We start from the raw sequence: 144,179 nt of genomic DNA, 5'->3' as shown, positions 1-144,179 counted from the left end.
AAAAACCCACAGATTTCACATATTAGTTTTGTCATTTTGGACTTTTCAGTAAAGATTTGGAGTGAGAGTTTACTAATAGAAAGAAAAAAAAGGAGCCAGGAACTTGTGACATTATGATACAATAAAGAAGTGACTCCATTTGTGTACTTTCATATGCACAGAAATATTGGCTGTTCTTTTTCCAGTCTTCTAAAAAAAGACATTGCTGCAGTTTACTGTTGCTCGCCACCCTCACTTAGCAGGGTGATTAAGAGCTTCAGCTGCTTAATAGAATAGTTTGAAACCCCTTTCAGAATAGGGTCAAAGCCTTGCCGGGCACACTCGCTAACAAGGCCACAGCGGAGTGGTGTGTATTGTTGTGTACCCTGGGAAGACCTCAGAGACCATAGGAGCCGAACTCTGGCCCAGAGCCTGGCTTCGCTAACACTGAGTTTATGCTTGTTACAACAACCGCAGGACAATTCTGCGTTTTTAAGAGGCGAGCCTTGAGATCTCTGTTCATTAGTTTGGTCTCCATCTGTTGCAGCAGTGCACCTCTCGAAGATCACCTGTCAGATCACAGTATCTAGCATTTGACAGTGATTTTTTTTATCAAATGGTTTTCCTTCAGTGCTGCTCTTTCCAGTCTCGATTGCTGCATCACCACTGGTCTTACTAACCACAAAGTGAATCTTTCATTCATTGCAAAGAAGCTGCCAGTCCCTTTAAAGAGCAACTAAACCCTGGGTTGCATCATGTATAATTAATATGACAAAAGTTTATATATATATCTGTTGGTAATTTCATTATGTTGTGGAATAATGTTCACTTCAGATGAACAGGCGCAATCAATCTGTATTTATTATCTCCACCTTGATGAAAACGCTGATTATGCAAGGCTAAATGAAAGCTTTTTAAATCCATTTTCTTTTCCGTCTTCTCTTCCGATCTTCGATAGCATCTGCCCACAAATTAATTGTAGGTGAAATTATTGGAGGCCTCTGCATTCTTTTATGGCTTGTTATGATATGCTAATTATTAGTATACAATAACAGAGTTTCTGTGCTAATACCAAAATAATCAGTTTTGGACAACTTAGTTTGGCTGATGAATGTGTTTTAACCCTTTTTTATTTAAAGGACCAGTGTGTTGGATTTAGTGCCATCTAGTGGTTAAGGTTCAGATTGCAACCACATTAATCCCCTCCCCTTTCAAGTGTATAGGAGAATTTACAGTCACAATAATTACGTTATTGACTTGTCATGCAATAACGTGATTATCAACATCATCATGTCTATACATCGACTTATCGCATGATACATGGACATGATCATTTTTTGAATATTGCCACACTTCACATTAGCAGCTAAGAGGCTATTCATGTCACATTGACTAAGCAAGTAGTTTCCTCCATTCCTCACTGTGTACGTCCTGAGTGGAGACTGCAGAAATGAGCAGCACCGCTTATATGGAATTAAAGGTAAATAACTCTGTCCCGACCCATTATGGCAGTCTGTGTTTTTACAGAAGTGTAGTGCCCACTCTCTAATCCCACTCCCTGTCCCCTTGCATTAATATGCAATTATATTATCATTGTATCAGTGGTATAAAATTATCCTCAAATGACAATAATATATTATCGCGATTATTTCTAAGACAATATATCATCCAACAAGAACTAGAGCCAGTTTGCTTTGTCCTTTCTGGGCTACTATAGAAACATGGTGGTGCAACATGGCGGGCTCCATGGAAAAGGCCCTGCTCCCTATGTAGATATAAAAGGCTAATTTTAAGGTAATGTAAACATAACAATTCATCATAATCATAATCATGGAATTATAAATATTTTAAAATATATATATAAATATAGGAAAGATTTATACAATATGGTGAGAAATGTTTTTGGTACTGCCGTACTGAATGTGTTGCGGCCAACACAGACTTCCCCCATCACCATTCATGGTATGTCGTAGCCTTCTGTAATACATCTGTTTTGAACATGTCCTTGTACAAGGCTTAAAAGACAGCAAATGTTCAATACCAATTAAATGACCTTAATATCCGTCCAGTAGATCCATGTGTGTCTGTAGGGGACAAAGCCACTGGCTATTATATTGTACCTTTGCCAAGGATAATAGCGCTATTATTCACCTTTTCATTCTCTCTCCCTTTTATACAGATCCATTTATGATGGTTTTTTTTTATACTTTTCTCGCACTAAGTTCATCCCGCCACTTTCCCACATTTTCCTACTTCTTTTTTCTTTTTCACCCCATTTCCCTGCAGCCAGTGGGGGGTACTTTTTAGACCAACATAGGTCCCTAACCATCAGATATTACCCCTTTCCTTTCTGTAGGGCTACTCACCTGCCACTCATTTTACCTTTAATGTAATGCTCTAGGAAACACAAAGCCGCCATTAATGAAACCAAGGTTTTGTTTGAATAACAAAGAATGAAATGCCAGGTTTTTAAGTAATCCCAAAATTGCCAGAAAAATCATGACTTATACATTGTGCTTTTTTCTTTCAAATGAATGAATGTGGTTCTTAAAAGTCAAAGTAACCAGCACCCATGAAGAAAAACGTGAGCCTGTCGTATTTTGTTCACATCACGAGGCAAGAGCAAAGAGCAAACTAGATGCTGTTTCATAATTCTGGTTCTGCACAGATGTTCTAGTAACGATTGAAACCCCCTAGTCTCTATGCCAACTGCTGCTCATCCCTTCTCGATATTTCGCCTTCCCTGCTCTGCCTCTGAAAACAGACACTGTCTAACTCAATTAGGTCACTGCGATAGACGTGTCAACAACCTGAACACAAAGTCAACAGGGTAAACAAAAAGTGCTGAACATGCCACTGAGGCAGAGAACAGAATGAGAACATAGAGACTGATTGATCGCCGACTGATCAATACAAAGGAGTGGGACTTCTGTACGTCAGCATTTCAAGCCTGTTGTGTCCCCGCTATGAGAACACAACATGGCTAAAACTATGTAGACACCCTTATAGACAGCCTTATACTGTTATGTACTTGTTGTCTAGGGGCCTCTTCAAGCTACAGCATACTATAATATCTTTGTTTGTTTCCAACTTTGTGGCAAGAGATTTCAGAAAGCCTTCTTGTTCCTTCTCGTTTTCATTTTTAAAGCTACATTCTTCTTTTGCAAACAGTAAAGTTAACATTGACATTAGGCCTGTCACAATAATTACGTTATCTACTTATTGTACAATAACGTAATTATCACCATCATCATATCTATATATCAACTTGTCCTATAATACATGAACATGACCTTGATCATTTTTTGAATATTGCCACGCTTCACATTAGCAGCTAAGAGGCTATTCATGTCAAATTGGCTTAGCGAGTAGTGTCCTCCATTCCTCAGTGTGCACATCCTGAGTGGAGACTGCAGAAGTGAACTGCGCCGCTTATATAGAGTTAAAGGTAAATAACTCTGTTCTGTTCACTAAATATATCTGCCTGTTGCTGTTACAAGAAATGAGGTTGATGAGAGCAGTGAAACTGGCCAAAACAGTAAAGTTGTAGGTTGCAAGATGCAAACCACACAATCAGGTGACAATTCTCTGTGGATTGCCACTACTAACAACCCCCTTTCACATTAACACAGTTATTTTATTTCTCCATTGTTAATAATAATAATATTGATTAGTGCAGCTTTAAACGGATGGTTTTCCGAGTTTGGCGTGGATAAACTGTGCAGAGTCCTGACCTCATCCCCCAATCGAACACCTTTGGGATGAATTGAACAGATTGCACGCAAAGGCCGCTTCACATCCATACCCGACCTCACTACTGCTCTCGTTGCTGAATAGCTGTTCAACGAACACATGATTCACATGTTTGGGTGTCCACGTACTTTATAGTTACATACGTACTGACATAGTATGTGTATAAATCCATTAAGGTCCTGAGGAAAGATTTCATCATGGGAAAGAAGGGTGTGGGGGGGTATCTGGGATTCTTATTTATTACTCAGAAGCCAAAAACTCAAGCAGTATCATAAAGAAATCACTAGAGAGCACTCTGCATACGGAGAGAGACAGAAAAAGAAAAAAAAAGAGTGAAAGAGAGAGGGAGGGAGGTGCAGCTGGTGGCAGCCAGAGGACCATCTGTTCATCACTCTATTAGTTCACACACACAAATACATACTCTCTCTCTCTCTCTCTCTCTCTCTGTCTCTCTCTCTGTCACACTCATTCTCAGACACATACACATGAGGCACCTATAGCGCGCCTCTATTTCTTTTATTTTTACAGTTGATCTTTCTTTCACACAGAGTCATTCTCACAGCCTGATTCACTGCAGTTTCAACAGCTCAGCCAATCACTGGATGTGTTTATGGCACTGTGCAGTGGTGTCGCAGTCTGTCACAACACGCTGTGTGAATTAGTGACAAACAATCAAGATTATCCACACTCCTCGAGTACGACACATCACTACAGACACACAAATGAGCGACTTCTGCTGTGCAATGTTACTTGGCTTCATTTAAACTTTTTTTTAAATTTCTGTCAGTGTTGATCATTAGTGACAAGAGAAATATTGTGGTTGTTTAATCGATTTAAAAAAAAATAAATGATTAAAATTTCAATAACTGATAACATACAATCACTGTTATCTTTACTGGTGACAATTTGGTATTTCCTATGTTTTTTATAATTATAAATTGAATATCTTTTCTACTGGTGGTTGAATATAACAATTTGATTATTTTTACTTGCAGTCTTACATGACAAAGTAAAAGTTCCCTCCTTTCCTTCAAACATCACTCACCGTACATCTTTCCTTCATCCGACAGTATAATCTTCCTCCTTCCACAGGGCGGGTAGATGGCAAGCGCTTCCTGGAAGCTCTGCTCGATGTCGGGGCTCCAGACCCCCTCGGGGTCTCCATCCATGGTCTTGTCCCCTCCTGAGTCACTCAGTCTATCCATGTCCTCCCCTGCACTCTCACTGCCACTCCAGCTACTGCGGTCCATACTGGCAGCTAATGTTAACTAGCCGGCGTGTGGTCAGCGCTAAAACTTTTATTGCCAATTATGTGACTTGATCAAAGCTAAAGGTAAACTTTGCCTAATCTTGATGCTAATGTCAGTAAATAGCTGCAGCCAGCTGCAGAGAACTAGAAACTGAATGCTACTGCTAACAGAGAATGGTAGCCCCCAAATGCTAACTGCCAAACATAAGACCAAAAGTGGCTGGCCGACTGCAGACAAGTCAGCAAAGTCCAAACTCCAGGTCCAATCAACAGGAACCCTAGAAAAACAGACAAAAAAGTTTTGTTGTTAATTAAAGTTGTGCACAATAAGTTTACATTGATGGCTCCAATATTGGCTCCGTACCAGTTTCCATGTTCCTAGCAACTAAAACAGTTTCCCACTTCCCTCTTGCCTTATTTGAATACGTTTCTGGTTGAAACACACTGCAAACCAAAACATTCAGCTATCACAAAATGTCACTTTCAGTGTGAAAACAAGATATAGTTTTTTTTCAAGGTGACATACAACTGATGAAAAATTTCGCCGTGATGCTACAGCGAAAGTTTCAGAGCTTCCTAAGACAAAGCTTTGTGGTAATATTGTGGCAAAAGTATTGAAAAGTATGAACATTGCAGAAAATGAATTACAATTTTTCAATAAAACGCATAGCTATTCTTGCTTATTCTCACTCGCCATTCACAGTCAAGGCTTCTGATCTTCCCGTGGACATCCAACACTAGATAATTAACTTGCAATGTGATTCAGATTTGAAGGACACATATGCGTTGGTGGGCTATGAAACTTTTTTTATCAGTATCCAATACCAGGGTAACCCCAAACTGTCACAGCTGGCTGCAAACATTTTGTGCATGTTTGGGACTACTTATCTCTGTGAACAAGCTTTTTCTGTGACGAGCATCAATAAAACAAAACCGTGCTTCAGGCTCACACACAAGCACCCGAACGACAATCTGAACACCTAATATTTGATACCTAATATTGATGCACTTGTATAGGCTAAGAGGTGCCAGGTTTCAGGAGCAAACTGTGAAACTGTGAGTAGCCTACTTCATGCAAAATGCTGCTTCAGAGGTTTCTCAACCCGTATTAGAATACAATCCTCTGAAAAAACAATGAATACATATTTTGGTCATATTTAAACCAATTTTTTCATTCAGTAGCTCCTGTGCAAAATAATATTTGAAAGACGGAGACATAATATTGTTGAAATTGCACTCATCATCTCATCTGTTCATCTGTCTTGGTTTAATAAAGTAAAGTTATAATATATATTTTATATAATTTGTATATTATTTATAGGTCATAATGCAATGGTTTTATTGGTCCAGCCCACTTGAGATTAACCCTCCTATTGTCCTCGAGTCAAGGTAGAAAGGGAGGGAGGGAGAAAGGAAGGGAGGAAGAAGGAAGGAAAGGAGGTAGGAAGGAAGGGAGGAAGGAAAGGATGAAGGAAGGGAGGAAAGGAGGGAGGAAGATGGAAGGAAAGGAGGGAGGAAGGAAGGAAAGGGAGGAGGGAGGAAGGACAGAGGAAGAAGGTAGGGGGGAGGAAAGAAAGAGAGAAGGAGGGAGGGAGGGAGGAAGGAAATGAAGGAAGGAAGGAAGGACGGAAGGAAAGAAGGAGGAAGGGAGAAAGGAAAGGAAGGAAGGAAGGAGGGAAGGAAGGGAGGAAAGAGAGAAGGAGGGAGGAAAGAAGGAACAGTCAAAACAGACGGGGTCAATTTGACCCGGGAGGACGACACAAAGGTTAAACTGGGTTGTATGTAGCCCCTAAACTAAAATTAAATGATATGAAAATGAATAAATAAAAATGTGATATCAGTACGTTTTCTCACTTTTCAGTAGGTAGGGTGGATATCACTCTTAGATTTTTCAATTTCCACTTGCAATATAGACGTAAACACCACAACACAGAATTTCATTTCAGAAAACAGGGCAAATATAATGGTTCTGATCAACATGTTGCAGGCCTGTCTCCAAGCTCCAAGAGGTAAATTACTGCATCTTTTCATGCAGGGAATTGCCCATTTTGTTAAACTGTTGAAGTAGCCCAACATCAAATCCACATGTACATAAATGGAGCAAGTGAATGAGAGACAGACAGACACACAGAGACCACTACTAAACACAGCTACTCACAGATTTAAGGGAAAAAAACTGAAGGGGCTTGCCAGCTGCCTACAATTCTTCTAAAATCCCCCACGGTAAACAGCAGGGTTGGCACAGTACACACCACACTCACACACAAACATATGTATACACACACACGCACACATACACAATTACAGTGCCAGCTCCTTGGGCGAACACATGTCATTTTGTCTGGTCTTCTACTGTTCACACTTCCCATGCTCTGTCCCTTGCCACAGTCTGCACAAGCCTGCAGTGTTAAGTGTGAAGTGTATGTATGTGTGTGTATGTGTGTGTGTGTGTCTGCCTTGCTAATTTTAACACAATTACACTTGAGAGTGTGCACGCGCACACATGCAACTGAAGCATGAAAGCAGCAGGCAACATTTTGGATACATTATAACCTCATCCACACACTTGAGCTCAGCTCAAGACTTTTTTTAACACCTGGGGACAAACACTGAGAGGCCACATGAAAACATCCGTTGGCTTAGACTCACAGGCATGTGTAATGAATGGGATCTGCTGGTTTTACTAGAATTTGTCCTCTGGTTCTCCCTCCATGCTTATTCTATTCCTATTTCCTCTCCAACTTCCCACCCTTGCTTTCTTCCCTCCTGCCCTCCCTCGGCAGTTTTCCATTCAAACAAGAATTCATTCATTCAGCAGGCTGTATGGTTGGTGCCGTGCCATTGGTCCGATGGCCCATTATTCCGAAACCCGAATAGTTCGAAAAACTTTCCATTGGACCCAAAGCCCATTAGTCCGATGGCCTGTTACCCCGAAAACAAAAGCCCACTGCTCTAAAGGCCCGCTGCTCCAAAAATAAACTCTCCCTGGAGTTTTTTGCCTTCATAATCTTGGTCTATTCTGACGTGCAAAAATGTTAAGATACTGTTTACAAAATGTTTGCTTTTTAGTGAATGGTAACCTACATTAACCTAAAAGATGATAGAGGTAGCCTAATCAGAGTGCCTAACCATTAATAATGGCATTCCAACACCGCCAACAACTCTGGAGTGTGTATTTACAGAGCAATGGGCCTTCAGTGCAATGGGCATCAGAATAGCCGACTGTTGGCCTAATGGGCAGTCTGCGTATGGTTGAGCACCATCAGCAAAACTTGTTTCCTTCACATTGAGTGTGATTGAGTGTGTGCATATGCAACTTGTGTACTCAAGTGATACATCCAGAGAAACTATTCAAACCACTCCTGCAGCGTAGCCCGATTCTCTGCTGTCTTTCTATGGATTTGTGATACCTTGACACGTTAGTAGAGCAAATAAATTAAACTTTTATAGCCTGCTGTGGTGAGTCTTTGATTGTGCCACATTGAGCTTTTAAGCTGCACTAATTAATATTTGATGTAAACAATGGCTAAATGTCTGTGTATAATGTGAAAGGGGTCACTTATATAAACTCAGTCCTCATTAACCTCATTTCCAGCTATAGCAAGCTACCTGCCCAGCACCCATTATCAGACAAAGTTAGCATTTAGCAACTTACAAACTGGTAAAGACCAAAACAGAGCTAAAAGGAGACTGCATATTGGACTTAGACTCATCAGAAGGACAACTACTGTGAACAAAAACACAACTGCCTGTGTCTGCTGGATGTGTATAAAAGGCAATGTTTGCAGTTACTTCCACCACTTTATAAGGTGAAGTCAGTGTAATGGATCCCCTAAGAAAAAATGCAACACAAATGAAAAAAATATCGCATGTCAAAAGCTTCAAGATTTTTTTATTACAGATAAAGGCCTATGGAGAAAATCGCTCCTTCACGAGATCTGAAACGATATGCATAGTACTTTAGATCCATTCACAAAACATTTGACCAATGTGAAAAACTATGCTGAAGTCATGACAATGAACCACCTACATTGAGATTCAATGGGCTTTAGATTCCTACAGCTATTCTGTCTCTATTGTATCTACAGCACTCAGCGGCAACATTTTTATCACAATGCAACAGCCTTCAAACACCAAACTCTGCCTGAGTAAAAGCTAGTATTATCACTGCTCTGCATGTGGGTGCTATGAAATTTCAACACATTACTGAAGGTCAAAGTGTACATAATTGTACGCCATTTATAAAAGAAAGTGACATTGAATTTTAAATATCACTGCAATGTTGATGTCCTACAGTATTCTACATAGGTAGATGAGTTTCATCCTCAGATAATAAAGCAAACGGACACTGGGCTCTGACTGCAATACAGTGCAGTATGTATTAATACACACACAACTGTCTCTTCACATTATAATATGTGCCATTGTTGTGTATGTGATGTTTATTATTATGATTTAGTTGGATGGATTGGCTGGAACGTCATTCTCCACAAGGCAAACCAAAGAGAACATTCAAGTACAATGGAAGCAGATGCACCAGCTCTTCCCAACTTCAAATATAGTTTGTTTAAAAGTTGAAATTATTGATATAATGTACACAGTAACTAAAATAAGATAATACAACATAACATTGAAACAGTCTGCCCACATAAACTACATTAGAAAATAGTAATTACTCAATAACTACGCCTACCGACTGCCAGATGTCATTTCAGGAACTAACTGAACCAAATGACAAAAGTAACGTTAGCTTGCTAATATATAATTTATTTACACTGGTAGTATTATGAAAAAATGGTCAAAGTATCTGACCTAACATTTGGTAAAAATTGTGATGAATTCTAAATTTATAACATTCCAGAAATATGACACAACTTACCTCAAATTACAAAATGCAATGCTCATAACGTTAGCTAAACTAATCCTTACCACTTTTTTAAAAACTGCATGAATTCAACTTCTGAAACACACATATTGCTACATGTATGCAGATGTAATTAAAACAAAGTGATGTGTACAAATTACTTTAAATGTATTACATAAGTTATTTTGGGAAGCTTCATAAGTTTTAAAGCTATGATTTCAGCCAACCTGATTCACTTGTTTGTAACTCACTTGTTTGAAACTAGTTACTATATAAAGGACTTAGTAATGGATTTATGAACAGCTGGTGCAACTCAATCCTGGTTATTACTTAGAATGATATGTCACTGCCATGAATTCACCATGGGACTGCAATGAATCTGAGCTGCTTATAATGACGAAAATCAGGAACAAGTAGTAGAGAGAGGAGAAAAGAACAAGAGGAGAGGAAAAGAGAGAAGAGATTTGGGGGTTAATGGATAAACTAGTGAAGCTCATGAGATGTGAGCATGAGAGGGGCCCTGTAGCAGATGGACGCTGGAGAGAGACATTAGTCACACAACAATCAACTCTGACTACAGGGCTACTCCTCTACACCCCGGGTACCCCCTCCTCTCTCTGTGTGTGTCTCTGTCACCAGGCAGGCCTGGGCCACTCCAGCCAGGACAGCAGGCTCCATGGTGTCAGTGCCAGCCCTCAGGAGAACACACACGGGGCATACAGCCACAATCCTGCAGCTGCCTTGGACCCTCATGCTCTCCCTCTGTGTCGCTTTTCTTCCTCTTTCGCTTCTTTCTTACAGCCACTACTGGCTTCCAACACATGCCAGCTACATGTATATAGTTGTGTGTATGTAATGTGCATGGCTCAAAGCCTCTATAGATTTAAAAGAAGGACAGTGGGGTTGTAATTAAATGAAAAAGATGTTTGTGTTCATTACCAGAGGGACCTGTGTGTGTGTGTGTGTTTGTTTGTTTGTGTGTGTGTGTCAGCAGGGGGTCCTGTTGGTATAAGTTGACTGTTATCACAAGCTACTCAGTTTCTTTCACTCACTCTTCTATTGGACCACTCAATGGCATCTGTTTTAACTGCTTCCAACATGTACACGCACGCACGCACGCACGCACACACACACACAGGTTTTTATACAAGAGGATTTTCTCATAATCCTCAAAGCAAACATTGTTCCACTTTGCAATGTTTTGCCATGTTTTAATGGTCCCTTAAGGCTGAAATGGAATTATTCTGCATCCGAGGTGATATTCTTTTTTGTTTCTCGTTCATTCTTTCGGATCAAGGACCATCAAATACGCCACTCATTCTTTACTCGTGTGCAAATGTGACTCGAGCTTTCAATATCTGAACAGATTCAGGGGTGCTTCATTTATCTTGCTGCTTTAACAACCTCCACAGCGGACACATCATTTGCAAGGTAAGATCACTCAGGTACGCCTCATGTTATTCAAACAGTCAGAATGTATTTAAGTATATGATTCCAACCGGGGCTGATGTACCGTCTGTCCCCGAACTCACCAATCACTATGGGAACACATCTCACATGCATAAAACAGATTTCTCCTTTCCCTTTCTCTGTCTAATTTATGTATTATGATGAATACAACGTCTTATCTTCATTAACAGGACATTAGATCAAATGAAAATATGTGACACGTCAATGCAACAAATATGCATTGAAACTCAGAAAAATACCTGTGCATGTTTAACATTTAACTTTACCTTTTCAATTGCATCGTATGAGATATGACAAACGTAAAAAGACCTATCTTATGTGTATGTCTCTACTGTAGGGCTGGACAATACACTGAAATAATTTGATTAATTAGAATTTTTTGTTTTTCATGCAAAATGTCTAAATTGTGGAAAATGAGTACTACAGGGTTAGGGTCATTTGGGAATAGGAAAACATGCTAACATGCCAAAATGCTGTCCTAAATGTACAGTATGTTAACATCCAGGGTTACTCAGTTCTTTATTGAATATTTAAATCCTACATTGTTAACATCCATATCTACTTGCACTCATATTCTTCTTCCCTGCCATTCTTTGTTAATTGCTCTGTTTCTTTCGTTATTAGAGCTAACTGCTGATCAGCAGAACAGCATGAAACCGACAGCCATCACCTGTGTGCTTCTTCACACAAACCAAACAGGGACCAACATGTCAAAATAGCAGCGCTGCAAATAGAGATTATTTTTTTATGATTGATTAATCTACCAATCATTTTCTTGATTAATCAATTATTTGTGTGGTTCATAAATGTAATTTTTGTCCAGTCATAGTCTAAAACCCAAACCTAATCAGTTTATCATCATAAAAAGAGTATGAGAGCTATATTTACATTTGGGAAGCTGGAACCAGTGATTTTCTAAAATAATTCATGAAACACGTTTTTGCTACCTGTCAATTTTCTGCTGAGTGACTAATCAATAATCAACTAATCACTGCATCTCTAAAAACAGTCTGCCATAGCACTAACAGTGCTCAAAAACACTGCAGGTTACCTTTCAAAGTTGTTACCAAGACAAGACGAGTAGATTTATGATCACTTGTGATCAGTTTTTGCTTTCACACTCCCATTTGATTTTCCATCTGTGGTAAACACTAATCATTGCTAAACACATTTAAATAAAAAACACTTAGTCACAGTGCAGGCTTGTGACCTCCAGAGAGGCACAAGCCAGATCACTAGATGCACTGACCCTTGGCCAAAGGCTTAATTCTTTGGCAGAGTGGTTAGCACAGTTGTCCATGGTCTGGAAGACCAGGTGTAGGAACCCTCCTTCACTACATGCTCACATTAGCACTCAACCGAACAGCTACAGAGAAGACAGTGGCAGTTATTTGGTATGCCACCACGTGTACCGGCTTCAATACTTCATGAAAGTTGTTTGGCATCAGCAAATCAACTGTAGCAAACTGTGTTAAGGAGACTGGTTGTGCTTGATGCACATTATAACAAGTCCTTCAGTTTGGTCTGGAAACACGAACTACACACAAGGTCATATGAGGACAAGTGTCCTTGACTACCTCTGAATGTGGCATGAGCAATGCATCCTCAATGCATTGTAGGTACATTCACACCTTTAACTATGGCTTCTACTTGTGATACAATCAGACAAGACACAGTCAGTGTTCAGATGTAAACGGAGGTCAACATGCAGAAAAAGAAAAGACGCTATCTCAGAAAGCTACACAACTACCAATCATGTGACAATTTCCACCAATTTGACTCTAGCTTAATTTTGTTTCAGCTTAATTTTGACTGAACTGCGGCTGAGTGCAGCGCTCATCTCCCTACCTCAAACCACCATGAAGCACGATGTAGGATGGTGGATTTTTATTTAAAATGTTTCAAGGAAAAGATGCATTATATACTGTGAATTGTGAATTCCTTATTAATGTTATGTTAATGTTAATTCCATTAACCTGAAAAGGTTCATTTTTTGCTGACTAGCTGTTAGTTTTATAGATTATTTACATGATCAGTCAAACTGCTCAAATACTTTCCAAGCAGACCCAACTGATCTCTTTTTCCTCCATTTTAAATGAAGACTTTAATCAGTCTGTACTCCATTACTCATGATTTTTGTCTTGGCGGTGACGCACATCTCTGCATTCTCTCTTTACAGTTCAGATGGTCACGATTTTAATTAATCCATTACTGATTAGTTCAACTTGCACAATACTGGGGGAAAAATAATTACCTCTATGAAAGTCTCGAGTTTGTTTTGATTAGTCCTGACCCAATTTTATGTTTAAAATAAAACAAAGACAGATATTCATTCGGCCGAATTAAAAAGCAGCATCAGTGAAAAGAAACCAGCAAAGCTTCTTTTATTCTGACTCAGCGCTAATACACACTTGAGAACGACAGAAAAAGTGAGAGACTTGCTTTATGAGTGGTGAAGAGGCTGTGATTCACAGCGTGCACTCCTCATTATTTCACCATCTCTTCTCACAGAAGCATTATCATTTATGCACACACACAGTAATTGGTCACAGATTGCACACTGGTACAGTGAAGTGTTTATTTCCTCCTGGAAATGTGATGGTAAAAGGTTTAGTTAGAAGCTCTTCTCTCTCTCCCCCCCCCTCTGTTATTCTTCTTCTTCAACCAGTTTTTGCTGAGTCAGGCAGAGCCATTATCTGGCCTCTTCCTGGTGGTGGGGTTTACAAGGGAAGGGGGGTCGCTGTCACATGTAGACACACACACACACACACACACACAGGAGACAATATCCTCCACCAGTAGAACGAGAGGCCTAGGGAGGTTACAGCAATACCAACACCATTTAATAAGTGTGAACTCTGGAACATTGTTCTGGGACAGAAACACATGTACGTTTGCGTGTGTGTGTGTGTGTGTGTGTGTGTGTGTGAATCCTATTCCACACCTAGTAAGGGAACATTATATGGCTGCATGAATGAAGAGTCCATCTATCCATCTCGCTGCCACAATTACATCCTCTTCCATCTAACAGAGGCTCTGCTCTCATCTTCACTCCCTAAAACACCCACACACACACACACACACACACACACACACACACACACACACACACACACACACACACACACACACACACACACACACACACACAAAATGAATTAGCCCCTGAACTGTGTTTTCCATCTGTGGTCCATTAAAACTTGGGTATTGCTTTATTTAGACAGATGCAGGTTAGGAGGCAGAGAGTGAGGCGGCTGTGCATCGTGAAAACATGCTAGTGTGTAGAAGGTTACTTAAGGATATAACTAACTAATAGGTAATTTCCTATTCCTCGAACTCAAGAACTGAATCTCGAACTAAGCTTCAACCCCGACCAGGATAGAGCAGAGCTACACCAGCTTCAGTGGTAATTAACATGTACTTATACTAAACAAGCAGACATAAGAGAGAGAAAACTGGCAACATGGCGACTTCACTGGGGCAAGAATCATGTGCAAGACAGTCCTACAGGTCATGAACAGGCCAACAGTTTATCCAGATTATCTCAGCCACTTTTCTCAGAGGTTTTACCTCTAGATAGATAGATAGATGGATAGATAGATAGATAGATACTTTACACACATACATGAATAAATAAGAACATATATACAAAAAACGTTGATGATAAAAACGAAGGAAAGAGCAGAAAGAGCAAAAATTAAAAATTATTATTGCACATTTCCAATAATAATTGCAGTTCCCTGTGACCATTGATGTTACTGTTATAAAGTCTAATGTCGTCTATAATGTGACCATCCCAATTTTACAATAAATGGTTTCCAATGGTCCACATACTGTATCATATCATTCCCTATAACCTATAACAACTTTTACCTATAACAGGTAAAGCATGTGTATTTAGACCTGTCACAATCATTACGTTATCGAAGTGTCACACAATAACGTAATTATCAACATCATGTCTATATATGGACTTATCGTATGATACATGGACATGACCGTGATAATTTTTTGACCTCAGTATTGCCACACTTCACATTAGCAGCTAAGAGGCTATTCATGTCACATTGGCTAAGCAAGTAGTGTCCTCCATTCCTCACTGTGTACGTCCTGAGTGGAGACTGTAGAAGTGAGCAGCATCGCTTATATGGAATTAAAGGTAAATAACTCATTTCTGGCCCATAATGACAGTCTGTGTTTTTACAGAAGTGTAGCTCCCACTCTCCAATCCCAGCATAATTATCATTATATCAATGGTATAAAATGATCTTCAAATGACAATAATATAGTTTATCGCGATTATTTCTGAGACAATATATCGTCCAAAAAAAGTAGTTATTGTGACAGGACCATTTGTATTTTGTGTATACTTACAAATAAAAAACAATATGCAAAGATAATTATTGTAATAATTTGGCTAGAGCATAGCTAACCCAAATTAGTTTTGGCTAATAAGCTAATTTGTGTCATTTCTGTTTAATCATCTGTTTGTTTGTTGCCTTGTCTGACTTCTTTTAGTCAACATAAAAGACATGTATTTTATCAAATAAAATTGAATTATTCTTTAATATGCAGAAAATAAAATACATTACAAAAATATTCTAAATGAAAATAACACTAAAATAAGAATAGAGTGTATTAACTGCTGCTTCTGCCCTCCTCCTATCTTAAAACTAAGCTTTGCTGGCCACTAGTGACGATTACAGGATAATGCTAAATGCTAAAATATGTTGTAACAGTAGCACAAGTATAGAAGAGTTGTAAAGTCAGCTTCACTGACTCAGCAATGTCAGTTACACTACAATAGCTAGCTACCGTTTGCTAACGTAAAATAGTGTATTGAACTGAATACCATTGTCTTTTATTGCTTATGATTCTTTGCTTATTCACTTTGTATTTACAAGAGTGTTGTTTCATCTTTCAAATGTTAGAATCTTTTTTTAAAGTGAGGAATTAAGTTATTGACTCTGAAGATTCCACATGATTCAGCTTTTTGTTGTATTTTCTCCTTTCATTCACAGCTAATAACAGCATCTACAGAACAAAAAGGCCAATCAGTGTCAGCTAAATTACCATAACATCTTACGAGCTTGAGCAAAAGCAGGAGCTGTTAAATTTTTCATTCAGGGAGAACTTGTTTGGTTTAGCAGTATCTGAATAATGTATCACGCTCAACACCGAGTGTAGAAATGTTATCAGAGGACTACACAACAGACAATAGTGAGTAATCACTGTCAGGCTGGCGGAAGACAAAAAACTGAGGTCGTGAGCACAACAGCAGGGAAACATTTTTCCACTGCGGGAGTATCAGAGAGCAGAGTGAGCTGTTGTTCAGCTCTGCAGAGGGTTTATCATGTCAATTCCTCCTACCGGGAAAAGTAAGCAAGAAGTAGTTGAAATCTAGACTTCCTGCTCGCTCCCTGCTGAGGTCCGGAAACATGAGGTTGATTCAGACTTCCCATGGAGCATTTGTTGCTCTGATAGGTTTATCTGCTTTGGTGCAAGTTACCAAAGAAGCTAAAAAGACTGAGTCAGGTTTCATGCTAACGGTGAAAAATGTTGTTTAAAAAAGCTGTTTCTAAAAGGTGCTTCGTCCACACTGAAAGGCCTAAACAGGCAAAAGACTATCTTTTCTTACTTTATACTTTTAGTTTATTGTTGCTAGGCAAAAAAAAAAAAGGTTGAGTAGTATGGTTTGTGTGAATATATTGCTTTTTGACAACTGAGGCTAAACATATGCCGCTAACTTGTTGGGGTAATGCTTACCCCTATTTCTTTCACTCATCTGTGTCTATGGGTAGACGTCCACAAAAGGTATACAAGTAAAACATTTTACTTTAAAAAAAAAATAAAAAGATTTATTGGGGTAATAATTTAAAAAATGTGTTTAAAATAGCAGTAATACAATTTAAAAAAATTAAGTATCATTTTTTTTAAAGTACCAAAGCAAAACAAGCACTGTTTTTTGTGTGTTTGTGGCATATTTGCCATTTTTCTTTACTGTATTTTCCTGGAAGATTTCCTCCGATGTGTTTCTTTCATGAGGACTTCACTTTAAACTACAGTCAGCGTCTTCTTGCAGCAAACAGCAAAGACCTTCAGGTGCACAGGTTTATAAAAATCTTGGTAGAAATCACGTTCCTCTGCTTCTTTTGAGGAATCTGATTTATTTAAAACAATTTTCCTCCTCCTTTTTTTTTTTGACATTTACATAAACCGAGGGATTTGATCTAATATCATATCTGCCAACTGTTAACCAAAACCAACAGGAACGTCTTTCATGCTCCTTCAGTCATCTGACACACAAACAGAATAATATAACAGCAGCATCTATAATGTGTATCTGTTAGAGTCGAACACACAAAAGAGAGATCTTAGAGAGAGTTAAAGGCAAGAAAAGCTTCTTTTGTAACACTGTTGCACAGCAGATGTTTGTCGAATGTGTTTGTAAGAGAAACATCAGGGTTTTGAAAAAGCGTCTTCTGGCCACGCAACTGCAGTTTTGTTACCTATAAAACACTGGAGAGTGTTTAAAAAGACACATTTTCACAGGTGTATTTTTGATGGGAAATGTGGGGTGTTTGGCAACTTTGTGGCAGTTGTATTCTACTTAAAAAATATTCATTTTTTTAGGCTTATTCCACCATTTCTACAGCCAGTATTTCTCCACCCGGACTGTATTCCTGGTAACTCAGAAAGAGCGGTTAGACCTTGATGTTGGGAAACAGTGAGTGGTTGTTTGCTTTATTTTATGGGTCTGTAATTTCCCAATAATTTCCTGAAAGTCATTTTTCGGAAAGAACTAAGTAATCTGGTAATTACACAGAAAATAGATTTGATTTAGTTTAGAACCTTTTTGATGTTCAAATCATTTTCTTTCACAGGAATTTCTTTATTTTAATAAAACTTGGAGAAAAAATAATTGAACTATTAAAAATCCATATGTGAGAATGCTTTAGATACTTTAGGGCTCTCGAGTCGCAGTTCTCTAAAATCCTGGATACAGCTCTTATCATGATATGACACCTTATGGTACTTTATTGATTAATTATTATCCTGACATATTTGTTCATAATACTGTCACTAAGGTGTTTCTTTGCAGACACTTGACATTTGAACATTTACACGTGTATATATGTATAAAGGAAAAAAGACAGTGTGATTGAGTGCATGAAGTCTCATCTCAGCTACTTAAAAACTACGTATAGCTAATAAGTCTATAATCTAGATAATAAATAGAAATCTGTTCTAATGTATACTAATAACTGTTTAACAATATACTACAGAATCAGCTGTATGGTATATTATTGTTATTATTTGCTAATTATGGTGATAGTATCTTAATGTAAATCATTAGATGTCCAACTCAGACCTTAACAGAGAGACAGCAGTGCGTTTTGGGACGTATTTGTATCAGCGAGGAGACAGATGAAGAGGACATGAGAGCAGAGACCGGGGGAGCCTAAGCAGTCAGACAAGCCAGCACAGGCTCCACTGGCCCTCCTGCAGCCAGAAACCAGCCCCCCCCTTGCTCCCCTGCACACCCGCCCCACCCAGGAGGATGCCTATTGTTCCCCCATCCACCTAAACAAAGCCTGCCCACCCCCACACCCCCCTTGCCCCCTGCCCCCCCCCTCACCTACCCACCCACTCACCCCCCACACACTCAGCATTGTTGCTCTAATAAACCGGCTCCGCTCCCTAAATTTCATTACATACAGGCTCGGTCTCCCCCTCTTCTTTTACACACTCACTTTTTTTTTTTTCATCGCGCTCTGCTGCACACGTTGACCGAATTCATCTCGCCGCATGCTGAATGAACTCCTGCCACGACGTGAAGAATACTGTCACATTTATGAGCAGATATTAAAGAATACACAGGAGATGTCGTAATCTGGGACATTTAAAAAAGAAGAAAAAAAAAGAAGCAGGGGAATTAAAGCGGCGACTGCAGCTGTAGGAACTGATTTGAAATTAGATTTGAATTGAAGTTTTTGTTTAAAAGAAGAAGACATTTGTCCATTTGGCGTTTCATCAAGCCGTGAACACCAACGGCAACGCAGCTAGAAGCATCCCTTCATCTCCAGGATCCACTGTATCACCTGTTGATTCATTCAAACGCTCAACTGAGAATCTGCACCGAGCATGGTCAAAACTAATTATGCTATTAAAAGAGAAAAAAAACTTTGAATTTTAAAAAATGTACAAAGTCTGACTACATCAGGGCATCACAAGACATCATTTTAAACCAGGAAGATGACTCCCCTAATCCCAGTTTCCATAAAATATGTGTGCCGGATTTTGTCCTCCTGTCTCGAAATGAGTCGACAGATGAGACAACAAGGAGGAAGGCGGTGAGCAGCCCGCTGCTCGCAACTCCACCATATTGTCCCAGCATTGGTGAAATACATGAACACACACACACACACACACACACACAAGAGCATGTGCACGTACACAGCGGTTGTGACTAAAGCACACAGAGGCCATATGGTGCGTCCTCATCCACCGACGCCTGTTGCTGCTGCAACAATAGGCCTGCCTGGCCTGGACAGCAAGAGGCAAACACACACACACACATACACACACACAAATGCACACACACACACACACACCAAATGGTCGTTAGTCAGTCAGTCTGCGTTGCTTAGGCCCTGAACAAACGCCTGGATTTGCATTCTGCACCTCCCTTCGTCCTCCCCTCTCTCTCTCTCTCTCTCTCTCTCTCTCTCTCTCTCTCTCTCTCTCTCTCTCTCTCTCTTTCTCTCTCTCTCTCTCTCTCTCTCTCACACACACACACACACTTCCCCGGTCTCTACAGGTGCACGAAGCACTCAAAACAGATGTCAACGGACTGGAGAGGGAGAGGCACAGAGGGAGGGGGGGTTGGGGGAAGAAGAAGGGAGGAAAGTGGAGGGTTCGACGGGAGGCTGTTTGCCCAGAGTGACTGACAAAGCTTTGTACACTCGCAGGCCTTAGACACCGCACACACACACGCTGTTACACTTTCACAACTGCCAGATTTGTCATTTGGAGACACTCTTAAGGAAGAATAGAAAGTGTCATTCATACCCAACTCAAGCAGTTTAAAAAATAAAAAATAAACTAATTTGTGTCATTTCTTGAACTCCACCTTTTCAGCAATAATAAAAAGATCTCAGATATATATGTTAGTGTGGAGCATCACTTACTTTTTACAACTCATTTATCAATCTCCTAAAACAGTCACCAGCTGCCACTGACAGACCACAACTTACTCCACAAAATGAAATCACGTACATATAAACCTTATAAAGTTTTCACATGGATTTGCTTTCAGTGATATTTTAAAAGAAGAACAAATGTCATCTATGTCACGCTGTTAGAGCTGCAGTCGATTCAGAAAAAATTAAGCCACAACTGTATTTGGACATTCATGAATCTTTTTCAGTCATTTTTCAAGCAGAAAATGCTCTAAATTCTCTGATTCCAGCTTGTAAAATATACATAAATGTGCTTTTTTTTGTTTTTAGTTAGCATATTTCAATATTTTCTGACATTTTCTTTCAAGAAAAAAGTATCATCAATAACCAGAACTATCTTTACCTGCATCTTTGTACTGAAGCTCACCGAAAACCACTAACAAATGTGAATACTACCTGAACCATAAACTACCTGTGACTGTCATTATTTTACCAAGTGTGCAAAAAAATCTGTATTATCCAACTGACAAGTTTAATTCAACCACATCAACTCTTAAAAAAAAAAAAAAAACTATGATTTTGAATTCAAATTCTTTTTTATCTAACACACTCCTCCTCTAATCCCCTCATCCAACAGACAGATTACTGTTACACAATTATTGCATCTACTATGTTTTATCCTACAGGCTGTAATTTTCCTCCAATAATTACATTGTGGTTTGGCCTGTAATGCCACAGATCTCTTGCTATAAAGGACAAGAGCAGTCCTTTAATCATGAGCACAGTTCTAAAGCCCATATGGGAGAATGGGAGATATTACAGAGCGGTGATACTAAGAAAAAAAGTGATCTTTCAACCACAATCGCCACAGGTGTCTGGAAAATACATGATTTGACATATTTGATTAAATTAAACTACACTCATTTAAATATTTTCATAAAAGTGATCAATCCCTCTCATCTTAGTCTACAAACTGTAACTAATAAGTATTAATCTACACATTCAAACATGAGTTCTTTTCATTTTCTAGTGGTGATGGAGTATAGAGATAAATGACAAATCCACCAGCAGCCTGTCTGACCGTGTTTTCATTGAGCATATAATGTGCCCTGAGCGCTGGGTAAACACGGACTGTGTGCATGTTATCAGCCTATGGCCTGTTCCTGTGACTAGGGCCTGCCTGCCTGCCTGGCTGGCTGTGAAGGGAAAGAGAAAAACCCCGCCGATGCAACAAGTCCCCCATTCACTCCCAGCTTTGTTAAGCTGCCTCCCAGCGCTGCAGCAACAACAACAACCTGGGGAAAAAAATCATGTTTTCATCATTTTCGCGTCACATACAGCTCGATCCATGAACCCAACTCCACCAGGGATATATATTAGAGTGTGTAGTTCAGTACGAGAAGGAAAAGAAGTGATTAGAAAGCAAGGTTTCTTTCTATCGGGAGAAAGGGGGATAAAACTGGAGTGAAAGCGACATCCCTCTCTTTGGAGCTCACACGGAAAAGCGTTAATAATCTTGTTTGACTTGTTTAACATCTAAAAGGATTTCATGTGTGTCGATTTCGCTCAAGACGTCGCCGATTTTGTTTTAATATAAGCTTCAGTGACCACTTCAGGGTTTTAGAAACAAGCGAAACGTCCGGGGGCTTTCAGACGCACAGGCTACAAGCTGAAGAGGGGAGGGGGGAGACTCCTCCTTGGGAACTTACCTCGATTCATACGTCTCTTTATGGATTAATTCCCACACTTTTCCGGGGTTTGGAGTCGTTACAGCATCGGGAAGCCCTCCGCCAACTGCAGGGTCTTCCTCTCGGTTTTGGTTTGTGGAAGGATCGGGCGCGCTGAGTGCGTAAAATGCGCAGCGTCTCTCCAAGGATGCGAAATATGCGCGGAATGGGAGCAGGAATGAAATGAACGCAGTGGACTGAGTTGAACGGGGCGGGGTGAGAGGGACTGGCGTCACCCTGGATGGATGAAATAGAGAGAGAGAGAGAGAGAGAGAGAGAGAGATGGGAGGATGGGTGGAAAAAAAGGAAGAGAAAGAGAGCGAGGGGGAAGGGGCCGGACTGTATGGGCTGCGTCCAACAACAAAAGAAAAGAGTGGAGCGCCCAAACTCTATTCAGCGGAGGAAGAGAATGACTCGAGCTAAGCAGCTGACAGCCAATCAAACAAAAAACACACACACACACACACACACACACACAAACACACACACACACACACACACACACACACACACACACACACTGACAGCAGCTATATGTGCCAGTTGCATGTGAAACTTTTATTTTGAAAAAAAAAAATCAATTTAAGACGACGTTAGTCCTCATAAAGATCCAAAAGTGTCAAAAATAAAAGTAAAATGACATTTGAAATAATCTTTAAACATGCAAACACAGCATTTCACCTTAAGATATTAAACAGTTTTAGTGGATATTTGTAAAATAAAAGACCTTTTCATTGAAAGTTAATTTAACAGTATTATCCTTATTATGTCCTCAGAGACTCCATACTTAAACACATACAGTATAATAATAGTTAGTGGTAGAGATGGCCTTTTATTAATATGGCTCATACAACTGTTGCTGCTTACTTGCTACATGTTGCTATGCTTGTTGTTGTTAGCCTAGCAGGCAGCATCTTCACCCTTACTGTTCATATTCTGACCTGGCTTAAGTATTCCTGTATAATTAATACCACATTTTGAACCAGACATTTATTTTGTGTTAATGGTTTATTTAGATTTGACACTATTGTAATGAAAATACATCTTCTTTTGATCTTTGAGCCATATTTCTGTTAATTCATTGAAAGTGAAGGATGGTAGTCTTCATGATAACCTTTAACACTATGTGTAAAATATGTATACTAGCTGCACAAAAATATATCATTTTAATTTTTTTTTTTCAATTTCAGGGTTAAATAATGTAATTTATGTTTTTTTTGTTGCTTTCAAATGTTAACATGGGTCAAATTTGAACCCAAACATTTTGTAAGGGTTAAGTTTTAATGTTATGTTGCTGCTCACTAATGTTAACCTTTAACCTTCTGTGTTTATATCAGATATGATTGAGTTTAGTATTAATGTACGCTGTCATCCTTCTGAATCTTCCTTTAGATGTTTGTTAGAACTGTGCTGATTAGCTCATTATCTCAAGCTAAACCCAGATTTATTGTAATTTGAAATTAACAAGCAGTGAAATCAATTTTGCTGCCGCCCCCTCCCTAACCAACCGCCCTGAAGGACCCTACATTTAGGAGCCGCTGCCCTAACCAGAGAATCTTTGTCTCTCTCTCAGATCTTTGAATGCAGCAGGCAGCCGCCTCAGCCTCATAAAGGAGTTGTTGTTTACTACTAAAGCTCTGCCTATCTCAGGTTTCATCCCCCCAGGCACTGCTGGACTGTCATCTCCCCGTAGGGAGGGGCCGTGACATAAAACAAACACAGATATGCCAGGGTCACAGCCTGGAACACCTACTGCAACCCGACACCGCGGCCCGGGCCAGCCTGCACACTGCAGCATTCCACATGGCAGCATGTCTGTGTGTTTGTGTGTGTAAGACAAATTCTCACAGATGCGTACAAACACAGCGGGCGCACAGCTGAGTCACATGTGGATTGTACACAGGAGGTTTTCTGTGACATCTTTGTGGAGGCATGCGTGGCTCATTTCCAGACTCTGAACCATGCAAACACAGAACAGGCTGGTAAAACATTCAGCTCGGTGACCCCCGGGTCAACAGTCTGACCCTCAAACGTGACCTCACCTGGTTTCCTGATGTTTTATTAACGCTGTCTGTGGCCCGGCTCCTAAATCTTCATCATCGAGGGGCCAAACGCTTGATTCTAAGTGCAAAAATACAATTAGATCATTATTTAGATGGTGACATAAATCTTTACAAGCTTAAGATTTATATCACTGTGCCGTTTTCATATATGTGATAAATTGAGGCGAATGTTACTAAGTTTAAAGCACCATGCTCAATGCTGTTATATTAAGAGTGGCTCACTTATAGGTGTCTCTTGCGGTTTCAAACCCACAGTGAATAATCATCTGACTCTGTACTTCCCCTCAGCTCTACTGTTGCTTTTTACAGTCTTTCAGATCATTGTTGTGGTTTTTCAGCCAACAGTTTTACTCTCCTGGTTCTCTCTCACAGCGTCGTTCTCAACCGCAGGTCACAGAAAAAAAAGCTAAAAATCTACTATCGTCTACCTGGCCGGTTTTTAACTACACACAGATAGAATTAGCTACTTTGTTCTACTTTGGTCACGTTTTCAGCACGCTAAACTCTCCTGTCTGCTGTTTGGTGCTGGCCAGGTGGCTTACAGTCACATTTAGAGACTATTCTCGACACTACGAAGCGTGAACCAAAATAGGAAAGCGGCTACTGTAAAATCAGATCAATGAGCAGAAAGCTTCTACGGAAAATGTGACGATTGCGATAAAGCAGCTTTAAATGTTTAATTGCCTTATAAAATATTAAAAACTTTTCTTTCTTTTTTCAAGGTACAAAATAAGATGGAGGTTTTGGCAAATTAAACCACCCAATACTTTAAAATGAGCTATACCTGAAATAACAATAAAAATGCGTTAATGATAAAAATCTTATAATCCTATCATATACTGTCTGTAGTGTTTAGGCACTATAAACTCAGTTACTTCAAGTTCATATTGCTGATAACACCTCTGTACTTTAAGTATGTGAATGCAGGAGTTTTACTGGTACTGGAGTATTTTTTTTTACAATGCTGTATTTCTATTTTTAGTTAGGTAAAGGATCTGAGTAGTTCTCCCACCACTGGTCATAAATAGATCAGAGTCACCGCTCAGATGTAGTTTGAGTAGTAGAGCACAGCTTTTGAACGTAAGGTCCAAATAGACTGTCACTCCCTCGAGACTCTCTGAAGTGCTAAAAATAATTTTTGTGGAGGGATAAACGTGTCCAACAAGCTCTACTTTGGGGCAGCGCTGCTTTAAACTGGAACCTTCTAATCTGTGACTCCATCTCAATCTGTGTATAATTCCATATTTTGGTTTTTTTCATGCCTGAAATGACAGAGGGGGGAAAAAGATGAAGTTCGGTGTGTCAGTGGTGATGGAGACTAAATGTCAGCAGGAACCCTCTTGTGGTCTGTGTAGAGCGATCTAAACAATGACGGGGGTGGACCCTCCACGTGGGTTTGACCAGATCCCACAGGCTGGGTTTAGGATGACATTTACAGTATGCTGACGCTGGTGATGAACAGTGTTCCATAGTCATACATGAAAGCTGTGAATGTACCCTTAAGCACCAAATGCTCAACCTGCTCACTCACTGAGAGCACATGTTGAATGCTTGACAATCCTGTTTTCTACCCATCGACCACAAAACATGTCTTCTGGGGTCAAAATGGACCCAGTTTGGTTTGACCGTTTATAAAGGTATAAATTATCACCCAATTCTGTGTTAGACCTTTTTAGCCAACCCATTACCACACGTTTTACACATATTTTTTGGAAATGATGGTCAATGGGCCTCATTTAAATGAAACTATACCTCATTTTTGAGTTAACACCTGTTGCCCATGGGTCAAAATTGACCCGAGGACAAAGGGAGGGTAAAAATGTCTAAAACGTCTAAAATACACTTATTGTGATTCCTAAAACCTCCTACTGCCTTCACGTTGACAGTGCAACTTTTGTCACCCGGGGTCAATTTTGACCCAGTGCGGTTTGACTGTTTTATTAAGTATACAGTTTAAATGATCACCCAATTCTGTGTTAGACCTTTTTAGTCAGCTTCATTACAACTTATTACCACACATTTTACAAGTTTTTTGGAATGTATGGTCAAAAGGCAACATTTAAAGATACTATTCCTCATTTCTGAGTTCAGCAAGAATCAGCAAGGTCAGAGATGCCATTTTTAGCCGAGAAATGACAAATGTTTCTGCACAAATATCTAAAACATGATTGACACATGTACTGTTCAAAATTGGAGTACCCAGCATGAGTACAAGCTTCATACACACCCGAATATGATCGAGGGGAGGCAGGGGAGTTCGTTAATCCTCTTTGCATGTGTGTTGCAGATCTGGAACCAGTCCATGAATGTATGTGTTCCCTGAAGTATCTTTTGGGATGTATTGCTACGATGAGAGGGTGCCAAGCCGCAGCTGTGTTCACCATTACACTCAGCTCTAAAAGCCGCGTTTGCATTGAAAGGGTTTTAAGACAAGGACGCCCCCTCATCTCATCTGCTGTTGGTGGTTTTCTTGTATATCACAAAGAAGGAGAGCTTACATTTTTGGCAACACAAGTGTGTCAATAATACAAAATAGACAAAGTGATTAAAAATGAAAACCTGGCTAAACTTTGGCCTTGAAAAAGAATGAGTCATTTAAGTAAGACTTGAGCACAAAAAATGTCATTGTATCACCCAGAATGAGATTGGAACATAAGAAAAACCTGACGGACAGCATTCAGGAGTGCTATAGTGATGTAGTCTTACACTTTGACTGAGATCTTGAATATTGCTCCCCACCACCCTTCTACATATTAGTAACCATATTCTGGAGTCTGTTTGTTTGCTTATTCATGAATTTTTTTTTTCCACTTTATTTTATGAGTCGCTGCCTTGAAACTGCCTGAATATTGAAGATAGCAAAGCACAGTTTTACCTTGTAGGTCATGTTTTGTCCACATTAAGTACCCTTGAGAACTTTATTTCATAAAAGGTAGATATCATATATTCTACAATAATCTATGATGTGAGCCATTGTGGCCCCTGATATTATTTTCAGGTTTTTAGATAATGTGATAAATGTAATATGTATTTTAAATATTGTGGGACAGTCAGGTAGTAAGGAAAGGAGTTATGAAGTAACGTGTTGCAATGTAAACATGTTTCACCAAGGTGATACGTCATTCATTCTCAACAAGAAAAAAATCAGCCTAATCAAGCCAGCAGTACTGATATAAGGAGGACCTTTGAAATGAGGAGCTGGTCCTGCTGATTGCCTCCTTGAGCCCCCTTCAGTTTGCATACCAGGTATACATCAGATGCACAGAGATGATGTAATCCTATAAGGCTGCTGCTCAGGCCTTATTGCCATCTGCAGTAAACAAGAAACTATGAGAAAATGATGGTTTTAAACGTATTTTGTGGGAAGGTGCCACATTGGTGGATTTTGTGTGACTGCAGAGGTGGACAGGATGATCCTGTCCACTGTGGCCTCTCTGCTCTCTGCGTGTGTGTAGAATGCAGCCCTCATTCAAACAGACACAGAGACCTGCTGCTCTTTATACATCCATGAGACAGATAGCAGAGCGGAGACAGGAGAGAGATGGAGACAGCAATGTAACCTGGTTGCTATGCTACGAGCCCCAACATCAAATCCTACAAGCTGTTATTGGCCGGGGGCTACACACCCACTGTCCAAATGCCTAGAAGCACTGAGAACCCACAAAATATCAAGAAAACACAGGCAGAGACCTCTGTAGGTACATACACTACTGTGGGTCATAAGTGATGATTGATAGGGCTAATTTTCTATGAGTCTATACATTGGAGTTTTTTTGTTTATTTTTAGGAAAATCCTTTAACCCTTACACAGGGGTCAAATTTGAGCCGTATCTATTGACATGGCTTGTTGTTAAATGAATAAGATAGTAGTTATGAGGATTTCTTTTCATGATGTAGCAGTGAAGACTGATGGCTCTAATGGTTATACAATAAACCCCACAGTTCCATAAAGTTCTTGTCATTTTCACTTTCAACAAAATACATTTCAATCATGACATGATATTGTGTTTTTCCTCCAAAAATGAGTGGTGTAAAACCTAAAAAATACACTCAATCACACATGTATTGATCAGTCAGATCTCCTATTGGTGCTTTCTAAACAGATCTGTGGTTTCAAAATTTGGTATAGACACTTTTTATGAGGGGTCAAAATTGACCCGGAACATACTGCGAGGGTGTAGAATGTGAACCGTATGTAAGGGTTAACTTAACATTTATGGGATATTATGTTTTCACTTCTTTTTCTCTTTCACTCTTACAAATTGTTAGTCTGTATTTTTTTTCCCACTTGCTCCGAATTATTACATTCCACATAGTATGTGGACAAATTGTTTTCCCAATCTCCCACTGCTATGTCAAAAGTTGTATATAGAACATGCATTTTTCATTTTGTTCACATAGTACAGAATGTTTTAGTGTCTTTTCTTTTTACTCAAACAGAAATGTTTTTAACCTTAACCTTTAGCAACCATTTTCAGTTCGATTAATTAGTTGTTTAATTAGTTAATTTTGACACATTAGTTAGTGTATGTATAAGCAACATAGTGTCTGATTGTGTACTTTTAATTGTTAACCTCAGAAAGCTCCAGAAAGGTTAGTAAGGCTTAACATCAGTGTTATTTACTTTTTAATGACAAAAGTTGTATGGGAATCATGTTATACAGTATATACACATTTATATAACATGATATACAACCTGATGTGATTCTAACACACCTTGCGTGAGAACATTTATTCACACTGCTCCACTTTTCTACTTGAACACAATACCCTCACAATGAAACCCCAAAAGTGTAGACTGTGGTAAAAAAAGAAAAGAAAAGAAGAGCAGCACATGGAGTGTGCCGGTTGAACACAGGACGTCGGGTACATTGAGCCTCCTATGCTTTTGTGTCTTTAAATGCTCCCTTTTATAGACAGGGGGAGCAGACCAGCCTCCTTTTGAATTTTTGACATTTATTTGACACGTGGATAGAGAGCCATGCAGACATGAAAGATAACAGTTACAGGACTGAGGTTTAAGGGCTCAATTTCCATGATCGGCATTGATCAAGCTGCTCAGAGAGAGTGAGAGAGAGAGTGAGAGAGAGATAGAATGAATGAACTAGTCAAAGGAGGTCACAAGCGCCTTCACTCTTCTGCTGCCTCCGGGGCCTGCTGATCTAATCAGTTTTACCTTTAGTGTCATTATGTGCATGATAGGTGATCAGGGACTGTGTTTGAAACAGCGACCAGACCTGCAGTCCTCCCCTAAAGGGCTACAACAGTAGGACATATGTTCCAGGGATGAACTATAGAACTACAGGCACATCTGTCTTACGCTTTCATTCATCAAGAGTAACTGTCGAGAGATTTGGACACTGTTTGACTATGTGGGAACAGATTAGACACATATTCAAAGCAAATTTCAAATTGGTCTAAAAGTTAGATGAGAAGATTAAAACGACTGTCATGTCTGTGCATTTTCTCTGATGTGAAGTTGACTAAAATTAGCAGCATTTCATCGATCTCCCTGATGAAGTGGTAGTCAGTGTGTGCAGCAACCAGGGATGAAGTGTGAATGTGTCTCAGTTATCAGGTGCAGTTATGTGTATGTAAAGATCACAACATATCATGGTTTCTGGAACCTGCATAAGCCCTTATCATGGCTTTGAAAAACATCAATATGCTAGCTTGCTTACTCTGATCGAGCCCTTGGATAGTGTGGCATGTAAACACCCTATCTAGGATTGTTTTAGCTCTAAGGATGGCAATGATGGTCTCTCCTTCAGCCAACCACAACCTGAAATATGTATTGAGTGGATTACCATGAAATGTCATGGTCCTCAGAGGATGGATCCTACCTGGGGGACTTTGGGGATGCCCTCACTGTCCCTTTAGCACCACCAAGTGGATACAATTTTTGGTTTTGAGCAAAATGTCTTGATAACTATTGGTTTGAAATATAGACATCTACTGTATGTTGCTTGCAGAATTAATTATAATAACTTCAGTGATACCCTACTTTCCATGTAGCGCCATCATCAGGTCTAACTTTAAAGTTGTCTAATATTTTGGTTTATATATCTGCTAAACTAATGACATTCCCATCAGCCTCAACTATACTTTGTGTTTAGTGCGAATTAGCAAATGTTAGCATGCTAACACACTAAACTAAGATGGTGGTGAACATAGTAATGCTGTGTTCCATTTACCTCGGAAGTCGGAGCTGGGAATGACATCACACCCGACTTCATATCGTTCCAGTTTAGAAGTCAGAAAACCAGTTCTAGTCAGGTTAGCCACTGGTAGAAATACCAGTTGATAAAAACACATTTTGTTGTATTTTGCGCATACAAACAAGTTGGACAGTGCTCTGTATGTGTGTGTATGACTGATTTAATGAGACACATTAAGACAAAACTGCTAATAAACAGGATATAACTACAACTTTCACACTGTTGCAAGGGGCAACCATCTTATATTTTGAGGTCGGGGCTGGTGGGGTTTGTCCAACTTGCCTAGTCGTAAATCCTACTTCAGCGGGCGTTAAAGTTGAAATTTCCAACTGGGAAATTCAGACTTCAGAGTACAACTGGAACGCACCAAAAACATTACCTCCTAGATCAGCACGTTTACATTGCTATTGTGAGCATGTTAGCGTGCTACCTTAGCATTTAGCTCAAATTTGCAGCAGTGTGCTTAAGTAGGTCACTTTACACACAGTGAGTGCACATGTACTCACTATGTGTAAAACTGCTCATTCATAGGTACAATGTGAACTCTATGTCTCATGACCATCATCTGACACATAGATATCTACTTATGTGACCCACTTACATTAGATTTTCATTCCTATATATTTTCATATATAGAAACAAGATTTAGTAGCTACTGGCACTCATCATGATAAGCAAGAGCTCTCACTGTAAGAGGACTTCACACGAGAGAGAGCACATATACACATGAAAACATAATGGACTATAATGTATGATATTACCTCCTCTCTGCCTTTCTGTTTCTCTTCATCCTGTCTCTTCTCAGAAGGTTAAAGTAATATAGTCAGACAGTTGCTGCTGAGAGATTAAAAAAAATGACTGGAGGCAAATGTGTAAGAAATGAAGGAAAAGGAAAAAATGTCAGCGCGCAAACACATAACATCGATACACTTACGACTGATAAAACCATCCTGCTGTACTTTGTAACATTACTTAAGTGGAGTACTGGCAAAACATTATAGGGGCTTTCTTATCTAATGCCACATAATATAATAATGTGATACATTATTGATCCTTACAAGGAAAGGAAGGGAGGTCTTTTCTCTTGCCTCGCTTGGTTCATATGGAGGTCAGAGGTGAGCGCCAACTGCAGTGCACATAGGGAGCTTTGTTGTTGTGCTCTAATTAGCATTGATGCGGCTATAAATTAGCATATTTTCTTAGCAAGTTTGTTTGAATGGTCTCTAGCTAACAGGTGCAACATGCAGAGACAGCTTACAAAGTAAGCTGGGTCTATTCACCTACCTCTGTTCTAAAATGTCACACAGACTCCAGTCACAGTGAACGTCTGGTAACAGGTGAAACATTTCAGACCATTCCCGTCCATGAAGCGCCTGTCATCCATCGCTCCATTACTGTGGTGTCTTCAATCAGAGGAATGCAGCTGTGTCCCCATGTGATCCTCGCACAGAGCGCCAATGTAACAATAATGCAATAACAATAATGTAACAAGGTAATAACTAGAGCAACTGAATTGTTCCCTGGGCGAGGGAGTGGAGAGGAAATGATCATAACATGGTTTCAGATCCCTCAGGATCTGTTGCGACTGACATGAGAGCATCTGAGAGGGCAATCATCACCGGATACTGTTACTCGAACCCGACGTTCTTGCTGCTGCGTTCCTGGCATTTAGTGGACACACGCATACTGTATATGTGCCCATAACTCCTACATCTCTCATCACATACCAGAATGAGAATGTTTTTTAAGAGCTCCTTGAACTCTTAAACATTCTTTCCATGGGAGAATAAATTACAGCCTATACAATGTTCTCACCTTGAAATATGTTACAGTCTAAAAAGGTATTATTCACTTTATGATTTAGAGACTCACAACTCTATATAATGGGGACTATAAACACACACACACACACACATAGGCAGGGCTCTCTGGGTTCATACTCAAGTTCATTCACACAAAACTAATTAAAAACGGGCACAATCGAAAATGTGAATCTGTCTTTGCAATGTGTGTGGGTATCACTGGAGAATACTACAATACCACTGTACAATTAATAATACGTCAATGCACAAACACACACTATTACCCCCCCAGACACACACTTTTAAAAAAAAAAAGCTACCATGGAATGCATGAGTAAAAAGAAAAAAAAAATCCATTCAGCTCCAATTCAAAAAGCATTTACACAGCTTTTCCAACAGTGGGTCTCAATTTAGAAACACACACACACACACACACACACACACACACACACACACACACACACACACACACACACACACACACACACACACACACACACACACACACACAACAGAAAATTGTTGTGGAGGTTCACTTGTCTTTTTGTGCGGGTAAAAATTGGAACCAATCTGACCCCAATTTTTGTTTTGTTGCATTCCTCTTTGCTTCCTTTGAGAGGTAAAATAAAAAAGCAGCCTCATTCTGGGACTGAACAATTTATTGGACGTAATGCGTTAAAGCATAAATAGATACATGATAGAAAATGTGTTGGCAGCCCGAACAATTGATCATTATTGCATTTGTTGTTAGAGGAAATTAGACTGCCTTGGAAGTAGAACGCTACATAGAAGTTGTTGCCCAGATTAGTGTCAAATATTCAGTCAGATTTCATTTGTCCTGCAGAGCGGTGATTATAAGGATAAAGGTGATGTACCTCAGTATAAAACAAGATACATGAAACATAAAAAACAAGAAAGAGAGACATGTTAAGTGGCCGCTGCTGCTGCTGCTGCTGAGTTAAGCCGTTATGTGTTTTACAGTGTGAGTACAACAAAGCTTTGGTCAAATATTTCAAATGTTCCTCAGTGAAGAGGAAATCTGGAGCGTTAAGACATTTGGGGACAGTGTTCACATGTTTAAATAAAGGCACTTATGAATGACACAAAGACATGAAATCTCTGGGGAAGAAAGGAAGAAAGAACGAAATGAAGAAGGAAGGAACGAGTGTATCAAAAAAATGTACAATAAATACAGTTTTAACATTTTCTTCTCTGTAATTAAAAGATACAAATGTTGTTTGTCTTAAAATTTGCCCTTCGTGATAGCTATACAAAAAGAAGTTATAGGATGACCTCTATGACTCAACATTAACAGTAGCTATCTTATTTCATCAATATATGTGTGTAGGGTTTTGTGGCAATGCCTGGATTACAATAAAAGCCAAACATTTAGGCTGGTGACATGAACAATGTATGAAACAAGTTAAAGACTTATGTGCGGTACATTATCCAGCGGGAACAAATGTGACGCATGCATTCCTACAAAAAAAACAAACAACAGATTTCTACAATGATTAGAATGAAAATCATATGTTTGAAGCTTTAGCGTGTGGTCCGTGGTTAAAAAAGTGTTCCCTCTTGCTACAACGTGGCGCTCAGTCTACGTTCCTGTACCTGGTGAAGAGGTTGTAGAGGACGCGCAGGGTTGATTTAAGGTCACAGTTCACTATATCTGAAAGAACAGAAGAAAAAAAAGAGTGTGATCAGTTACAATTTAGGTCTTGTGTGTATTATAAAGTCCGATAAAAAAGAGCCGCTACTGCAAACTGTCCTATTTGTGCCCCTTCAACAGCTTTATGTGATGTTAGGGTTAGGGTTAAGGTTAGGTTTATTGTGTATCCACCATATTTTCTTTAGCAAACAAGATTCAGCAGATACCCACTAGGTCCTTGTGCTATTCTGTTGTGCTGTGATGCTGAAATATGATGACTGGAAATCCATTTGAGACACAACATTGCAAATATGTTTAAAACCTTTGAGTTTATTTTCAGTTATTTTCTTTTTCTTTTTCTAGGCTTTTTTATTATTATAAACATTAAAATCAACACTTTTCTGGATATGACCTGTTGATCAAGAACATCCAATATTAAAAACACACATGCACAATCACCTCAGTTCATCACTTCTGGTTTGCCTGATTTTACAAACGTCCTCTATATTTAGTAGATGTTTGGAGGCACGCTCTCTCCATTGTCTCAACTTTCCTTCCTTTTTTTTTTTTTTTTTTTTTTTAAAGCTGCATCAATTGATTTTCTTTTACTTATAAAGTTGTCGTTTTAAACATGTTTGTTTCACACATGTAACCAAAAAAATACAAATCAAGCAGACATTGTCCACTTTTAAATATCTTGTCAGCTCTGTTTTGGTTTGCACCTCTTTAGCTAACTTTGTGTACAGTGGTTTTATCAGAGACCCCCTTTACACCTTGCATTTAAATGCATTTTGGGAGATCGGATTGCTGTCAGATGTTTGACCACATGACAGTACAGGTGTAAAAGCACCCAAGACTCATCGAGGACAGATTGTGATTCCATCGGTGAAACCACCTCCACAGGTGGTCATTGCGACTGCATTGAACACAAGCGTAAATCCAATAGCGATGTCAATCCACATACAAGTACATGGGTGGAAATTCGTAATCGTGCGCAACGGTTCCAAACCAGCGAGGTAGCAGCCAGTTAGCAAGCTAAGCTACTAGCTAGAAAGCTATGGGTATTCAAGACACTCTTAGATGGAGTCAAAATGAGATGACTACTTTTGTTTGTTTGTTTCTTTGGACCCACACAAATAGAGTTTGTTTGTTTAAAGGTGCAGTGTGTAGAATTTAGTGGCATCTAGTGGAATGAATAGAAGTATGTTTTAATTAGTGCACAATCAGCTGAAATTAAGAATCTTTGTGTTTTTATTACCTTAGAATGAGCCCTTTATATCTACATAGGGAGTATGCCCCCTTCCACAGAGGCCACAGTTGCACCACCATATTTCTACAGTAGCCCAGAGTGGACAAACTAAACACTGGCTTTAGAGCGGGCCTTTCGGGTTTGTGCAGTTGGTTGCAACCTGCAACCTCGCTGCTAGACGTCACTAAATCCTACAAACTGGTTCTTTAGGCAGGACATGTAATCGGATCTCACTGTGAACACCAGAGACACATTAATACCAAGTGTAAATATAATTGGGTTGAATCATATCTAGATAATAATAACAATCTCAACTCAGGTATATTATCACTCAACATCAATATCACTTATTTACTTTTGTACATAATGTTACTATTATTTACTATATTTTTTACTACTATTGTTTTATTTATTGCTTTTGTACTTTCTTATTATTTATTGTTCTTTATTCTTTTTATGGATGCTTTTTTACAGTCCACTTTGCTGCTACAATATTGTGCATTTCCCCATCGTGGGACTATTAAAGGAATATCTCATCTTATCTTATCTTAAGACAGCTTTTTATGCAGGGTATAAAGGGACTAAGAGCTTTTTCACTGAATACTGGTGCCAACTCTGGACTGAAACAAAACAGTAAAGTAGCAGGTTGTAAAACCAAAACAGTATACAGAAAAACTCTCAAAAGGCTCCATAGAGCTTACAGAAACTGCAGAGTCTGGTGATAATTCTCTGTGGTTTTGTCACTACAGGTGTCACCTCTCACATCAGATATAGTCTTTTGACTCACTGTTCATATACAAACATGGCTAACTGCACCTTTAAAATGTGTCTTTTGCCACAACCAAAAGTCTTAAAAAGTTTGAGTCCAGCAAATTATAACATAACACTACTTTAAAATGTAAATTTCAATGTGACTAAAGGATATTTCTCTCTGTTCAGGCACATTTTCACTCATCTCATTGTTTCGATATTCATTATTCACAGTGCAAGATGAGGCAAAAATGTTGTTGTAAATGTGCGTCCTACCTTCTGGCCGGGGCTTTGGTTTCTCCAGACCTCCGTCCTGCATCAGCTCAAAGGAGAAGGACACATTATGCACCTGTGGAGACAGTGAACAGTCTGTTAGGGGAGACGCGACAACTCCGAAGGGAGACGGGTTCGCCGCTGTGCAAACACCGCTGACGTCCAATCAACATAAAGTTCACACACACAGGTACAGATGGGAAAGTACAAATCATACAACTCCACACACAGCTCCTGGCTGATAAGAGAAGGTGGAAACGGAGCGCACGGGGTCCATTCAATCGTGCTGCCGCAGTCCTGCGTCTGCAAACACAACGCGGCTCTGTTCTGTAAGACCATAAGCCTTCAGCAGCTGCACAAACACTCTGCTCCCTCATTTATCAATAGATACATGTCACCGGTGCCACTCAAAAACCTCCTAACTCCAGAGAAGTGATACTGGCATTGACAGACAGATCTGACATGTCAGAACAACACTGTACAATCTTTGATGCTATGATTACATGTAAGCAGAGAGCACTTATTATATGATTATCATTCCTTATTCAGCTGGAAGAAGGAGAAACATACATGCTGGAAATATGAGGTTTGTAACACTTTTACAAGAAACTGACAATAGTGGCAGATGTGATAAATAATGGTGGCTGTTTAAAGGTGGAATTATTTCGTTCTTTAGTCACAGCACATTTAGACGAGGGCCTCGAGCAGAGAATCTGTTCTGTTGAAGGAACCAGCACAAAGACGTCCACGCAATTCTGACTTGTGAATGATTATATTAAAAAAAAAACCTGCATGAGAGGACGAAAACCAATCAGAGAGAGAGAGAGAGGAGAGAGATATAATTGAAAGATGTTTTCTATTCTCTGCTCATTGTATCTGTGTGTGTGTGTGTGTGTGTGTGTGTGTGTGTGTGTGCTCGCCCTGCTGTGAAGTACTAAAAGCTTTGCCCAACAAGAGCTTATTGTGTGAATGAAAAAAAAAAAAAAAAAGCGCAACCATAGCCATTTAATACAGTAAAAAAGAAAAGAGAATGAGCCTTAAGTAGAGATCTACTGAGCAGGAGCGGGAACGCTTTCTTGATGCCTTGTGCTGTTTTTTCACAGGCCACCCCTGGTGAATCATCGATAGGCCTCGAGGCCCTCACACACACACACGCACGCACACACACACACACATGCAGTAATAGAGCTGAGCCCCTAAGCCACTCCAGTGTTTCCCTGTGCAATAGGAGATTACAGATGCTGTGGGGCTGGTGCCTGTTCTTCCGGGGCCAGGAGTATCTGTGTGTGTGAGTGTATGTGTGTGTGTGTGTGTGCGTGTAGTTGTGTACATTGTAGCACCGGTGCCCATTCTGTTTCGCAGCTTGGCAGGGGCCGCTGGCCAAAACCCAAACAAAAGGCTACTGTGGTGTCTCCGCAGATTGCCTGTTCAGAATACCGTAGTACTACAGAGGCCACTGAGAGGAGAGATGGCTCCGCACTGAATGGGCTCTGGGGAGAACGGATGGCATTTATCAAGCTATAGAGGATAGAGTCCTGCACCCCCCCCCTCCTTGTGCATGAGACTCCTCAGAAATGGAGTATTGATTTAAGAGTGTTTTCTTCAATTATAAGGGCAGGACTAAAGATGGGTCGCGGCCCTGTTTTTTAGGGATCTTCAAAAGAAAAAGATTGAATTGGTTTATGTGGTTGAGCTCCCAACTACAGGTCCAAAACACAGCAAGAAAGTGCTCTAATATTTATGTAGATAAAGGATATTTAAAGAAATGTCTTATATTCACTAGGAAACACAATTAATGTAAGAAATCGGAAACAAAGAAAAAAAAAGGTTCAGAATCTTTTTTGTTTTGGCTTCTTCGTTGGATTTGAAATGATCAGCGGGTCAGCTTTAGTTTAACTGGTGTTTCCATCCACAACACAACAACAGTGTAAATAACTGTAGCTCTTTGTATGAACACATATGAAGAGTAAAAAAAAAAGGTGTGCTTCAATTCCTGCAATGTTCAACCCACGACCAAACATCCTTAAAGCTAGAGTCAGCACTTTTATTTTTAGTCACTGTTTATTTCTGATATACTGAGATGAAGTGGAAACTATTTTTAAATATTTTTTCACAAAATATGAGTAAATACACAGTTTCCACATGTCAGTACTGTAGTTTTGCTGCTTATTTTTGTCGAGTGAACTCACTAACGAACATTTTTACCTTTTGGTCGAAGTTTTCTGGCGTGAGGAAGAAGTTGTAGAGTGGCACAAAGTATCCCTCCAGCAGCCCCATCAGCAGCACCAGATACACACCGTCTGCAAACTGAGACATAAAATTTGCAGACAGGTTTGGAAACAAAAGACAGATTAAAATACATACTTAAAATCACTTAATATGGATTTTTTTTGCTGTCAGAATTTGAGATTAACAACGATATAATTGTCTGATTCCAACAACAAAGAGCTTAACTATATGATCTTCTTGTGTGAATGAAGTACCTGTGTGTCCAACTCAGACACCTCTAGGTTGAGCTTGTTCAGATGTTTGTTCACAAATGTGATCAGTGTCTGAAAAAAAAAAACACAAAGAAAAGTATCCATCACAAAACTGGTGACATCTCAAACACAAGACATTCCACCAATTCTTACACATGGAGGTTAGTTTTCTTGGCACTCTAAACAGTGGCAGAAAGTCTGGAGGTATGATGGAACATTAGGGTCACTGTCAGACAAAAAAAGATCATCTGAGATTTCAAGAACAAACTGATAACTATTCTTTCTTTTCTTTTTTTAAATCATCACATTTCGATAAGAAAAGTGACTCTTTTGAGGAAAAAGTAGGTTGCTTTGAGACATTATATTGACTGGATTTGGGCATTTCCTGACAGTCCCCAGGTTACTGTAACCTACAGATATTAGAGCTTGTAAATGTGTGTTGGACTGCAGTAACTGATTCCTCTGACTGGTCTCCTCTGGTCCCTGACACAGTCACTATAAGCTCTATGTAAAGACGGGTACTTATCTACCTTAAATCATTTTTCTTTTTTTTTTGGTGTCTGCGATGAGAATGACAAAACGATTCACTTGTACTCAGCATGAGTGACGAAATCTTCACCCACACCATAACAATCTATTGGAACAATTCAGGATTCATTTAGTTATTGAGGGTTGTCGAGGCAGTGCTGGACTATGATGATTTCATTTCTAGACATGCATCCTCTTCAACCCTCAACTCTCAAACCTCTGAATTCTGTTTATCACTCTGCCTTAAGGCTTATTTCTGGAGATGTTTATGGTACACATCGTTTTATTCAGTACAGTAATGTAGGATGGTCCTGTGATACTCACTGGTATCTTTTTATCTATAAAACCCTTATAGGAAAATTACCTCATTACCTTTCGGACCTGCTCCGTCACCCCGATGGACTTTACCAAACCTGATCTAGTGACTTTTAGCTTTAGTGCACCTGACCGGTGAAACAAAATGCAGCCCTTCCTTAAATTAAACACACTTTTTGACGTTTAAAAAACATTTACTTATAATTGCTTTGTATGATTGGATTTTATTTTATGTATTTATTATTATTATTATTATTATTATTATTATTATTATTATCATTATCATTATTATTAATTTATTCTTTTTCTCTTTGATTTGATTTGATTTTTCTATTGTTTTCTGTCTTTGTAGTTGTGTAAAAGTCATTGTCAATGATCTCTTGAGTATAAATAAAGGTTTACTACTACTACTACTACTGTGGGGTTTTCATAAAGGCTCTCCTGGGTATAGTTTCCATTTTCATGTATTTAGATATTACTCCAGTGGGTCCCCAAGGTGGTGACAGACATGGCAGATAAATGTAGAGCCTCCGTACCTTTTTGACAACATTGAGCTTATCTGGAGCGTGGTCGAAGAGGGTGTCGAAGGCGTCGCGCTCTGTGGAGAACCCGTAAAAAATTAATGATTAATAAAACAAACAAATAAAACAAATAAAAAAGATGACAGAATCTTCTTTCATAAATACATACCGTGTCTGCCAGAGAAAGCTCTGCGAAAAAGGACACAAAAAAAAAACCAATACGTCAGATGCACAAATCAGAGGTCTGCTTCTGCTTATTGACAATTTCACACTTGAATATTCATAGAAAACACGAGATAATGAAAAACGAGTGCTTCCAATTCAATCACAAAGGAATGTGGAGGATGGAAGGATTATGTCTCAGAAATGAGCGTCAACAATAGACGTAGTTGTGGTATCATAATTTGATTAACAATAAACACAGGTGTACCTCGGGGGTATTCAAATAACCTGGGTATCATCGCTGGGACCTTCACAATGACCACATACTATAGCACAATGTAATAATCTCAACAGCACAACATTACTGCTGGGTATTAATACAATGAATGAAAACGTGCCGCAGTGTACATGGAGCCTTTTCTATGGGAATGGAGGGCCTCTCTTGTCTATTATTACAATGTTAGCACTTTGGAGGATATTGTTGTTGGAAAGGGTCAGGTGGTTTTTGGAGGGAGGGAGACGCTGCAGTGTGAGTGTCCCCGAGGAAGAGATATCGCAGCGGGCAGGCCAGCAAGAAATGGCAGGCGCTGACACACACACACACACACAGACACACACTATAACACACACACATGTTCATGGTGTAATCTGTGATGGCAAACGCAGGCAGGTCTGGGCAACGGTCCTGGTGGTGTGGTAATAACCATATTTCCACTGTGACCGTGTGAGTGTGTGTGAGAGCCTTGGCGTGCGTGTGTGTGTGTGTGTTATTAACAGTGTATCTATCTACCATGACAAAATGTGTGTGCTGGCCTGCTGTTATCTCCCTTGCCGCTGCTGTCAGGCTGCAGGACAGCCTCACAGCGAGCGGGAAGTGTGTGAGAGCTTGTGTGTGTGTGTGTGTGTGTGTGTGTGTGTGTGTGTGTGTGTGTGTGATTTCAATAGTAATTCTTCAGCTAAAGGTGCCATCACATCTCTTGTTCAGATACAATGGTCGTCTGTTAACAATTGCACAATATTTCTTGTAGATGTAAAAGGAAAAGTCTATTTAAAGCTGTGTGATGGTTGTGTTTGCAGAGGGAAGACGTACCAGGTTTTTGGTTTCAAGTCACACTGCAGCTGTGAATTCTATGAACAGGCGGTCGTGTACGGCTGAGTATCAAACCTCAATTCTTGTGGTACCGACTCGAATGTGTTGGGTCATATTCAAGACTGAATGTTTAGTCCAGTTTATTTTGGTCCTTGGTGTGATTGATTTGGGCAGATTTAAACACAGCAATCGTAAAACAGCTGTGACGAGACCCTTTCAGGAGATGGACTCTGGTAAACAAGCTGTACTCGACAAGTTTGGTGTGCCAGGTGTGCTTTACATGCTGGGAAATCAACAGTTGCTAGCAGCTAGCTGGAGAGTGAGTTGAAGTCCAACCTGGACTACTGCAAGGAGGTATGTTGCATTTGGCCAGAGAACCTTCTGCGAATTTCTTCTGCGTGAAATAAAATTGAGCCAAAGATTAAAGGCGCCAATTTTGCCACCTCATGCACTGATGAAAGCCAAATTCTTGCTGAGATTCCCACTTTTGTTTTAAATTGTATTTTATTTTGATAGGGTTCCTGTATGGCTGCTTATCTTTACACATTTAACATTTGTTAAACCAATAGAAAGTACCAAAATCAAGGTATTGTTGGCACGAGAATTGAATAGCGTGCTAATATGCCCAGACTGACATTGCGAACATGCTGATGTATTTAAGGGCTCATCCACTGGGGAAACATGAATGTCAGTGACAGATTTTGTGGCAATCCATCTTAGAATTCTTGAGATATTTTAATCTGGACCAAACCAACAGACTAACACTGCCATCCTTAAAGTCATGCCACCAGCATGGTCAGTAACTATGCCCAGCACTTGATGTGTTATTTGGATCTGGGACAGTCTTCACATATTTCGTGAAGGCTGACCCAGATCCAAAGGCTCTTCTTGAACGCAGCCAAAAAACACAGCTTTCATTTGCTCAAACTGTCACATTGAAAATAAGTGTTTTCGCTTTGATGTTTTTATGTGTGCGATCTATTAATAATTCATACATGGATACGAGTGTTTCAATTAGGCAAGCAAGGTAAATCGACCATTTTAAAGGATGTGTGATTTTGTCACGGAAGAAAAATACTCAAAAGATCTTTAAAACAGCATGTGAGTTTGTTAATGTAAATTCAAGGTTTCACACGGAGTTACTACCAGACGTTTTATTTTGCACCAGCACTAATGTCTGTCAACACTGCATTTAAATGCAACACATGCCTGGTGAGGTGTAAAAATAGGCCAACTTACTCTGTGTTGCCAGTGATTTCCTCTTGTATTTGTCTGGATTGAAGGATGCCCTCTCTTTTCTGAAAGACATGAAAAGGGAGGGTGATGTAAATGCATGGGTTTTTTTTATTCTACTGAACATGATTTGTATGTAAAAAAAAGAAGAAGAAAGAATTCAAGCAATGAGGAGTTACAAAAACTCACATTCTCACTAAGAAAACTAAACATTTCACATACTGAATATGCACACTAGACGGCCTTCAAAACCAATGTTACTCTCACCTGGACGACCACTACTTGGATAGAAACGTGATCTGGCAATCTGATCGGTGCTCTGAAGTGTTGTGACAGCGCCACCAGCAGGTGCAGGATGGCAACTATACTCTTGGCATGAACCGCTAATGTAGGGGAAAGACAAGCGTGTGCAATCAACATTATTAAACTTTCTCCACATATCTGCTGTTTACTGCTTTATCAAAGTGTACAGAAACTGTTTCATTAACCCTCCTCGTGTCTTCCTGTCGACTGTGCAACTTTTGTCGCCCTGGGTCAAAACTGATCCCTTTTGCTTTGACTGTTTATGAAACATAAATTATCACCCAATTTTGTGTTAGACCTTTTTAGCCAACTTCATTCCAACCTATTACCACAAATCTTTGTAAATGATGGTCAATAGGCCTCATTTAAAAGAAGCTATACCTCATTTTTGAGTTAACACCCGATGTCCTCTCGGGTCAAAATTGACCCGCGGACAACAAGAGGGTTACAATGTCTGAAATGTCTCAAATCCATTTATTGGGGTTCTTTAAATCACATAATTACAGTTTTATGTTCTTTATCTTTTTTATTGTTTTAATTAACACTGTGTGAATACCTCGTTCTAGGCTTTAGTCTGCCAAATAACAAACCACATATTTTCGATTATTTCCAATCCCTTCTGAGAATTTAGAATCAAACGTTTTATGTGGCAAGGTCACGTGCCTTCGATGGTAAACACAAACACAACATGCCAAAAGTTACCTTGAAGTCATATTAAAAAAAAAATGTTTTAAACCCCACATAAATATACGTTTTTTTAGGACACAAAAGACAGGACAATTGTGTTATATTCTGGCGAGTTGCTGCAGCATACAGTCAAACATAAAGAGCCTGTTCAGTCAGACATACTGAGCGAGCGTGTCTTTAGTCAGCCGAACCATGAGACTGAACAAATAGGATTTACCTTTGGATACACAAAACAATCAGGATCAATTAAGTGTCTAAAGCAAGCCTTTGATTGTACCCCCACGGCAATGGCAAATGACAGAGAGCAAGCTAAAAGCCTTCATAAAACCTATTAGATCCTCGCTGCATAAGAGGATACTAATAAGTTACATCAGGAGCGAGTGTTTCTCTGAGCTTTTTGGAAGGGGGGACCGGGGGGGGGGGGGGTGAAAGTAGGGACAAATAAAAGTGAATTGATTAAAAGAAAGCTCCTGAAATAAAAGGGCAGCAAAATCAATTACATTCCACGTTATTCACCGAGCTCTTTAGCATTTTTGAAGACATCTCAGACGAATAGAACTTCAAGGACAAACCTTTACCGAAGCTGCATTTAAGAATTTCTTATTATTTGGTCTGAAATAAACTCATTCGATACAGCCTCTCTATAGCGCAGTACTCTCACAACAATCTATTGTGTTCGTCATCTTAAACCTTTTCTGTGCGCCTCTACCATGAAATCTGTTTCTCTACCTTACTCCTACGGTAAATCTACTCTAAAGCCCTCTCCTCTCTTTCTCTCTCTCGTTCTCTTGCATCTCACATTTATGTATGCTACACTTAATGATGTAAATAAAAGGCTCGATGAGCTGGGAGCCTTATAGTCATTGTCATTACTCCCAGATAAAGTGGAGTGCCGTCGAAGGAGAGGTGAAGAGCTCTGTTGACATGCATGGCTATATTCGCTGTTCCAGATCTGAAAGAAGCATATAAATTCAATCCATCCTGACATAAATCCGTTACAGTAGAGGTCTTAACTCATGCTGAGAGCTTGATTTACTAGATCTAAAATGTAGATCTACAAAAAAATACTATTGTACGTTATTAGTGCGACTTTCCGTCTGAAATGTATTATTATCCCGTAAATGAACACGGCCACAGATGTTACTCATTTAAACATATTACAACAGGTTTAAATTACATGAACCGAGCTGACACACCTACATCAAATGAGGATTAATATTATTAGCCAATTAGAGTGCTGCCAATCTGTGAGCATTTCATCATTTTGTATTCTAGTTTCAAGAGCATGAAGGACGCTTCAAAACAATTAATAGATACTTAGATATATTTTATAACTATTCAAAGTTTTATGTGGCTGCCTTTTTTAATTAAAATTATACATAACAAATAAGGACTTTTTAGAGATTTATCTAAGTATTTAAAAACCAATATATTGTATATTTTAATAGAGATATCTTAAATGAGTCTTGTGACAAGGACACACACGCTGCAGCTGAGAAACTAACTTGTCAGTGCTCCCTGCTGGACAAACGACAGCATGTAATTGAGACACTGTGTCTAAATTACTTCAACATTTCTATACTGCGGATTGCTTGTTTCGTATCTGCTGACGTATATATGTTATATGTATCTGCAATAAGATAATGTCAGCTGATATAATCTGCTCTAATGCTGCTTTGGAATCAGTTGCTAATTCCACTTCCTCGTGTACACTGATGATTTCCATACAGAGCTCGTTTAAATGCTAAGAGTTCATTAAAATGCAGAGTTTCCGCTTCTATTTGAAGGACTCTCTTTTTTTGTCTTTCATTTTCAAAGCATACTGGACATAATTTAAATAACAATTTAATTTAAGTAATATGTGCATATATTTAAGTCCCTACATGTAAATCCTAAAGATACAGTATACTCAACAAACCTATCACTGTTTTTCTTTCTGTGGTTAGTTTATGGCATGCAGGTCTGATCTTTAATCGCTGCTGATCTATGCTGGGTGATGCAGGGATGACAGATCTTTATCATGCTGTTGTGACTCGATGCCAGCTCTCTTCTTTTAGCGGCTTGCTATGCAAGCTACAGAAAAAATGGACGAGGAGCATCACAGATCACTGTTTCAACAATCTGATTTTTTAAAGAGGAAAACTAATGGAACAAGACCAAAATTCCTGTATTGTAGCAGCAAACATTGTTAAGATCAAGATATCTGAATTTAAAAGTATGTTAGGGAGAAGACAGTATGTAAACGATATTAATTGAGTGTTTAAAGTAAGTGAAAAACAACATATATGTTGTATTAGCAGCGTCAGGTTACTTACAGTCAACATTCCAGCGAATGTTTCTGGTGGAGAGTTTGAGCGAGTCGTTGATGCGTTCTAAAACAGTCTGCAGCTTCTGTTTCTGGGCGATCTCTGACTGGGTGACCTCTGCCACGTTGAGTTTCTCACCTTCAAGCTTTTCTGAAGCACAAACACACACATGAATATCATTAAGATGAATGACTAACAAAGAAAGGAAAGTGTGTTGGATAATGCAGAGATCCAGATTTCAAAATCTAATACACCACCTACATCATGCAAATTGTTCAATTTTAGATGCTTCACACAGCGTTGTTAAAACACACTTGAAACTATGTCAGTCAGTATCAACCAGTATATGACAGGCCTATAATCTACTTTCTTAAAATAAGATATCTGAATGGGTGAGAAGGGGACCTCTCAGTTTAACACCAATTACAGTCTCCATAAAGTTGATTCAACACCTCTCAAACTACATTTCCAGCAAAAGCTGACCGTTATAACCTCCATGAAGGTAGGATTTACTGCAAGACTGTTGTGTTAACCTGCATTCATTTTAGTTAGGTTTAACTAATAACTTCATCATTAGCCTCTCTGTCAAATCCAAGATTCAACTCCTTACCAAATAGTTTCTGCAGAACCTGCCCATCATACAGATCTTCAGCCAGATCCTTCACAATGATCCGCTCCCCCACCAGAACATCATTTATCCAGTCGATCAAAACCTACGTAGGTAGAATATAAGACAAGGAGGAAGTGTTACTCTCACTGACAACTTATTACATTGCTTCCTTTGCATTTAGTGATGTGGTTACCAGAACTAAATACTGAAAGCTGTTACTTTTTTAGCAATTGCAGCTCATAGAACCATTTCACAGATGTTATTGGAACTGGAGCTGATCTGAGCTTCAGCTGGGTCATTCATTAGCTTGCAAGGCAGCAGGATTTATCTTGTCAGGCGTTAAGAATCCAGCTGCCTCACAAGGTAAGACGGTGATAGACAGATGGTTCATCCAATCACCTGCCATGTGTATTTTTGGAAGTAGCTGCCCTTTTCCAAACTGTTTTCATGGACGACTTCTCAGATGGTTCTGTGTAACAAACCATCGGGCGTAGGTCTGTCAAGGTTTTTTGGACTTTTCATACTAGTATTGATTCGACGATATTTTGAGGACCACTGTCCAGCTGGCACATAAATCGGTGCCCAAATCTGAGCTTTCTAACAGTCTGACACAAAAAAAGAGTCAAACCTTACCTTCATGAGCTCCTGCAGCTTGCGGTCATTCTTAGAGTTTGGGTCCACCATGGTGCGCACTTCATTCTCCTCTAATGGATGAGTAGAAATGGGATAAAAGTTTAAAGCTAAAGTGAGGAACATTGGTAAGACATGACAGATTGTACACAAACACACATTTCTCATTGACTCAGTATTGTAAAAGATGTAACAGTACACACATTCATCATGAACCATTTGTTACAGCTAACGACTTGATTTGGCGTGCCCTTTAATTAGTCTAACAGTGTAAAACAGTATAATTATCACCACTAAGTGAAATAATAAAATCAAGTATGTACTCAATGCTCAGTGAAAACTCTACCACTTGATGTGTAACAGGGTCTGTGAGTGTAGCTGTTTACCCAGCATGGTGTCCTCAGGGTCCAGTTCATAGTGAGAAGGGCTGAGAGGAAGGTTGATGGCATTGATCCCCTCTTCCTGAAGCTCGGACACTGTGGTAAAGAGGCACAAGAGGCATTATATAGCATTCATTTAAATTGCAGTTGACATCAAGCACATTCACACACACAGCTACAACTCCTTGATTTAATATTACATTTTGGTGCAGACTTTTAAAAAGGACGAGACTGCCGTTGTTCTAGATTTATATTGCCAACAAATCCAATGAAACCTCAAACTCCTTCTTTCCTTCTGAAGTTGTCTTCATCTTTAAATCTTTAAAAACAGATCATTGTAAATTTCTTTGAAGTTTTGTGATTTCCAAAAACAGCTGGCCACTGTAGTTTTTAGCAACTCAAACAGGAGTAAATTGTGCATTTGTTGGGGGACTATTTTCTGCAGTGGATTAATACACATTTGATGTTCTAATCAGTAATTAAAGGTTGACTCAAAATAAAATACAGTGCCTGAGTTCATTGTAATTATAGATTACTTTCATCTGCGATCAATCAGTCAATAGTCTTATACCTAAAAATATTCTATGTGCGATGATAAGACTGAGAAAAGCTAAAATTTGTGAATGTTTGAGTTTTTTTGCTCAATGACTAACTTACACAATTTATTTAAACTGTCCAAAAAAGAGCTGAAAGCACAAGTACAGCCACAAAAGTTAATATTCATTCAACCATGAGCTGAGCATTTAGTTAAATGTGTTCCTGTGAAGCTTATCGCTCCTCAGTGCAGATCAGCTGAGACAAAACGCGGCTCTGAACTGTAATTGCTGGCAGTTTTCAGCAGTAGTTTGGATGACTCCCTAAATGTTCCCATGACTCCACCAACAACCATTAGGAGAGCCTCCGCGGAGATCCGCTTGACGTCAGACAAACACAGACCGGTGCTGCTTCCTGCTTCTCAGCGGGCTTTATATAAGCCCAGCATGCCATTCTTCTCAGTGCTCAGTATGTAAGATACCTGAGGAGGCTTCATCACTGCTGATCTCTCTCTGTGTATGAGTGTATGAGTGTGTGTGTGTGTGTGTGCGTGAGCGTGTGTGTTTATGCACTGAGGGCATGGAGTGCACATCCTGTGGATTTTCTCTGCCTTCGCTGGAACAACATCCTCTTAATCAACACCATCCACAATCCACACACACACATATCCCATCACACACGGGTGTATGAGAATATTCCTATAGAGTGACACGTGCCTCACTCTATCCACCAGATACAATATCCAGTTCTACTCAACTTCATCACAAGTCGCTTCACTTTTTTTTTCTGACAGTTGTTAAAATGCGCGACACATGAAATTGAACAAAATCATTACTTCTCTTGTTGTTTGTGTGCAGCAGAGTCAGGTCTCACATCTCATCTACTTCTCTATTGCAATATGTGTTGAAATATGTGTTTTTATTCATGAGATACATCCAAGTGAAGGGAATTTGCTTACTTTAAAGCAAATTCACAGGTTCGTCCTCACTCAATTCATCAATCTTCAGATCTTTATCCTCCCAAAGTTCTCACTTGCAGAGGTTAAATTTAGATTTAAGGGGACCAAATTATGGAATGGCTTTTCCACCTGACAATAAACTGTTCCTCTTTTTTTTTTAAATGTTACAAAAAGTAGATTAAAGGAACATTTACCTGCTGCTCTGTAACTGTTTTTCTCTGTGTACAGTATGTCCCTCTATCTATGTTTCATTTGGTTCTCTAATTGTGGTAGAAACCAAAATCACCCTCACACTCAACTTAACAAGAAGCTTTATTGTATGAAATGATATCTCAGGAATTTAATAATTATAGAATACTATAAATTGAAAAAACAGAGCAAAAACCATGTTAAAATGATCAAATAAAGGTAAAATTCTGCAACATATAGCCGATACCGATATATCTGTGACAGGTCAATATCGGCCCATAATATCGGCTTATCAATATAACGGTCGAGCTCAAGTTCCCATTCTACTTTGATTATAGAGAATTATTGTCTCTATGAATCTGTAATCCCTGATACAGTTTTGAGTGGAGCTGTAACAATTAATTGATTGGTTGCCAACTATTTAATGAATGACCAACTATTTTGACAATTGATTGTTTTGAGTCTTCTTTTTAAAGAAAACAATGTCCAAATTGTCTGATTCCAGCTTCTCTTATATGAAAATGTTCTGGTTTCTTTTGTCCTCTCTGACAGTAAACTGAATATCTTTGATTGTGGACTGTTGTGGACAAACAAGACATTTGAGGACCTCCTCTTGGGCTGCAGGAAACAGTGATTGACATGTTCTGACATGTTCTGGACCAAACAACTAATCGATTCATTGATAAAATTATATTAAATAATAACATATATCTTTTTAGAACATTTCTTTGGCATTATCATCCACACTTTTAAGTATCTCAATGCACTGTAGTCACATTTCTTCTACAATTAATAAAATCTCTAAAGGTTACATACTGGATGGACATCGAAACAGAGTTTGTTAGCTGTAATCATTCCGCCTGTTCATATTAGTCATTATAAGATCCTAACAGGCTTCCAAGAGACTACAATTCCCTCTTTGTGTCTCCATAGACAGCTTTTCTTTCCAGGGATATTAACACTGAGAGGACTTTGTAGCGCTGGAGCCTCATATTAGCTGTAAGATTTCCATCACCTCCACCGAAACTGGCCAATTAGACGAACTGATCTCTAACTGGCCAGTATGAACAAGAGGATTAAATTACAGGACCTGACTATTGTTTTAAGACAAACTCAGGGAAAAAAAGTGTCACTTAAGGTTATGGGAATCCCAAATGAGAGCCAAATATTGTATCTTGGATCACTTTCACAAGAGAGAACAAAAATGAACAATAGATCACTGCTTCAGTAGAATGAGCTGCATAAAAAGGGGGAAATGAAAGCCTTTAATAGCTGCTGTCAGTTCACACACTCAGTTAGGGGGGTATAGCTGCTATATAATAACACCATACCAATTAACACAATCCTTCATTACTGTCACTTGTGCTGTTTAAAGACAAGCAAGTATGTAGAAAGCTGGGCTGGGTGATGAAGGTGAGGAAGTACGGTGGCTAAGATTCATGTGCAAGCTTATTAACTCAGCCAACTCACTTCCTGCTATTCATACTGGGATGTCAAGACTGTTATTATTATATTGTTAGCATCAGATCCACTCTTAAGAAACACGTTCACCTACATTAACACTCTTTACTCGCTCAGTGCAAATTTGATTCAAAGCGTCCTCGGTGTCCTGCACCGTGGGGCTCACTGCGTATCACTCCTCCCCCCTCCCCCCTCCGTGCTGTAAATGAGACTACGTATCTGTGTCTACTTGGCTAAATAAGGCTAACAACAAAAAGCCACGTCAACATGCTTTCTGAGCGACGTCTGCATGCGAGGACAGACGGAGCGCGTGTCGCTGTCGTCTCCTACCTGGTGGGCAGAGCGCTCCACAGCCCATGTCTGTCTGCCTCCGTCCCCCCAGTCTCGAGCATCCTCTCCTTGCTACCAGGACCAGCCGTCTCCCCTGCAGCTCATCCTCGCAAGTCTATACCGCCACACCTGACCCTAAGTCTGTATCGGCTCTATTTTCACAGAGGATTTAGAATTGTGCATGTATTTCCTGCTTGTGCTGTGTTCACAAAGCAGAGCTAGTGTTCATCTGGGCAGAGCTATGTCGAACCTCTTGACCTTCTCTCTCTCGGTTCTCTTCATACCATCTCATCCTCATCCTATATGATTCCCATTCTCATCTTAACTCCCCCCCTTTTTTCTCTTCTCTCTTATCTGGCAGTTACTATCGTTCTGCCATGAATGTCACAGGGACTCAAATTTAATCAATGATCAACACAAGTGCAACAAGCCCACTTTTTTCCCATCAAATCATAGAACACACTGCAGACATCCTACACAGCGCACTCAGAGCATATATGTATATGTGTGTGTGTGTGTGGAGCTGGTATGAATGTAATGTGATTGCATGCAGACGACATAAAAAATGGGGCTCAGCTGTGCAATGGTAACCCTGAATGACATAAAGTAATCATCCAATTGAAAGAGACCTTTCTCATTCCATGATAAAACCTGGCCTTTAGCAATGAATGTCAGGCTCGCTGAAGCCGAGCGGATTTCCAAAGCGACCCTTGCGCAGCTGTAAACTGAACCGAACATTTAAAAAGAGGCTTTTGGAGTATTCTTATTTATAGCACATTCTTGGTAGTTAAAATGCAACGCAGCGAGGTTTATGGACTATTACAGAGGGAGGTGGGGTGAAAGGAAGTGATGGTGAACCCTCCAGAGCCGCGGACCCTGACCTCTGACCGTGCTGTCGATAGCAACCTCCCCAATGAGATATATTGAAGTTTAATTCTTTAGCTCGTAATATTTTGAAAATGAATAATTGATATTGTGAAAAGCCACTTAAGTATGGTGAGAATAATATAAATGATTATTGATGTTTAACAATAAGCATATTCACCAAACTTTTCAAAGAAAGAATAAAACTGTACCTAGAGGCAAGTTTTCCTAGAGGTGTCAGACTGAGAACAGAAGCTGGAGGAGGGCTCGGCTCTTACTTTAGAAGTAGCTACTGTATTCCAAACAAGGCTGAGGAAGTACATTTCATAATTGTGTATTAAACATACCCTGCTAACTGTCTTACTTCTAAGTTTATAGACATTTGATTGTGATATCTTTCAACAATTTTGGACAGATCTAGAGTCTCACTTTTTTAAAGCTGCAAACTCTGCCTACTGTTTTAATCTTAAAGATATTATGTGTTACTATGATCATCATTAGGCTCCTGAACATCACATTAATGTCATTAATCATATATAAGTTCCCTACTTAAATCTCAGTTTATTAAAACTAAAGCCCGACCGATATATCAGTCAGACAATATTATGGGCCGATATTGAGTAATCACAGATATTTTGGTTTCGGCATTAATGTTGATATTTTTTAAACTTTTAAAAGTTATATAGGCAGTATTTTATGTATATCTGATCCTTTTTCTTAATTCAAGTTTAATATATGTATGTTGTTTTTTGCTCTGTTTGTTTTTTTATTCATAGCTTATTATAATTATCAAATTTACAATTTTTTATTAAGTTTACTATTTTGGTTCACTAATGTCATTTCATACAATAAAGTTTATTGTTAAACTGTAATATATCAAAATCCATTGCATATCTTTGTCACAAGTATTTGTTAACCACATTTGAGGGACCACTGCAAAAAAATGTGATTATGTAATAATCACATTTTTTTTAATGTATTTATTCTTTACATATAACATTATCAGCCGATATATTGATATCAGAATTGTTTTGTTCCCTAATATCAGTACTGGCTTCCGCCCCTAAAATCCAGTATTGGTCAGGCCTTAATTAAAACAACAAAAAAGTAATAAACTATTAAAACATTATGACTCTTTTTCCACTCAAACCTCTGACTGAATATGTTTATATTGTGTGTGTATACGTGCACTCTAGTTTATTTATTTTTTGTAACTGTCTTTTAAATATTTCACATTCATTTTAATGTAATAATATGCAACAGTAGCAGCACATACAAGTGAGATTTAAATTACAAACATACAATAAGGTCTTAATGTCAATGGGAAAGTGCTCTCAGACATTAAGACCTTAGTGTATGTTTGTAATTTAAATGTCACTTGTATGTGCTGCTACTGTTGCATATTGTCCTTTTGTTTAAAGACAAGTATGTTCCTGCTGCTGCTGTTCAGACTGGCACAGGGTTAGTAAGAGCAGGAGGTTGCCTCAGTGTGTGACGGGCCTGTGTTTACTTGTGCCTCATTCCTCACATATTACACTAGTAGCGGGTTTGATACCTTACATGGAGACAGACAGACAGCCCGCGGCCACCAAAAACACACACAAGCAAACACACGCTGCTGATAATTCATGTGGTTAAATAGTGTTTAAAGCTTAATTTAAAGTGTAAATCGGTGTTAAATGTGTTGGTTGTTTAAAAGTCGTGTGCGCAGTAGTTGTCAGGAATTAATCTCGCGCTGCTGTTGTCTACGAGGTGAAATTATCGTTCTATTAAAAGTTATAAAGTGATATTCTTCTCGTAAAAACAGCAGAGTGGCGCGAAACCTGCCACCGTTCTGCTAGTTTTTTGCTCGTTGTTTTGCTAACTTTTGCCGTTTACCTTCTTTTGCCTTTTTCCTTCTCGCCAAAGTTCCACCAAGTTTTCCCAGGAAAGAGTCGTCTTTTTTTCTGGAAGACGGGGATTTAGGTGTTGGAGATTTCGGAGAGGAAGGGGACTTCTGAGGTGAGGAGGCCATCGTCGTTACGATGTTTAAAAATCCAGGAAAAGTTAGCTTAAAACTATCGGAGTTGCCGTGGGAATAAAAGTTGGTTCGTAAATAGGAAAAAAAAAAAAATCACCGTCCACTCCCTAAAGCGGAAACGGAATTCCAGACATTTTCTCCCGAAGTTGGCTGGAGTGACTGGCCCCTCCTTCTCTGGAGGAGGACCGCGAGCGGAGGCTGAGGGCAGGCCGCGGGAGGAGGGTTTGGCTGGCTCGGCGGTCGGGCTGCTGGCTGCGGGGCACTAGGAGGAGAGGGATGGGGCGCTAAAGGTGGAAATAAACATGTAACCCACACTGGGCTGCATACATTAAGCGCTTAAATTTTCACTGTGGGACATTTTTTTAAATGTTATTCGAGGTCAGAGGCCACATTATGCCGACGCATAAATTAAATAAATTGATGCAAAAATGTATGAAAAAACCCCAACTTAACTCACTAAGCAATAAATTGTCCATTCTGATACAATTTCTATTTAACTTGTGTGTGCTGTGCAACATAAAGACTGATGGTGTGCCCATGCTACAATAGATATAGTTTACTCAAACCTCTCTGAAAAACAAAATGAAGACATCTTAAGGTGAAACATTTTAAATTCATTTTTATTAAAGTCTCTTCTCAATTAAAAAAGACACGAAGCAGCATTAAACCAAAAATATAGAAACATAACACATCAATTTGCAGTTTGTTTTAATCATGATAACAGAACTTATTCTGAATACAGTGTTTGTTTATTTACAACACAAAACATACAACATTTAAAGCCCAGGAACCAAATAGTAAGAATAGTTGCTTGTCCTGGGATAAAAACACATGTAAACAAATGATTCATCTTCTCATGATGGGCATCAGAGGTAACTCTACAGCAGCCCATAAGCGTTAGGTTAAAACCTGCGGTAAAACAAAACAATCACATTTTTACTGACAGTAGTTATTCACAGACTCAATCAGGATAGACAACCACTCTCTAGGAATTCAAATGTTTCAGGTGTGTTGCGTCTCAGGCCATGCCCCCCCAGTTGATGATGTCACGCCAGGTGCCGAATGGGGTATGGCCAGATGTGCAACATGCATTAAAGTTTCAACAGTGTTGTATTATGTTGCTTCAGTGAAAGCAGGTAACTCAAGAGTAAAAATGTGAAATTTTAAGCCACCTGGCAGAAGTCCATCTTACCAGCTGACTACAATTATCCTGTGTACATTTGTGTCTGGGTGTAAATACAACTGAATTTTATTTGATAGTGTTCCAGCGCAAGTGAAAAAAACCCTTAAAATATTTAACAACGGATCTTTCAACTCACATGTGTAAGTGACTAACAATGAATTACACACAGCACATCTCTGGAAATAAATTTAAAACAATTCACGCTGTGCGAAAACACTGACACTTCAGGAAAAGTGTGAAGTCATAGCGTGTGATATCCAGTGAGGGTATACAGTGTTAGAGTAATAACAAACCATTCCTGCGTTAAGGAAAGCTGCCACATAAAGCAGCTGTTGATTAGGCAGGCAGTTTGCTTAATGAGGTGTGCATATACTTAAAAGGCAGTCACATTATTAGAAGTGGTTTAGCATACTGTACATCCAGGTCATGAGCAATTACACTTCTTAGAGAGAGGTCAAATAACCTTCATGGCAGAGATGTTATAAGGCCTCATGGCTGTCAGGACGTTAGTAGCTCGGTTTCAAAGATGCGCTCTATTTTCATTCTACCTCTCTGAGCTCAGCATACCAGCACAGTGTGAGACCAAACAAAACCTCAAGCTATTCTTTAGGGTAAATATACACCTATACTTTTATAAAATGTCCATTCTCACCACATTTTCCAGATTTGTACTGAACCTTACAGTACTTTTCTACCATTTCCTATCCATCCTTCTCCTCACCACCACTGAGGCATTCAGCAATCAAGCCCTTCCCTCCAGCTTCTCCTGCCCGCAGCTGTCCTCCTCCTGGGCCCAGTGGAACTCGTAGCCTTTGGACAGCACGAGGCTCTCCAGGTCCCTGTCCTCAGCCCTCTCCTTCAGCCTCTGCTCGTCAAGGATAGACACCAACATGTCTCGGTTCTCCACCGTCCTCATGATCTCGGACAGTATCTCCTGCTCCTCCTGCAGCTCAGAGGCGCTCTTAATTGTATCTGGAGTGAAGTGAAAGAGAGGAGACAAATTTAGGAAGGTTTGAGTATAGTTTGAGTACTTTTAATTCTGACTATCAGATTGTACAGTGGGGTCCAAAAGTCTGAGACCAGTAGTCAAGATATATCTATTTTGCATTTGTTTTGAATGTAATACCAACAATTAACAATTTGAGGGAAAGTTGAACCTTTGAAAAATGAACATACATTTCAGAATATCTTAGTATTTGATAGGTCCCCTATTGCTTTAATGACAACATACTCGAGCTGGCATGGACTCCACAAGGTTGTGCAAAACCTGATGACCCATGTTATCCCAGCATGATGTGACAATGATCCCAAAGAGTTTCTTGTGATGTCACAAGATGCTGGGCTTTCTCAGTCTTCATGTGCTACCATAAATGTTCAACAGGGTTGAGGTCAGGTGACTGCGGAAGAAAGTACATGACAGTAAATAACTCCTTGGTCTTGTTTGGTCTTCAAGTAGTTCTTGCAAAGCATTGAGGTGTGTTTGGGGTCATTGTCCTGCTGCAGTATGAATCCTTCTCCACAAAAGGTGCAAACTAGCGGCTACAGCATGTCTCTGAAGAATGGAGTGGTACCTTTCCTTGGTCTGGGTGTACGCCATTTGGTGTAGGTGTCCAACTCCAGAGTATGCAAAGCACCCCCAGACTTTAATATTCCCACCATTATATTATCATTAACTGTGAGTTTGATACATTGCCGTATCGTTCTCGCTCCTCTTCGTCTCCTTATATACACCATTCTGTTACTGCCATAAATCTCAAACTTGGATTATCAGTAACTAGGCATTTTTTCCAGTCATCCACAGTGAAATGCTGGTAATTTTTAGCCCACCCTGAGCATTTGGCCTTATTCCCACTCTTGAGAAGTGGTTTAGAAACTGCTACTCTTCCTTTGAGACTACTAAAACACAGTCTCCTTTTGACAGTACTTCTTCTGATTGGAGTCTTGCGTTCTTTATTTAGCAAATTCTGTATCTGTGATGAAGTTGCATTTCTATCTCTTGGGAACTAAACTTAATGTGATCACTTTCAGTCCACCTTTGGATACAACTAATCCAGTTTCTGCAAATAATTGTAGAGATCCATGCAAGAAACCTTTAGTATAACCATGATTTGATGCTGAGAAAGTCGCTCTTTGCTTAGAATAACAATTTGACTTGTAACACTTTTACTTTGCCATTTTCACACTATCACAATGCTACCTAATAAGCAATGATCTGCTGGAAATGTTATAACTTCTTGTGTTTTTCAATGTCTCTGAATCCTCAAACTTTCTGATTATTTCCAAGTTTACATGAAAATATTTTTGATGTGGACTCAGTCTGTTGGACCACACTGTATGTGTCCAACCTTACCTTCTATCGCCATTCTGCGTCTCAAATCTTGCTGTAGTCGGCTTTGAGTGTCCTCTAGTTCAAGCTCCTCAGCGCTGAGGGGAGAGAAAATTGGGTGAACTGACCTCTACTGGTGAGTGATAAGAACTGCATCATCAGTAATAAAATAAACGTTTTCGTGAACAAGTCTTTCATCCCTGTGTTATCAGATGTAGTCACTTACAAGATCATGAGTTCGGACTCGTAGCGCGCTAATCTGTTCTTCTCCAGAACGAGTTTAAACCAGGTCTGATAAAGCTGAGCCTCGTCACTGTCATCTGTCTGAGACTCTTCTGGGACTGAGGGATAGAGGAGGTAAAGGAGAGGGATGATGAAGGAAGCATGAAAGGATTGAGATGGAAGAGGGTTGGTAGTGATTTGAAGGAGGAAGAGGGGGAGGGAGGTATGACCGCAGCAGTGATGAAAAGAGGAAGGATGGAAACATATTTTAGAAAAGAGGAAGCACAAGAGAATTATACATTAATTATGTAAAGCCATACAAAAAAAACCCCACACTGGAATCAAACCGCAACCACACACACACACTGCTTAGCCTCGAACTGCCAAGACCTCACTATTCAATAGAACACAAACAAAGCCCTGTAATGTAAAAAGATGAGGCAACAATGAAGTCTCACTGTCTATTGTGAGTACAGCCATTAACTGTATGTAGAGGCTTTTAACCAGACAGGGACTACAAGGCAATGCTTTTTTGGTCTGAGAAGAGCCATTTAGAGAAAAAAGACCAATGAGGCTTTCACAGTGGAATTCCATTGAACTGTATTGTAGACCAAGATCGAACAAAGGTGTTGATGGTCAGAGTTCTGTCACTAAAAGTAGCAGGTAAATGTATAGCTTTGTCTTGTTCAGGGTCAAATTCCTTTTTTAAGCACAGACCTGTGTGTGTGAGTGTGTTATTCAGTACCTGTTTCTCCTCTTATGATCTTTTCTATGGCCACTCCTCTCTCTTCCAGATCTCTCTGTTTCTCTCCGACCTCCTCCAGTTGCCTCTGGATCGCCTGAACGATGCAAAAATGGTACTTAATATGACACATGATGTAATTACACATGATCAATAGAGATCATTATCATGTAAGTATTATATCTTAACATCTGCAAATGTCTGCAAAACCCCAGAGCAAGGGGTTGGTTTACCCAAATTACTCATTCCTAAAGGATGTGAGACATCTTTTTCTCTCTCTTTATACAAAGGAGTTGAAAGATATTTCATTTGTGGTGCACAAAAAAAAAATCAGCTGCAGCATCTCTTCCAAGAAAGTGTCCCTTTTGTGTTGGGTAATCCAGAGAAAACACCATCAACCATTTTCACAGGGACTATTTCTTTGGTAGAAAGCAGTTCCAGTGAATGAATTATTCAGAGTAACTAGAACATCATTTCTGGAAAGAGATTTTCCTGTTGTCATTTTTCCATGAAAAATTGCATTCATCTCCATTTTACAGCAGGACACTCAGAGACAGGTATCTCAAAACCTTATTACCAAAACTACCCATGTGGCTAGATATAGCTTTAGGTGTTTGAAACTTCTGTATGCTATAGCTGCATGACACATCATTTCATATTAAGAAGACTCCAGAAAGAAACAACTGTTTACATTTTTTAACGTTTGAGGGACTTCCTCGTGTAGATATCTTGTTCTCAGTATTTGGGTGTGTGTGGAGTTGAGGAAATTGTTTGGCCAGTATAAGTGAATTTTTTTTACGGCTGTAGTCTCCTGGTTGATTAGTTTTGTTGGATATTCTCTTATCCGACCCAATTCTCATTGGTCGTATGAGACCAATTCTCATTGGTCGCTACGTCAATAGCCTTCCAGATTAATCCATTATTTCCTGCGGCGGGAGGGACAGATCCTTTCACAACTTCAAACTCGCCCCACCTAATGGAGACTGCTAGGTCTGACTTCACTGAACATTTACTTATCATTTAAAACATGTTTCCCCAATAATTGTACTGGTCTGAGATACCTTCAAGCCAACAGGAATCCCCACCAGGCCAAAAATAACATTTAATATAAATCAAATAAAACCAAATATCCATTGATTGTTTGGGAGCCTCTGTGCAGCACTGTTCCAAAACATGAGTCAGCCTTCATGTGATTGCCTGGGAAACTCTTGGTAGCATATCTCCACTTAGGAATAGGGCAGTGCATAATCAAGCCCCCAGGAACAGCGCCAGGCTTTGAAGCCAGTGAGACATAGTGGCCAAACTATGTAATCACATGATGATACTGCGCCCGAAAACACTTTTTTCCCATAGACTTGCATTGTGAAAGAGATGTCTGTAAAACAGCGGATATATTTTTTAGGAAGTAGCCAGTTTGGTGCAGTTCCACTGATCACATACTGAGTTGTACCAAAGTAAGCTGATTCGCTAGAGCTTCTCAGAATCTAGGAGCAATATATCACTGAACATTTTTTGTCAGGAGTCACAGATCCACAAATGCTTCTTAAAAGAATCAATCTTACCTGAGCTCTGTGAAGCCTCTTCAGCTGGTCTCTTTTAGCCTGCTGGGCCACTGTCTTCTCCTGCTTAATCCTCTGTCTCTCTGAATACAATTGATTAGATGCTGTGTTTTCATTTTCATCATCACTGGAGGACGCCTCTTCCAGATTCTGTTGACTGGAGGCTAAACAAAAAAAATCAACAACAAAAGCATGACAAAGTGAGAATAGTTGAGAAACTGTAGTCACTACATTACTATTATTGTGGAAAATAACTGATGATATTTTATGGCCTGAATCTATCTGTAACAAATGGTATATCACTACTTTTATTTTCTTTATATTTTATTTTTATTTTGTCCTTTCTCTTCTTTCTTTCTTTTAAAGAATATTATTTTACATGTCATTGTTTTTAACATCAACCTGCCCCCAGGGACTAAAGACGGAAATTAGCCACTGGCTATAATCTTGTGTATTTACATGTTAATGTTTTTGATTAATATGCATTGTCCCTGTCTTATTAAATAAATAAATCTACAAATCTACTTCAATAAAAAGCTTGTTGGTGGATATTTTTCCTGTTTCCTTCTAAGCCCAGTAGGACACGAACAAAAACCTCCTTTTTTATCACTTCTCATTTAAACCAACTTACCCGGTGGTTCCCAACCTGGTGATTGTGGCACCAGTAAAAGCCTACATGATAAACCTGGGGGTAAATTCTTCAGCACAAATGATACATGTGCATTTTTAATGATTGCTAATGGAATACCTGGAATAGATGCCACTAAATCCTACACATTGGTCCCTTAAAGCTACTCTACTAACAATTAATCAAATGACCACATGTAATGTGAAAGGTCTCTCTTGCAGTGATGAAACCCTAACGAACCCAACTTAGCAGTCAGCTTTATGAAACATTTTAACTTCTTTCAACTCAGTGTTTTGTGTCTTACAGCTTAAACTTTACTGTTTCGGTTCATTTCAGGTGATAATATGTCAGTGTTGTGTTTACATTTTATTGCACTGCCCCTGAGTGGCCAAATTTGATTAATGTACCTTTAAAGGATCTCAATCAAACCAAGCTGGGAACTGCTGCACTAACCTTTGTTTCTGAGGTTGGTGAGGATTGTCTTGATTTCCTTTTGAGCCTCCTGGTCCTTTCCCTCACTCTCTGATGCCTCCCTCTTCCTTAGTCTCAGGGAAGAGAACAGGTCGACCCTCCTGCGGGACAGCGAGGCCATGTTGTCAGAATAGGCCCCTTCAGATTCTCTACGGTTCTTAAAGGACACCTGCTGCAGCAGAGAAGGAAGGTCTCGCCCGGCCCCCCACGGATCTGCTCCTAGAGACGCCAACCGAGCTTCACGCCTTCCGGCCTTCTTCTCCTCCTCTGTAGCTGTGGCGTTGAGGAAGGAACTGAAGTTGAATGTTCCTTCTGACATGGGCCTCTGTTTGCGGGAGCCATCACCTTTGGTCCTCCTAGTAAAGCGGAAAGCCAAATCAGGATATGAAACAACAAAATCCAGACATGAATAGCAAAGGAAACACTTTAGACTGATAGAACGGGTGGACTTTTACTGAAAAATCTTGCCAACGGCAGCACTGATGTGGTGCTTAAAATAAACTATGGATAAATACATATATTATATAGTACAAACATTGTGACTGCTGTGCTGGAGCTGCTGGAGGGATTGGACATGCTAAATGTCCTCCTGAAGGCGTTGGCTATAAGCTGCAAGGCTGAGGGGGACGAGGCCGAGGTTTGGCTCTGAGGTGGTTCTCCGTCTTGGCCCGAGTCTGTCTGAGGCTTATCTGCCTCTGTCTCTGCTTGTACCTGATAAAACATCAGAGGACAGGAAAAATGCAGTCAACATATAATGTGGAAATAATTCCTGTTATCTTGCTCACATCACTGTCTTTGGACCGTTGTATTGTATTGTTGAATAAAAGGGGCGAGAGATAACAAAGTGAAACATCCTTCATGTCCAGACTTTTTCTTTGAATTTGGTGCATTAACAAATAAGTTAAATCTCAACCTGGTCTTTTTGTTGATGTTTGGTTTTGGTGCCTGTGTTACTCGGAGTTTCCTCTGGTGTTGCCTGCATGTCCCAGTTCAGAAGCTTCTCTTTTTCAGAAAGAGATAACATCAAGCGTTTCTTTGGGGCGGATGAGCGCTCTCTCTTCTCATTTCCCTCTGAAGGATTCTGGGTTACCGCAGGAGTCTTGCAACTGTCTTGAGAGTTCTGATTGAACAAGAATCTTATCAGTGGACGGAAAAATCTATTTATTCATACAAAGTCCTTTAAAATATCTATGTAACTTGAGCATCGTAGGACCAAACTCTAAGACCTTGTTAGTTACATTATTCTCAATAGTAAGACTGTTCTAAAATGCAACAATGAATTCCACTGAACATACACTTTGCTTCTCTGCTAAAGTGATGTCCTCAAAGTCTGAGTCAGCTTCAGGGACAGTCTCTGGTCCCTCTTTGTTCAGCGACCAGCTTCTCTGGAAGTGCTTGATGAAGATCAGCGGGAACGCTGCAAACACAGGCACAACAGCAGGGATGTTATTCCAATATACTTCAAATGCTCATCTGCATTTTAGACCCAAACATGAATTTCATTGTTGGCACTTTTGGGACAAAACTTCACCTGTTATTTTTATTTTTATTTCAGTAACTTAACTGAACTAAAGAAAAAAGTGTAGAATAAGTGCTGCAGTTAATTTGTCCAAGTAATGTGAAACAAAGATAAACAGGCATTAAATGGGGCGGTTGTGGCCCAGAGGGAGAGCGGGTCGTCTACTAATCGGAAGATCTGCAATTTGATCCCTGGTTTCTCCAGTTGCAGTGTCCTTGGGCACGCCACTGAACCTCAAATTGCTCCTGATGACTGCCAGCAGTGTGTGAATGAGTATTAGATTAGACCCTGATGAGCAGGTTGGCACCATGCACGGCAGTCTCTGCAATCAGTGTATTTATTGTGTGTGTGAATAGTTGAATGGTGACGTGTACTGTAAAGTGCTTTGAGTGGTAGGAAGATTAGAAAGGCAGCATAAAAGTGTAATCCATTTACCATTTGAAAAATAACTTTAGACTTGCATACAGATAAAAGCTGTTGTGGTGCTTCTACTGAAATACAACCATTGTGAAGTAGTAATCTCACATCACAAATACAAAATTACAGAGAGAGGTGAAAGGCCTTCTGCATGACTAACCGGTGCTATGTGGCAAACCTACACTGTGCGCACAAAAACCATGTTAAAGACAGAACAATTGTTCCTGGTACACCTGGAAAAATAAAGTTAAGTTGACCTGACTACTGCCAGAAAGGACAATGTTTGGTCTATGAATCACAGGAACTAAAGAACTCTGCAAACACCAGTGAACATCCGCCAGACCTCCCGCTGAGTTCACCAGACTCAATTCATGTGTTTAAAAGAGAACAATACTGACCTCTGGTGTCACACATGCTGCATTACAACAGTTATTTTATAACAGTTCTTGCACTGAGTCTCTGTATTACACATATGTCACAGAAACACAAACAAATCTGATTAATAATCCAAGCCTCTATTGACTGTAGCTGAGAAATCTGTAACAAATCCTGAGATGATTCTACAGAACATGACAAGTACAGGAAGCTCAAGAAATACCTAAGATGACACTGCACAAACTAAGTAAGGCAACCAAATTACAATTATCTGTTGTCTGTAGAAACAGACCAGGCAGGCACAGAGCTTCAGTTCTCCATCAAACCTGAATGCAGATACAGTTACAAGGCAGGAAAATCTAATTGACGATGGGAGAAGGAGCACTGCAGAGACAGACTATATAAAAAACCTGAGGGACTCACTCGCTCTAACCTTCCGTTTCCAGCGATGATTCTGTTTGGCATTACTGTGATCTGCAGAAAAAAGGTAGAAACAGGCAAAATATGAAAACAGGCAGACTAAATACTAAATTGGCTCAATGGTTGAACAAATGGGGTTTCACATAGAGTAAAAATAAGAACCTAGTAAGTAATGTACAAGTCCATAAATGTTGTTTTAATGATTATACAACTATTCAGAATAATTTATGTGGAAGACTAAAAAATCTGTTCATTTGATTAATGCTGGTCACCTATTACTGATTAACATGATGTACTACCACTACAATCTACTACAATTCAGTATCCCACTTCATGCCAATGCATCAGCTTTAAAAAATATGACCGATGAGTTTTACATTGTTCCTCCATGTGCACAAGTGTGTGTGGACATAGTGTACAGCGCAGGGAAACTGCTGCTGAGATAAAACAACAAACATTCAGCTAAGTGTGGGAGAAAGGCTACAGTATGTCAGCGTCTCCCTGATCTAACCAGACATAACCGAGGGAGGGACTCCAACACAAACACACACGCTTACCAAGAAGGGTCACCAGTTAAAGTTCAGCCAGTTTAAGATTCTCCCTCAGGGGATATTATGTTTTCAAGTAATAACAGGGACTGAAAGCATAGTAGCTTTTGTAACAGAGACACAGAGTAACCTTCCTTAGGGTCAACCAAGGATAAACAATATTTACATACTTGATATTATAAACAGTGTGCTGTATATCTTGGTAGTATAAGGGAGCTTGGACATCAGGCCACATGCGAACCACACTGACCTTTGGTACTGTCCTGGTTATGGCCTTTGGCCCCTGTGGCATCTTGTGCTGCAGGTTTTACAATGCAGGAAGCATCCAGAGCGTCCACGGCCATCTCTGTGTCTTCAGGAATGCTCGTCTGACCTTTATCAAGCTGATCTGAATGCAAGCTGGATGCTCCACCTGCAAATAAAAACAGTGCATGGGCATTAAGCATTAACTTATATAGAAGAAATACTAACATATCCTAAATACAGTGGAAATGAATTGCTCTGTAGCCTGTAGCATGCATACTGTCTCAGTGGAAATCTACTTTAATATAACAGGTAGCCAATTACTCTACTGCTTGTATACAGTGTTATATTAGCAAAAAGAATCAGTGTAGTGAGTATAAGAATGGCTGTCAGCTACAAAATCAATAGATTCCTGTTATGCAGCACATTAATCCTGATGTACTTTTCATACAATAAAAACTGGTAAACAAATAGTGACTGCTCCTGAAAATGGTACATGCTGGTGGCTAAAAAAATGCAATCCACTCCAGTTATCTAACATCACAGAATTAAACTTAATTCACACACAAGCACAGATACAGTAATAAAAAAATAAATAAAAAAAACATTACATGTTCATAATTAGTACTCACAGAGTAATGAAGTGAACATTGTACAGAATCTTTCCAAAGATGACTCCACTTGATCACAGCAAAGAAATGAGAATATCTGACCATTAAATCACCAGCCTTTATTAATGAGACTCTTTCATTTGTTCATTTGAAAAACTTTACCAGATAACGTGGATACCAAACCCAGAGGAAAGGACAGAGAAGACCCACTTGCAGAGCCAATCAGGAAGCTGAGAGAAGATATGATTCACTTCAGTTCTGTTCAGGTTGGCAGTCACATTCCATTCAATTTAGCTACATGGTATTTAAATATAGGTACGCTTTTGCATATAGCCATGGTTTGTTTTGTTTTTTGTTCTTCTTTTTTAAGGGCTGTATAACCCCAATGCTGTGTGCCTCCCTTTAAATCCGCTGCACACTTAAAAGGTAGTCCAGCTTCTCAGCATGTGTTATTTATTGTGTTAACAAAAGCTGTGATTGTGAACATGATTTGTGTGGGTGATGTTAGGTCAACGTAGCACAAAGATGGGAAAAAGGATTTGCTTTGACAGAAGCTTTTTTTTTTTCATGAAGTTGTTAATGTTGTGGTTAAAGGATATAGAAATATATTTAAAATGTCAATAGCCATTGGAACTGTTCAATTATGTCTGAGCCACGGTTTCTTGGAATGATTTAAATTCAACTAACTGGCAACAAACGACGAAGCAAATAATTTATGTAATCAAAAGGGATTTATTTTTGTAAATATATATATACAGCTTATAAATATCATAAATTAAGCAATGTTACAGTAATTATCATTGTGGAAAACAAATAACAAGGCTGGCAGGCTGCTTCGAAACCTATCATAAACACAACTACAATACAGAAACATTATAGCCAACACAACGTATCTGGCAATGTGCAAAAAGCTGCTATGGGGCGGCTGATATCCTGAGCAAAGTCTAGGAGGTACATGAGAGAGATCTGGAGAGGGGCTCTGAGGGGGGGAGGCCTCCTTCTGTAACAGAGGGAACCACAGACAGACCACAGACATGTGGACACATACGTTACTGTCAAACTGGGCTGAGAAGAAGGGCTGCTGCTGATGGTGCATCAGAGAGAAAATCAACCAGTCACTCAGGGGGAATTCAGATGGATGGTTTGTGTTAGGGAGGTTAGGGAGGAACACAGCACAGCATGAGCGTTAGTGGGGTTACCTCAGATGTTACGACGGACATAAACTAGCAGTGATGAACAAATTGACTAGAAGGTGCTATGTGTGCATCATTGAACCCTTACCACTCCACACTAGACTTCATGATGTGTACCACCAGGTTCAATTCAGAAATCTGCTGGTTATGATCTATTTAATGGTGCTGGTCTTTAATAGCAAATAAGCTTTCAGACTTTGTCACAATAACTTAACCTTAAATTGATTGAGAATTTTTTCCATTATGAACAAATTCCATGAAAAGCCCAAAACCTATAAAGAATTGATTCTACTAACAAGTGTTGTCTGTGCATCTAAAGTCTGATGTATTTTCTTCCTCTGTAATAAGGCTCCCATAAGGCTCCCAAAAAAACTATTAAAAACACATCGGTGAGTCACACTGTTGCACTAGATGCGTGTTCCTACATTACTATGAACACACACACTGTAGTTTATTTTGAAATTCACTTTGCTGCTGCTGGAAATGCTAACTAGCCAACTAAATGTGTATTAATCCGCCGCTGTAAATAGTCCCCAAGAAATGCACGATTTCTTCCTGTTTGAGTAACGTAACCTAAAACCTACAGTGCCCACCTGTTTCAGGAAATCAATGAGACTTTTGTGAGAAATGTTTTTTTTTTTTTTAATTATTGTGTCATTTTTAATATATATATATATATATATATCCCATAATAATATACATTTTTAATATAATATTTAATATCTAAAGTGAATAGAAATGCTAGAAATAAAAATATTAATGACTTTACATGTGGGCTTTCTTGTTTATAGTAATCTAATAAAGATATCATATAATAATTCAATTGGAATTTTATTTCATGTATAAAGATGCGACACATAACACCTTTACTGACAACAGCATGCCCTACTTGAGGCTCATGGTGCTTTGTGATTGGGCAGTCTGGGTTAGGTGGATGGAGCGGAGCTACAAAAAGGCAGCCAATGCAAAAGCCAAATGACAAAATCTTATGACAGAAGCCTGCCAATCATCATCTTCCCTGCTGGCAGGAATCAGCCAATCAGAGGGTGCAGCATTGGAAACTTGAAACAGACTGAACAAAATGAAGTGAATAAAACAGAGAAAAAAGAATTGATGGGGGAAAAAAATGTAGGAAATAAGAGATGTGGAGATAAAAAAAAGGAAAATGGAAGATGCAAAGAAAAGATAATGAGTGCTGATAATTATAAGAAATAGTATGGTAGGCATTAATAAGTTGTTACTACTAATAAGCCAGAACTGGCCAATTTACAGGTCAATGCTTCAGTGCATTTTAAGAATTAACCCCAATTCTGCACAATTATACCAAATGTACCAAACCAGGAGAATTGATTGTACCTTAAGGCAGCATTTACAACATTGAATATGCAACAAAAAAATATGAAAAATTACAACAACAAAAAATGTAATACTTTGAAATAAAATGAACAAAGTGAAATATTTTCACTGAGTCAAGAATATTCAAGATTTTGTGGATTCTGCTTTTTTTAAGCGAGTACCACTGGTATGTGAGGCAAATGGAGAAAAAAAATCAGCTTGGAATAATTATAAATAAGGCTCATTATTTTGGGGTTTTACAGATTTTCTACAGAACTGAATTTTAACCAGATTTGACGTCCCAATGCATGTAGAAGTAGTTTAGTTATGTGTTGCAAGAGAACATGGATTTAAATAAGGGTTCTCTTCTCATTGGAAATTCTGAAGTGAGATAAAAGTAAAAAAAAAAGTTATTTAAAAAAGGGCGTTCAATGGTCAAACTATATTATCTGCAATCAAATCAAATTTTCTAATGTTCAAAATGGTTTTCCATATTTGTTTTAGAAATATAAAAAACATAAATAATGAGCCATAAACTTAGAAAGTGAAATCATTCTCTTTATGTAACACAATAGTTAACAAAAGTGAAATACTAGATTCTACAACAAAAAATAAAATCAATTACATTTCTTAAAAAAAAAAAATACTGTTTTGGCATTTCCATTGCATTTCTCTGTGGTGCAGAGTCAAGGTGCAGCATGCAATATGCAGTCAGTGTACCATCAAAAAAACAAAACCCCCCCCCAAAAAAAATCCGTGAAATTTCTGACACATTTAGTACACTGAAAAGAAACCAACACAGTCCAGATGGCTTTCAAGGTTAGAGACAGAGAGCATGTTCCAGGTTACTAGACTACAATTAGATACCACATGGTCTATTCTTGGCACTTTATCAAAACAGACTCTTCCAAAGTCTGTCTAGAGTGCAGAATGGAAAAAAAGAATCAGACTTTTAGTGACCATCCATTTAGATGCTCTGGGATAGACAAAGATCACTGGATCCCAGATTTCTACTGTCCAGAACCTCGTGCTAAATGTTGAAATTGAACAGTTACATGTCATCTACTAACAGCTGTGTGATATAGGGTTATTATTTACATCTGTACGTTGATGTCTACAGTCTCAGCAGCCTGGAACAAGCCCGTGTGAGTCACAGGTGCATTTGACAGGGTACAACACCAGGAGACCCTGAAGATCAACAACATGTACCAGAGGATTTGAGTGGCAGGTGTTCACAAGGCCTGCTGCCTGAATTCACCTCAGTAAACAGCATCATTACTTTAATACACTATATATTTTGAGTACCTATATGACAGCATACTTTAAATGGCCTCCTGTTGTGCTGTACACTGTATCGTATTTCACACAGTGCAGCCACACCAGGCACTGAATACAAGCGGTGGAAGCTAATCAACTGAAGCATTTTTATAACAATAATAATCGTCACCATTGTAATAATCAGAATCATAATAATATACTATATAAGTTGCTTAATAAAGCACTTTTGTCATAGAAACTTAAATGGCCATGGACACTCTGAATGTAGGAAGTATCGATAATATTTGGTACCAAAAGTATTACTTTTTAATCAACCCTGGATTGATCAATGCTGGGCAATACAAGTGCAGAAATTCTAATCCACCTCCTATATGAGCTGAGGGCCGACGAGCTGCTGCTGGGCCAGCTGGGGCTCCTGGTACATCTGTCCCAGCATCTCGTGCATCATGCAGAGCAGGGGACAGCCCATGCTCAGCAGCTCAAACAGGAACACATAGTCATGTGAGTAGCTCCTGACGTGGGACCCCGCAGCTGTGAGAGTCTCACACACACTTCCCAACAGCCTCTGAGGCAACACACACACGGCCCGGCTAGCACGCCTCGGCCAGCTCAGGCTTTGCCTAAGCAAGGAAACCAGGGTACCTGCGGGTTGTATCTGCACGCTGCCTGTCGCAGAGAAGCTCCCACCGTCCACCGACGAGGGCGCGCCACGGCTTTGGTCACCCTACACGAATCAAGATACACAGAAGCAAACTGATACACTGATACTGAGACATACAACATAACCTCTTATTACACATCAAAGGAACAACACACTAGATGAATTTGTCCAGGAATAGCACAATTATTGTAATCCTGCATAATCTTTTGGTGCACAACTATTTCCACAGTTTGCAGTAACATACATGACATTTTTCCACAGGGATCAACAGAAACTTGTACACAGCTTTCACATTTAATATCTCCAATAATATATACGCACTTAAGACATATTAATCGGTACAAAGGTTACCTATCATTTTTTTCCACATAATCCAATGAGCTAGCAATAGCACCACCATGTGGCTAGTAATAACACATTTTTCAGTTTTTGGCCAATAACTCATAACATCTTATTGGTGGATTTCTTGGATCAAAACAAAATTAGAAACATGCTTTTACACAACAATTTAAAACTCTATATACATCATTTTTTGTCATGTCACGTCATTAGAGGTGGCCTATTGACATGAAGTGCCAAAACTCCACTATGCAACATTGAATTATAAACTATTTTTGTGGACATGTTCAGATGGACAATGAACAATCTGTAAATTGTCATCATATTTCACCTGTAAGTGTTGCTACAGTGAAATAATTGATCCTATTGTCATTAAAAACATCAGGTCCACCTCATGTAGTAAGCATTTTCTCATTAGTTTTGTTGCTTGTATGTAACATGTGTAGGGTTCCTTACCATTCCCCCCCTGAACCTGCCCAGGTGAGTGCTGGATTGGCGCTGCGCATAATGCATCCTGCAGTAGAACTTTGCTGTTAAAGAAGCATAAAAAAAAAAAATGTAAATATCATTGGTTTAAAGGTGAATACACACAAAATTATGAAACGTAATGTTCAAACTTTTAATGACCCAACTAATCCTCTGACAACCAAAAAACTGGACAAAGGGATTAAACTACCCCTGCAGATCAATGTGTTTTAAGTGGATTAAAGGTATCCATAGTTACAACGTACCCTCCTGTGAGTCAAAGGTGTGCCCACCCAGACGCAGGGTGCAGTTACAGACGTCACAGCGGAAACACTCGCGGTGGAAGAAGAAGCCCTCGGCGCTCAGTCTCTCCATCACATATACCCGCTTGGAGCAGAAGTGGCAGGTATCGCTGCCACCGAGTCCGGGAGGGAAGGCCTTACGCATCACAGACTGAGAGAGAAGAGACCGGGACATGTTAGACAGATGTTTGATGTTGACGTATTTAAACGAAGTTCATTTCCAAGAGATGCCTGAGAAAAACACATGTTGCATGTTCCAGCAGTCACAAAGCAATATAAAGGGAGGTAAACCGTTAAAAGCAGTGTTTGACATAACTGCGGTAAAATTAGTCAGGAAGGCCAAGAAACTATGTTTTAAAGGATTTGGAGTTTGTTGTATGTATAGGTGCACTGTGCAAAAAAAGTGCTATTGACAAACTGAAAGTAAAGTACCTCATGATAATCCACAAACCCCACTGTGGAAAACCTCACATTAGACAATCTGACCATGGAAAACAACATTTTGTTAATGATAAAATGAGCCAACATAGTAAATCTGAACATAAGGGTTGTTATTCTACATAGACTTTACAGCAGTCAGTGATCTATATCAGTATATATACGGACTGCCTAAGGCTCAGGACTACATCATCATAAAGTCTACGAGTATCAAATATCATCTCAACTTTCAAATCTAATGTAAAAATCTAATTAGGCCAAATCAGAGGCCAGTAAGAATTTAGTATCTGAGATCACATATGAGACACAGGCTATGTTATTATAGATTAACAGTCACAGTGACTACATCCTTTTTTTTTCTTACAATCTATGATGAGGAGGATGAATACAGGGAATAAAAAATGCAATATCTCTGGTTCTGCTTCATCAGTTTTGATACCTTATAAACTGTCCATTGTGAGTCCGACAATGTTATAGTCCAGGAAAATAACCCTAATTATGTCAAAGACAGTATGCCGTGAGAGCTGTCAATGATTGGGTTTGAAAACTACAGCTTAAGAAAGTCAGCATTGTACACTGGAGGTGTGGAACATGGAAGATGTGGGTCTTTATGGGAAATGACCACGCAAGGGTTTTTGGAGACTGATCAATATCATGAACTAGAGGTCGGGATATTTCAACCTCTGCGACTTTAATGACCATTGGCCATAAATCACTGGAGCACGTCTTTAAAAAGGACTTAGGCTGCTGCCTTTTTTCAGTGAATTCATATTTGTAGGTCAACTCTAGACTCTCAACATGCCGTGTGGCTAACAAGCTTTTTCACACCAGTAGGCAGATTTGAACCAAGCAGTGGTTAAATGATGATTTAACAGTTAGTAACAGCATGCATATGTCTATAAGCCGCCATTATGCAAACACTACCAGTCCTCTGTAGCATTGTGAAATGGTAACACACCGCAGTGAAATGAGACAAAGCTTCAAAACACACTAGCTACTGTTGCTTTGTCCTTGTAGAGACAAAGCAGAACATGATTTACCCCTCCAGCCTTAGGAGCTCTTCCTGGCCAGGGAACTAGAGCCTGTAAAGGCAGATAACCTGTTGTCAAACCTGGGAGCAGAACAGTCCAAGTTGGATAAGAAAGATAATATGAAATGATTTTGTCCCAAGCGTAATGGATGCTGGACGATGGAGGTTCTTTTCCTCCTTTGCTTTTTACTATAACTAAAGTGTAATGTCAGGAAATAGAAGAAAACTGTCATCATGCGTCATTTCTTTCCTTTCATAAAAAGGCAAAAACAGCACACACACAAAAACATTAAGTCTGAGTTTGATTTTTTTCTGCAGCATCCACATGCATCTTACCGGTGTGGCACTGGGCCTGTGGTCTGTCTCATACAGGATGGCCAGTTTCTGAGCTCTAGCATCTATGGTTGATGATACCTTCCCAACTGTACGCTAATGTTAATGCCAGGGAGACGTAGAGGGTTAGAGGACAAAAACAGAAGGAAGTGGAAATCAGAGAGAAAGGTTAAAAAGAGGAAAGCTGGAAAAGCAGAAAATGAAGGATTTCATTTGAATGAATGGACTTGGAATAAGACCAAGCTGTTCACTAATACCTCTTTTATGTAACTCGGAGCTCCAGCCGGACAACTCTCAGAGCGAACAACTGACTTTTTAGAGATTCTTCTGGGGTTCTCAAGAGACAAGCTCCCATTGTACTACGATGGACACCAGAATAAACATCACTTGTGTAAGAATACACAGTTCATTCAAGTCATATTAGAATCAACAATTCTTCCTGTTAATTTAATGTTTGAAATCTAAATCGTTAAAGGACGGATTGACAGTTTTTCAAGTTTGTCTCAAAACAACAGTCAGGTGCCCAAATGAACATTGAACACATTGATTATTAGAAGGTCTCCTCCAATGTACTGTAAGTGATAATGTAAGTGTGGGTTTGTCTGAAGATAATATAAGGCTTCAGCAGTGTGAGTTAGACAAATGAAGGGAATATCTTTCAGAGTTACAGCCATTTTAGGAAAAAAATCCCTCTGTCTTGATGGATGTTTTCCTGTTCAGCTGCAGGGGAAGTATAATAACAAAAAGAGGGACTTTGGCACTAAAAAGACTGTAATGTTGAAAGATATCTACTTGATTTGTCCCATTTGGACAGCTGAAGATTCATAGTTGCTTCAGATAAACTCTTAAATACATTTTTGCACAGAAGGAGGACTGTGGATTTTGGCCTCCATCACTTCCATTGTAAGTGCATTATGAAGGGATCTTCTAATGGTCAGTATGAACAGGAGGAATGATTACAGCAAGAGAAACATGTCAATGAGAGCACATGACAGCTGTTTTAAGACAGACTTTAAAAACTGTGAACCAATTACTTTTTTATATGTAAATTAATGACAATTTATATTAAAAACTTGTAAGCTCATGCAGACTGGTCATATTTGTATGCATAACTCAATAATAAAAAATATCATTATCATCTTAAACTGGGGAGAATTCACTTTTAGGATAGCAATCATTTTTACACACTTGTCTGCAGGTTATTTATCACCAGGCATCGTGTCATATGGCATCTGTTACCTTTGTGTCACCATTTTCATCGTATTTGTTGTTGTCAAGCATCTCCTGAGCAGCTTTATGGACCGTGTCCTTTTCATTTTCAAGACTGTCATGAGAACTGTAACCTGTCTTTGCACACTTTTCCTCCTGCATCGCAGAAACTGGGAGGGGAGAAGAGCTGGCGTGTCCATTTTCACAGTTAATTTCAGAAAGTAGAGATGTGATCTCCTGGCTCTCGTCAGAGTAAGATAAAGACGGATGAATAGAGCTTTTGTTGCATGTGGAGGAATCTACACGCAGAGCGATTTCCTCTGGTTTGCCAGAGTCAGTATAAGACGAAGGAGGAGAAGAGTGTTTGTTGTTCTTGTATCCAGCAGTATAAAGGGGGACAGAGGAGAAACCAGACTGGGCAGCAGGGTCAGGGACAGGGTGGACCATCGGGTAGACGGTTGAGCTCTTAGATACAGAGGGAGGAGAAGGAGGAGGAGACAAGGAAGGAGGGGAAGAAGTTGTTTGATCCACCTATAGAAGAAGAGTCAGTAGGAAATTAAAGACTGAGAATAAAGAGAGAAAATAACTTCTAGAAAGTAAATTAATGTCAACTGAAACAGGGCCTGTATTTATCAAGCATCTCAGAGTGACTCTTTGGATCTTTTAACTAAAAACACTCCAACCTCAGAGGAGAACAAAGGATTATTTATGAAGCTTCCTGCAGTTGCTTTCAGTGACGAACAGATCTACTCCAAGGAGAAAGTGTGACGTTGTGGTCTCAGATGAATAATTATGATGATGTATTGCTTTCTGACACTCTGGGGTTGTGAGAAATGCAGAAATAAATCACCATGCAGTCTGTTTTTACAAGTGTTTTAAGTGTAGCGCCCACTATCCAATCCCCTTCCCCACCACCCTTGCATTATTATGCTATTATATTATCATTCAGTGGTATAAAATGATCTTCAAATGACGATAATATCGTTTATCACGATTATTTCTGATACAATATATCGCCAACGAAAGTTATTGTGACAGACCTATTTCGTACTATGAGACGCTTGATAAGTAAGTGACTGGTTATCTTTTGTTTCAACATTAAACTTTCTTATATTATAAACTGACAAAGAAAAGAAAAGTGTGTTAGATAATGCCGAGATCCAGATTACAAAATCTAATACACCACCTACATCATGCAAATTGTTCCAATTTTGGATGCTTCACACAGCGTTGTTAAAACACACTTGAAACTATGTAGGTCAGTATTAACCAGCAAAGCCAGCAAACCATGACAAGCAGTCAAGCACACCACAAAATAAATATTAAACCCCTCAGTTAATGCAAGTAAAGGAAGAAAACCAATCTAAAGAGATGAAAAGTGATAATAAATACAAGCAACCCCTCTTGTGTAAGCAACTCCCCTCAGTTCAAGTCTAAGATGCACAGTTTGTTAGACGGTTATCATGACCATGCTACAGTCCTTTAAAAAGTCCGACCTGTGCTTCAGAGAGAGGAGAAAGAGGAGTAGAAGGAGGTTTTTTGGACCCAGGAAACAAGGAGGAGAGGAGGACAGCTCGGTCTTTTATGCTCCTCTTAGTAAATTCTCTAGTAGACACTTTCTGGGCTTTACTCTGCAGGGACAGCAAGACATTTTTTCTTCATTATTAGTTCATTTTGAAATGCAATGTGATGCTTTTAAAATTCCCCTGCCATCTATAACTTTTGTATACTGCATGCTCTTCACCTGCTGCATCCCCTCCTCCGACCTGTTGGAGGGGCGATCGATACCCGACAGAGAAGGAGCAGGACAAGAGAAGTGACTGGTTATCAGGTCGGGAGAGGTGCGTTCTGGGTAGTGCTGTTCAGTAACATCGGGGCTTGGGGAGCGTAAAAGGCTCTTAGAGTAGGAAGGTGAAGGAGAGCGACTGTAGCTGCAAGAGGGTTTGGAGTAGAGGAGAGTGGTTTGCTGGGCCACAGAAGAAGGATTCTCCAGTAAGCGGAGGTAAACGGAAGGCTGGAAACAGGGAAAAAAGACATGAGGAGCAAGAGGAAATGAGAGAATATGGATTTATAGTTATACAAGAAAAGAACAGCTGAGGACACGTGTGATTCATCTAAAATGGCAGGTGTTATAAATAAAGGGGCTACAAATTGTGGCTAGTCAATATTTCTGTCCAATCACAATCAGGTGTTCAGAGGGGAGCGTACCTGCCACTTGGGGCGAGGGGGAGGCCGAGGAGGAGGAGGGGGGATATTCTTGGGCTTTGCAAAGCGAGGGTTTTCATCCTCCTCCTCCTCCTCCTCCTCTTCTTCCTCATCTGAGAGAAGAAGGGGGGTGGAGGCAGGAGACAGAGGAGGAGAAAATGACGGATCGGATGAGTCCTCGTCAGACTGATGCAGAGAGGAGAGGAGAGGAAAGGAGAGGAGAGGAGAGGAAAGGAAAGGAAAGGAAAGGAAAGGAAAGGAAAGGAAAGGAAAGGAAAGGAAAGGAAAGGAAAGGAAAGGGCCTTAAGAGATTCAAATACAGAAGACATAATTAACAACATCAATGTTTAAATCAAAACTGCTTTCAGTGGTAAAGTGCACCACAGGTTATATTCACAGTGAAAGGAAGTAAAAGAAAAGGTGTCAGAAAATACAGGTATTCAACAAAGACCTTAAAAGAACAGTAGGACGATGGAGGTGCTTCACCAAGCTCCAAGATCCACTACCAAGATAACACTAAAAACACACACTAAAATAACTCACCATTAGATCAAACTTTATTCACCCCAAAGGAACATTTGGTGCCAAGATGCTCAGCATAATTAAAAATGTATATTGTAATGTAATGTGCTGTGTGTACTATAACTTTATAGTCCAAAATTAAAAGGAGGTATAATTTTTAAGCAGAAATGCCAAATATTTGCTGGTTGCAGCTTTTTGTGTGATATGTGATAGTAAGCTCTTTCCTCAAAAAGATATAACAGGTATTTTTTAACTATTTTCTTTTTACAGACAAAATGATTAATAAATCAAATAATCAGCTACTTAATCAATAGTGAAAATAACCCAAGTCGATGGCAGCCCTAAAACAAAGGTATAACACCGAACAGCACGTGGGTAAATATTACAGCCAAAAATGGGTTCTCATGTAAAAGATAAGATCCTTGTTCCTGCACTCATGTGGATTTTGATCGTTTATTTGACTATATTCTAACTGTCTTCCTCTCACCTTGCTGTGTGTATTTGCTGTCGAGGAGTTCTCCTCAAATTTGGCCAGCAGCTGAGTTGCCATGGAGCGGACCTTATTCTCCCGCAGCTCTCCCTCCTCACCTGCAGGGGGTGCACTGTGACAGGATAACTGATTGCAGAACCAAGACACACAGTAAAATGTAAGAGAGAGAGAAGGAAAGAGTCATTTAAAAAGGCATAAACTATACCACAAAGAATATTTACATATAACTTTATTTTTGAATATATGAAGGTACTATTATACTTTTGTTTGTGATTAGAAATGTTAATAATATACTGTTGCACCTACCTCTGTGAGGTAGTGGTTGCCCTTTCGTCGTCTCTTGTTAACAGAGTCATCTTCCAGTTTCTTGTCATCCTGTGACAGCGGACACCACAATAAAGATTCATTCACAGCAACATTAAACCTTTTAAATCTCTATCTTACAAGTCGTCTTCTTTGTCCAAACACACAAAGAGCAAATTTATTCTGATTAGCGTTAAAGTTGATACTGTAAGTCAATCACGTGATCAGACATGAAGAATCCCTCTAATCAGCGTGCAGATTGGTGGTTAGGGTTCATTATAGGATAACGTATCTATTACAAACAGTGCCTCTGTGTTAGCGGCAGCTTATCTAATCAGGACTTCAGTGACTGTAGGTAGTGCACTGTTGATGAATGGAAAGACTCTTTAATCCTCAATGAAAGCATCAAATGTATGTCACAGAGAAAAAGACACAGAACCAACAGAAAATGAATTAATAAAAGTTGAGTGTACCCTGGGTATCCTCTTCCTGGGCTGAGGCAGGTTCAGGACGGCATGGTTGGATTTAGCCGGATATTCTTCATTATTCTCATCTTGTGCTCTTGAACCTGGAATATAAAGTCACATTAAACTTATTTCTTCATTTTCAGCACAATGGACTTTAAACGACTTAATCACACACACCATACTGAACAGTCTAATAGATGTAGACTATACAAACCATTGAGGTTGGGCGCAAAGCAGGGCAGAAAACACATGTTCAGTATTAAATTACATTTAATTTAATAGCTGGAAACCAGTCGAGTGAATTTGTTGTGGGAATCGTCCTCGAATGGCCCAAACATTTTTTTTCCCTTTGGATGCACACTTCACGATGATAGACGCCTGCCTAACTAACACGACACATGGAACTCCAGTCAAAAACGCAGCTACTAGAAATAAAAATGCTAATGAAGACAGTACACAAAATCTCCTCTTGAGAAAGGGACTGTAAGTGAGTCCAAGACCGACAACAGGCTGCACAAATTAAAAGCACCGAAGGCCAAAACCCAAAGTACCGTTAGCATGATAAAAATAACGTTAGCATTTACAGTATGACATTCTTGTCGTTTACCATGAAGACATGCCAGATGCTAGATATAGGTCAACTTTCACTGTGCCACACTTATGCTCATAAAAAAACTATGTCAATGCAAATGAATAAGTAGCGTGAAGCATTTTGCATCCAGAGCTAACGGTTTTCTTCACAGATTTAGCATTGCGCTCCTAAAACACTGCCAGAATCCTGATTGACAATTTTTAAAAAGGTTTTTAAAAAACACTTGATGCAGCAGAACCAGAGAATTTTTCTTTCTGATTCCACACATTCTCCTTCTTTGTCAAAACCCAGTGCCTACATTACGTTATGCTAGTAGTGGCTAATGTAGCCTGAAGATGCTAGCCACCAGTAGAGATGAGAAGCGGCCTACAAAGGTCTGTAACCTCACTCCTTTTCAAATTCCACAGCCTAAAATGTTTTTTCCCCCCATTTTTTAAAAACTTTTAACTAATTAAAATTGATAAATGCTAATAGCTAATTATGCACTCTGAACTGACAGGTGGTTAGCCGTTTGGTGAAACTGAACCTTTACCATGCATTACCTGTGCCATTTTTAAATAGTAATGGGTTCACCAATGGGTTCACCATTTTTCAGGTTTTTAATAGCCATCTTTTAATAGCCAGTATGAACAGGAGGAATGATTAAAGTGAGGAAAACTTTCATGTTCATTTGATCACCTGACTGTTCTTTTTTTAAGATGGACTTTGGATGGAAGGCACAAAAACAACTTCTCGCATTGATCTTCTCAAGTTTCTATAAGCACAGCAAGTTAATTCCCACCAAATGGACTGTGAAAGTGCCTCAGTGAAAGTAAATCATTTTCCCAGCGTTTCAGAGGTGTGGTTTTCTCTGTGGTGACAGCAGTGCAGGTGACGCGGAGGTCTACGGCACATTAACATGAAAGTGAAACGTGGCTGAGGCTGGAGCTTACAGTGGTGGTGTGACCGGAGCCGAGGGCCTCCGGAGTTACGCCGGAGCGACTGGATACGGCTTCCACAGACATAGCACACATACCAGTCATGTCTCTGGCAGGAACTAACCTGACCACTGAGCGAGGGTTGTGTAACGTGCAACTGTAGCTCAAGCAGTGGATAAAATAGTCCCACTGCCCAAGTCACTTCAACTGGGTCCATAGTTCACACACACAAACACACATACACACAAACACACACACTTCCTGCATCTCTTTTCCTGTTTTTCCACTGCTACAAATGCCAGCTGGCCATTATTTTGACTTGTAACTATTCACTGAAATGAGTTATGGTGGTGTGGATCAGTTTAACGCAATCGTTGCAATGTGACCTGAATTGAAAAACCAATAAAATACCAAAAAGACTGATTGTGTAAAAAGACTTATAATAAACTTCTCTGAACTGTCTTACAGCTGCCTTCAATCTCTAGAACATTAGCTATGGCTTTACACAGAGTTGATTTTATTTTATTGTTTTAATATTATGTTTCCCTTTCTTTTGAGGAAGCAGGGAATGGTAGTCCTGTTTTCACAGCTTCATTTGATTAGGTATAGTATTACACATTTCTTGGTGTCTAGGGTGAAGTTCTGTATCCAAAAGTGAACTGCACAGCTGGCCAAGGCACGTCCCCGTCAGTTTGTTCTGTACGGCTGGATCCAGTTTTCATATTCTGGATGGACTTTCAGGTTGGAAAGTCAGAGGGGTGTTCACTCAACTCTGTGGTAGTTTTGAAAATTACAATTTATACTTGTGTTGTGTTAAACTGTTTTCCTTTTAGTTCTGTGCATTTAGATTTAAGGCATTAGTGACAACTGACCTGACATTTAAGAGTTTCTGAGAGTAAAAAGTTGATTGATGAGTCTCTAGCAGGCTGGTGTTCCAGTGCTGAGCGTTCACTATTTTGGCTGTCAGCTAGATTTAAGCATTACCCACACTGACCTCTAAGCAATAAGACATTGTTTGTGGCTTCTACTACTGAAAAATAATTAACTCAGTACAGCTGATGTGGCCACATCTATTTTTGGAACTATTTCATGTAAGAAACTACATGATCATACACTTCAGAAATCCCCCATGCCAAACCAGTGGAGGTCCAATACAATCTATTTGGCACAAATGGGTAATTTGGTGTTTAATTTCCAGCAATTAACATGCAGTGTTGGAGAGTACTGAAGGATTCTCACCATTGTTGTTTACTGGTGAGTTCCTGAAGGCCTCGTAGAATTTGGAGAGGTAGAGGACCATCAGCAGCTTGTCTGGTTCTGCCTCCGCAGCCATCTCCTTTCCTGTGGTTACTGGCTGGATGCCGAGCTGTCGCTCAGCCACGTCAAACGCCAACTGGTTGTTCGCCGCCACATCCTCCTCATTGAGGGTGTCAAAGTCACTGTGATGGACAGAATGTGAAAGTGAGAGGAGGAGAGGAATACAGTATTCTGTGTTTCTATTTCGTATCATAGCCTCCACTTTCTTAGGACTGGTATGACAGAAAGATGGTGAGATGAGATGAAAAGAAGAGAAGATGGATAAGTTTAACTACTAAATATATACAGTATGACCTGGTTGTTTCCTGTTGTCTTTCATTCATTCTATAAATGAGCAAGAGGATAAAAGATTCAAGTACATCTGCTACAAGATTTATGCATGAAATAGTCTATTAAAGAAAGCTGTACATAATTAAAGCATTCATCTTGGCTAATGAATTGAATAACTGACAGGACATTTAGTATGCTAGCTTGTTAGCATTCTAATATTATTGACATATTAATATAGAAATATTATAGTATAAATACATTTAGGCATATGATATGAAGATATTTTTCATCTTCTTTAGTTTTAATAGCACCCAAACCAACATGCGAGGTGGATGCCTTATATTTTGCATCTGTGTAAAATATTATATTTAGAAAGCCTGAAAAGTCACTAGATGATGTCAAGTGCTAATGAGCATATATGTGATTCTTGTAAATTGTATTTTGAGAGACAAAAAATATTACTTAAATGGTCAAGTCAAATCATTCTGTGATCAAATAATGGGGACCTGTGATTGGTTTTTGCGTATGCATATTTGCTGATTATTCATGTTTCTGTCTGGCTTCATCTTTCTGATTGGTTGGCTTGAACAAGATGCTGCTCTGTCCCTCAATCACAGCCACATGAGAACACGCTGACTAAGGAATATTGGCAATTCCTTTTGAGGAAGGGGAGTCAAGTTCTTCCCAAAATGTTTTCTTTTCTTTCTTTTTTTTAAGTTTGCTAAATTGGCAGCATTGGTCAGAAGTTTTGGATAACAGGAAAATGTAAACGTTGTGGCACTAGTTTAAATTACTACAATTCATCTTCTGGGGATGACACATTTTTATATTAAAATGAAGGGCCTCCATCCACTGGTTGTCCAGAGTGTTGGACCACCAGGACTTCTCTGCATGGGAGATAAAACCTGGGACGATGGAAAAACACCAACCGGCCAAACATCCCATCATCTCTATATGAGAACAGATCATATCACAGCTACTTGTTATAACTAGAATAAAGCTGACGTGTTTGAGGAGTGCTCGTTCTTTAGTCACAAAGATATGATGTCATTCTAACCGATCTGTCCGACACTTATTTGCTTTCTCAGTTGTGTGTGAGCAGACTCTTTCAGCACAGTGTGACAGGTCAAACACATGTTAAGTATTCTGGATGAAGCAGGTCAGTGTGGAAATAGTGGATGACAGCTGGTTTTTAAATGAGATTGATCAACGATTAAGTTCACATCAATGGAATTTTCAGTCAAATCGCATGCAAATTCTAATCAATCACAGTATTGCTCTTTCATTTGTCAAACAACACGTAACACAGGGCTGGAGTCAAAGTGATACATGATCTCTGAGAACAGGAAGTTCTACATAAGTAATGATTTAAGAGTTTTAAAAAAAGAGTTATGCTATTTAGCTACACAGTTCATAGAGTCACAGTGTCAAAATAGGCTTTATTCTGAGATGAAGGTGAATTCATGCTGTGTAATATTTTAATGTGAGGGCAGAAACAGCTGTTCAAAAAAATGATGTGGATAAAGGCGTAATGTTGGAAAGTCATTGAATAACAAATTAATGTCTAACCAGTATTTTGAATCTGATGGTAAATCTCTGTTAATGAAAAAACCTCAAGTTTTCAGTTCTCATTTCAGGATTAACAACTGAAAGTTTCCACCACACCTGGTTTCGGGAATACATCACATGTGACTCTTCAGAAACCAACAGAAAGTGCTTCAGGCTTGAATAATTGTGTTTCTTTGTTACAGTTTGTTCTTACATGAGTTCGGGTCTCTGGCGGTGTATGAGAGCGCAGAGGGCCAGGCCGTTCCTCCAGGAAGACGTGAGGTTGGTGATGTTGACTCCTCGGTAGCCCTCAGTCTGCTTCTGACACCAGATCAGCAGTCGGTTCGGACGCACCTCGGATTCTGCGGGAGAGGAACGGCACATCAGTTATACGGTCATCAAGGTGAACTGACCATCCTCACAGCAAAAAGATAATTGTTGTATTGTTAGGGCAGCACTGATACCATTGTTACAACTTTATAAGATGATAATATGTCAGTGAATGTTGTGTTTCCAGCATGTTCTACTGCCCCCAAGTGGCCCAAAAATATATTAATGCTGCTATGGTGTAACTGCTTATCCCTGCTGGTGCAGAGTAGAGCAGGCCAGCACACGTCTGTGAGGCATCATGTTTGACCTTCATGTGATGTAATGTAATCCAGCCGTATTGTCTGTGACGAGGTGTGTCAGCCTGTACCTGCGATAAGGCTAAAGTTTCCTCTGGGGACGGTTTGGGGGTGTGTTCACTATGATGTCAACCTTTTTTTCCCCCTGGCAGATCATATTCAGTTGTTTACTATGATTACAAAGCCTTTGTCAAAGCTGGTTTGGAGTCTGTTCTGAGCCATTTATAAACTGTAACTGAGCATTTAATTTAAAGCATAAAGGAGAGCAATCTTTCATGCAGTGTTTATGGGGCTGTGGATGTGTCTAATCTCTATGGTGACTCACAGTAGGATCAGATTACCATTTCAACATGACGGGGAGCTTTAAAACTAGAACACCGTCCTGTCTGATGACTTGCCAGCACTCGTCACTGTCACTACTTTGTCTGGAGATGCTGGATGTGTCTATAATCTGTCTACAGCAGAATGAACACTATACAAAAGGTACACCATACTATCCTAATAATCTCCATCTCTTTATAAATGGTAAAAGACAGCAAAACCCATTATACTATATTCCTATATTGGTTGAAGAGGTTGATCCTATATAATCTAACTATTTATGCTTTTTTTCTTCTTCATAGAAATAATTCTGTTTTACTCTACTCTTTTTTTATTCTGACACATTTCATTATCTTTAATTAAAGATCAACCCTGTAAAATATTAACTTAAGGAAGACCTATGATGCAAATTTCCAGGTCTACATTTAAATTTAGATTCTGGGGTTCAACTGGAATATTTTTGCACAACTTGTTCCAAAAACTGTGTATTTATCTTGTGCTCGTCCTTTATGCAGCCCCTCCGTTCGGCCTCTTTCTAATAACAGGTCATTTTGGCTCCTGTCTCTTTAAGGCCTGATTCCTGATGAACCAATTCTATTCTCTGATTGGCCAGCTACTGTAAACTGCCTCTCAGCAGACTTCCAGCAGCTCGAGAGGCAATGTAAACAAACAGTAGTAGCAGTAGTAGAAGAATTTCACTTCTTTTTATTCTTCTTTACTCAAAATGAAAACTTCTCAAACGCATCCGTACATGTTCACACCAGAATCCGATCCAAAATATATGAGAAGGTAACACAAACAACACAATGAAGTGAATGTGAAAAGAAAATCAAATGTAACTACTCTACAACCTGTCCCTCTAGATTGAGTTTTGGAGACAGTCCAGCTGCAGTCGACGAGTATAACCAGTCACTGACTAACTGCCTGATGGCTCATTTTCTATATATTATATCTGAGACAGACTCAGATGAGATAGAAATGTGTTAGTGATGATTAGAAAAGCCAGTTACGCATGACTGCATTATTTCTTTTCCCCCATGCCATGATGGCTCTGTCAACATACATCAATACTCAATGAGCAATACTGAATTTAGCAACAGCGGAAAGCTCCAGAGCTGTGTTCATCGGATCATATATTTTTATATTCATTCATTCATTTTTAAATCTCACAATTTTCATACACAGTGAAACAGAATATGCTGGTCAGCAGTCAGGGTTAATTCTTCAGTTTGTGTTTAGGGTTTAAAAAGGAAAAAAAGTCTACATCTCACCTCTTCTGGACAGGTTGACTGATCTACCTGTGGGGCCTCCTCGTTCCCGGAGACATGAGCCCTGTTTGCCGTCAATGAACAGGTGACGCACCTGAGAGATGGAAGGGAAGAAAAGATGAGGAAGAGAGAAAGACATAGGAGATATAAGGAAAGATATGCTTTTGATTGTTAGATGACTTTGAACTAAATTAGATTTAAGTTGATAGACTGGGTCATGGCAGAAGCAAACAGTAGGATTCAGATTCTAGATCTGAGAGAAGACATTTTAATACAACGCTACTGTCAGTTAGTACAGATAAACTAGTCTTAAACTCTTTCTTTTAATGTCAGTTTTCATTCATATGTATATGTGACTGACCTGGTGGGGGCGTACACAGCTGGAGTTGAGGTTGGGGTAGCGGGTTGCGGGGTCAACGGTGTACTGTTCAAAGTTTTTACTGATGTTCCCCGTGGTGGTCTGAGGCAGCAGCCGGTAGATACTCTCCCTGAGGAGGGTCAGAAGAGATAACTTGAAGATTTATGATACTGAAGCTTCAAAAGGTTCAAGAACTACTCTGGAACCACTTAATCTCATTTCACCCGGTCTTACACAAATCAAGTGGAGGGCATAAAACTTTACTGTCAAAACTATCAAAGCGTTAAATCTACAAGTGAGGACAAGACAGGTTTATTTGAACTCACAACTAAAAGTGACATTTGCAGGTATGTTTACATGATGTTTATTGTTCTGCAGCAGAGCAGCTAATTAGCTTCAAATCTTCAAACTGATGTTAGCTGTGCACATCCAGCTAAAGTGCAGGACGAGACATGTTTATGTTTGTAAATTAGATAAGGATAAAAATTCAAAAAAAATCCTAGGAGAAGGAGACGAGGTATATCTTGCTGCACAATATACAACAACATGTCTAAACCTGAGGGATATGTTGTCCTCAGGCTGCCCTAAACACACACAGCACACGCATTCACTCACACAAAAACAAATATATGTACAGGATACACTATATATATATATATGTAATGTTATTTTGTACTGTCCAAATATTTGGAAATTTGTATTTTGATGCTTTGTCAACATTGTTCTCAACACTTTCATGCCAATAAAGCTCATTGCATTGAACTGAAAAAGACTTTATGTGAGTTGTTGTTCAGAGTGTGTGGATCTTGTGTTGTGTAGCAGGATGCTGTCAGGCTCAGTGTGACCGTCTGCTCTGCTGAATGCTGACATTACTGCTTTAGTGGTTTTAAATTAAGCTATTTGATTGAACTAATGGTTTACTGATGGATTAATGCAAAGACAGGGAGCACCATCAAGAAACTAACAAAAAGCTCCCTTTTGATTTTTTCTCTCTTGGAAAAATGGAAGTCTGATTGTGGAACAACAATGGAATGTCAGAAGGTCGCTAAAACATTAGGGGTTATCTTCTGTATACACACATGTCTATGTAAATGTCACAGGATTCTGTCCAGTTGCAAAGTTATCTTGCTATGGTTGTCTTAAACAAACAAACTCACTAACTGTCCTCAACAGTCTTTTTGTCTGTATGAAATCCAATGAAAGAAGAAAATGACAGAGGGAAGACAACAAGTCTATCTTACTTGAAGTTACAGGAAATGAAAAAGAAGCACACACACCTCTCGGCCAGTACCTCCAGGGGGTTCCTGCCCTGTACCCAGCCCCTCACCATCCAAGCTGTGTCGAAGGCTGCCAGAAAGCCCCGAGCACAACCTGTACCCATCGGCCAGAAGGGCTGCAAGCAGAAAGCACCATGTCAGCGTTAACATCACTGAGCCTCAGTCAAGCCAGAGAACAAGAGTATCAAACAACCCCCATCCCCGCTGATTCCTCGTACCTCAAGCAGACTATCTCCCACCAGTGCGACCACTAGCTGATGACCGTGTTTCTCCCTGATCAAGGCGGCATTCTCTGAGGCGTACATGCTGGTGAAGTCAAACATCGCAACGTCCGGCTGCCCGTAGTGGTTGATGGCGTAGTCCAGCGATGGCAGCTGGTAGTTCGTGCCGAAGTCAGCTGCTTCACGGGCGTAGGACAGCAACGCTTCCTGGTTGACATTGTCAATGCTTAGCAGACGCTCTGTTTCTATGTAGTCCTATATGGATGGGAGGAAGAGGAAGGTTTAGGGCAGAGATCATATATCAATATCAAATTATGATTATATTTGAGATGCAGTAATCATTTTTTTAATTACTTTGACATAAACAATGGATCAAAATATTATTTATTATATAAAAAGGGTCACTTATAGTTACAAAACCACAGAGAATCATTATTGCACTCTGCAGTTGCCCAGCTTTACAATGACTTGTAACCTTGTATAGACTGTTTTGGTTTCCAGCCAGCAGACTCCTCTCTTATCAACCCTGTCTCTAGACACAGTCGGCGGCTTTTCTCAGCTAGAAAGCTGATTAGTCTAGCATCTGGCAACTAGCTTTGGTGCTAAGGTAGCTTTTAAGAATTTAAAGACCAGGACAGTGCTAGAAGGAGAGTTGGTAGGTCACTTCCATTTGTTACGGGGCCAGAATACAACTCCAAATAAATGCTATGTGTTAAAAAGTTTTTTTTTTTACTATTCGTGGATTTATTTGTAGCACAGTTCAAACACTCATGCGCCTAAAAAATCAGCTTTACACAGATTAAAGTAACATTTTCTCTGTTATTTTGCTGTCTTGTTATTCAGCTGTATTATGATAATGTGTTATATTTATGGCTTTGATATTTCAGGCACATTTGCAGAACCCATGACTGGTTGGGCATCTACCTCTTTATGCTTAGTAAAAAGGTTGTCTACTTCCCCCTCTGGTTTTATCACTTACATAAAACCAGCAAATAAACAGGAAATGTCTTTTGTCATAATTGTTCTTTTGTTGTCTGGAACAAAAGCCTGACAAATTCAGTTTTGACTTTGAGTGTTTTAGTTTCCCAGATTAGCTTCCTAATTTAGGCAAGAATTTAGGTCAAATATAATCCATTAGGGAATTTGGCATTCAGCCTAACAGCAGTGCTTAGTGGTCAAGCTTTTCTTTTTTTTTTTTTCAAAACCGCCAGGGCAATAAGAAGGCAGTTTACTTTATCTTCCTTCCTCTGAAATGCAAACTAGTAGCCAATAACTCGTCGCAGGCCACAGTGTGAAGTCAACAGTAGTGAGTAATGAGTTTAAACATGTCATCCCCCCATGAATGATGCCATCGACCCTCTGAGTCACCCGTGAAATAACTTTGTCATGTTGTTGTGACTTGTTACCAGAGTGAGACGCATCATTATGCCATGGCTTTTCATCTAAATAACATTTGCAGAGAACCTGCGTGGCGGCTCGGACAAAGAAACAAGATCAGGAGTGATTCAAAGACGTTCATATTTCTCCATAAAGGAACGGATATGTCCAGACTGAGGTAAGCGATGAATAAAAATGAGTTAGTTTATTGTATCAGCGAGCTATTATGAGTGATGAGGCCTCTGAAGCTTTGGCCACATGTGCGCACGCTGTTACATAGCTGACGCATTGCAGTGAGAAAACACTCAGTCTCATCTTACATTGTGCAGAGAGCTCTGAAGGAACAATGAGGCCTGGTTTCAACACCTGTGTGAGTTTGGGATAAAGAAGGAAATAGACAGTCTTCCACATCTTCCTGAATATATATGTGTGTGTGTGTGTGTGTGTGTGTGTGTGTGTGTGTGTATGTATAGAGATAATTGCTTGGGCAGACGTTGAGCACGAGGGTTAAAAGCACTCTTCCTAATAAGATCCTGTCTATGCCCTGATGCCATAATAATAACCTCATTTATACTGTCTAATCCCTGGAGAGGACACATGGACCCCCACTGAGAGGAAACCTCTGACTCATCTCTGTGTGTGTGTGGGGGTGTTTGTAGGGGACATAGATGAAAGGTGAGAGAGAGCATGCATCTAATTAGAGCCCCTTCATTATCATACCCTATGGAGGCCCATCACTCATGCTCACCAGTCTGGCAAGCGCACACATTCCTGTCTACCAAAAAAACTATTTGTCCTCTACTCTGGGAGATGGCTTTAAATCCTGTGACCCGTGTGTGTGTGTGTGTGTGTGTGTGTGTGTGTGGTCAATAAGTGTGTGTTCCGGTGCTAATTTTATCAACCACATGAGGAAAAATATTAGAAAATATTAGAAATATATTAAAAAGACTTCAGCAGGAAAGCTAATGTGAGTTTTTGTTCAGAGTCTGTGGATCGTGTGTTGTGTAGCAGGATGCTGATATTACTGCTTTATGCAAATATGGTTTCAAATTAGGACTGGGCGATATGGGCAGAATCAAATATCACAATATTTTTGACCAAATACCCCTATATCCATATGTTGGATCAATATTGTAGGGATGATTGGCGCTTTCACAAAATATTTACATATTGATATTTTTGATACATAATCAGAGAAAATCAGTAATGTGGATATAATGACTAAGTGGATAAAGGGAGATAATAGAACAGTCTGTTAAGCTCAGAAAATATAGATGTAGAAGATATAAAATCGATTTATTGTTCAGAGTTTGGGAATGAAAACTATATTCATGAACACCTGTGACTGTACTGCATCACCACAGCACAGGCCAGGGTGACATGTTTCTTTGCCTTTTCTGCTAGAACTTTACATAAGAACCACACATTGCATTATATACATAAAAACTGAACATGACACTAAATTTTACAAAAACTGGACTTAGGCCTATCACAATGATTATCTACTTATCGTAATTATCAACATCATCATGTCTATATGGACTTATCGTATGATACATGGACATGACCATCATTTTTTGACCTCAGTATTGCCACACTTCACATTAGCAGCTAAGAGGCTATTCATGTCACATTGGCTAAACAAGTAGTGTCCTCCATTCCTCAAGGTATTTACCTTAATTTTATGGAATTAAAGGTAAATAACTCTGTCCCGGCCCATAATGGCAGTCTGTGTTTTTGAAGTGTAGTTCCCATTCTCCAATCCCAGCCCCGGCTCCCCTTGCATTATTATACTATTATATTATCATTATATCAGTGGTATAAAATGATTTTCAAATGACAATAATATCGTTTATCGCGATTTTTTCTGAGACAATATATAGTCCAACAAAAGTAGTTATCATGACAGGCCTGGACTGAGTTGTCTTTAATGATTGTAGTTGAAAAAACTAACAATGATGAAATGACCAAAAATCAATTAAAGATGTAATCTAAATCAAAACTTAATGCCAAAAACAACACTGCTATGTTTGTGTGTGCATGACTGAACTCACATTTATAATGACGCCTTTGTCCAACAGACTCTGCTTCTTCGCCGTCATGACGAAGTAGTGGGTGTTGTCTTTGTAGTAAACTATGTTCTCCAAGTCAATTCCTGAAAACATGACAAGAATTATTCAACAGAGGACACCTTTAGGGCTCTGACAGGGAGCAATTAAGAGTGAGAGAAGCAAACAGAGATCACTGTATGGTGTACAACTTAAACAAAGGAAAGCAGGCTGCAACACTGGCTTTTTCCCCTCATTCACCTGTGTCCTCCTTAAGTTCCAGAAAGAACTTCTGGTTAAAGATGAACGCCACACCACTGATTTCCTCCACTTTGGCCTCGGCTGTGGTGTTCCTGTTGACAAAGTTAGCGGTGATAGCGATGGCTAGTTTTCCGCGAAACTCCTTGCGGGCAAAACCTGCGGAGAAAAGAGACATAAAACTTTAGCAGCGATATTTTTAAGCAGTATAAATGTGATTAGACAGTCAGATGCCGATTCTGACTAAAAGCTATAAAGCTGCTGAATCTTAAGGGGAGTTACCAAAGTGATATTCAGTTATTTTATGTGTCAGCAAACATATTCACAAACATATAGTAACATGCACACAGACGAGCAAACAAACCTCTCGGACATTTCATAAACCAACACACACACACTCATATACACACACACACCAGTGACCCCATATACACCATTAAGATTCCAGTTGAACAGGAAATGTCAACAGGAAATGCTTTACCCAGTGACTGAAAGCAGCTTTGCGACACCTCACCTCAAGCCCAGTAAAAAAAATATAACAAATACAGCTTTGACTGCAGGGTAAATGTTCTAAAAATGTTGGTCAGTGACAAACTTGTCTCAGCCCAAATTGAGTTCCTAGAGAAAAATAGTGTCACTTAAACCACCGACACACAAAATCCCATTTGTTAGAACATTCTCCCTCTATCTCTCTCTCTCTCTCTCTCTCACCGTCTAACGTGTTTTTGCGTCCGTCGGCTCCGATCACCACGTCAAAGTCAAAGTCCGACACGGGGTGACCGCTGGGCCGCACTTCTGCTCGCCACCCGGGACCTGAGGAAAGGACACGGCAAAAAAACAACTTCAGTTTGATTGTTTTCATATCATCACGTGTGTGTGTCAGCTTAACAAGAGAATCAGTGAACATTTTTTAAAAAAAAGGAAAAACCGATGACAGATGGAGGACCATTCCATTTGGAGGACAGTGGGGGATACAAACTAGAGGCCTCTGATACACATATAATGATGAAGAGCTGATTTGATTGGACCACAACAAGGTTTATGTGGTTATTTCTCAACTGCCACACAGCAGCAACATTACGGCGCTCGGCGGAACAGTTGTGTCGTGTTCCCTGGAAAATTTAAGTGGAACTAAAATGTAGGTATCAGCAGACTCTATCAATAGTTTTGCATTATTTTCCACACAGTTTGCTTTAAATACCGCCACTGCAATCACCTTCATCTGGAGGAAAATGTGCGATCACTTTAACATGTGCTGTGTGCTTTCCATATATAGCTGAGATATGGCAGGAGTGTCTGCTGGTTATAGGAGAGAATTTCTGTCCCCCTCCTCATGCGTGTCCCTGCCACTCATGAGAGCCTTTAAAAATGCAGATAACATAACCACACACACACACACACACACACACACACACACAGGGACTCACTGTTGTCAGTCTGCTCCTCAGGCGGCTCCAGAAGTTTGACGAACTCCACATTGACGTGAATCTCCACGCCCAGAATCAGACACACTTTCATCAGCATCAGCTGGAGCTGACGGATACCTGGAGCAGACACAAAACACACACGTGCATATTACTGTGTGTCCGAAACAGCACGCAAAGCTGCAAAATAGCAAATATGCCTTTTTAAACCACAGTTTGCTCAAGGTGGTTTTACAAGCATCAGTATGTGTGTTTTCAGACAGCGAGCAAGTTGTTACTGCTACCCGGTGACGTCTGTGTTCTGTGACTTTGCTGGTGCGGCTTCATCATATGATACAGGTTGCTCTTACTCTCAAGCCTCATGATCTAGCTAAATAGAGCCAATTATAACTTCAAATAAAGGAAAAGGGTAGAAAGATGAAGCAAATTTACATTAAACTAGAAACAATGGAGGCGGTGGCGGCATCAATGTACCCCTAAAGCTATTTTCTTTTAAAGCTTTGACCATAAATCTTAAGTCATTGGTACAGTATTTCAGTGTATTTCACATACTCTAGGGCAAATCTACAGATGTAATTGGGGTTTTTCCAGCTGAAATAAACATTTTAAAAAACCCCACAAACCTCCTACTAAGATAATTGCTCTGCAATAATTGCTAACAGTCAAGTGTGATTTCATATGATGGGTGCGGTTAGCTATTCATTACAAATCACAATTGATTGGATACATTCATGTAACTTGTAGACTTGTTTTTATTTAGTTTCTTTAAAAAAAAATCTATCTATCTAACTTTTTTCCCCCTTTCTTTTTTTTCTTTTTAACCTATGCTGTTGATTTTAACTTGCTGTACTTGTTTTATTGCTTTATGTAAAGCACTTGAGCTGCATTTTATGTAAGAAAGGTGCTATATAAATTACATTATTATTATCAATATCATCATCATTATCATTATCATTATCATTATTATTATTATCATCATCATCAGCAAAGGGATGCACTCATCCAACTTTCCTCTCCAAATACTGATTTCAATAACTCAGCTGAGGGGGTCTGACATTGCTCAGCTGTTTTATTCTGATATTTATTTCTGTTTTCCCACACACTGGAGTTATTTTTATGTAAGCTAAAATGAGGTCAGTGGTGAGTCGGTGGCCTGCTGTGACTGACTGAATGTAACCAAGAGCTGAAACTCTGCATTTTACATTGACAAGAAAGTGAATTTAACATGAATCCATCATGTAAAGGCTGATTCTCAGTCACCATGGATACTAATCCCTACAAAGCAGACTATAGAAACTTACCCAAGTTACAACAAAGAACAGAAGACAAACTATTTCACAGATTTAATATAGGCGTTTACACACACTGTAGCTCAGCTTTCAGGTGCTTTCTTGGCCGTGGTAAAGGCAGGAAGACATGGGTGCACTTACAGCTGATAACAAGTTAGGATTATGAGAGGTGAACAGTCAGCAGAGCTCATGTTTGAGAGACTAGATATTTATACATGACACAATTACTAAAGCTGGAGAGGAACAAGTGCCAATGGAAACATCCCACTGGGGAGATACAGACTGAAGAAACAAACTACAGCCAACTGGAGGCTGCTGGAAAAACTCCTCTAGGAGGTTACAACACAGCGTCACATAGCCAGTGAATACACAAGTTAAACCAAACCAAACTAAACTGAACCCAACCTACCAATCACAGCCGGTCTCACAACAAGGCCATTTAAGTGACTCCCTTCTAGACTTACCCCTGCCACATCAATGCTGCCACTCATATTGATGCTGACAAAGCTTTGCCTCCACCACCCCAACATCCACCTTTTGTGGTTTAGAGTCCTAACATGGCCCAAAAGGTCAAACCTAGCTTATCCAGGGAGCATTTCAGAGAGAGAGAGAGAGAGAGAGAGAGAGAGAGTCACCAGCAGCGAGCAAGACTGTATTTCTATTTGTCGCAAAAAGTGTTTAATCTATGACGAGAGTGTTCCTGACTGAATTTAGTTTAGGTGAGAAAGTTATGGCTCTCTCTTCCTCTCTAGAGCACTGAATATTCAGTTTTTTGAGTATTTGATTGATCTGAGTAACCGTCAATAACATTTTGCTGTAACAACACAAATTAACACTCACTTATGTGGTCGATGGCGCCAGCGCAGAACTTCCCGTAGAACTTCTTGGCCCCGAGACCTCTGAGGTCCTGGATAGTGAAGGGCCATAGGTGGAGCACATTGTTCCTGGAGAAGGTGTCTCTCTTCTCGATCACCACCACCTTACAGCCCAGCAGGGTCAGCTCAATGGCTGTCCGCAGACCGCAAGGACCCCCGCCGATGATCAGGCACTGATGAGAAGGAGGTTTGTTTGTTTTAATGTCACAAAGCAGTCACAGAGTCGTCTGATTCATATCGATAAATATCACAATGACATAGGAGGCCTGATGAAGAAGAACCTGGAGGTTAGGGCTGGGTATCATTTAAAAAATGATGATACCAGTACCAATTCCAAGTACTCTTAAAGTGATACTGATACCAATTGAGTACCTCATTCGAATAAAATATAAGACAATTACATTTTGAACCCTAACCCTAACGCTTGCATTGATAGGCTGTAAGAAAGTCCATACAAATAGTCATATTTTCTAGCTCTGGGTGAAAAAAGGATCGATTGCAGGTATCGTTTGACGATACACGTTTGGATACTACTTGGTATCAATTTATTTCAGCCGATATCTTAAAAAGGTATCGAGTACTGATACCCAGCCCTACAGGAGGTAGACACACAAAGATAATAATACTAGAATACTCTCCTAATGTTTTTGTTTTACAGTCTACAACTTCAATGTTCTGGTTCTGTATCACCACTCTGACCGACCTAGTTTTCAGCAGCAGCAGGCAGCTGTTTTTAGGGGGGAAAAGCCCTGGTAAACCCAATGTCAATACCCCCTGCCCAGCACCAAATAAAAAGACAGACAAAGTTAGGTGAACATAAGGGAGCATTCAAGCACTCAAGAGCTACATTTGGTTCTCAGCAGGTGGTAAAGACCAACATGGGGTCAACTGTAAAATGAGGCTGAATAATGGATTTATTTTCACCCGCAGGTCAGAAACACACTACAAGACTCCTGAATGTGTAAATAAGCAACTTTTGCTAACATGCTTGCAAACTGGGACAGGTGATTATATGTCAGTATTGTATTTTCAGACGGTCCCATTGCCCGAAAGTGGGACAGAAAATCTACTTAAGTTGCTATAGGTGGCTTTTGTTAGAGAGCACACAAGAAAGGTAAAAAAAAGCACGTAGTAACAACAGACAACACTGTGTCCTAGTTCCAGACGACATACTAAATCTAACCGGTCCTTGTGTACGTGGTGTATTCACAGTAGAAAAAGACAGAATTAAGTATACGGATGAGATGTGATGTCAGTATTCACACGATGCCCCCAATTGTAACACGCAAAGGAAATGAAGGAGCGATTCAGCTGTAATAAGTTAAACAAAGTTGTGTACAGCTCCAGAGACAAAAAACGTCAGAAGCCTAACCCAAAACTCGTGTCAACTCATCTGCCCCAATTTTGCCCACCCAGCTTACAGGCCCGTAGTCGGTCTCCAAATAGCAGTTTCTCTCCAAAAAATGTGTGGGATAATAAGCTAGCTGTTATTTTTGGCCAGCCCCATCTGTTATCTCCCCTCTGAGAGTCTCTGGCCTCTTTCCCCTCTGGACGTCTTATCTTTTCCTTCAGATGTGAAGTCATTGCAATACTAAGCTGAACGTGCTCCTTATAATACATTGACCTACTTGGTCAGCCAATAAAAGTAGACCACTGTAGATCACATAAAATATAATATAAGATACTTTTCACATGAAATATCCTGTCTTTAGGCTTCAGTTTTAAACCATATACTTCAATTTGACTAACATGCAGTATCCCCTATAAACAGCTTATATCACTTCATCCATAAATTATATTAACAGAATTTACTCAAGTTATGTGCTCCAAATCCAATTCACAAAGTTGGTATTACTACTTTTCTCTAATTAATTATTTGCATATAATTACACCAATAATCTACTTACATAATATATTTACCTAACAAATCCCCATTGGCAAAGTTGCTAATTGGCTATTAAACAAATACAAACATAAATCCTCAGTGATGGAGTCTTTAGTGAGGGTGAACAAATAGCTGCATTTATATTAATTGTTAAAAAGGTTTATCCAAAGCATAAGCAGGGCCGTGATGAATGTCTACATCCCCCTTCTATCGTTTTATAGCAGTTCTATCAATTAGTCATCAAGGAGTTCTTTCATTTTTAGGTCTGAGATGCTCTATTAAAAGAGGCACATATGCTCTACGAAATAGAAGACAGAAATGAAAAAGAAAGGATGATGTAAAAAGTTGTACTGTATATGGTTGTGAAGCAATCGCAGCCTCCTTAACCAACATCAGAACCTTTTTATAATCATCAGTTTCTTGCTGATTGATAACAAACATGATGAATAATGCTACCCAGACTGAACCACCTCTCATTGTATTTCAAAATAACAAACAGAGGCTGTTTTCCACAGTTAAACCGGCTTAACCCTCTTGTTGTCCTCGGGTCAGTTTTGACCCGGGAGGACAAAAGTTGCACGGTCAACGGGAGGGTTAAGCTGCATTGTTCTGTAGCAAGCCTAAACACATGTTTATTCTCACAGCAGTGCACTGACCTGTGTTACTGTCAGATATTAGACATGTTTCACTGTTTTCTGGTGCATTTCCTACAGCTGTGTTAAGTTACTGCTAATCCTGCTGCTTCATATTAAAAGCTTCTTCCAGCAGCAAAGCTTTTTTTATTTTGGAGCAGCTAAAGGAAATACAATGCATTTGTCTCAGAACTTTGTTGGCCGCACTATTCTCCAAAACAAGTGGTCTACTCAACAAATTATGAAGATATTTGGCTAAGTCAATTAGTCATGATGGAATTGCTGAGACTAGTGAATTTATTTGCAAGTTTACGTAAACGCAACGCAAATTCTTAGCGTCGAGGCTAACTTTGGTGAAGCTTGCCCAGCAAATGTGCGACAATTAGCTAATTGTCTCCAAAATGGGGGAAGCTATTAAAGCTAGAAAAAAGGAATAGTTTGCAGACAGTTATTAGCTTTGGTTACATATACCTCTTTTGAATAAATTGTAGCGTTAGCGACAGTTACTAAGTGAAATGGTGCACAATCCTCAGAAAAAATATGGCAGAGAGGTGTAAACAATATAGTTAAGAATAAATAGAAAGAAGGTTGGACAGCTGTTATGATTAACCAGCACAAGCCCGGCTGTCCTTTACGAAAAAGTTACTACGTCACCAAGTTTCTACAACCAAATATTTCAGAAGATGCACCAATGAATTTTGCTTCCCTGCTTTCCAGTTGCGACCAGGACTATATCTCTCTTTATCTAAATGTAAATAAAACCTTTCACCGCACCATGCTATCCCATGGAAAACCTCAATGATGGTTGTGGCTGCTCATAGCAAATTATAGCTGCTGAGATACTGAACCACACAGGTTTTGTATAGTCTATTAGCAGCCTCATACTCTGTTACTGTACATGTCATTCACACTCTTACCCTTGTGCCCTGGCAGGCTTTATTCTGGCTGTACACCTTGTGCTGTGCCCTTTTGTCCAGTTTGGTCCACAGAGCCTGGCCCTTCCAGGAGCAGACTGCAGCCTTCAGTGAGCTGTAGAAGTTGCTGTAATCCAGAGGGTCCAGCTCCAGCTGCCGGCAGAGGATGCTGAAGGCCTGCAGAGTCCCCTTACACGTGGACGTCTGGACGAAATTCTCAAAGAGCTGGCTGGCCTGAGCCGTACGCTCATCTTCTGTCTCACCCATCTGCTCTGATGGCAAACTGGGTCCAATCTCCTCTCAACACTCTCTCTCTCGTTTTCTTCTCCTGTTTCCTTATCCTGTTCGCTCACACTGTCAGAACTGGACTTCTATGATGTGGCTGCCATGTTCCGCTGGCTCTGAAAGAAAGAAATAATAAAAAACACTTTTAGATACAAAGAGACACGACAGACAGGAAACAAAACATATCAAAAATCAGATGATCGGTCTTGCAGGAAGCTGGGATGTAAAATATTTTTTGAAATTAGACCCTCCTAGATATTATCCCACTCATAACACTGCTGTTCACTTGACTTATTTTAATGAGGGCAATAAAATAATAGCTGTAATAGCTCTGAGGACTTCCTTGTTTTATAATAATGATAATAATAATAACCATTGGATCAGACAAAACCAGAAACAAGACAAAACAAGCAATTTACTGAAATTACTTTGGGATTTTGGAAAATATTTTTTACTTTTTACAAACCCAAATATTCACAAAGAAAGTAACCAGCATGACTAATAGTCATTAGTGGCAGCCCTTAAATTGATTGTCATTATTATCATATGCCATAGATGCAACTCATGAAACAAACAAACCAAAAATATAACATGAATAATTTAAATGTAAAATGGATTACAGCAGCAGTTAATATGAACGAAATAGCAAAATCTCCAATAAATAGAAAAATCTCCAACCCTACAGTTAATGCCATAAGTAAGTAAGTCCTCTATGTGTTTAACCTCAATTTGGCGATTGAAGTAAGAACTCCAATTGTCACTTTCCTATCAGGCTCTGGAATTACTCAGTGATGATGTGCATTCTCTTCATCTTCTGCACAGTTTCAAGACATGCACTCTGTGGTGGATATCATATAAAGGAGAGATCACATTCCAAATGTGAGGAATGTCTGCAGCTCGCACTGGAAATAAACTACAGAGGTCAACGTGTTGCTTCATATAGCCAGACCGCCTGCATGCTGCATTCTGCTTGGGGTACACAGGGTCACACGCTGCTTTGACCATACATCCCTGTACAGGCTCACACCTTCAGCCAACAACAACAAGCCTTGCAGAATTCAAACTGTCATTAATTAGGCTGCATGAGATATTTTCCTCCTCCAGCTCCAACTGGATGCCTGATAGGATTATGACCGAGTGTGTGCTTGGAGGGGTTCAGCTGAGCAGTCATGGGAGAAACGGTGCGTCTGCAGGAATACAGACAAAACACTCACACAGTCACGCACTCACAGTCGATCGCGCAAGCAGCAACTCGATGAGGCACAAAAATGTAGAAGAAACAACCCTGATATGCAGCAGATTTACACAGCAGACAACATCTTTAGTCTGCTCTGCAGTACAAACTGGTCCAGGCTCACAGCCTACAGCTATCAGGAGAACCATCATTTCCCCATTCCATCACCCTGCGTCCTGGGATATGACAAATTTCCTGATTCCTGGTGACGTCGGTCTCTCTATCTTACTTGAAAGGTCGACCAAAACTATTGTGAAACGTGACTTGCGAAACCTTTTCAAGGTCGCAAGCACTGCACTCAAATCCACTGGGCTTTCCTGGTGTTAAAGCCAAGCAGAATCACAGTAGATGCGGATAACGACAACTGAATCCCAAAGCTGGAAACATTCAAAGCAAGACACTCATCTGCACTGTAAAAAAAGAAGGTGAGAAGCTTTGTTAGTTGAAATAGTTTCTTTACAGAGCTTAATAGCAGCAACATACCAGAAAATGACCCAGAGGAACTCGCCTGTTCATGGTCAATGGAAAAACAACTAGAATTGCCTTCTTGATGATGCTGGAAAGAAAGCACTAGCTCCCTGTGTTTCTAATTTTAGGAGAGGGGTGTTTAAATGCTCACAAATGTGGATCCAGTCTTTCAAGATAACAGCGACCGATGGATTGACTCTTTTGTTTTGGTGACCACGTTATTACTATCAAATCTGTAAATATATTACTAGAGAATACCATATTTTTACAAAGACTAATACTTTCAGCAATGCACACTCTAAAACTATTTTTCTTCACCTGAAATTTCAAATGCTTTTATTTTTTTACTACTTAGCCTAACAGACAATTCAACTGCTTTCAGAATTTACTTTTGAAATGACACTTCAACTGCCTTGACCCTCCATACATCTACAGTAGGCCTGTCACAGTAATTACATTATCAACATATCATACAATAACGCAATTATCAACATGTCTATATATGGATTTATCATATGATTGTACATTTTTTGACCTCAATATTGCCACATTATTATGCTATTATATTATTGTTACATCAGTTGTATAAAATGATCTTCAAATGACAATAATATTGTTTATCGCGATTATTCCAGAGACAATATATCATCTGAAAAAAGTAGTTATTGTGACAGGTCTAACTTCAACTAATTTTGACTCTTAAAGTGACAGTTGCTTCAAGAAATACTCCAACGGACATTTCAACAGCTTTCATGCCAACTGACACTTAAACTATTCAGAGAGCTCACACTTCAGCTATCTCTAGCACTTCAACTGAAAGTTCACTTGCTCACATCATTTACAATTCAACTGATATTTCAGCTGTGTTCATCTCTTACATGACAGTTCATTTGCTTTCAGTGCTCTCTCATCAAGTTACATTTCAGTTGGTTTTAGCCTCTTCACGTGTACACACCAGCTTTCATCGCTGTACCTGGCAGTAAAGCTGCTTTTCATACAGCTGCTTCCATTGCTTCGATGTCAAATGACATTTCAACTACTTTCAATGTTTACATATGAACTGACAACTCCCTGACAAAAGGCTAGAAATGACACTTGTAAGAGCCTTACAATTTACACTTTAAACCCTATCTGTTCATAAAATCGACACTTCAACTGCAATTCTCATAAAAGATATCACATGCAAACACTTCACATTGTGCCTGCAACTTTCAGTGTAAGCAGGCACAATAACATTTTCTTCAGGACATGCACACTTGCCTACTCTGAAGATAATGCTTTACCTAATCTAAACCCCACCTCAACCCAATGACAGACCCTTATTATTATTAAGTTATTTGAAGTTGATGCCAAGCAGTTCCTCTGTCAAAGATCTGATCCTGTTCTCTGAAAGCATTGCAGCATTATTATCACTATTACTGCTATGGAATCTTCTGTCCTGGGAAAAGGAAACCGTTTCTCACGCACGCGCATGCGCACGCACACACACAGGGTCAGCATGTACACCAACTTAAAACAAATGCATAACACACACACACACAGACACACAAAATGTGCAACAGGCCTGAAACAAAATCACCTGTGGATGTGCACTATGTGTAAGTGTGCGTCATATCAAGGCAAAGTGCATTCTGCACTGTGCATCTGGCCAGCCCTTTACTTTGTGCCAGTCATATACCCCCCTGCACACACACACACACATTCCCTTTAAGTCTTTGAGTGGCTCAGAGGGGGTCTCAGATCTCTGCTACCTAACATTTTGGCAGCAGACAGTGGCCTCTCAATTACTATTAGCCCCACCACTTGCACAAATGCGCACACACACACACACACACACACACACACACAATTGTAACCCTGAGACCTTTCATGCTATTTCATGCCCTGCCCAAATTCAAAATAGTTTTCAAAGATTTGTTCCTTGTTTCCTGGACACCTGATTGAGAACTAGAATTCATCTGTCCACAATGAAGTCTTTAGTTAAAAGATATGTTTGGGCATTGGAGTGCAATGCCTTACTGACTGCCTTAGCAAAATGAGCCCTGTAGATCTCTCCAAAATGATTCATCCTTTTGGATCTCATCCGTGTCTCTGATGTATTGAGAGCTATATGAGACCCAGTGTGCTGGAAACAGGGAAATTCAAGGTTTTTGTTTAGGAATAACATCCTGCTACCAGCGCTGAGACCAACTGCCCTACTTATGTCTGGCTCTGATGTCCAAGAATGATATACTGCAAAACCCTGCTGACCCACGAGGTCAAGAGAAAAATACAGTTAAGTGTTCACTGATATACACAGAGCTAACATGCTATGGGAACAATAACAAGTCTTGGAAGCCGCACTGTATATATCTGCATCTGGCAGGGTGCATGGTGAGAGTCTGAGTACAGGAAGTGGTTAATTTGGTATCTATTTCCACATTTGTATGTTTGTGTGTGATTGTGTGTTTTTCTGTGTGTGTGTGTGGAATCCGGGTGTCAGTCTCAGTATCTTTAGATCAGTCAGCATTTCCAGGCATGTTTTCAGCTGCACAAAAGGCAAACAATCACACGTAGGCACATGAAGAAAATGTGACAAGCTCTATCATTCTTTTACCAGTGTCAGTACAGTGTGATCATGACTGTAATGACTCACAGCTTCCTACTCATGACTCCACAGGACCTTGGGGTGCATTTAACTATACATAGCAGTGTGTTCTGTCACCCCGCATTCAATTCTATTAACACTGAGCATTTATATAATGTACATCTATTATTGAACACTGAGTGGATGTCAGCACTTTCTGTGAGTTTCATGTGTCCATTCTGATAGTGTAACATGAAATGCAAGAACTGTTCATGCAGTAACACGATGCTAACAACATATAAGGATAAATATGTACAGTATGTTAAGAATATCATCCTATAAAAAGTGTTAATGTAAGGTGTCACTGGAGTCTACTGCCCACAATGCAACTTGACTCATTTCACTTGACTGTGCAGATTTGGGTGTGCTATATTAGTCGTGGCTACATTAGCTGCTACTAGCCTTAAGCAGAGATGAGCAGCAGCTACAGAGGTCTAATAACCTCACTTCTTTTTAACACCACACCCCTCGGTTTTTAATAATTTTTCAAATGTGTAGTGTTCAGCACCAACCGATGCTGACTCAAGTGGCATTATTTAAGGTAATTCATCAGATTTTGCATAACTCTCTGGAGCCACAAAAGGTAGCATCGTACTTGTTTCACAACTGATGCAAACAGAGAAAAACAAGAGAAAAAAAACCACAATAGGTCATAATGTCAGTCACCCCAAAAACGACATATGGTCATGTTTCCGTTACAGATGCCATCTAGTGGCCGTAATAATTATGACAAGGAGCAGTGGTGCAGTTTAGATGACGTGTTTGCATTGTGACAAATTTCCTTATTGGGAGGAGGACAGGTGGATGGACACTATAACTCAACAGTGGACTTTGACACAGGAGTCTGTTGTTCGTGTCCAACCACGACATGGTTGGAATATGATTGTACCCTAGCCTTAACCCTGTGGTAGTTACTGATGCCATGATGAGGATGTTTGTCTGCCTTTAGAAGAAGTAGGAACTTTTGCCCACACCACAGGTTCCTCTACCCTTAAAGTGATTATTTTAAGCCAAACCACCATGACCTTTCTCTAAACCTGACCAAGTACTTTTCGTGGCTAACCCTGAGAAGACCAGAATTATTGTAATGGTTTTGTGAAGCACAGAAAAGCGATGTTGTCCTGTCGATTACTGCCGAAAAATGTGCTCCTATGTGTCAACGTACGTAATTGGAATAATTTGGAGAACTTCTTGCAGATTTTGATGTGAACATTTTTTTATGTGACAAACAATCCCACATAAGGAAAATATGAAAATTCCTACCACTCTGCTTGGTTGGGGTCAATTTGTCAGTGTCAGTACAGTCTGATCATTAGAGCCTTCATGCCTGTAATGACCATATGAGTAATTGCACAACATCAATTTTCAAACTCACAGCTTACTACTTATGACTCCACAGGACCTTGGGGTACATTTAATTATACAGTGCAATGTGTCTGTCACTCTTGCAAACCTATTAACAGAGAGTGTTCATATAATGTACATCTATTCCTGAACACTGTGTGGATGCCTTGTTGATAAAGTCAGCAGTTTCAGTGGGTTCATGTGTCCATTCTGCCCAGCCCAAGATGTCATCAATCTGAGCCTGATTACATACAATTATTTCTCTAACATACAGAAAATAATTATGAAAATCTATCTTGATATCCATCAACTTGTTTTTATCTAGAGCATGTCTGGCATTGGTTAATTAAATTGTAGGCATGCTCTCAGATATGAAAAATCAAAGCTTTGTCTCAGTGGCTAAGCAAAGAGATTTCTTACACTACATACTGTTGGATGCATCTTGCAGTATTCAGTCTTCAGAAACCATATCAACACAAAAATAACATTCATTGGTAAAGGAAAAATCTAAAGCCTGTACATCTCGTTTTACTACAGTATATATGGTGAAATACTGTGATGGTAACCGGCAACAATATCTGATACCGTCATTACCACAACGAAAAATCATGTGATATTTTGTGCCTCAAATTTGTGATACTACCACATTCCTAATCTTAACATCAAACCACATTAGCATATTCCCAAACTCAAAAGATCTAATTAGAGATATAATTCCTATATTTTACAGACACATATTTACAGACAAAAACTAGGGTTGGCATCTGCTATTGTCCACAAAGTACAGTATCAGATGCCAACCCTTGTTTTGGGCGGCTGTGGCTCAGGAGGTAGAGCGGTCGTCCACCAATTGGAAGATTGGCGGTTCGATTCCCGGCTCCTCCAGTCCACATGTCGATGTGTCCTTGGGCAAGACACTTAACCCCAAATTGCTCCCGTTGCTGTGCCAACGGTGTATGAATGTGTATGAATGATTAGCTTCCCCTGATGTGCAGGTTGGCACCCTGCGTGGTAGCTCCTGCCATCAGTGTATGAATGTGTGTGAATGAGGTGAATGAAATGTATTGTAAAGCGCTTTGAGTGGTCGAAAAGACTAGAAAGGCGCTATATAAGTACAGGCCATTTTGCCATTTACCATTTTGTTGCAAAGAGAAGCAATTTCTATCACACGTTTCATGTTAAGAAAGTAAAAAAATCAGCAACAAGTCATTTGAAGGAGTTAACGCTAATGTTTGTAACTTTACACAATATGGATATCAGATTGCAAGTCGCATGAGGCACAAGGAACCGGAGTGTACAGGTGACAAGTATAGAAGAGTAGAGAAATATGTCACTGGGTTACCAGAAAGAGACACTTCATTCATGAAAATAACATAATGACCTCATGTTACGACACATGAAGCCTGCCAGTACTTTCATTGCGAAAAACAGGAAAAACATGGATTTGTAACACTTTTCATTTCCAGACGGCATCGTCAACAAGACAGAATAAGTTATTACATTCACCTTTGAGGTAGAGGCAGGGATACACAGAATTGAATGTACTATAATTATAATAAATAGGATGTATCAACTGATTTACAGACATCTCTTTCACAATGAAAGTCTATGGGGAAAAGTATTTTTGGGCCTATTAGCATCACGCAAAACAGTAATTAAACTGTTTGGCCACTGTCAAACTGGCTTCAAAGCCCGGCACTCTTCCTTGGGGCTTGGTTTTAGAGCACACAGCTATCTTGTTTGAATAAAACTTCAACTGGAATCATCGATGTTTTGGGGGGGGGCGTGTCGAGAGCTATCAAAATGTAGTGTGAGCACTGAGAATACACATTTTGGCAGCAAAGAAAGGACCATTAAAAAGTGCAGTATGAATTAATAAAGCAAACTAGTTAAAAAAAATCAACTGGATGAGCCCAGCTGAATAGTTTCTAGCTTTATCCAAACTGAGTCCAGCAATAATAGAGTTGATATTCCTCACCCACACACTTGAGCTATAAGCATTCATATTTATGTGAAGATATTAAATTCTGACAAGCTGAAAGAAATGTCAACATTTCTGATATAAACAAGCACAGTATTCTGAAGGAACTAGAAGTTTACCATTAAGGCTTTCTTAATGTACAGACGGTTTTGTTTGATAAGTGAATAACTTACAACCTAACAGAACTTAAGTTGTGTAAAGTCAATAGCCTGTGTCTGAGTGTGTGCGTGTCTATGTCTGAGAGAGGGATCAAAGCTGAGTCAATAAGTTCCTGCCTAGACAGACTACATGCCAAGAAAGAGAGAAGAAAAACACAGCAAGAAAAGGAAGGAAGAAAGAAACTGTGTAGGCAGGGATGGACTCAGACAGACAAACAACACTGTTGCAGACGCTTTAGTTATGAAACTTATGGAATTTAAATCGGACCACGGAGATTGCAGACGTGGCCAAGAGAAGGGCTGCTCCTGAATGCGATGCTGATTAGCTCCAGCAGCACTGATTTCCTCTGAAAACAGGAAACATGAACAGCTGGAATGTAAGAGAGCAGAAGTGTGAACATATTGCCTTTTCCTCAGAAACACACCACAGAACAAACGACTGATCACACTGTAATGGTTCTGACCATGAACCATGTTACATCAAGTACTGAGAAAGCTTAAAAGTGAATAAAGGTACAACATCTAATCTGTTTCCATTACGACTGCTTCAGTCTTTACTTCTTCACAGTACAATACTGAGTGTGTGTAACCCGAGGAGTCAGTTTGGTTTTCAAAAGTGGTGAACCACAATAAAGTGAATTCTATTTCATATCAATCTTGCAAATAACAAATAATGACAAATCAGAAGCTTTGTAATACAACAGCCCAACAGTATAATGTTCAGTTTTTGTTGATGCAGTTTGGTGAAGAGGCATTTTTGATATGTGTCAACCCTCATTGATATAATAGGGTGGACAAACTATTAGAAGAATGACTTACTGCAGTTCAATGCAATACTATTCAACAGTGCCGCTACCAAAGCTTCATATATCACCGCAACGTGGTATCAACACCTCACTAAAACTATTTAAATGATCAATTTTACTATCTGAATTACAACCTTCATGAGGGATTTATTGCAGGTCATTTGTTATAGCTTTAGCTGGGCGGATCTAATATAATAAAATGACAAGTGAGTGTAACCAAAGAACTTGCGAAACTTTAAGACAACCTCTCCTGAGCAAACCACCCTGTATTTAACACTCCTGTTGTCTTGCCATTGACCATGCAACCTTTGTCCTCCCGGATCAAAATTCATCTGGTGTGATTTGACAGTTTATGAAGCACAAGGTATAAATTATCACCCAATTCTGTGTTAGACCTTCATTTCAACTTATTACCACAGGTTTTACACATATTTGGAAATTATGGTCAATAGGACTCATTTACATGAAACTATACCTAATTTCTGAGTTAACGCCTGTTGTCCTCCCAGGTCAAAATTGACCCAAGGACAAAAGGAGGGTTAAGACTCTCCAAACAACCGTCTTTCAGGATAATTTCCTCAGAAATGCTATTTTCCTCCACTTCCTCCCATGAATCGCTCTCAGCATCCCATATTTAAGGGGCAATCCTTAAGCTTGAGGATCATCCAAACATTGACCCATAGTGTCCGATATTGCTTCCTGACCCAGAAATGACAAAGCTGATACCGTTAACTAATTAAACGTTAACAATTGCAATAAGCGTCTGTACCCTCATGATGAGATCATGATGAGACTCGTTTCCCATTCCACTTTTTTTTTTTCCTCTTTCTGAATAAAACAAAAATGAACAAAGATTTTAAAAACATAAACAAAACGGTCGACTGCTCACACTGCTAACGGCCTTTCCGGAGGGGAAGCTCAAGAGTGAATATCTATAAGCCAGATCAGACTTGCCCACGGTTCAGAGCGACACACCCACACTTAACCTTCAGATAATGGGATGAAATAGGGAACAAAATTCTCATCAAGCTGCATATTTGTTATTCCCTGGGTGGGACACCGCAGAGCAGTGGAGTGGGTAATTCATGTAAAAGTACCGAATAGAGTACCCTTAGCCTTATGTCGTTAGCTTGACTGAATAAATTGCCATTCGGAGAGGGGCGTCATTTTGTTTTGTAAGCAACCAATCATCATCAAGTGACACATCCATCCTGTTGATGTGATTTTCAGTTGACACGGAAGTTGTGGTGGCTTTTATTTAAAGCGGTTAACTTCTGTCACAAGAATCAAAAACATATGTCAATTTGAGAGTCGCTATTTCTGTAAGTCGACTTAAAACAGCTTAAACATCTGCGGTGATCTAGTCTGTCCATTTTTCCGTTGAGTATTCCTGATATTCCAGAAATTCTGAGCAAACAATGCAGGCTGGAGTCAGACAATGGAACTTGTGGCTACTAGAAAACAATTGGTTCCCTAGTAAAACTGCTCAAGTGTTTTGCAGAACTGAAAGATCAAAAGTCGTGCACGCTCCGACATCCACAATAAAAACAACTCTGAACACGAAGGCAGCATAAAATGAAGCCTAAAGAGAACAGCTGAGTTTTATGAGCGAACGTCTCAGGGAGTAAAGCGCAGTCATATCCTATATCTAGTTACCAACAGGCTTGAAACTTGTTGCGTCAGTGGCACTGACAAAGAACTATGAGGAAACAGTATAAGTTCAGTAGTGAGTTCATGTCTTCTTGCTTGAGATTTCTAAAAAAAAATAATAATAATAAAAAGGGGGAGATACATGGCAGCTGTTCTCAATATGTGCTCATATTTCTCCTAAAATCCCCCAAAACGTCAAGAAAGGTAAGGAACAGATCACACTGCTGCTGAATTGTGCTTCATTTTGTTTATGAGGCTAAGTTTCAGGAGTATCTACATGTGGAGAGTCATTTCATAAACACACTCAAAGAGTTGGTTTCTCAACTAGAGTCTAATTTTGGAGTTAAGGAGTTTTCCATGTGTAGTTTTTCTTTGAGCTGCTATGTAATACAGTAAATATGAAAGCAAAGAAAAATAAGAATCAATGTCTGTTTTTGGCACTTTTTGTAAAGTATCCTAAAAAATGGTAAAGACTCAGCAGCTAACTGGTACTAGTCCTTTGGTCTCTTTGAGAGGAGGAAGGAGGAAGAGGGAAGAAAGATTTGAATCACTTGCTTGGTTCATCAGATGTCAATTCAACGAGCATAGGTGAACCTCTCACACTGCAAAAATTCAAATGCATGAAAATCTCAAACCACAGAGGAAAAGCAAAGTCATGGCAATTCTGAAAAATCTGGTATCCACAACACCTGCTCTCAAATCCACTCCAGTACAATGCTTACGTAATGCAAAACACTGACATTTTGAGAAATGCAACTGTTGTTAGACGAGAAGATTAAAAGCACTCTCAGACATGAATGTGGTATCCATCTTCTCAACTCTTGGCTAGCAATTGAATAGTGGTACTTCCCAAAATTCTTTTAAAAGGAAAAAACATCATTAGTACAATGAAACGCATTGTACAAATTGTAAGAGAAAAAAGCATTAGTCAATTTGCAATCCTGTTTATTTACCATGGCCAGAGGGCAGCAGCAAAACCTAAAGACAGACCAGTTCTTGTGTGAACAAGAAACAAAAATACACTCCCGTGACAGTCACCACAAAACAAAAGACTTTCAAGCAGTGAAACACAGTTAATGAGTGTTGATTTAGTGGAGATGGCATTATCTCTCAGGAATTCTACAATTTAATCAAACTTCAAACAGTCAAAAATATCTTAAAAAAGTTGACTTTTTCCCAATGTGTTTTCTAAACCCTCAACAATGCAAATTATACCACACTTTTATCACTTTCAAGTTACAGTTACAAACAATATGTATTAGAAAAACACTAACATAAATCTATTCAAGAAAACCAACTTGGGCTCACAACACGCTAAATGTAAAGACAATGCTGTTTGTACGTACCATGAGGTGAAGAATGATACCGTCTCCAAGAGCTCCAAATGGAGTTTAAACTGTTTGCATCTAACGTAACAGATTTATAGAAAATGAGATAACAATGTCTGTGTTTGACAGCCAGTCAAATCTCTGAGCTGGGGTTAAAGAATCCTTTTAAGGATTTACTCTATCACACTTGGTCTGTTTGTCTGAGTGAGGTTTTACTAATAAGGACATGGTGTCGATTCTCACCTTTGGTACAAAGGTTATAAGGGGAGTGTCCGCATGTCTAGTAAACACCAATTAAACCAATAAGACTGTAAAAGGAAAGATTTAGCAACAGGAACTACATAGGGGTCATTCCACGAAATCGGTACCTTTTCAACTTTCAGAATTTAAAATATAAAATCATTTTTATCACAATTTTAAAAGTATCTATGGAAAGAAGACATCTTAAAGTGACAATAAATTATATGGTGCCATCTCAGGCTATTTATTTTATTTATTTTATGACATGTTATCCACTCCATGATACAATTTATCTGTCAACCCTGTTACGGACAAAATGGTTACTATATAACATATTTGGAATTAGAATTGTTTAACAGTTTACACATGTATGGACAGTATTTCAGTCCCTCATTACACTGGGATTATTTCAGATTATGAATATATTTTTAAAATTTCAATTTCATCATTCAGATGACCAAGAAAATAAAAAATTTAAAAAGAGACCACATATTAATTAAGATATATATGTATTTTTATGAGAGAAGTATTGAATAAAAGGTAGTTTCCAAAACATTTTACAGTCTTATTTGGATTGGTAATACCTGGGTGGCCATTCTAATTATCATTTTTACATTTTTATCAAATTAATGACAGTAACAGTACTGACATATGAAGTAACAGGACTGACAAGAGTAACAGGAATGATGGGACACATTGTTCAGCACACTGTACATATTTGTATCTTTTAAAAACATTACTGCATTTATTATTATTGTTGTTATTATTATACCTTATAAATAACTATCTTTTAAATTGCAGTAGCATGGAATTTGCACAGTTATATTAGTGAAGCATATTGAATTCTAAGAAATGTAATGTTTTGAGGGGTTTGTAGTCGGGATCATGAATTCCAGACAAAGTTCTTTTAGCTGGTATTTGGTTTCCTTTTCTTTAACATTACAAGATAGGGGTGAGGTTCTGTAGTGTAGCATTTACACAAATACATGATTAACAAGAGATTTAGAAGAATGTTACTTTAATTGAAACTGATCCTCACTACACTGGTCAGAGAAATCAACTGGCATTAAAACCAGGCCATAAAGACCTATCACACATCACAAGTCTCTTTGAAGTAGGTAACAAAATTCACATTGAGTTAGGTAAAAACTCCATCAAAGTTAAATAGGTAAATAATAACATGGTGAATGCAAAACCACATTAAAGTAATACTTTCCTGTCACTGAGGGGGGTAGCACCATAGGAAATGAGATTTAAAACTTAGAATGTAGCCATACTATAATTAATGTTAACAAGAAACATAGATAAAGTGTTGAAAACAGAACAGGAGAACTACTTCACAAATAAATCTATGAATGTGATATGCACATTCAATGGAGAAATCTCTCATTGTACTTTGTAAGATCCAACCATATATCGCTTTGGATCGCCACATGGCGACCAGTAATTGGTAGTGGGGCTGGGATGAAGCGAAGCACATCGTCATAGAGGTACCAGATTACATCATCATGAATAGGCCAATAGAATTCATTTGGACCTCCACTGTGCATACATTTGACCTGGATGTTAGTGTCATCTGTTGCAATACCTGGGTAAATGTCATCATCATACCTGACCATACACCACTTTCCAATGATGTCTGTACTAGTCCAATCAACTGCACTAGATTGGCTCAGAGTTTGGTCACGCATACTAATAGCATCTGTAAAAGTGTATTGAAGTATACATATAAACAATTTAATCAAAACAACAATATTACATTATCTTTATAATAAGAAAGCAACCTCAATAAAATGTTAGATGCATATACTAACAAATGTTACTAAGACTGCAATAAATGCTCATATGTCACCCACATTTCATAATATGGGCATCAGCTCAATGATACAAACAAGATAACTTTTAAAAATGTTAGCAATTTATCTAAATAAACGTTTTAAACTGTGTGACTAGAGTGAAACCTAATCAGTGTCACTCCTGTTACTCTGGAAAAGTAACAGGTTTGACAGTAACAGGATTGACGATTTCAAGCTAATTTGCCCCTAGCTAGCTAATGTCCAAGGTCACAAGAGCACATGTCATACAGTTTGAAATAATTTTACTTGTAGATATGGTAAATATCAAGACATACAAATTATTATTTTAATTAATATGTTACAAATTGGTAACAGTAATGACGCTGTATGATGTCCCCCACCCCAACAATCTCATAAAACAACAAAATTATACATTATAGAAGAGAGAAACTTAGTTGTGTTTTAACTGTTGAAAATCCTCTTCCTGTAAATGATGTAACTTCCTGTGAATGATGTCACTGTTGGAATGTGCCTTTATTTTACAGAGGTTTTTTTGTGTCAGTAACAGGGTTGACATGAAATCAGGGGACACTGATAAAATAATTAAAATTTTATAAAGATTACATGTATTCATGCTGAAAACCTTGCTTAACAATGAGATTACTATTAGAACAATATACAAATGTGAAAATTGTATAATTTTTCCAACAACAAGTAACAACTAAAAAGACCTGAAAAATAACTTTCATAGTGAGGGACAGGCGAAAATCCCTGCCTTATCAACATAAATGCAAATTTAACTATGGAAAGTAATATTTAATTTACTTAAATTTGAGGTAGTGTTGATGATATAAGACATACTAATGTTAAGTTTTTAAATTATGTGTGTATTTGGTATTATAGTGATTTTATGACAGATTATTTCTCTGGGACGCAAAATGTACCGATTTCACGGAATGACCCATAGGCATTGTTGACATCAGCTATATGTTTCCTAATGACATCAATTGTTTGTATTGATAGAGAACTGGAAAAAATATTGCTAACACTAGCCTAAAACTGAATTCGGAGTTTATTCACATCAGTCACAAGTTGACGTTCAACTAAATCAGCACCTATGGGATTTGAGCCACTTTCATATGTGGTCCAATAAGTTATCAGATACTTGGCCTTTATCCTCTGCTGCACCCACAAGGTGCAAACAATACATCTACAACTCTACTTTGGTCTTCATTGATCATTTTCCATGATTCTTGGCAGAATGACTACATTTCAGACCACCACAGAAATCGGATACTTCCATTTCAAAATTCTCATGTTAAAAAAATCAATCAATCAATCTTTACTTATATAGCGCCAAATCTCAACTAAAGTTATCTCACGGCACTTTTCACATAGAGCAAGTCCTGTACTCTTTAATTTAATTTAAAGGGACCTAACATTCCCCCATGAGCAAGCACTTGGCAACAGCAGCAAGGAAAAATCCCCCTATAATTGTTTATCACAGCCTATAATGAGAAGTGTCCAATATCCATGTTTTTGTATCCCACCCTAAATATCCAAGTGTCTGTATGGTTCTGGACTGGAAAGTATCATTTTTTAACAAAAAAGACCAAGATCAGTCAGATGTATTTGAAAACCATTTTAAAATCTAACCCCAGTGAACACTAAGTCCTGGTCTATAACTTAGATTTAAGGGTCTACATATTGGCTTATCACAAACTTATCAAAGATGTGGTATGTCTTAAAGACTCACTCAGCCTCATCTAAAGAAACACAGCTTGGTTTGAACGCCATATGTTTGCTTGTACTGAGATAAGCTTTAATTGGTACATGTGAGCCCTGAAATCAAACTCCTAATCCTCATAGTATTAACACCATACACTGTAGAGGTTTGGGGCTGAATTAAGCCTACAACTTGCAAGCAGTTGTTGTGACAAAATACCACATACAGTATGTCCAAAATGCAATGCAAGTGGATGATATAGCTAAAGCAAGTTTAGGGGCGTGTTGAATTTAGCAGTCAATGCTTTTAGACTTACTGGCATGAGTATGATGTCAGCATGTGCAGATCGACAGGAATCAATAAAAGCAGTCATATGGAGCGATCACCTTTGTTCAAAATAGTTCTTTAGGGAGCTGACAAACCTACAGCTGTGCAGTAAATCCCAACTGTGTGAAGTGTATAATACAAAGAATGGTTGACACTGGAGGTGAACTACTGACGAAAAACCTGAAGTATCAATAGAGGCACAGGTGCACAGTCTTGTACAACAGTCCAGTCCCCACAGGAGGTTGTGCTAGAGCTTTGCAATGCAATAGACTGTCTGGACTTCATGTTGGTTTGGATTAAATTTAAGACCCCACCTTATGGGGTGGGATTTGGACCCATGTGTCCTCGAGAAGTATAAGATTTTGCAGGCTAATAAGCATTACACCCTTGGAGTGCCCGGGTTAAGTATGTTAGCTTGGCTATGCTAGCCACAAAGCTCTAAATGTTTACTAGACTGCCACTTTAAAAAAAAGTAGACCCTTACCCATACAAAGGATGGCTGACTAAGTGCAAACATGCTGTCAAAAAAAGTCCACATATCCAATTTTGAAAGCAACAATTAAAGCAAAAGACTCTATTCTAATGTACTAACACCTCTACTTAATTAAAGGACTATGCTAAAGGGGCATAAAAGTGGGAGACACCAGAGAAACTTGGCATGTGAGGGCAGTCAAATATTAATTCAATTGGTCCCAAGGCTCCATTTGACTCCCATTTAAAAAGCATCAACCTCTCTCTAGAAGTAGTACAAAAAATGAGTCATTATCACCTCAACCACTAAATTTGTGCCTTCTGAAAGTGCACTTGTGGTGATTTAGGGAATTATTGCTCCATTAAGATCTAAAGATACACAATAAGTCCAACCATTGCCACAAGAGGTAAGTTGAATGTTACTTGATAACGATACCTGGCCTGTTATATAATTTTTCTAAATTAGCTAACATTAGCCCAGGTGTGCACAGCTCACTGTTCACACTAAGCTAGTATTAGCTTCGGTCTGAGGTAGCAGGCCGTGTTTCAAGAGTGTGAAAGGAAACATCCTACACTCCTTGTTTGGAAGGTCCTGGCTCCAAACGGAAAGATGGGGCAGACCACAACTAGCAACTCTGTGCTTCATAAACGCTCCAATGCAAACCAATAGGCGACGTCCCACTTCAGTACATCCATCATTTTACAGCAGCATTAATCAATTTTTGCCAACAGATGGCAGAAAAACATCGAAACAGGCTGATGAAGACACATGCACTTCACCAGCTTATCAAGTTGTTATGGCTAACATCTCAGCAACACATCCAGCAGATACAGAGCAACATTAGCATTCATTTAGAGCAGTGTTTCTGACCATGTGATGAATGCAAGTCCAATATTCACTCCCATTTTAACTCTGCTTTGATGTCCTGAGAAAAATATATACGGCTCTTAAATTGCTAGACGTTTGACTTTCTTCACCAGCTAATCTATCTTCGTCTGTCTGCTGTTTGGCGCAGACAGCTTGAGTACATCATGTTTATCAGTGCTTTTTATCCAGAAACGACTGCCTGCTGGCATCGATGAGAGCCCTCTATAATCTGCAAACTACAAATTTTTCACTCGCCTTACATACAGTATATGTAAGGCCAAATCTATATGTTTCATAGATTTGGAATGGTGCTGAAATCACAACCTACAAATAGCTTGATATAGTGTGAGAATTGTACAATCCCAAAATATCCATTGAAGAATAGACTTTACAGTTTCACCCCAGCACCCATTTCAGTCACCCTACTATCCTATTCATTTATTCGTACTTTTCACATTTTTTCCTCAACCCAACCTTTGGAAAATCCTCCCACCCAGTAGAGCTCAACTTGGCCTTTCTCATCTGACAGCAGCCAATCTGGTCAGCCAGTGACGGTGACACTCTGCTCCCTGGTGTATTTTTGTCTTGCTGTCGCTCTCCCTGGGCTGATATGCAGTGACAGCCCCTTATAAGTCAACCACTCATTCCGGGAAGTGACAGCTTGTGCAACGGTTTGTTTTTTTTTGTCCCATAGGCAACATGGGATAGATAAGTAAGAACATGAAATGTTCTGAGATTAACATCTCAAGGGTTGGCTACAACAGTAGGAAGTGAAGATCAAACCATGAAAGGGAAAAAAACCAACAGAAATTCCATATACTATTGTTACAGTTTTCAGTTCAGTTATGACTTCTGAACACAAAGGAGTCTCGGACAAGGCCACGAACATGAAAACCAAGACCAGAGACAAACTGTGGTGTCATTTATGAAAAAGTTAGCAGCAGTGAATCAAATGTTACTTGAATGTGACAAAGAGCCAAGACCGAGCCAAGACCAAGCCAAGACCTCTGCAGTAATTAACTTACTGTCCAGTTCTTTGTACCGTTGCAGATTTGCCATAATTTGATCAGAAAATTGCACTGACTTCATAGATTCCTTCAGTCATTTTCACCATCCATTACCAGTCTCCTGATGTTTTGCAATTACTTCAGTTTAAAACCACCATTTAGCAAGGATTTGTCCAAGTCCAAGTCCAGGACCTCTAACCCCACCACTTTATGCTGACCAAGCTGCTTCTGACCAACACTCACATTCATCAACTGTAAGCTACTTGCAACAATTGCTCTTCCTGATGCTTACTTACAGCAAATCCATAATCCATGTACATAAACAGAGCCACAAAAACACATTCTGAGTGTATGAACACTGGATTCCCATTTCTTGCTCTCTCCTTCAGACCAGTGGCAGCAAACAGAAGGTATTCTGCCTCAGCACTGCTTGGTGGGGTTACGTAAGAAAAAGGGGAAGCACTCATTAAGTTTGGATGCTGATCCAGTTCTAATGAAGACTAATCCATTATATTACTCACGTGCAAATTGAGTGAAAGTTTATCCTACTACTGAAACATTAGTCCACAGCAACTGGGGGCTTCTAGGATGAGATGAACCTTCTCGTCTGACTGGATTTCAGGTCTTGGAGGACATGACGCCACCTGCTACACACAGGAATCAAGTGGAAGATGAGAGCAGGCACACAATATCACTACAAGTTGATTATGTGTTGATGTGCACTTCAAGTTTAGATGCACCACATTTCAACCTCAGGGGAAATCTACTGTGATACAACATTGTGCCAATAAAGGCCATGGGTAAATGTGAAACTGTAAGGCTCCTTTACAACTTCTATCTACTTATACTGATGTCTGTCACTTCACAGGCTGTTTAATAGGTGAGGTTTACCGAAGCAACTGCTTCATTATGTGATAAAGTCATTAGAACCAACCCTCTCCTTTTATATACTACCATGCAATGGAAGTTCAAATTGAACTTTATATCGGTGGAGTATGAATGTTATCTGACAGTCACATCTTTATGGCTTATAGTACACCTAGTCACAGCTCATCATAACAATGTATGGCTAAAACTAAGGATTATTTTCATTACTGATGAATCTGTCCATTATTGTGCATTAATCAATTAGTTGCTTGGTCCAGAAAATAGTGAAAAATGTTGACCCCTGTTTCCCAAAACCCGATGTTATGTCCTTAAATGTCAAATTGTTTTGTCCACAACCCAAAGATATTCAGTTTACTGTCATACAAGTATGGCCATATCTACCATACAGGCAATCTGGGCAAGTGACCAGGGGCCCTTGAGCAGAAAGGGGCCCTCAATGATGGGAGAACATAAAGGTGCTCAACAGAAATACAACACAAGGCTTGACCTATTCTGTTGAGGTTGATATGTTGATAGTTATGGTCACTGTCAGAAAACTAGTATGTCCAAAACAAAATATGCGAGGTTAAATGTGAGTTACAAGGTTTCCACCCAACAGCAGCGTTATCCAATCAGAATAAAATAAAAGTTGTTTGGAGGACATGAGCTTCAATGACCAGGGTCCACTGGGGGAACTAATGCAGCCTCACATGGAAGAATAAAGGAACCAAATAATATTCACATTTGAAAAGCTAGATGAAGAAAAGATAGACTTTTTTCTGTGAAAAAAAGTGACTCAAAACGATTAATCGGAAATAAAAAAAGTTGCCAATTAATTTAATGGTTGGCAACTAAACAATTAATCGACTACTGGTTGCAGCCCTATTAATCGTCAACTGCAGCAAATTAGCGCCAATATGAAAAGTATTTGTGTTCATATTAGTTGTTAATTCTCATCATAAGCCAGAGGAGCTTTAGAAAACCAAATGAGCAGTAAAGCCTTTGTTTGGGCCCAAGTCACCTGTTGCACCTTTGCTCTGTCTACAGTTACAGCCGTCACCAACAGCACGCTCACATAACAGACAACTTCACACAAGCATGATACACAGACACAACACAAGAAAGTCCATTTGTCTGCCAGTATCGTGAGTTGAATGTCAGATATGAAGCATGTAAGAAGATCATACCTGATCTGCGCTCAGTCGTTCACTCACGCTCAGAGAGAAGTGTGCGGCTCAACTTCTCTCAAATAAAACACTACGGATAATGACAGCGGTCCCGCCGGAGTCCTACTGCTTTTATCCACAGTATGAAGTCTCCTCACTACTGTCTCACTAACACACTCATGTTGTCGTTCACAGAGCAGCTCCTCACATGATAGCGGCAGTGTGAGTGCGGACCGCCGTGTTGTAGACCTGCGTCAAGTCAGAGTGCAGCACACTTCCGGTTAGTGTTTTTAACAGTGTAAAACTACCTTCTTACTAATACAGTGAGAGGAAGTGAGTTTTAATTTATTCATAGTTTCTACCCAGCAAAATGTATCTGTAAGAGATGTAAATATAAATAAAGTCTGAATGCACATTTTTGTAAAGATTCAGAGTTGTTAAATTTGTTTTCATACCATGTTTATATCACCTAAAGCTTACTTTTACTTTGGCAGAGCTGTAAAATTGACGCTTTAATAACTTATTCTCAGCAATGAAAATGTTCTCAATGGCATAACTAAGCTAGCTACATCTTACAGGAAAATGTGCAGATATCCTACTTTCTGAAAGGTTAAAACATGAAAACAGAGATTGCGTGCATATCCAGATAAATGAATGCTCAGTAAAGTGTAGGCATCATATTGGCAATCAACTACATGTCCCATGAGTCATATGTGTTATTAACGCATCAAAAGAAATGTGACTGCTGACAATTTTGTTTCATTTTTTATAAATATGTAGTTGAAAGATTTTAGCTGGTTAAAAACAAGCGATTACACCTTACTTAGCCTATTAGCTAAATTAGGCTTATTGTTTTCTAGGATTTAATCCTTCTGCCTTAATCTGATTTAAATGTAGAGATTACAGCCCTGTTCCAAAACAGAGATATACTGTATAATGAATTTTCCAGATCTACTTTAAATGTATTGTGTTAGTGGTTGAATCTGTCCTGATTATGATATTTTTGGTTCAACATCACACACCTAACAAACTATCATCAGGGCTGCTGCTATATAAACCTAAATTGTCACACAGAAAAAATATATAGACTAGCCATTAAATAATACATGTCTATGTTTGTCATTATGAAACTCAAATCTGGAGCACTGACAATGTGAAGCAATGTTTTATTTTGTACAGCCTAATTTATACAAGAGATATTGTATAAAAAGTTCTTCCAAAATACTTGACTATTTTGTTTTATTTCTGTGATTTTCAGTATTCCTAAACAACAATAACTTTATAATATAATAAAGTAACAACACATAATATTGTTAATAATAATACAGTTTGATGGCTTCAGTTACATTACGGACATCTACTAAGACTCAGTCACGTAAGACCTACTTTTATTCTGAAAGTTAATCTGATCATGTCCGGTGCAGTAGTGTGTGTTTGTGTCTAGCTTGACTCACAGTTTGAAAAAAGCAGCGCTTCGCAATCTGTAAAGGCATGCAGCATACAATTAGAAGCCCACTCCAACTTGAGCTGGTATGATAATTATTATTTAAATTAAATGTATATTACATTATATTAGAATTATTATTTGTAGCAAATCAGATTAATACAGTTTTAAACACACCCTTCCCTTATGATAGATTTTTAAATAACAACCTTTATTTAATAATCTAATGTGTTCTTTTATAAATATATTTGCCTATGTGTTTATTTGTTCAGTTTTCGTCTAGTTTCTTAGCAAGGAAAATCAAATTATGTTTGTTATGTGCCAGCCTGTGGACGCAACTCATGACCAGATGTGAGCAGGATCATCTGCAAACAACACAAGGAAGACATACACACACACACAGGAGAGTATGGGTGTGAACATCACTTTTACACACTCTCTCCTTGTTCCTTGCATAACTGCCATTACCCCACACAAACACTCCCTATTCCACACCAGCTGCAGGGTGGTGGGGCCTTTTACTGCTCAGACAGCTGTCTGCTGAGGTCAGAGGTTTTCCAAGATAAAAAAAACTGCAGTCTTATTCAACATGCTTTGTGTATCTCACTCATACAGAAAGTGAGGCGATAATGATAGATCCACTGCATACCTGACACTTTAATATGTGAGCGATGCATGAGCGGTTGCTCATTTCTGCTGGCTGGTTTACAAGGAATGTGTGGGGCTGCATGATTGCTGCACTATAAATATAAGACCAGGGTGAATTGTTCTGTCAGCAAATGCCTCAACACCTGGATTATTATTGGCAAACATCCAAGTAGCACAGACACGTGAGCATGTGTATAAGAGCCCAGACACAATGCACTTCTCTTCATACTTGACCATGTCTGGGATGTTTTGTCCTGCTCTGCCCTCTGGTGGTAATGGGCTACTATGACACCCTGAAAGAGTGCAACCGAGAGCATATTTATCCAGTTACAGTGAAGTACAGATTGTTAAAAAAAACTCAGAAAATAAATAAAAAAATCTATCACATATTCATTTATAATATATGTGTTTCTGTGGATGCCATTAAAGCTATGATATGACGTTAGGTGGAGGTTCTTGCTCAAGACTGGATTACCAACTGAGCAAAATGGGCACAGATTTCAAAAGCCCCAGGATCACTGTGTGTCAGCTGAGTTTGATTAGCTGTAAATCTGTTTGGGAATATGCTCCACTCAAGTATAATCCCCACTGACATGATGAAGTCCTCGAGGTGGGTCTCGTTGTTTGGTGAATTACCCGTTTCCACAGCAGACATTTTGACTTATCACAGTAGGAAAAGAACAACTGTTACTAATAAGTTGTGCTTTTTAGTAAGTCATGACAGTGAGTCAGCATGCACAATACCAACAAGCAGCTAAATGGAATTAAAACCTCATTAAAATCTAGTTTTAAACTATTTCATCTGATACTGAGCTTAAATGGTGTATATTACTAAATGAATTTGTGTTTAATCAAATAAACAGAGAGAACACCTGCAGCTATATACAATAATATTCCTGCAAATGAACAGTGTTGGAGCTAGTTGTTGTTCTTGTTAGATTTGATGATTAAACATTCATTTATGTATTTTTGTTGCTGTTTTATTTTGAGGAATATAGCTGAATTAGTTCATTATAATAGTATCATTTGAGTTAATTTTAGTACTGGTTGATGCTTTTGTTTTGAAGGTACTGGGCAGCTTGGACACTCAAGGTGAATTTCTTTCTAGAGGTAGGCAGGTAAAGGACAAGCAGACATCGGGGAGGGTTTATGGTCGCCATTGTTCTTTATCTGTTTGCTTGCAAAAATGGTAAAATAAACCAAGAGAAATGTCATGATTGCCTGGACTATAAATTCTTTTAAAGTGTGTAAACACATTGAGCAGATTATAGGCTGTTTCCCTGACATACAGAATTTTACAAAATTTATAAAACATTTGAAATGGGGAAAATGGGGAAATCAAACTGTATATTCCCACAGACTCATGCACAAGTGTCACTGGGCTGATGACATCAGATCTGAATGGAACACGCACATAGAGAATAGAATGTGTCTGTGATGCCATGCATTGTGCCACCATTAGAAGTTCTACAACAGTGGAATTCATCACATCTTACCTTGACTGTCTACTAGACATAACTCAGTGAGAGAGATCCACACTTGTTTCCGATCAACATGTTTCGGGACGCATTTAACGTTTCCAAGAAGAATATTTGTACCAGAGCTGACAAACAGGCACCTGGGAAACTGTTACCTAAAATAGAGAACATGGCCACACCCATGATACAACAAGACAAGGTTGGTTTGATTTCTCTCTAAAAAAAAAATAACATTTTTGATGATGATATATGTGATCAATGAGATGTTCTGATGAAGGTACCAGCTCCACCTCAACTTACTATACATTTAAATGCTTCTTACACACTTGTGTATCAGTAGACTAATCACAATTCAATTCATAATGTATCACAGTGGAGTGCAGGCAGGTGGACCCATTTATAGGATACATCAGACAGACACAATATACAGCACAGCTATTTATTGTAACTATTAAAAACTGTAGCTCACAAACAGCAAAACAAATAGATGATTCAACAAAGACTGAAATGAAAACTGGACTTAAATACAGACATAACTAATTAGGGGAACAGGTGAACAGACAGGAGGCTGATTGGCTAGAACAGGGCAGGACTAATGAGGCTGATGCAGGGCAGGTGCAAAGCAAGCAGACAACTAAAACCCAGAAAACACAGTGAAACCAGACAGGAGTGTGACACATGCAAAAATGAACAATATGTCCAATTTTACTTCTAATACTACAGTGGATAAATGATAATTAAAGTTACCAGATGTCTCAGTATTGAATTTACTCAATTGTACATATTACATTTTCTATGTTGCTTTTCTGGATTCTAAATAACTCAAAGTACAGGAATTAGGACTTTGAATTATTTTTAAACAGCTCACAAAAAAATATTTATATTGGTTTTATATAATGAAGATTTTAAATATCTGCCATTTAAACGTCTGCTCCCAATCTATAACAATGGAAGAAACTGAGTTTGTGCTGCTCAAAGCACTGAAATGTTATATTTGGAAAAAAAACAAAAACTTAACAGCAACTTGTCTTTGCTGAATTTGCTGTTTTGGAGGACCTATGAGAACAATATAAATATTTTATTTTTTGTTTTAAAGTAACTTTCCTGTTAAAGTTTCTGAAGCAGGCTACTTTTTATGACTGTGCTGCACTACTATTTAAAAGCAAGATGTAAATGAAACAACAGAACTCTTTGAAAAGATGACATAAAATAGCTTGTTTTCTGTGCCACTGTACTTGATGATGAAATCCTACTAAAATCAGTACAAATGTAACGAATGCACCAAATGTAACTGTGCAATTGCAACAAATGCAATTATACTGCTACACCCAATAGCTTGAAGTTTGTCAATTGAACAACCACAAACCAGCTCTGTGTTTTTGCTTATAGAATGACAGAAAAGGCACTGTGATCATACGGCGGGCGGTCACTGAAGAGGGTCTAAAACATCCCCAACAGACAGTCCTGCCACAAATCACAAAGGGCTCTCCAACAACCCAGCAGGATATCAGGAAAACTCACCTACGTGTCCTGTCACCAGTCGCAGAGGGCTCTCTGAAAACCCAGCAGGATTTTAGCCACACTCAGCTACCTGTCCTGCCAACAATCACAAAGGACTCTCTGAAAACCCAGCAGGATTTTAGCAGCACTGAGCGACCCGTCTTGCCACCAATTCTCAAGGCCCCTAAGAAAACACAACTGATGTTCAGCCCCCATCAGAACATTGTGCCTCCAAAAGCCCACACCCAGAAAATAACCTTCCATCACCCTGCTATTCAGGTATGTCCCACTAGTTCATTTACCTGTATCAGCATGACATTTCTTAGGACATTTTTTCAATATGTTTGCTTGATTATGTGACCAGCAACAAGGGAATATGCAGAAAAGCAAAACCAAGAAGGTCTGTAAACCCAAGGAGAAGCAGAAGGTTAAGGAAAAGCCCACTGTGGAAAGAACAGCCCTGACCCCTGAAAGTAAGAACTTTTTCCACTTGTTTTTCAACCCTGAGTTGAGAATGTTTTGTGATTTCCTTCAGAAAGCATGAGAGCAAATATCTGTTTATCCCCTACAGCTGTTCTGAGAGAGTCCAAGTCATACCTGACAGATTATGAGCTGGAAGAAGTCAAGGGATACAAAGAAGTGTGGTTCCTGGGAGAGAAAGCCCATAAAACTCGATACTCAAACCTCACTGAAAACAAAGATAACAAGTCTGCCAACTTTGGCTATGACAATAAGGAGGGGTTCTACAAAGTAGTAAGTACTGAACTCTTCACTGTACAGATGGACTAGTCTCAAATATTTTGTAGGGAAATATTTTGGCCACTTGGGGGCAGTGAAACAAGCTGAAAACACAACGTTGGTCAATTAGAGGGTAGTTTCAAAATTCTTCAAGTCTGTCTTAAAGCAGTCAGGTGCCCAAAGAAACATTAAAAGAGTTTTTTTCTTGCTGTAATCATTCCTCCTGTTAATACTGACCATTAGAGGTCCATTGTTTTCCTGAGTTTTCCTGAGGACCATTGTCCCCTATCAATTACAATTTACAAAATCCACAATCCTCCCTCTGTGCAAAATGTATTTTAAAGCTAATATGAAGCTTCAGCAATCCAAATGAGTCAAATCAAGTGGATATGTTTCAAAATTTCAGTTTATTAGTGCCAAAGTTCCTCTTTTTGTTACTATACTTCCGCCACAGCTCATCCTATCCTTCAATTCCTTTTAAAATCATTATTACTGACACGTTAGCAAACTGTTGCTAATTTACACATACAACTTCAGCCTTTATTTGGTGTTGTATTTCCATCCAGTGAATCTACGTTCATTATTCACTCTCTGTTTAGCTCTTTTTTGGTCTTCATTTCCAGTCTTCTGGTCTTTGTGCTTCTTTTTTTATTTTTTTATCGATAATACTTTAAGTTTTGGTAAACCTAGAATCCTTTAATCCATAGGTCATGAATGACCACTTGGCCTACCGCTATGAGGTACTGCAGGGAATTGGAGTAGGCTACTCCGGACAGGTCCTCAAATGCATGGACCACAAGTGCATGGAGATGGTGGCCATTAAGGTCATTCGAAACCAATTCAGGTAAAACATCTTCATCTAACTCCACAGGGTACATTTAATACTTTAGGTGTAAAGTGCAGTCGACTTGGTCAGTGAGGTCATATTTTGCTCTGATGTCCAATTATTTTCAGTTTTAACCTGCTGGGAAAGACCGAAGTGCAGATTTTAAAAACCCTGCAAAACACAGATGAGGACACCTCCAGTATTGTCCAAATGAAGGATCACTTCTACTTCCGCAATCACATCTGCATCAGTTTTGAGCTCTTAGAGTAAGTTGATATAACACATTTTCTTCACTTTCTCTTGTTATGACCAGGCCAGTTTTATTCAATCACATAACAGATTGGGAAAACACTTACTAACATGAACTGTGAGTAGCAGTACAGATTCTCTGAGAACAACAGTTACAAGAAGCCTGTGACATTCACTTACAGAAAGGACCTATATCAAGCCTTAAAAGAGACCAACAAGCGGGGCCTTGATGAGAAGGAAGTCAGAAAATACGCCATAGACATGCTGAAGTGTTTACAGACACTCCAAAAGAACAAGATAATCCATGGCGATTTAAAACCAGTAGGACCCACATCTTCTAAAAAAAAACTTGTATATCTGAACCTTATCACTATGATTGTTGTTTTTTTATTCCCATTACAATAATGTCTGTTTTTAAGAACAATTTCTAATAACTTTGGTGATTTTTTAATTTGAGGATGTAAAACTTGACCATGCAGTTAAATGGGTTTGCTCCAATGAGATTTCTAGACATAAAATAGATTTTAAAAGAAGAAAAAATAGATTGATACATAGAGGTCAGAGTGTTTTCTTTCACTTAAAACCACCATGTGTAAACGTTTTGTGTGATTTCTTTAGCATTTTTAAAATTATGATGGTATGAGCTTGTCATCATCCTGGTGAAAACTGGTGCTCTGTGTGTTGCCTTCAGCCCATTCATTCTGTGTGGCTGGGGGAAAGAGGCACATTAACCTTGTTTGACCACTGGGGGGCGCCACATTTGTTAACCCTCCACTTCTACACATAGTGGCTTTAAGGAAATCCTCTGTCATCATACTGAATACACTGCTGTTCTATAAATAAATGCATGTTTCATTTTCAGGAAAATATTCTCCTCAAAAAAAAGGGCAGTGTCCACCATGCAGCAGTGACTGACTTTGGAGGGAGCTGTTTTATGAGATATGGAGGTGAGTGTACATTTTTAAATTCACATTGTGAAACATGTTTATTGTAGAGTTGCTCTTTGCAGATATTTGATATTTGAAGCAAATGAAACACTGCAGATCATCTAATCTAATGAATCTCTTTCCTACATCTTCCTCCACAGATCAACCCCTCATCTACACATTGTATTACAAGTCTCCGGAAGTATTTCTTGGCCAAGTGTACAACACAGCCTCGGACATGTGGAGCCTGGGCTGCATATTGGCTGAGCTCATGCGTGGTCATCCTCTCTTTTGTGGCGATGACAATGCAGAACATTTCAGCTCTATAATGAAGGTAATGTTTTTGAGAGATAATTCTGCCTGTAAGACTCAACATTTAATTGTCATTCATTGAAACTAAATGTTATCCAAGATGAACCATTTTAAAGTGTGTGAACAATTCTTTTAGACTCTGGGTGTCTTCCCTACTAAACTGCTGGTGGACTCACCCAAAAGAAAGAGATTCTTTGGTGAGCAAAGGCATTCAAGCAATCATTTGACCTTATCTTGAGTGTTTATTCTCATAACAGGGTCAATAATGTTGTAGTAACTAATCTGTAAAATTTGTTGCGGTTATGCAGATAGTGATGGCGTGCCACTAAAGATTGCAGACATAAGGCTCCACCGCCGCATTCTGCACCAACAACTGAACTCTCAGGATGCTGATTTTCTGGATTTCATTAAATGCTGCTTTGAGTAAGCAGAAAGGCAGTGTAAACATTAATATAACACTTGTAGAATTGTCTGAATTCATTTGGGGTTGTTTTTTTTTATCACAGTTTGCATATCTTTTAGAGAATCTCATGCATATTCCTCATTATTTAGATATGATCCAGGAAAGCGCTTAACACCAGAAGAGGCCTTGCAGCATCCATGGATTCAAAAGAAAGATAAGACTGCAGCTGTAAAAGATGCTGAACCAACTAGACCAAGTAAGTCAACTCTCGTAAACAAGTTATTGCTCCTTTTCTCACAGCACTGTAAATGCTGTAGGGATGGCAATGTCAGTCGGTCGATTGGTTTACCACTTCGGCCCATACAGAAACATTTGAACATGTACTGAACAGATTGCCATGAGATTAGATTAAGAAATAGGTTGTACATGACTCATATGGTCAGCTGACATTCATCACCTGGCTTTTCCTTCAATGCCACTTTTTTTGACATTTTTGATTTAGTGACATATCTTGACAACTATTGAATAGATTTCCGTGAAATTTGGTACAGACATTCATCTTCCCCAGAGGATGAAATCTCATGACCCTGGTGATTCCTTAACTTTTCACTTAGTGCTACCAGCATGTCAAAGTGTTCACTTATATATCTACATGTTGAATTGGCAAAAATTCTCAGAGGATGAATCCTTTTTCCTCTAGGACCACTATGAGTTTGACTTTTGGTTTTGAGTGAAATGTCTCAAAAGCTTTCCATTTGGATTACCATAAATATTGATACATACATCGATTGTGATCAAGGGTTGAATTCTAATGACTTTTGTAATCCCTTGGCTTTTGTTCTAGCACCACAAGCATGTCAAATTCTGACTTTACCCAATATTTTGGTTTATTAACAAATACCCACAAAGCTAATGACATTGCCATCAGCCTTAACTAAACTGTTCTTTTGTTCAGTGCTAATTGTGTTTTTGGAATTTGCTGATGAACTTTCCATGCAACTGCATGTTAACATTATCATAGTGAGCTCATATTAGCATGCTGATGTTAGCATTGCTGTGGTTGTCTTGTTCAAAATTATGTTATTTATGTACTAATTTTCGTGGTATTTATTGTTTATTTAACTATATGGTCCACTTTTACTCAGAAAACACATTGTCTGTCAGCATCATAAAGCCGGTCTTGCTGAAAAGAGAAAAAATGCCCTTAGTGCACTTGCCGGCGATCAAGAAAACGGCCAAAGCAAAGACGGGGGGCAAATTAAGAGGCACATAAAAGTATGTAGAACAATCACTAAAGTCACACTTATAATTTTGATTGGCTCTCTCTACTTTTAATATTTACTAGCAGTGCTTTACTCCATGCTTTTCTCCGTTTGTGTGTACAGATGCCTTCGTTGTGGGGGGCGGGGTAGGGGCTGTTGCGTGCAAGATGTGCGAGAGGGTTGCCTTTCTCATTCTCTTTGGTGTGGAGGCCTGCATGGAGTCTGCAGGTGCTATCCACCAACCACCTCAGGATGTATAAAGGTAAGCCAAATATTTACATGCCTCTATTTCCATCTTTTAGGGTGACATGGTGGCTCAGTGGTTGTAAATTAGGTGAATTGGAGATTTTAAATTGCCATATGCACTCCATGATTATCAATCTGCCTTAAAACATTAAAATGTTCTGCAAAACAAGGAAAATCATGTGTATTTATCCATATTTTGTAGGCCTATTTAAAAAGTCTATTTTTAGATGTATGTTATATTCTTGTGGCTATCATGTAATGTGTATGTTATTGTGACTTTATTGAACCACTTCCTGCACAACAGATTACATTTAGTAGTAATTACACACATTTCACAGATACTGATGTGATTATGATAAATAATTATACTTTATGCTTTGTTGTGGTTGAAATCCTGTAGGTGCAAATTTGTTGGCATTATGCAGGAAGTATCAATGCAATGCTGTTGCAGGATAAAGTCTTCCAGGACTCCTGCAGGAAACGCAGGAATTCTGCATGATTCATTCGTACTGTTTTTCCTGTCTAGGAAATGATCGTTAAAAAGGTTCTGTAGGGAAATGTCCACGATACGCTCTGCAAAATCCCCCTTAGTTTTTTATTCAGGGAGAAACAAAACAAAACTGCACATAAAGCTGTAGACTGGTCCTGTCAGCTCCTCTGGGGGTGTATGATGAATAGATGTTGTCCAGTGTTAAAGGTGAATCTACCTTTGCACTTAACATTTGACATTTGATCTTTTTAACATATGTTTTTACAGTAAACACTTCACAATTGTGTCCTATTTTCAAGCCTCATCCGTTTGATTTATATATTTACCTCTTAAAAAGCAATCTGAACCTTTTCCACGCTATTAAACCTCATTCGTTCCAGTTTATAACCCCCACCACCACCACCCCTCCTCAGACTTTCCAAATAAAACGGATCCAGCTGTGTGCGGCTGTGCGCCCTCCGTGCGTCACACTGCTCCGCATACAGGAGGGAGAAACAGAGAGAGATAGAAACAGAGAAGCAAAGATGTCCGGTATCATGCTGCTGTCGGTTTCTTTCAGCTTGTGCCTGCTGTGGGCGACCGGCGGCGTGGCGCGGAGCGGGACGCTGATCCTGCGGGACGCCCTGGAGCATGGTCCGGTCAGCCTGAACGACATGTTCCGAGAGGTGGAGGAGTTGATGGAGGATACCCAGCACATACTGGAGGAGGCGGTGGACCAGGTCTGCGTCATATTTTATGTGTTGTATAGTTTACATACAGTGGAGATATCACTTTATTATGAATCAGTGTCAGTGTGGGTGATATCAAATGTTTATTGTTTATTTGGTGGTCAGCTTAATGTTGACTACCATGTTTAGGTATGTGTTGCAACACTACACATAGTTTCCATGTCTGCTTTATTTCGACCTTCATTACCTCTGAAGACTTTTAATAGTCTCTAACACAGCTACTTAGATTATCCTGTGTGCTCACTAAGGAGGAGATGCTTTACTGCACTGTGTCTATACATATTATTTTTGATATTATATTTGACGAGACTCCTGGTAGGCTGCAGTGTTTCTTTTCCCTGGAAGTGTATTTCAACAGGTCTTACAGTTTAACTCTGCTATTGTCCCAGCTGTCTGTGTCTGGTTTTGATCATTTATGAGCTACTGGGAAGGTTTCCTTCAGTGTCATCCGAGAAATTGATATTAATATCGAGCAGTATATCAACTGCATGTCAAGTTACAGCTGCCGTGAAGATCTCCTCCATATGGAAAATTAATGCTTGAACAAAATGAAGATGCCATATGCAGTATTTCATATAGGGGTTATGAACCGATTGATGTATCCTAACATTCAATTCAACAGATAACTACTGAGAGTGCAAAATCATCTTTAATGCCGCTGGATGTGCTTCTTAACTACCACAATGAGACTAAGAAGACTTTAAAGGACGGAGACAGAAGCGTTAGAATCCTAGATAGAACTGACAAGGTAGGAATTAACATCTGTGTAAATGATCTGATACAAAACTCTTCACATCTTTTATATTGTGACACTGTTTTTGTTTTGCAGTGGGCTTAGGAATGGGAGCATATGAGTAACACACAGACTGATTGTGCCTAAGAAATAAGGCTATTAAATAAAACAGACCGCATCACAGTGTAATGGTTTTTTCTATTTAAGGTTGTTAACTGTTTTTTTGTCTGTCGTAGGAAACTAACAATGAAACAGGAGAGACTCAAATGTCACACATCCATATGGAGATCACTGGCCAGTGGAACAGTGTGGATCATGTGAGTCTTCAGCCTTCCTTCTACAGTCTACGAATGATAAATAAACAACGGAACCAATATTGTATTGTGGCCTGTAATCGTCTGAGTAATTTGGCTTCACTCCAACCTGATGCTGACGTCAGACTTGCACAAAAGAATCGATCAGATCTATTAGTGAGCTAAAGGGCAGCAGCGGTGTGATAATGCGTGTCTAATTTTCTAGCTGATTCCAGCCTGTTGACTCAAGAGTTCCAGAAACCTGTGTTTGGTTTTCAGGGAGAGACACAAATCTAACTGCCCCACTTTTCAACCAAATGTTTTCTTTTTTTAGTGGAGTCCTTATCACGTTGAATCACATTCCAGCAGGCATCAGTCATACAGTAGATGTTTTTTATTCCAAAACCCTGAATGCTAAATTTAACCTCAGTATTTATCCTGGCTAACTTTTTGTAGACATTTTCCCTCAGTTTTGTAAAATGTCACATGGTTCCTTTAGGTTAGGATGAGGCAGAGAGGTGGAGTTCTTTTCTCAAACTGTGACTGTACTGTCTCAACTTGTTTTATAAAGAGTGAGATCATCCTGCAAACAGACAGACCGTACACTTTTCATGGTTATCCAACAGCAGACCAGTGAGGATTGAGGTCATTATCACTGCCTGCTGCCTGTTTTGCCATTTTACTTTACAACGGTGGTCTTGATCTTTTGCTTTCCTGGCAGCTGTACAGAAAGTGGTTATGTTAATAGAGTTTGCTGCTGGAAAAAAATGCCAGGGAAGCAAGCAGGCCTGCAAGTCAGGCAGGATACAGTCTGCTCTTCTAAAACGACTGACTGTAATATTATACATGTAGAAATTTCTCCGCTCTAAATCACACTGAACTCAAGGAAGTTACTTTGTAGGTAATTATTGGCTTGTTATTATTTTATAGGAAATACCAGTACATTTTTAGGTGATTTTAAAAGATGTCCAAGCTAAATCAGGGATACATCTGGTTGAAATGTAAATCTCTGTATGTAGCCAGTTAAAATAATTGCTTCAACAGGATTTCAGCAGCTAGAGGATATAGGTGATTAGACCTAACAACCTTTCCTATATGTTCTGTAATGCAAAGATGTTACAGCTTTATACATTCAGCATTCAACTATATAAATCACAGCTTTAAACATCACCATCAAATCAACACATGCTGCTATTTTTACTCTGGTGATTCAAAGGTAAAAGGAGATTTGGCCAACTATGTACTTGCTTTATATTTAACCACATATTCGTTTAACTATATTTTGCTGTTATTCAAAAGTAATTACCATTTCATATATTTATACATTTCACACATACATTCGTATTTTCTGTATTTCATCATTATGACTCAGACGAGATCAATATCTCATATCTAAAAGAAAGCTGAAAGCTGTAAATAAAGCCATGCACTGCTTTCAAAGACATGTGCCCATAACGTTTGCTGAAAATACCAAATTTGGGTTGTAATGTAGGCATTCTATAAAATAAAATAAAAAGAAAAGAAAGAAAAAAGCTGTAATCTCAAAGCCCAAGCTGAGATAACTGGTGACCATCTTGGTCTTCTTAGACTTCAGAAAGCTCCCTCCAGATCAAAGATGTTACAAATGTTTTCACAGTATGTGCTCCCCATGATGACTAATACCTACCAGCCTCTAGAATACTTTAAAAATACTTTAAAAAAGCTAATGACACACAATCTAAAGACAATGGGCCTCAAGCAGCAACATTCTCTTAAAGTCAACTCCAGGTGCATCAAATGTTCTTAATCACCCAAATGTACTCTTACTCAGGTGTACTGAATGATGGATCCCACTTGATCTTAAATTGGAGGCGTGTAATTGATGAGGTAATGCCCCCTAAACTCTATATAAGGGCAGTTGTTGTGCTGTGTGCAATACTCTGGCACATGTACAGGAATCAGAGATATACCACCAAAAAAAAGCAGCAAGAAGATGAACTTAAGCAGTAATAAAATGGATGTACTGTTAAATAAACTTAAATTCTTCAATGCTCTCAAGCACTTGTAAAACCTTATCTTACCTAAGAGAAGAGCAAAAATCTAAAAAAGGCTGGTGAATCCCAGAAATCAATGGGTACTAACAAAATAAGAACAAATCATAGATACAAATGAAAATAGGAGGTAATTTGTTTGTATATGGCCTCTTGCATGAGGCTCAATGTGTCATAAGTCACTGAATTTTGAGTCAGTGACTGATATTTGGCAAAGACTAGGGATCTTACAGGGTGACTATTTGCAAGACTACAACAAGATTGCTTTTGAGATAATTTCCCATCCTGCTCCTGGTGAAATTTACAATAAGAAAAACTGTTGAACAGTGGAGCAGAAACAGAAGCAGCCGTTGGCTTCAGCTGCCCTTGTGTGTGCAGTGGTTTGTTCTGAAAGCAGCAATTTTTGTCTGCTTTTTTCGTGGTACAAATTGGCGGACACATGAAAAAGACGTTCTTGTTCACTCAACAACTTCATCAATTTTCCACAGTTCAAGAGAACTGAGATTTGTACATGTTCACCCAGTGTGCTGTTTCCTGTTTGGTGCTGGAGAGAGTGCACCAATTGGTTATTGACAATGTTCATATCATTGAAATTTGCATGAGCCAAGACTGAAAACTACCAATAATATTAAACATGATTGATTTTATCGGAACGTCAAGAGAAATGACCAAACCAATCTGAACAAAACGAAGATGATGGGAGCACACCAACTCTAACAAACCTCTCATGATTTTATACTGATAACAGTAAAATCACTTGAAAAGTCATTTGGTGTATGGCCAGCATACATTGAACTTAATGTGTAAACCTGATCAAAAAATACTCATATTTATTCATAATTTAAAGCTAATACAATCTAATTAATGAACAAGTTAAGAACGAGTCAAGTTAAAAGTCAATATTAAATCACATCTGAAGGGAGTAGTTAACATCAACATTTCCAGAGACTGTAGCTTACTGCTGTTAGCTATGTTAGCTAATGAACATCCAGCAACAAAAATAAAGCAGAGTGGAGTGGCACAGTCTGTAGAAATACATTTAGTAGTGTATTTTAATGGGTTCAAACATGTTTTCATTCAGGGTACAACATCTGTGAGATGTTAAATAATACATAAAATGTGCGTTTTGGTTTCCCCCCTTAAGGTTTATGTTGGCAATGCTATTTGTGGCCTGCAATGTAACATACAGTATAGCCTACTCTGGATTCAATTTGCCAGCATATTGACTGTTTTCCCTGCATCTACAGTTTCCATGATGGTTTAACCCAAAACTATATCAAAATTAGCTAAATGCAGCTGGGTGAAATAAAGCTGTTCACTGTGAGTAGCTAGCCAAAATATCAGCCATGGGCTCAGTCCTCCAAACGTCAGAGTTCAGTATCATATGAGAAATAACAATAATTCATGTGGTGGTTTGTGTGAACGAACAGCATCAATGTAACATCCTCCAAGTTCAAAATGTGGGTTAGCTGCTTGATTTTACAGCAAATTTGGGGGTTAGCTTGGCCAACTGCAGCTGCAAATCACAGAGATGTTTATTGGGGTGTATAGCTCAGTGAGTAGACTATGTTACAGTTCTTTTCCTTTTTTTTCTGCCAAGTAATTTGCGGAAAATATTTTTTTATAGGCAGTAATACATTGCTACTGGCCCTTTGAAACTAATAGCAGCTGTATTCATCTGGAATTTATCAAGCTAATTGCAGGGTATGGTAGGTAGTGCAGCCCCTAGTTGCAGCTTTCAGTGTGTCTCTGCAACAGAAAGAAATAACATCTCTATTTCTGCAGACGTTCATATTCACAACAGCACATGTGTTAAGATTCTTCTTGTACTTTCCATGTTATTTCCAGTGGGTGCTGTATAATACTGTATGTCTCTGGCAGAGGAGAGAATGTTGACGTGGGGAGGGGGTTGTCTGAGGTTGGAGTGAGCGGAAAGCACGTTTTTTTTTTTTTTTATAGGAGACTGAATGTGTTCATGAGAGAAACAATTGAGAAACCCAGCCCTCTAGACAAATTGTGTATCTGCCTATGTTTCCATGGGTGTGGTCGCTGTGTTTACATCTGAGTCGCACCACGAGTAAGCATATATTTTGGAAGACTCATCACAGAACTAACAATATACTTACAGAGATGTATCGTCATGTGCAACCGTGTGTAATGTTAAACACATTCTCCCATAGGCTCCTGAACCTGTCTCTGACTTTGACACAGACCAGTCAGCCTCAATAATACATGCTGTTTCAGGGACTTGGCTCAGTTTCAATGCTGATTTCCCAGAGGCTGCACACTAAAAAAGATATTTAAAAAAAAACATCAAAATGGGGAGTTCACAATCCGGTGCTGTTTTTGGCAGACACTGTTTCCTCTCTCCACACTGGAAAGGAGCTGACCTGAATCACACTTATTAAATCAGAATTCCACAAGTGGTCCAACTTAATAGTCAGTTAGTTTTTGTCAAAGAAAACAAATCCACATTACAAAGTATTGGTAAGTAGCTGTAACAGATAAGAATGCAATGCAGCCATAATGCAGGTCTTACTTGACTTACAATTTGTCCTTCTTTGCCATTGGCCCAGGAAATTATATAATCATTTTATCAGCACCGTGGGAAAGAAACCAAGTGTAAAAGAGAGACGACAGTTGAGATTCAGCCCTTCTGTTCCATTCAGATGTCACTGATTTTGTCCATCAAACAGTTTCCATGGAAATGGGACGGAGGCTGGCACAAACACAAGTCTAGAAATCAACAAACACTAGGAACTCATTAGGTTGGGCTTCAGAGGAAATACAACCGATGAAGGAAAATGTGAACCATAATTACATTTGGTTGAGTGCCTCTTTGTGGTGTGGTATAATACACTGTCATCAGATGAGCTGATGTTTTACCATTAAGACAATTACTTTGTCTTAATGTATAACAAATAGAAACTCATCCAAAGGCAAAAATGTATGTGGTCATTTTTTCTTTCTATACAATAACGTCATTGAGGAAATTGATGATTTTCAGTGGTAATATGTAATTGGAGTCCCCATTTACAGCCTTGCACAACCCACTTACTATGATTCACTGTTCATTTCAATTCTGTTCTGTCACAGATTATATGTATATCTCAGCCAACTGTTACTATCTCTAAACCTACAGGAGTGCATGGTAGATGAAGACTGTGGTGACCTGAAATACTGCCTGTATGGGATTGAGAACTCCAAGTGCCTGCCCTGCATACCAACAGATATGGTATGCATTCAGTCTGTGCTGTCTTTTGTGGTTATTTCTTTACTTAAAACTATACAGATCAGTATTTTTTATTTCAACGATGAGTTAAATGATTATTTATAATGTGAAAGGTTTGACTTTAGGTGGTGACGAACCTACAGGGAATTATCACCTGACTCTGAAGCTCCTCAGCTCTGTGGACTGTTTTTGAGCCTCTCAGTTCATTGTTTTGGTTTTTCCAGCTGACACACTGTTTGGTTCTGTTTGTTTGGTTAAGAGAGTCTTGCAGCTCTTATAAACTCTTTTTTGCTTCCTCAAGTGGCCCCTAAAATAAAGCAATCCAGCATCAGATAATCTGTGTAGAGGCGGCTATCCTAAACAATATAAAGTCATATAAATGTGCTTTTTTTGACAATTAAGTCTCAAAACAATGCAATAAAATTGTGAAAACAAGGTTAGCTGCAGTGTATAGTGAAGCAGCATTAATAATGTCATAAATATCTCACTGTTAAAAAGCTACACACGGTGCCTTTGATGAGAAATACAACAAAGGGATCCATGAAAGTATGGATAGTATGTATAGAAATACATTAATGCAGCAACAAACCATGTGTGCTTTACATACCTGTTTGCATATCTGAATGTGTGTACCCACTTAGCCCTGCACTACGGATGAGGAGTGTTGTTCAGATCAGATGTGTGTATGGGGCCAATGCACTGTCAATGCCACCAAAGGAACAGAGGGAACTATCTGTCAGGGTCAGAGTGACTGCAGACTGGACCTTTGCTGTGCCTTCCAACGAGGTGAGCTTCAACAGTGACTAGCCTGGAAATGACAGAGTCATCCTGTCTCAGTTAATGTAATCTTCCACATATAGAGTACGAGCTAAAATATACATTGTAGGAGATTATCTATGAGGTCTCTATTTTCTTCCCCTCTCCGTCGCTTTCTCCAGAGCTGTTATTTCCAGTGTGTAACCCCAAACCGGGGAAGGGTGAGTCCTGTCTGAACCACCCCAACCTACTGATGGACATGCTGGCCTGGGACCTGGAGGGTCCCCGTGACCACTGCCCCTGTGCCGACGACCTGCAGTGCCGACCTCACGGGTGAGAGCAAACATGATGGTATACATTTACAGTACAAATCCCCCAGAAGTGAAGGAGTGTGGTTGTTATATAGTGTTAAGTGAATCTTCACTTTAGAAGATGTGGAAAACACGTCATACAAATTGAGATAACCACCAAAGTTTATAAGTAAGCAAAAGTATTTCAATGAATTTTCTATTTTCCTGAATAGCTTTTTTTTCTCTTACAGACGTGGATCTGTTTGTGGGGAGTAGTGTTGGACATGAAGAGAGCATGAGGGGGTTATGCTAAACCAATTACTCTGTCCAGAAGCTGTACGAGCGTCCTTACTGATCATTCAACGAGGAACATCCACCTGCTGATCGGCAGTTCATAAAACAATAGGATGTTGCTTCAAGACAGGACTTGTGGACATGTAATTTATGCCTTACTATCAATGTGTATCACATATATCATAAAGGAAATAAAAGACTTGTTTTTAGTTTTGACTGAGAGCCAAGAAAAGCAATATTTTGGTATTCACTGACACAGATGTGTTTCATTTCTTTTTCTTCTTTTTATTTGGCTGAGTGAATGATTGCAGAACACAGTAGGGAACACTAGAGGGCACACTTTTGTTTCTTTTCTGTGTGCCAGGAAATGTAACATTGTAATGCTGGTCTTTATATCTTTATGAGGACACTTGTTGACATAATGCATTCCCTAGCCCCTTACCCTGACCTTAATACTCACAACTAAATGCCTAAACCCAACCCTTACTCTAAACTGCTCCTAAATCCAATTTTAACTTTAACCTTTACCAAGTCTGCACCCTCAAATTGCCCTTTGAAGTTGTGAGGAGCAGCCAAAATGTCCTCACAACATAGAAATGTCCTCACAATAGTGGCTATCTCAAAGATAACACACACACACACACACACACACACACACACACACACACACACACACACACACACACACACACACACACACAGAGAGAGAGAGAAAGAGAGATTCATGTAAATACACAAAGAAAATATTCAGGATGAAGCTCATTCCCACATGATTATTGTGCAAACTGATACAGATCTATGTTTTCCTCTCACACACACACACACACACACACACACACACACACACACACACACACACACACACACACACACACACACACACACACACACACACACACAACCACACACTAATAGATAGCAAAACTGTTGAAAACAATGAACCATGACTTATATGATACAAAATATATTTGGGATTCAATTACTGTGTTTTTCCATGGAGAGAGACTACATTTTCATTTTTTGTTTTAGTTTTTGCAATCTTGTTTACATCAGTCTTGTTATTTTTTTAACATGTATATTTTGAATAGGTAGGTTTGTCTTTGCATCTGAAAGCTGTTGCTTATCGTGCAAAATATCTTCAACAACATTTCCAACCAGGAAAGCAAAATATTCTGCTTGCACCCTCCTCCAAACAGCTGAACATGGAAACCTGTAGAATGGACAAGTAGCAGGAGAAATCAAAAGTGTTTGGCAAACAATGTTGTCTCTTTAGTGATATCATTATAATATAGATTTAGGTTATGGAATATAATATATTTCACCATTCTTTCTGAAATATCAAGTTATTAAAAAAGAAAACTTAAAGAAATCCAACTGGAGCTTTAAAATTGGGGTTCTTACATAATTTGAATTGCAGTGAGGAACTACATTTTCAGTATTAATAATTTGTTTGGAGCCCAACAGCACATTTTATATTTGATCTCCTGACAGACACTGATACTTGAAACTGAGTGACATGACTGCTAAAAATAGTATTGAATGGGTCAAATGCAGAAGATGATTCGTGTTAAAGAGAAACTGCAACTTGCTGAATATGTAGTGGCCACAAGTTACAATAACTGGATATAGATAAATGCTAAAATGTTACCTTTAATTATAGCCGGTTAAGCTGCTGGTGATACCAGGCCAAGAAAGGCTCTTTAGCAGCAATAATTCCACTGAGTGTATTTGTATTAACTACAGTACCTAACAAGATATTTGTTCTTTCAGTAGAAACATAGTTTGAATGTTTTGGAATCACTCACAGCAGAATATTTCCTAAAGTCCACTTTGACTGTCTTCAATGAGCCACCTACAGAGGCTCTTTATTTGTACATCTGAGTTAGTGGGGATAGTTTCATGTCCTTCCAGACTTTTGAAGTCGCCCTGAATAATACCTTTTTTATAGTTTTTTTGCTTAAGAGTTTGGATTTGTGATTTTAAAGTTTGGTCAAAATAGTAAAAGCAAATTAATCAAACAGAACTGCGAACAGACTCCTGTCACATGTGAATCCAAACAATATATTTTTCTAAAGTAACTTGTGAGGAGAGACATGACAGACCAAAATAAATGTGCCGGCACTTCTCTGAGCTGCCAACAAAAGATACAGCTTACCTCAATGTCTTTCTTGAGTTTCTGCAAATAATGATTAGTGGAATAAAACAACAATAAATGCAGCAATAGCGAAACCTGTGAACACCTGTGGATTTATGTCACCAGTTGCAATTTTTCTTAAAGTCCCCCATCTCCAATTTCCTGGAGTCAGGAAATTCGTCAAGGAGGAACGTTTCAATTGTTCATTTGACTTACATCACAATAGAAAATCACTGGTGTATTTGACACAGGGCGTTCTTTAGAGCTTTCTGACAAAACAAATAGTTTGGAAACTAATCCTGGTCCATTATTCAACCTCAAGAAGTGTGATGTGGAAACACTTGAAGCCTTCAGTCCACAAACACTGAGAATGGATGGACGTGAAGTAAGAGACATCCTGTGTCCAGTAGCTAAACTTCTGAGATTATTCATATAGTCATAGATTTAGATGGATTTTTTGTTTTATAAGGGAGAAAAATGAGATGTGATTTTAAAGATTTTAACCAGAAAACCATATCAGACACAACTATTGTTCAAAATACTTCACGCCTTACAACATTTCTGGAGGGGAGGAGTGAGACCTCCTTTTATTTTCACGTACAGATGTTCATTTACAGATGATAACTGATACGTAGACAATAGAAAACAAAAAACGAACAAAAAGATTACATTTTACATTTCGCAATGCCAGAATTTGTATTAAATGCAGTATGTTTAGTCGCTTAATAACCTTAAAGTTTTAATATCTTTTAAAAAACATACATCAGGTAGTGCTTAAGTATTTTTAATTCATTGATAAAGCGCAGGAAATTTATGGGGAGTGAGACCTCCCTCTTCTCTCTATCTGTCCACGCTGACGTCACGGCGGCTCATTTATCCGCCCTGGCTGCTGGTTTCCTGCTGAGTCTCCACTCACACTGCTGCTCCTCTAACACGGCAACACTCTCCCAACTTCCAGAGCCGGAGAAAACATCGACACTTCGGGTATGTATAGCCTTCAAATAACGCCCGGTAACCGCGTGTGTGTTGGTTGTGTGTGTGTGTGCCCCTGTGGCTGTTGAAACGCAGCGCCCATTCGCGGGTTTTTAAAGAGGTGGTTGTTGCTTGTGACAGCGTGTGACAGCGTGTAGGAAGAGATGCGCCAAGAGGAGGAGAAGGTGGAGGAGGAGGGGTGCCTCGGCTCAACACAGCACTACTGTAGCGCTGCTCGAAGATATATACGCAGATACAGCCACCAAGTTAGGTGTATTAACCGTATACTCATCTTTTTTCCTTCCATTTTTCTCGCTACCACAGAGATATAAATGTCACAGCAGTAATAGTCACTACTGCACCTCCCCACCCGCCGAGCCCCCCCCGGTGTTAAACAGTAATCTTAAATCTCACTCTTTTTTTCCCCATCTTTCCTCCATGCAACCGACAGTTAGTTCAAACACCAAAATAAGCAATGTTGACGGTAGCACAGGAGACACTTTTAATTTAATGTTACCCCTCCCTTTCCCCTTCCCTTCCTCCTTTTTAATCTACTCCCTTGCTTCGCAGTAATCACATTAAAGGCTGTCAAAGCCAAACATTAGTCGGTGTGGTTTTAAGCGTCGCCCACTGTGCAAATGGACGGTAAGTGGTGACTGGTAATGATGTGAGGCAGCTGTGTGTAATAAGAATCACGGGATCCGCCGGGGTCTGTTTTTTTTTTTTTTTTTTTCTTGCTCTGTAACGCACATCTGCCTCGTAGAAACCCACCGGATCCGGAACATTACTGTTTAGAGTGTCTCGTTACAGTACTGTGCTGGGCTGGCTGGTAGTTTTTTGTTTTTTTTGGGAGGGTGTGGGAGGCTGGAGGGGGAAACGCTGCAAGATATTTCATGTGTGAATAGTTAGTGGTTAAATACTTATACCAATACACACCCAGCTAGATCTCTACCACACTGATTAAAAAGTTGAAGTGTGTTAGTGCTCTCAGGATTGGTCAGTTGCAGTCAGCTACTTTTCTATATCTTTTATCTGATTGGTCCAGGAAACCACAGACACACACACATCATCCATGTAGTCACCACAGCACTGAAGTATTAAACTCATTCAGTTATCGTCATGCCAATCTCCGCCTTATTCCTACTAGATTCAAGTGTTTTCTCCTATTTTCGTACCAAAAGATGAGTTCTTTTAATGTTGTGGTCATGTGGTGTTCCTCATGTCTGATCTAAGTCGTGTAGATGACTTTTTAAAGGTTGTTTCTATGGTGTTGAGACAACTTGTTCCCTAAGTAGGAACTTGTAATTTCTTACTGGAATAATGCGGACAGATGTGTCCTGATTGCCCTCGCCTCTGAGTCAACACCCTCCATATGCTGCTGTTAATGTATTTCCTGTAGGTGACGGACAGCAGTTGACAAAAAGGAATAACCCAAATAGGAGTAATGTGGATTAAGTTGTGTGTGTGTTTGATGTCCAGATCTAAGTGAATGTGAAACAAGCTCAATGCTTCTCCTTTTCGCTTGATTCCTCTTGAGACTATTTGTCCGTAAGCTGTTTAGCCTCAGTCGCAGGTGCTTGATTTTTAATGATTCTAATGCGTCTGATCAATTATTCAGAGTGAAGATGTGGCATCGGGCGGGAGGGGCTGAGAGAGGGGTGGGGGGATCAACTTGCTGCCTGTCTGTGTGACTGTAAGCTACAGCAGATCCTGGCTGGCTGGTTCAGAAAAGGAAGATGATGATAGTTTTTTTTAGCTTTTTTTTTCAAGGATAGCCACACGGAGGGCGCCAGGTTCTCTCTCTATCTTCAGGGAATACTGCAGAGGGAGAGCTGCTTTGACTTGCTGTCTTCTGTCCCACTTCTGCATTGTTCACTGTGACGTGCACACTCACACGAAAATGCAGTGACTTAAACAGGACAACAGCTTGGCTTAGAAGATGACTTTTTCAGAGCATGATCCACATGAGAAGTTTCCACTCTTTTTTTCTTTTCTTTTTCTTCTGGGTTAATGACCAAATCTTGTTGTTTTTTTTCAAATAAGGGCACAGTGGATTTAGTAGATGAGGCAGCAGGAGCCTTGCTTGTGTAGTGACTGCGAGTCCTGCCAATTAATGCAGCATCTCCTCACCAGCTCAGACTCCAATTCTTGATCCCAGCAGAAGATGCTGTCACACAGCAGCTGTATTTGAGTCCACATCTGCTGGACATAAAATACTGCTAGTCACACGAGTAGATAAACCTGCATATATACTAAGGGCGTAAATCATAAGTTTCTTCATGGTATGATATATTGATTTTAATGGACAACGATTCGATGTTTGCCGATATCACAAAATCTGCCATGATATGATTTTGATTGGATTCAGGAGCCAGTGATCGATATGAGCAATATCACATGATGATTTAACACGATCACTTCCATTCATATCAAATCACAAAAAGCTACTAAAATATCATTTGACATTTTTATTTCTGAGCTCAGCCAGACATTTAAGTGAAAATTAATCCAGCCTACTAATTTTTTCAATAAACCACTTGACCAGACCACATTTTCACTATAAAATGCCGCTTTTTGATATATTGAGCTTTAAAATTTTCACATGCTATAAAAGAAAATGAACATTAAATTATTATTTTTTAAATTTAAGCAGGTTTTTTGCTTCTTTCAAAACTGCAGCGTTTACCGAGCTGCAGAGGAAAAAACGAGACAACACGCTTCACTTTGTCCAAAAGACGAGCAGCAGCAGCAGAGCATTTCAGACAGTTTATTGTCTGTCTGAAGTACGGCTGGGTATCGGTACTCAATACCAAGTAGTAATGAACAAACGTCTCCTGTCAAAAGATACCTGCAATTGATCCTTTTTGCACCCAGAGCTAGAAAATATGACTTTGTATGGACTTGCTTACAGCCAATCAACACAAGCGTTCTTCGATTTAATGTTACATGTGGTTGGCCCACTGCCACAGCAGCTACAATATGAAGGAGTGGTGGCATTTCATGCAATTTAATGCTACTATTCACATGATAAGTATAGAATAAAGTACTCATTTGGTATCAGTATTACTTTAAAGGTACTTGGATTGGTACTGGTATGATCATTTTTTAAACCATACCCAGCCCTAGTCTGAAGCATTTAATGATAGACTTGTCTCTATAATCCGGCTGCGGACATGTTGCTGGCTGCTGAAATGTGAAATCACAGCAGTGATACTCATCGTTCTTTTAGAGCTGAGGTTTAGTTTTTGTGGATAAAAGCTGGTCTGGATCGCCTCTATTATCATTTTGAACACGTCTAATGCTTCTTTTTATAACTAAAGAAATGGATGTATTGGTCTCATTCTGTACAGATAAGAGTTAAAACCAAGTAACTCAGCAGCTTACTGGACCTGATTGCTGTCACATGTTTGCACTGACAGCACTGGAGACACTACTTCCACACTTCAACATCTTATTATGTCAGTTCAGTGGTGACAGTAAGAAGTGAATGAATTAGTTTTTTCCAGCAACTTTATTTAGATTTTAATCGGAAAGAAACTTCTGCTTCCTGATCTACAGGGAGAACAAGTTCCTTCTCTGGAGTTGTGAGTTTCTGCTAGGCCAGAGCTTAGCATTAAAATTCATATAATATTTCTAAGGCTTCATCTAATTTCGTATCCAAGCTTTTATTAATAAGATACTCCTAAACATAACATAATAATGAATGAATGCAGGCTGAATGTGTCTGAATGACCGCACACATGACATGAGGACGAGGCAACGAGAGACACTCTCAGAAGATTTATTCCAGCAAGACAATAAACTGCAGACGCACATCTAAAGCCACACAGGACTGACTTAAAACAACAGCGTTCACCTTCTGAGACAAAGTCCAGACTTCTGCTTTTTCTGGAGCTCGGGGCAGAAAAGTGAAATTGCCGTCGACTCGACATGTTATTTGACCGAGTTTTGGCTCGTTTTATAAAGGGCTGAGAACCACTGCACAGATGTGTAAAACTGAGACAGAAACTGTTAAACTAAATGTGGAATTAAAGGGAGTGAAAGCATGAAGTTTTGATTTATAGTCCAAAAACATAATAAATTAACTGTAATTTCCGTCCAAACTCTGTGATTGACTTGCCTAGGTAGGTTTTTCATTTGTCAGTCCAGCTGTTCTACACACTTTATTTTTTACTAGATACTAATGAAATACTCCATTTGGAAGAATTTAATTTGCAAATTTTCTTTCATTTGGTTGTTGTGCATGCAGTCAGTGAGCGGTTTGCTGTTGCCAAACAACCAAAAATGACAATGATGTTTGGCAACACATAATTGGAAATGATCTGTAGCTGTTATAAAACAGTTAAATTGATCGAGGTGCGGCCGTTGGGTTTAGCTCGGTCTAATTCAGCTAAGTTGAGCCGGGCTCAGACTACAGGAGTGTTACAATCCTAACCCATTGTGAAATCTGGTAACATCACACGTGTGGAGTAACTTTCCAGATGTTCGTCTCTGGAATCTCAAGCCTGCACCCACTATGAGATTGGAAAATAATGCAGCGTTACACACATAGCAGGATATGATTCTAGAATATTGCGCCAGAGGGAGCGCTGCACCTCCCCTCATGATTTCATGGGTGAGCACATGTAAACATAATTAAGACTGACGTGGTGCAATAATAAGCTGTTTTGTGTGTGTGTGAAATGCTGTGCAGTGATGAAAAAGCAGAAGTCTGAACAAGTCTGGATGAGGAAACACTGGTTGGGGAAACTTGTTGACACGTGTT

The 144,179-nt window shown here is 39.2% G+C and overlaps 5 protein-coding genes across 6 annotated transcripts in view; 2 read left to right on the top strand and 3 right to left on the bottom strand.

Annotated features, from left to right (window-relative positions):
• The window catches only part of tead1a (TEA domain family member 1a), a 22,212-nt gene extending 17,147 nt beyond the window's left edge, over nt 1-5,065 (bottom strand). Inside the window, exon 1 of one of the 2 annotated variants that reach the window (XM_062420520.1) lies at nt 4,778-5,065. In XM_062420520.1, the coding sequence (XP_062276504.1) occupies nt 4,778-4,982 (205 nt within the window). In that variant the 5' untranslated portion in view covers nt 4,983-5,065. The remainder of the gene's footprint in view (nt 1-4,777) is intronic. The other variant, XM_062420521.1, reaches the window with a different exon arrangement.
• A 27,892-nt stretch (nt 5,066-32,957) lies between these two features.
• parvaa (parvin, alpha a) lies at nt 32,958-53,963 on the bottom strand. Its single transcript, XM_062420187.1, has 13 exons — nt 53,690-53,963; nt 47,482-47,571; nt 47,099-47,169; nt 46,466-46,568; nt 45,865-46,005; nt 42,827-42,942; nt 42,566-42,624; nt 40,244-40,263; nt 40,090-40,151; nt 38,714-38,782; nt 38,436-38,537; nt 36,234-36,306; nt 32,958-33,979 (listed from the first exon to the last, which is right to left on the bottom strand). The coding sequence occupies exons 1-13, from the start codon at nt 53,823-53,825 to the stop codon at nt 33,903-33,905; spliced, it is 1,119 nt and encodes a 372-aa protein (XP_062276171.1). The 5' UTR covers nt 53,826-53,963; the 3' UTR covers nt 32,958-33,902.
• Nucleotides 53,964-55,756: 1,793 nt separating this feature from the next.
• mical2b (microtubule associated monooxygenase, calponin and LIM domain containing 2b) lies at nt 55,757-97,349 on the bottom strand. Its single transcript, XM_062421578.1, has 35 exons — nt 97,086-97,349; nt 93,617-93,824; nt 91,491-91,607; nt 90,775-90,876; nt 90,067-90,222; nt 89,812-89,912; nt 86,378-86,635; nt 86,160-86,275; nt 84,886-85,012; nt 84,528-84,618; nt 82,524-82,671; nt 80,414-80,613; nt 77,672-77,766; nt 77,202-77,270; nt 76,893-77,021; nt 75,887-76,069; nt 75,445-75,692; nt 75,175-75,334; nt 73,709-74,209; nt 72,727-72,828; nt 72,473-72,565; nt 70,633-70,819; nt 70,358-70,431; nt 69,544-69,625; nt 64,492-64,653; nt 63,697-63,747; nt 62,260-62,379; nt 61,876-62,072; nt 61,498-61,673; nt 60,945-61,318; nt 59,867-60,027; nt 58,308-58,401; nt 57,567-57,672; nt 57,365-57,438; nt 55,757-55,986 (listed from the first exon to the last, which is right to left on the bottom strand). Exons 1-35 carry the CDS (start codon nt 97,347-97,349, stop codon nt 55,757-55,759), a joined length of 5,556 nt encoding a protein of 1,851 aa, XP_062277562.1.
• A 23,727-nt stretch (nt 97,350-121,076) lies between these two features.
• LOC133982521 (dual specificity tyrosine-phosphorylation-regulated kinase 4-like) lies at nt 121,077-127,961 on the top strand. Its single transcript, XM_062421577.1, has 14 exons — nt 121,077-121,199; nt 122,390-122,779; nt 122,865-122,973; nt 123,072-123,253; nt 123,946-124,082; nt 124,193-124,330; nt 124,496-124,634; nt 125,176-125,260; nt 125,401-125,573; nt 125,688-125,748; nt 125,860-125,974; nt 126,104-126,210; nt 127,340-127,444; nt 127,888-127,961. The coding sequence occupies exons 1-14, from the start codon at nt 121,077-121,079 to the stop codon at nt 127,959-127,961; spliced, it is 1,938 nt and encodes a 645-aa protein (XP_062277561.1).
• Nucleotides 127,962-128,395: 434 nt separating this feature from the next.
• Nucleotides 128,396-136,528, top strand: dkk3b (dickkopf WNT signaling pathway inhibitor 3b). The gene is made up of 7 exons (XM_062421222.1): nt 128,396-128,671; nt 129,303-129,428; nt 129,650-129,730; nt 134,879-134,971; nt 135,610-135,754; nt 135,907-136,057; nt 136,266-136,528. The coding sequence occupies exons 1-7, from the start codon at nt 128,477-128,479 to the stop codon at nt 136,288-136,290; spliced, it is 816 nt and encodes a 271-aa protein (XP_062277206.1). The 5' UTR covers nt 128,396-128,476; the 3' UTR covers nt 136,291-136,528.
• The last annotated feature ends 7,651 nt before the right edge of the window (nt 136,529-144,179 follow it).

Source organism: Scomber scombrus, chromosome 6 (genome assembly GCF_963691925.1).
Source record: "Scomber scombrus chromosome 6, fScoSco1.1, whole genome shotgun sequence".
Taxonomy (NCBI): Eukaryota; Metazoa; Chordata; class Actinopteri; order Scombriformes; family Scombridae; genus Scomber; species Scomber scombrus.
Note: the sequence above shows the minus strand (reverse complement) of the source record. Positions and strands in the feature narration are given on the sequence as shown.

What these genes read in the sequence shown, in the direction of transcription:
- parvaa (XM_062420187.1), bottom strand. Translation starts at nt 53,825, where the DNA reads ATGGCCTCCTCACCTCAGAAGTCCCCTTCCTCTCCGAAATCTCCAACA. An exon ending in AGCTGCAGGAGCTCATGAAG is followed by an intron (nt 46,569 to 47,098) that starts GTAAGGTTTGAC and finishes CTACCTACGTAG; the next exon opens with GTTTTGATCGACTGGATAAA. An exon ending in GAAATCACTGGCAACACAGA is followed by an intron (nt 40,264 to 42,565) that starts GTAAGTTGGCCT and finishes CCTTTTTCGCAG; the next exon opens with AGCTTTCTCTGGCAGACACG.
- mical2b (XM_062421578.1), bottom strand. Translation starts at nt 97,349, where the DNA reads ATGGGTGAGACAGAAGATGAGCGTACGGCTCAGGCCAGCCAGCTCTTT. An exon ending in GGAACTTAAGGAGGACACAG is followed by an intron (nt 89,913 to 90,066) that starts GTGAATGAGGGG and finishes TCATGTTTTCAG; the next exon opens with GAATTGACTTGGAGAACATA. An exon ending in CCAGGAAGAGGATACCCAGG is followed by an intron (nt 77,271 to 77,671) that starts GTACACTCAACT and finishes CCGCTGTCACAG; the next exon opens with GATGACAAGAAACTGGAAGA.
- LOC133982521 (XM_062421577.1), top strand. Translation starts at nt 121,077, where the DNA reads ATGTTTCGGGACGCATTTAACGTTTCCAAGAAGAATATTTGTACCAGA. An exon ending in TCCATCACCCTGCTATTCAG is followed by an intron (nt 122,780 to 122,864) that starts GTATGTCCCACT and finishes TTATGTGACCAG; the next exon opens with CAACAAGGGAATATGCAGAA. An exon ending in CAAAAGAAAGAGATTCTTTG is followed by an intron (nt 125,749 to 125,859) that starts GTGAGCAAAGGC and finishes GCGGTTATGCAG; the next exon opens with ATAGTGATGGCGTGCCACTA.
- dkk3b (XM_062421222.1), top strand. Translation starts at nt 128,477, where the DNA reads ATGTCCGGTATCATGCTGCTGTCGGTTTCTTTCAGCTTGTGCCTGCTG. An exon ending in TGGAGGAGGCGGTGGACCAG is followed by an intron (nt 128,672 to 129,302) that starts GTCTGCGTCATA and finishes TCAATTCAACAG; the next exon opens with ATAACTACTGAGAGTGCAAA. An exon ending in CCTGCATACCAACAGATATG is followed by an intron (nt 134,972 to 135,609) that starts GTATGCATTCAG and finishes GTACCCACTTAG; the next exon opens with CCCTGCACTACGGATGAGGA.